This window comes from Impatiens glandulifera, chromosome 9, assembly GCF_907164915.1.
Source record: "Impatiens glandulifera chromosome 9, dImpGla2.1, whole genome shotgun sequence".
Lineage (NCBI taxonomy): Eukaryota > Viridiplantae > Streptophyta > Magnoliopsida > Ericales > Balsaminaceae > Impatiens > Impatiens glandulifera.
In genome coordinates this window covers 24,503,969-24,648,147 of record NC_061870.1, presented here as the reverse complement: position 1 = coordinate 24,648,147, position 144,179 = coordinate 24,503,969, and the positions used below count along the sequence as shown (strand labels likewise).

General features: G+C 32.5%; 11 protein-coding genes across 11 annotated transcripts in view; 4 read left to right on the top strand and 7 right to left on the bottom strand.

Annotated features, from left to right (window-relative positions):
* The first annotated feature begins 580 nt into the window (after positions 1–580).
* On the top strand, positions 581–1,966 carry LOC124914821 (peroxidase 51-like). Its single transcript, XM_047455433.1, has 3 exons — positions 581–1,031; positions 1,107–1,272; positions 1,393–1,966. Exons 1-3 carry the CDS (start codon positions 618–620, stop codon positions 1,806–1,808), a joined length of 996 nt encoding a protein of 331 aa, XP_047311389.1. The 5' UTR covers positions 581–617; the 3' UTR covers positions 1,809–1,966.
* Positions 1,967–31,437: 29,471 nt separating this feature from the next.
* On the bottom strand, positions 31,438–33,262 carry LOC124916538 (scarecrow-like protein 32). The gene has a single exon (XM_047457269.1). The coding sequence runs from the start codon at positions 32,939–32,941 to the stop codon at positions 31,643–31,645; it is 1,299 nt and encodes a 432-aa protein (XP_047313225.1). The 5' UTR covers positions 32,942–33,262; the 3' UTR covers positions 31,438–31,642.
* Positions 33,263–37,402: 4,140 nt separating this feature from the next.
* Positions 37,403–39,868, bottom strand: LOC124914918 (queuosine salvage protein-like). Its single transcript, XM_047455550.1, has 7 exons — positions 39,721–39,868; positions 39,500–39,643; positions 39,242–39,340; positions 39,100–39,176; positions 38,917–39,025; positions 37,775–38,103; positions 37,403–37,688 (listed from the first exon to the last, which is right to left on the bottom strand). The coding sequence occupies exons 1-7, from the start codon at positions 39,788–39,790 to the stop codon at positions 37,596–37,598; spliced, it is 921 nt and encodes a 306-aa protein (XP_047311506.1). The 5' UTR covers positions 39,791–39,868; the 3' UTR covers positions 37,403–37,595.
* A 23,312-nt stretch (positions 39,869–63,180) lies between these two features.
* Positions 63,181–64,641, top strand: LOC124916063 (probable N-acetyltransferase HLS1). The gene is made up of 3 exons (XM_047456800.1): positions 63,181–63,393; positions 63,485–63,654; positions 63,737–64,641. The coding sequence occupies exons 1-3, from the start codon at positions 63,181–63,183 to the stop codon at positions 64,596–64,598; spliced, it is 1,245 nt and encodes a 414-aa protein (XP_047312756.1). The 3' UTR covers positions 64,599–64,641.
* Positions 64,642–68,089: 3,448 nt separating this feature from the next.
* LOC124914847 (peroxidase 51-like) lies at positions 68,090–69,351 on the bottom strand. Its single transcript, XM_047455462.1, has 3 exons — positions 68,929–69,351; positions 68,671–68,836; positions 68,090–68,575 (listed from the first exon to the last, which is right to left on the bottom strand). Exons 1-3 carry the CDS (start codon positions 69,337–69,339, stop codon positions 68,160–68,162), a joined length of 993 nt encoding a protein of 330 aa, XP_047311418.1. The 5' UTR covers positions 69,340–69,351; the 3' UTR covers positions 68,090–68,159.
* A 14,353-nt stretch (positions 69,352–83,704) lies between these two features.
* LOC124914839 (peroxidase 51-like) lies at positions 83,705–84,959 on the top strand. Its single transcript, XM_047455452.1, has 3 exons — positions 83,705–84,115; positions 84,208–84,373; positions 84,469–84,959. Exons 1-3 carry the CDS (start codon positions 83,705–83,707, stop codon positions 84,882–84,884), a joined length of 993 nt encoding a protein of 330 aa, XP_047311408.1. The 3' UTR covers positions 84,885–84,959.
* A 12,101-nt stretch (positions 84,960–97,060) lies between these two features.
* LOC124915069 (peroxidase 51-like) lies at positions 97,061–98,283 on the bottom strand. Its single transcript, XM_047455718.1, has 3 exons — positions 97,851–98,283; positions 97,605–97,770; positions 97,061–97,505 (listed from the first exon to the last, which is right to left on the bottom strand). The coding sequence occupies exons 1-3, from the start codon at positions 98,256–98,258 to the stop codon at positions 97,090–97,092; spliced, it is 990 nt and encodes a 329-aa protein (XP_047311674.1). The 5' UTR covers positions 98,259–98,283; the 3' UTR covers positions 97,061–97,089.
* A 9,750-nt stretch (positions 98,284–108,033) lies between these two features.
* LOC124914734 (peroxidase 51-like) lies at positions 108,034–112,681 on the top strand. Its single transcript, XM_047455335.1, has 4 exons — positions 108,034–108,222; positions 111,676–111,897; positions 111,990–112,155; positions 112,251–112,681. Exons 1-4 carry the CDS (start codon positions 108,034–108,036, stop codon positions 112,664–112,666), a joined length of 993 nt encoding a protein of 330 aa, XP_047311291.1. The 3' UTR covers positions 112,667–112,681.
* A 13,330-nt stretch (positions 112,682–126,011) lies between these two features.
* On the bottom strand, positions 126,012–127,258 carry LOC124914835 (peroxidase 51-like). Its single transcript, XM_047455449.1, has 3 exons — positions 126,848–127,258; positions 126,590–126,755; positions 126,012–126,494 (listed from the first exon to the last, which is right to left on the bottom strand). Exons 1-3 carry the CDS (start codon positions 127,256–127,258, stop codon positions 126,079–126,081), a joined length of 993 nt encoding a protein of 330 aa, XP_047311405.1. The 3' UTR covers positions 126,012–126,078.
* Positions 127,259–140,555: 13,297 nt separating this feature from the next.
* On the bottom strand, positions 140,556–141,718 carry LOC124915542 (peroxidase 51-like). The gene is made up of 3 exons (XM_047456280.1): positions 141,305–141,718; positions 141,070–141,235; positions 140,556–140,974 (listed from the first exon to the last, which is right to left on the bottom strand). Exons 1-3 carry the CDS (start codon positions 141,716–141,718, stop codon positions 140,568–140,570), a joined length of 987 nt encoding a protein of 328 aa, XP_047312236.1. The 3' UTR covers positions 140,556–140,567.
* A 659-nt stretch (positions 141,719–142,377) lies between these two features.
* Positions 142,378–144,179, bottom strand: part of LOC124915541 (BTB/POZ domain-containing protein NPY3-like) — a 2,455-nt gene continuing 653 nt past the window's right edge. Inside the window, exons 3-4 of the mRNA XM_047456279.1 lie at positions 143,110–144,179; positions 142,378–143,035 (exon numbers count right to left, since the gene is read on the bottom strand). The exon at positions 143,110–144,179 is cut by the window's right edge and continues 40 nt beyond it. Coding sequence (XP_047312235.1) covers positions 142,577–143,035; positions 143,110–144,179 — 1,529 coding nt within the window. The 3' untranslated portion in view covers positions 142,378–142,576. The remainder of the gene's footprint in view (positions 143,036–143,109) is intronic.

Sequence of the window (144,179 nt, the reverse complement as noted above, 5' to 3'; positions counted from 1 at the left end):
AAAATATTATTTATTTTAAATTATTATTTTTATTTATCATTATATATTAATACTCTTTAAAATTTTTTATCAAAAAAATTTTTCACTCCCTCAAAATAATTATCAATTATTATATTTTTAAAATAAACAAATTATTTAAATAACCTGGATCCGAACAAACTCATAGTCATGATTTTTCATTTAAGACGTTTTAGGTGAGAATCGAATATAATATCTCTTATAAACCATTTTTATCCTTTGAGTTTGAGTTATCTTAATGGTTAAATTTTTTAAAATAATAATCCAACATGATTGTTAGGTTAATTTATTAATTTAAAAAGCTTGGATTTAAGTGAGAATAATAAAATTAGGGTAGTTAAAAATATACTGATGCAAAATAACATTTATTTTTTTGAAAAATTATGTGTAAAGAAAATATATAAATAAAAGAAAAATAAGAAAAGTGATAATTAGGAGGAGGAATTTTCTGCAAAAACAAGTTGCTTAAAAGAAGAAGAAGTGATCAAATGGAATCACAATGTTGTTATTTCACCTTATAAATACTAGTAATTTCCTTAGCTGTTTCTCAATCAAACCATCATCAACATTAATTTCCTAGTAACTTCTCTCATTCTAGAATGGGTCGATTCTATAATAATATTCCTCTGACATTGCTGTCACTCTCTTGCCTCTGTATTCTGGCTTCGGCCCAATTGAAACAGAACTACTACGCAAGCACATGCCCCAACGTTGAATCCATCGTCCGGAAGGCCGTCCAGCTGAAGTTCCAGCAAACCTTTGTTACAGCTCCGGCCACTCTCAGGCTCTTCTTCCACGACTGCTTTGTTCAGGGCTGCGACGCTTCCGTTATTATTCAATCGACCGGAAGCAACAAGGCGGAGAAGGATAACCCAGATAACATTTCCTTAGCCGGAGATGGGTTCGACACCGTTATCAAGGCCAAGGCCGCAGTTGACGCCGTCTCTGGTTGCCGGAATAAAGTATCCTGCGCCGACATTCTAACCATGGCTACAAGAGATGTCATCGCTTTGGTAATGAATCACTTTTCTGTTCTGCCCTGTTGTTCCTCCTGAATCAATGAATTTTTATTATAAAAATGAATGCAGACCGGAGGGCCATCTTACGCGGTGGAGCTGGGGAGATTGGACGGCCTTAAGTCGACGGCGGCAAGCGTCACCGGAAAACTTCCTCATCCGAACTTCAACCTCAACCAACTCAACTCCCTCTTTGCTGCCAACGGCCTTAATCAAAACGACATGATAGCTCTCTCAGGTAAGTTCAAACTAATTAATTATTAATCTATATTTTCATTATATATAATCTTTTATTTTATTTAATGGATGGATCTTGACTTTAAATTATTATTATTATTATTATTGTATATATATATAGCTGCCCATACAATTGGGTTCTCCCACTGCAGCAAATTCTCAAACCGGATCTACAACTTCACAAAGTCCAACCCGATTGACCCGACCCTTAACAAGCAATACGCATCCCAGTTGATTCAAATGTGCCCGAAGAATGTGGACCCGAGAATAGCAATAAACATGGATCCAGCCACGCCCCGAAAATTCGACAATGCATACTACAAGAATCTTCAGGGAGGAAAGGGATTATTCACATCCGACCAAGTGCTCTTCACCGACTCCAGGTCTAAGTCGGTGGTCAACGCCTGGGCTACCAGCTCCCAGTCATTCAACTCTGCCTTTATAACCGCCATGACCAAACTCGGCCGTGTCGGAGTCAAGACCGGAAAGCCCGGACCCAACGGTAACATCCGTGTCAGATGCGATGCATTCAACTGATCTATTTCATCGCTGTCTTTATTCCAAGCCCAACGAAAGCTAGAGCCATAAACAAGTAAAATAAGAATGAACACAAAAGAGCTGAGATTTTTTATTATAACGAAATTTCTTCAATGTTTAATTGGGTTATTAATGAATGGACAAGTGTTGTGATTGATGATTATATTATATTTGATTTAATTTAATTTTGTTTCTGGTTTTGATCTTTCTTTTTAACACATTTTTTTTTTAATAATAATATAAACAAATATGCAACAAAAGGAAAAGGCCCACATTGTGACTTGTGAGTAACCACCACCTTGCCAAAAGAAAGGAGAAAACATGTTGAGTCTAAAATAAGTTCATCCGGGAAAAGAAACCAATACCCCTTAGCTGTCCTCGATGAAGGTATTAGGATCAAACCTTTATGATTATTATTGGGCATATCTTGTTATTGAAAATATTGTATACATAATACACATGCATATGAATATATGATAATAAGGACGAGAACCCATATCTTATTGTCATCGTTACAAAATAAAAATGAGCAAACAAAGTATGCCATTGTAAGGTGGCATAACGTGATTAGGTAGCATTTGATTCAACAATATTGCCAACCAATGTATATATATAAATGTCCATCTTGCTTTTGCATGTGAATGTGCGTGCATGGGCATGTGCATATGAAAACAAAAACATGTATGATATGTATAATATTATCACGTGGATCCAATAATGTTTCCATATCTCTGCATGTATATGATCCATTGTGATCCGACATTAGACTGTGACTCTGTGTGTCCCATCTCATAAACCTACAATATCCTTCTATCTATACCTATAAAGATGTTATAAAACTCATATAAAATGATTGAAGTTTTAAATTATTTTATTTGTATAAAATATCTTAATGGAACTCATTGTGAAATGCGAAAGAGGCTGAATAATTACTATTAGTTGTTGTCGTTTAGGTTAAAAGGAGGTGAGACGAATTCCTATTTTCTTTTACATTGTCACGTTGCGGCAATATTTGAAAATTTTGGTCAAATTCAACAGGTTATGCCGAAGACTATTAGTGGATATTGGAAATCATTAATCAAGGCGGCTAAAAGGGTAATATTTACAAGATGGATCTCTATCCTTATAATTTTCTAGTGAACTATCTTGTTGAAAAAATTTGAAAACATTTGAAAACATTTAAAAATCAAAGTATGTCTTCAAGAATTATATATTGTAATGATTTTAAGTTTTTAATGGTCATAAGAGTAGTAATTTGTTCTTTTATCACTTTTGATGCACTCCCATAAATAGAGACATTGTAACATAGGGTTATTTGAACAATTATTTTATGGAAATCTATAAAATGGATGACTCTCCGAGGATGTATGTATTGTTGGTCGACCTTGTTATATATTGTGTTCATTATTCTTTACTCATTTATCTATATATCTTTTTTAATTGTGTGTTTAAATTAGATATTTTCTCAACATGTGGTATCAAAACATATTTTGAAAATACTCAACCTACTGTATTTGTGAAGACATGACGGAAACTCTGATCGTCATTGAAGGGATAAATAAAAGACTCGATCAATTCAAGTGGAAAGACATTCGTGATTTTTTTCGAAGAAACTATGAATAATCATTTGAAGCATGATGAAAACAATTGAAGATAGTTAGTAATCTTGAAAGGATATTCTTGAATCGCTAGTTCTTTTGACATTATTAAAGAACTACTAGATTGCAAGTTAATTTGTTCAAGGAGAAATATAATGTTCAAGTTGATTGAGTATGTAAAGTTCAAAACAAGATGGGTGATAAATATTTTTTGCTAGATTTTGAACTTAAGTAAAGAGATGTTAAGAGATACCTAATTATTTGTTATTAATTAGTAGACGATAAAAGTTCATATTGGGTCTTCTCGGCTTTCGATCGATATCTTTTATTGAGTAGTAGACAATGTAAGTTCGTCTTAGGTGTCCCCGGTTTTTAATAGATATCTGATTTTGAAAAATTAGATGATGAAAGTTCGTCTTGGGTCTCATCGGTGTTTTGATTTCAGCCGATTATTAGACATGAAGAATAAGATACTTAGTTTATGACAAACAAATGTAAATATTATTTTGACATAATAAATAATTGTTAATTCTTGTTTTAGCATATGTTAACGCATATGGACAAAGATTGTGAAGAGTATTGAATGTCTCTATTCGCTAATATAGCGTGGTTGCCCAAATTCTCTTAGTGTTATAAACTCTATGATTTTTATCTTCTAAAGGTTTTTTTATAGCAAAAGTGGATGTACAATGATTTATCTCATTAACGACTCGAGAAAATGTGAAGATTGATGTGTGACATAACCTTTTGTTGACGCGATATACGTCTTGATGAAGATTGATATTTTGTAAGGGCTCTTGAATGGAAGTGGAGATATGAAAAATTATCTCATTAATTGTTCGAGCAAATGTGAAGATTGAAGTGATTGACCCACTTATTTCTTGATTGCTTGACTTTTTTGGGGAAAACGGTTAAAATCATTTTATTAAAATCCTAAAAGTGGGAGGGTCAAGAATCAAAGCTAGACAATTTTTAGCTATTATTAAATGATGACAATCAAATGACCCTAAAGAACCTGATTAGTAGAATTCAAACATACAAGAAACAGAGATTACAAACTGTATCAAATCCTAATTATCTCAATTAGAATTTTTATTTACATACCAACCTGATGTTTCAACATATTGTCTTCCTCTTCCCCTTGTCTTTCCTCTTCCCCTTCCTCTTCCTCTTGTAATGAAAGAGGGATGAACTGAAGAGGTTGATGAATACTACATATTCTCATTTTGATTTTTTTCTTTATATAAACTTGTTCTGATTTGAAAAAAATAATTATTATTCAGGATTTTCGGACTTTTCACCTTGTTGTTCTCAACTTAAATTTCGAGATCATTGTCTTTATTTCCTTCAACTTCAGCTTTGGAATCGTCAACAACTTTGGATTCCTCTGTATCAACCTTGGAATTCTCTTCTTCCTTTTGATTAACCCGAGTATCTTTCTCTATATTTTTATCAGCAACCACTTCAACTTGATTTGATTAAGAATCCTCAACTATCTCTTCAACATTATTAGGTTGAGGTTCCACCTCCTTCTTCGTATTGCTTTCTTCTTGTACAAAATTTTCTTTATCTTCTGTTTAATGTTCTTTAACCACATTTTCCTCTTTGAAAATAGGAACCTCTGTTTCATTTTCCCGCATATTTACTTTCTGGCCTTTATGAATTTTCTGATCTTCTTCCTTAACCAAATTATATTTTAGGCTTGCATGTTGAAAGGTATTGCAGAAAGAGCATATGTCTGGCCTCCACTCATAAGTGATTTCCATACTAGTAGGTTTTCCTTTTCTGTCTACTACGGTCATACTTTTCGGCAGTGTGCTTCTAGGATGCACCTTAATGCTAAATTTAGCAAATAATAGGTGCTCTCCTCCTTCAGTAATTGGATCCATGTATAATGGTCTACCCAATAAACCTACAAAATGACTAAGTATTTCAGAATTGTACATATGTACAAGTATATTCGAGAGCTTGAACCATATCTGTGTAGTTTCTTTTGGCTTACTCAATATGTTCAAGTTTTCAGACCATTTTTCCAATTTCATATAGATGGATCCTATATATGTATGCCCATTTTATAGAATTTCCTCTAAATTAGATCATTTCTTTAATTTAAGGAAATATAAATCATGGACATTTGCTGAAATCTTCTCCAGCCCTTTTCCTTCCCATTGCTTTAACAATGCATCTTTAGTAATTGAGAAGGATACTTTGTTTTTCTCTATGTAGTTTCCCACAAGTACATTTTCTCATTCCTTTATACAGTTTTCCTCTACTTCAGTAGGTAATTTAAATTCAAATTGAGAATTCAATACCTCCACTTTTGTATGTGTATTGCCCAAGTAGATTTTCCCTTTATAGACATGATCTTCTGACTTTTTTGCATTGTTGTTCTTCCAAAATTCATTAGTTTTTCATCTCGAGTTGCTCCTAATAGTATATGACTTAGATTTGGGAGCCTTCATCAACTCCTTCATTATAGCAACTGACCATTGCACAATTTCTTCATATTCTTCTTTTTTCAACAGATTCCAGTCTTGAAGATAATAGATGACGAGTTAAATTATAATATGCTGTGCTTTCTCCTTATTGATGATAATTTCTCCCCTTTTGACATGCATAAGGAGCTTTGTAATCTGATTCTTGAGCCCAAACAGATTAACTCTTTCATTATAGCGTATCTTCCAAGCTCCTTCATTATCCCCATATTTTCCTACATCATTTTCAATAGGAATTTTCCTTGTAGCAGTTGGAGCAGATTGCTTACTTGTGTTGGTATCCTACTGTTCTTTGATAAGTTCTTCAGTAATTTTTTCAATTTCTTTGACGACTGCTTCCTTTATTACTTCCAGCAAAAAATCCCTAACTTTTTTAGATTTGTTACTTTTGTTCTTTCCCTTCCCCATGACGACAGAAACAAAGAAAAAGAAAAAGTAATTGCAAAAAACCTAAGAAATGATCATAGATAAACCGCAATCGAGAGCAAATTCCAGCGATGTTTACAAATACACAAGAAACTCTAGACTAAAGAAACTTAATGACTCACTTATGAAGCAAGACAATATTGTGTCGTCCGTGCAGATCGGGTTGTGCCGTCTGTGCCAATCGTGTCGCCCGTGCCGATCGCGCTTCTTTTGATAAATGGTGATTTCGGTGCCGATTTGATGACTTCCGACTCAAGACAATATCGTATCATCATGACGATCGTATCGTATGTATGTGCCTATCGTGCCGTCGTGCCGTGATGTGCCTCCTGTGCCGATCGCGCTTCCTTAAAAATCTCTAGAGTTTTTTTCTCTCTTTCTAGGATTTTCGATAACATTTGTCGAGAAAAACAGTTTTTTAATTTCTTGACTTTTGTCAATGTGAAGATTGATGGGTACAAGTGTACGACTCATGTATTTTAAGGGACATGAAATTCGTCAAGGTGAAGATTGTTGAATTTGTAACTTATTTAACAAATCTCAATAAGCGCGATATTCGTTCAAGGCATAGATTGTTGGATTTTTGGTTAATATTTTATTAGAGTTTATTGTAATGGCTTTAAGATTTTATTGGGTTTAGGATTGGTAGTTTAATCTCTATGATTTTTGATGTACTTTTATAAATAAAGACATTTTAACTATGGTTATTTGAACCATTATTCCATAGAAATCTATAGAATGAACAACTCCCCGAGAATGTAGGCATTTGTTAGTCGAATCTCGTTATAATTTGTGTTCATTATTATTTACCCATTTATCTCAATATCTACTTTTATCGCGTGTTAGATTAGATATTTTCTCAACAATTAGGTGGTGGATACGAATTCCTATTTTCTTTTACATTATCATATTATGACAATATTTGGAGTCTTTTGTGAAATTTGATAGGAACTCAATGGATTATGTTAGTGATTATTAGTGGCTATTGGAAAACATTCATTGAGAAGACTAAAATAGCATATTACAATATGATTTTTTTTGGGTTAGAATTATCCTAATTAGTTCCTAATTTAAATTATGAGAAATTAAATATGAATGCGGCAGAAGCGTACCTTAATTCATCTTGTGAATCTTTTCTTTCCTTAGAATGAAAATAGTCTTTAATCTCCTTTTTCTTTATACTTTTTTTAGATAAAATGATTATTCCAATTTGATGAGTACGTCAATAGTTTCTCTCTCACAAAGAAGAATTGTCCGTATCTCAAATGTGGACCATTACCGTTATAAAATAACCAACATTAAATTAATTATTGTAGTTTAATCATTTTTAATATAGCCCCTTCATAAAATTAGAAATGTCACTTAGGTATCATTACATTATATTAATGACAAATACACCCATGAGCCATAAACTTAATTTCATATTAGATCACATTATATTGACTTATATTAAATATGACATTTGCACAATTATTTATTATACTAGTGACATTATAAATTCTAACAATCTCTCACTAGGTCACGTATGTACAAAAATAAATGTATCAACAATAATGCACTTAAAGTTATATGTTATCTAAATCATATGTTGTATAACAATTTTATCAATTAATTATATCAATATAGAACTAAAGAGTGCGTTGTTGTATTTAAGCACAATTAGACTCAACAATGACCACATAAATCAATACAATTAATTGTCAAATCATATCATGAATATGAGGAATGAAAATTTAATGTAAGGTGATCTTTTTATGTCAATTTTCAACTGGTCCTACTTAATATTAATGAGATCATATTTTAATCATAATTATATAAAGTGTTAGGATCTAGGTCGCCGCTGGTGGACCGGGGGTTGGACCGGTTAGCGGTTCTGACTCGTAGGGTGGTGATTAATCCTGTTAGAGATTAACACCGGGGTTTCAATACTACACAACCTGTCACAAACCCTTGAACTAGGTTCAAGCGCGGAAGAGGTTTGCTTTCAAGTTGAAGCGGTACACGTGTATGATAGGCGGAGTCGGTTTCGGATGATGATGATTTGAAGGATGGTGGGTCGGTTTCGGTAATCTGGATGCTTGATGTGGTTAATGTAGATTCGGTTCTGAGCGGTATTGTTAGATTAGTCAGTTATGTAAGGAAGCCAACAGAAAGTAAATAACACAACAAAGTTTTATGGATGTTCGGAGATAAAAACTCCTACGTCACCCCTTCCTCTCGAAACCGCGAGAAGGATATTCACTAAGGAATACAAATACAATCCGATCGAGACTTATTTCCTGCTCGATAACACTCTTACAATTTACACCGAAATTGTAACACACACTTAGAATTTAGCACTTAGACTTTCTTAGAATACCACACTGTTATCACTTGTAGTAAATGCACTTAATGTTTGTCTCACTTAGTAACTGCTCAATATCTGTTTTTTTTTTTGTCCCGCATTTACTCTTCTGCAACTGCCTCCTTTTATAGGTGAAATATGCCAACGGTCATATTTCGAAGCCTTGAATCTGATTGGCTGGTCAGCGGTGCAGTGATTCAGTGTCTCAGACCTGCGGTCTTCTCCTCAGACCTGACGGTCAATCTCAGACCTGGCATCCTGTTTCAGACCTGCCGGTCTGTAAAGCAAACCTGCCGGGTTTGTCTTTTACTCAATGTAGGCACTGTCTGCTTGGACAGTTGTCTGTACTTTGAAGATTTCCTTTCTGGCTTATCCCGAAGTGGAAAGATCCGGTAGTACTGTTTTCTGCAGCCTACAGTCTTTCCTCAGACTTGCATGGATATGGAAGTATTCAGTCTGTTCCTTTGGTATCATTCTCAACAGATACCCAAAGTGTCTTCTTGTGCAGGTCGGCCTCTTGACTTGGCCTAGGTTGGCCGCTTGACTTGGCCAAATATCTTTTGATAGTGAAGTGACCGGGCTTATTCCGGTTATGTTTGTCTTGAGGGTTGATCGGCTATTTGATGGATCTGGCTTTTAGGCTTTGGCCGATCCTTCCTCTGTGCGGTCACGTACCGAATACTCTTGATCGGTTTGGTAGCTTGACCGGTTCGGTTTCTTCAGTTGGTTTTCTTTTGTTCATCCGGTCCGGTTCCTTGTTCCTGCGTAGGAAGTTTGTTTAAGTTAGGTTTATTTGAGCCGGTATGAATTTATCTAACAATTTCTCCCTTTTTGATTATTTTATTTAAAATTATCAAAATTATGTAAGTTTGCGACCGTAGGCCGGTTGTTTTGTTTGGCCGATTTTGAAAAAGAGTTAGAGAGTTTTTCGAAAAATTTTGGGGGAGGGGTTTTGGATGAATCTCTATCTTTTATCTAACAATTTCTCCCTTTTTGATTATTTTATTTAAAATTATCAAAACCAAGTAGAAATGCAAAATAAGGCCGGTATTCAAAAATAACTTTATATATTCATAGATAACCGGAAAGTGCTAAGCAAAAATACTAAGGTAAGTAAGAAAAAGAAGGATAGTCCCTATTCTGAGTCTGTGAATTCGTAGGCACTCTTCTTTCTCTTCGGTGGTGGTGGCGGTTGCGGCTGGGAAGATCGTGGCCTTTTTGATCGGGACCGCAACTGTTCTACGACTTCCTCCTCGATTAGGTCGGCTTGCTGCGAGGGGCCCGTTTCTGCCGGTTCAGAGATCGTGTTGAGCGTCTCGAGAATTCGAACTTTCTTACTAGCCGGCCTCTTTCTTTTCTTTGATGCCGAAGCTGAGGCTGCCGGTGCTGAAACGGAAGTTGCTGGTGCTGAAACGGAAGTGGCTGCCTTCTTCTTTTTCTCATTTTCCTTTGCAAAGCCGGCCAGCCTTCGTGCTTCCCGTTCCAGTCGTGCGGCATCGTCCGCAGCCAGTCTGGCCGCTTTCTCAGCATATCCTGGGAATAAGGCCTCGCCCCTTCTTACTCTTTCGGCCTCTATTTCTTCGTCGGTCATCTGAGATACTCGCTGCGGCTCTTTGTCCTTGCTGGCTTCGGCGTCCAGCCTTTCTTGGACCCTCTTTGCAACTAGAGCATCGGCCTCTATGGCCGCGGCATCTGCGTTTTCCTTGGCCTTCAGAATTTCGGCCATCTGCTCAGTTAGTGCCTTTACTTCGGCCACGAGATCATCGTTTTTCTTTTCCAGTACCGAGACTCGTTCAATTGTCGGATCAACCCGTTCGAAATCCTTCTGTAATTTCGAAGTGAGACTCTCCAGAGCTAAAATATGATGAGCACAATTTTCTCGCTCACCGGCCTCTTCCCATAGTCCGGTGCTAAGTTGCTCCAGGCGCGTTTGATGGTAATCCACAACGTTCTTTGTCACATCGGCGAACTGCATGGCCGAATCGAAAACGGTCTCGCATCTATCCTTGAGCGGTTGAAGCTTGGAGACGTTGTGGTCAAGTATGCGGTCATCAATCTTCTCTGATATTGAAGTGTCAAACTGCCGGAGTCGGTCCTCAATCCGCTTCGAAACAACTACTTCAAATTTTTGAAATAGGTCATCAATCCATTCCTTAGAGGGAACTGAGACGGTGGCTGCCGGTGGAGGAGTGGGAGCGGACTGCTCGGTCTGATTAGGGTCGGCTCTCTCAACATCGGAGTCTAGTATTTCAACAACCTCAGTAGGTGTTTCTAATGTGACCGCATCCACCAAGTTTAGTGCCGCATTTTCCAGGATCGGTACCTCGACATCCTCTAAAGTTTGTACCTCAACAGTTCCTGGAGTCGGTACCTCGACTGTTCTTGGAGTCGATATCTCAACAGTTCTTGGAGTCGATACCTCATCATCTTCTGGCATCGGAGTCTCGATGTCCCTCGGTGTCGCGGTGTTTTCTCTCGAAGTTGATGCCCAGTCCATTTGAAAGTCTTCGATGACCGGAGCGGTATACACCGGAACTTGTTTCTGAACGCAAATTGCTTCTAACCGCGCTATCTCTTGGCGTACTTCCCATTTGCCTTTTTGAAGTTTTTCTATTACTCGCGGTGCTACGGTAGACACCGATCCTCCTTCGGCATATTCTTCCTTAATCTTTCTGATACGCCTTCTTATCTGTCGAAGATGACTTCTCGGTATCAGTAGGCAAGTTCGGCACTGTACCTCATGAATGGTACCGGATTTTGTGAGGCTTAAGATATTGTCCTCTACGTCCTCCAACCTGGCGAAGCAATCCTCTTGGTTCAAGTCCGTCATCATGTTATTATAGTTCGTGTTGAAGCGGTGCTCATGCCACTCCAAGTATAAGTTTATAACGTCCTCATTCCGCCTGATGATGCCCTGAAAGATATTCTGGGCTAATCTTTCGGCCTCGGCATCATCGGCTTCTTCCCTGCTGAGGCCTTCATTATCGGCTCCCTCATGATTCCCTTCCCCACCCTCGGTGGTCTCAGGATTGAAGCTTTGTTCGGCATCGGTCGGACTCCGAGCCGAGAGATCGTCCTCATGGACCGTTTCATTTTCGGTTCCCTCTGTTTCGGCTTCCTCATCAGCCCACTCCTCATCCTCTGTTTGTTGAGGTAGGTCTTCGAAAACTACCTTTTCTTTTCTCTTCCCTCCGGTGTTTTCTTTCGCCGGGGTCTTTTTCTTTGCGGCTTTCTTCTTTCGGCCACCTGTGGAGCTGGAAGCCGACGGCTTTCGTGGAAGAAATTGCTTTGATCGGATGATGCTACGTTTTAGTATCCCAACACCGGGACCGACTTTGATCTTCAGATGTAAGAATATCTTGCCGAGTTGTACGGCGTATCCCCAAGACCTGTCCGAGGCCGGTCTCACCATTTCCATAAGGTTGCTGAACACCGCCCTTGCCCAGTTAATCTCTGTTCCATCCATCAGACGAAAAATCATTTTGATCTTGTCTTTGGTCAGATTACTGAAGTTTCCTCCCCTTGCCAGGATCGCCCTGGCAAAGACGTCACATGCCGGAATGAGCTCCGGTCTCAGCGTCTGTTTCTTTCCGGATGTGGTAAGCGGTTCGTTGGTTGCCGATAGAAGTTGGCAGGCTGTTCTATATGTATCCTCGTCCATCTCTTCCATAGCATCCATGCCGGTAGTTGGGAGACGCAAACTCTCGGCCACTACTGCTTCGGTAATCTCTACTTGAGAACCGCACACCGTTGCGAGGATCCTGTCGTAGGAGATGGTTGCGGTTTTGAAGAACTCTTCTACCGCTTCCTTGTATATTATGTGAGGACCGTCAAGTAGATGTTCCAAACCGGTGTCAATCAGCCGGTTAATTACTTCTTTTGCCTCGGCTGTTCCATGTTGCCGAATCTCCTCAAAGTCCACTTGAGAGTATAATTTGAACAATGCCGCATCACGACCCATGTTTTGAGGAGTTTGAAAATGAAAGAGATCGGCTTCAAAGAGTTTAGAAATTTAGAGAGATAAAGTGAGTTTATGTAAGAATGAAAAATATGACGAAGGCCCCCTTTTTATAGGCACGGTTTGGAAGCCAAACCGTCCCATCAAGAATGGGCGGGAAATTTCCCTCCAAAACGAAAGGACGTGGTTTCGTGCGAAACGGTGTGCGGTGTCTTTGGGCGGGAGATTTTCCCTCCAAAGTTCTTTGCCTATGTCATCGGTCACGCAATCATTTCTTTGAGACCGAATGGCAGATCGGTTTCTAATAGTGTTTCAGATTTTTGATTGATCGGTGTTTAACAGTTTTAAGCATATTTTATGAAACCGGATACGAATGATGTGAAGCCGGTTATGTTAGATAGATGCAAAGAGTAAAGAGAAGCGATCAAAACTGAAACAGTATTTTATTAGAATGGAAACCGATAGGATCAAAAGGAAGACATTTAAATAAAGATGTTTAATCAGTAAACACCATTTTGGAGTACTTTTCCACCACGGCATCTCTATCGAGAATATTTGAGGGGGATGCCGGTGTGCCCGGTCCAAAATCTGGCCGGTACTTGAGAATCAGCCTACTGATGTGGGGTGCAAAGTCGAGACCCTTCTTGGTCCGCACCATTTTCCTCAAAGTTTGAAAGAGGACCGCTGCCCAATTGATGGGCGTGTGGTTGTAGATGTGGGTCATCATATTATAGGTATTCTTTGAAAACCGCTGATTTACAGATTGGCACAGAATGGACCGAGTGACAATCTCAAGAAGTAGCTGAGTGCTTCGACCGAGGCGGGTTTTTAACCCATAGGTTTCCACCGTCTCGAAGGTTCCTAAGCAGCGGTACACATAGTAGTATTCATCAGTGCCCTCCAATGCCGGAAAGTCAGAGAACCCTTCTTTGGGCAGATTGAAGAGGGTGGCAAATTCGGCTTCATCAAGCCGGAAGGTATGATTCCTTACAGTGGTTACAATGCGGTCTCCCCAGTTGACAGCATTTCTGAAAAATTCCTTGACATCCTCAGTCAGTATGGGACCGGATTCGTCAAGGAAGGCTTGAAGACCGGTAACAATGAGGCTTTCAAACATGTGTTTCTTTGGATGGTCATAATCCCATTCGGCCAAGCATGAGCCGAAGTCAACACTTAGAAAATTACCCAGAGTTCGGCTTGGCATGATTATGATGTAGAGAGAGAGAGAAATTCAAGAGAAGTGCAAGTGATTGTGGATGTGAGAAAGTGAAGGGAGGATGGCTCCTTATATAGAATCGTTTTTGGAGGGAAAATCAGAGCATTGATGGTTGGTTTTGTCTTATTAAGGGAAAGAATCTTTTCCTTTCCAAAGTGCATTGGGAAGTGGCGGTTTGCAGATCTCGAGGTAAATGTTTGTTGGAAAGTAACCAGATTAGTTGGGAATTAAATGTGCAGGTGGTTGGGAGTTATCTCATTAAATTGGATTATCTCATTAAATGCATTTAACACATAATGATATATATTAGATGGAGACCGAAGACGGTAGAGACAACACCGAAAATGACATACATAAATGATGAAGTTAAGGAAAGCACAAATAAAACCGAAGTGGACATGGATGAGGCCGATATGGTTAATGATGCATCCGGTACATGCAGCAAAACGACCGGATGCCAGATGAAGTGACTTAACGAGGAGGGTTGAAGTTTCTCCTCCTCCATTCTCTTTCAAACCGACTGTAGAAAGAGTCGGTCATTTCCCTAGTTAGCACCTGAGCCTGGTTCAGGCTTTCGCCAGGGCAAGTTGGAACACCGAGTTCCACCAGGAGGGTGCTCATTTGGGGAATGAGACCGACTGACTGGACGTTAATCATCCAAACTAAGGTGTCGAACAGCACCCGGGACCAGTTTACCGGTGTGCCAGTAATGATGGCGGCCATCATATTGAAACTCGCCACGCAGTAGGTGTTAGTGACATCTCTTCCAAAGATGCCCCTTCCTAACACATCATTGAGGAGCTGGTACTCAGCCCTCAGGAGAGATTTAGAACCGTGGTCATTGACAGGTTCATCCGACCGGGCAAAGGCTAGGGATACCTCAGCCTTAATGTCCGCAGGAGGATTGAGATCTGTGATCCCTTGCTTGGGCAGACTGAAACACCGACCAAAGTCCTGCTCGGTGAAGTCGAAAATTACCCCCCCAACTTTGGATTGGATGTGGGTCTCGAAATGGGGTGTTCCCCGGAATACTCTGGCATTGTAGTAGAATTCCATAACGGATGCAGGATAGATGATTTGCTTATCATCCAGAAAATACTGGAGACCAGTATCTTCTAACTTCTTAATCATCCGATACACTTCATAGTGTTCGGTACCGGTACAGGATTCAAAGTCTACTTGGAGAATGTTTGAGAATTGAGACATGGTTAGTTTGCCTTAGTGAGAGAGTATTCTTGTGACTTGTGAGTTTTTGTGGTGAGTGTTGCCCTCTCTTAAATACTAGTTTAGGGGCTATCCTATTGTCCAGACATTAAATGTAATGACATGTATTAACTGCAGGATAAAAGGTTTTTCACCAAAATGGGTATATTTGCAGTCTAGGTGTCGGTCATAGGCCTGAACCGTGAAAGATATCAAAAGATCTTCACGTCTTTTTAGGCGCGACCAGTTTTCTTTGAAAAGGCAACATTTCAGAACAGATATCTATAAACATTGGTAGTTGTTCCATATCTGTGAAATTCAAATAATCTGGGATGACCTGCTTCCGAACCGGTCAGTCATCAGTTGTTCATCCAGATGCGGTTAGTTGGTGTTTCCACCAAGTAGCCGGTCGGTTTACTCTGTCTGATGAGCTGGGCGGTTCTTCCATAGGCATCTTGAGAATTCAAAAGTCAGCAGCTTAAGAAGAACTACCTGTTTTATCTGTCGAAGCCGGTTTTCCTTTTAAGTGTCCTTAGGAAGGATCTGATTGATGTCGGTTAAACCGAGAGTAAGTCTAAATTGAGAGAACTTAGCTTCCTGTAGAGGCTTTGTGAAGATATCGGCTACTTGTTGATCGGTGGGTACGTATTCCAGCCGGATATGCTTCAGCGTGACATGCTCTCGAATGAAATGATGCCTTATGTCGATGTGCTTGGTTCTGGAATGGAGAACCGGGTTGTATGTAATCGCAATGGCACTTGTGTTGTCACAGAAAATTGGGGATTCTTCGGCTGTGATGCCGAAATCCTTCAGTTGCTGTTGGATCCAGAGAAGTTGAGAACAGCAACTTCCGGCCGCCAAGTATTCAGCTTCTGCGGTTGATGTAGCCACGGATGTCTGCTTCTTGCTATGCCATGATACCAGTCGGTCACCGAGGAACTGACATGTTCCGCTGGTGCTCTTTCTGTCAATTTTGCAGCCTGCATAGTCTGCGTCTGAGTAGCTCGTTAGATTGAATGATGAGTCCTTTGGGTACCACAGACCGACATCAGGTGTGCCCTTTAGATACTTCAGTATCCTCTTTGCGGCTGTGTAATGAGACTGCTTTGGATTTGCTTGAAATCTCCCACACACACCAACTGCAAACAGGATGTCCGGTCTACTTGCTGTTAGATATAGCAGGGAACCGATCATGCCCCGGTATGCAATCTGATCTACCGATTGCCCTTCATCATCTCTGTCCAATTTAATGGATGAACTCATTGGAGTGGCCGCCGAGGAGCAGGTGTCCATACCGAATTTCTTTAGAAGCTCCTTGGTATATTTCGGTTGACTGATGAATGTTCCTTCCTTGAGTTGCTTAACCTGAAGACCTAGGAAGAAACTTAATTCTCCCATCATACTCATTTCAAATTTGTCAGTCATCATTTTTGAAAATTTGTCACAAAGCTTTGGATCGGTGGAACCAAAGATAATATCATCTACATAGATTTGAACAAGTAGGATATGTTCCTTCTTTTCAAATTTGAACAAGGTCTTATCCACTGAACCGATGGTGAAATCATGCTCTACTAGGAATGCGGTCAGTGTATCATACCAGGCTCTTGGTGCTTGCTTTAGACCGTATAAAGCTTTGTTTAGCCGGTATACATGGTTTGGAAGTGCAGCATTTTTGAAGCCGGGTGGCTGTTCAACGTACACTTCCTCACGTATATCACCGTTCAAAAATGCACTTTTAACATCCATTTGAAAAACTTTGAAATTTTTGAAAGCAGCAAATGCAAGAAAAATCCTAATGGCTTCAATCCTGGCTACAGGAGCAAATGACTCTTCAAAGTCAATGCCTTCTTCCTGTTTGTAGCCTTGAGCCACTAATCTGGCTTTGTTCCTCGTGACCAGACCGTCCTCATTGAGTTTGTTTCTGAATACCCATCTTGTTCCTATGACCGATTTATCTTTCGGTCTGGGAACTAAGTACCAGACTTTACTACTCTCGAACTGGTTTAGTTCTTCTTGCATTCCCAAGATCCAGTCCGGATCTGACAATGCTTCATCTATTCTTTTCGGTTCAATCTGGGATATAAAAGCAGAGTTAAAATATCCTTCCAGAAGTTGACTCCTAGTTCGAACAGGTTCTGAAGGGTCACCTATAATTTGCTCAGGAGGATGTTTACTGTTTCTTCTGAGATTCAGTTCAAGGGTGTCTACCGAGTTACCGTTTAATTGATCAAGGCTAGACATGTCGGTAGGCTGACCAAGATTGTCAGACTGACCGGCTTCCTCGGGTTGGACCGAAGTGTCAGCTTCCTGCTGTGAAACAGCTTGATCCGGCTGGGTATCAATATTACCCATTAGGTCATGGACAAATCCCCTGAAGACCGGGGTCTCATCTTCGCTATCAGAATGAATATCGTTATTTTCCAGTCTGTTATGTAGATCAAAGCATGAAGCAGTGTTGCTTTCAACCGATTCATCGAAAACAACGTGAATTGTTTCCTCCATGGTTGCAGTTCTGTTGTTATATACTCTATATGCTTTACTTACCGACGAGTATCCTAGCATAATGCCGGTGTCGGTCTTTGCATCAAAAGCAGTGAGTTGGGTTTTACCATTATTATGAATATAACATTTACAGCCGAAAATCCTGAGGTATTTAAGTTTAGGAACTCTATTAAAATAAACCTCATATGGTGTTTTGTTGTGAAATCTGTTAATAAGAGACCGATTTTGTGTATGGCATGCAGTGTTGATAGCTTCAGCCCAATATTTCTGAGCAATGCCGGAGTCGGCTATCATGGACCGTGCGGCTTCCTTGAGAGTCCGGTTTCTTCTCTCGGCCAGGCCATTTTGTTGAGGAGTCCTAGCACTAGACAACTCGTGTCTAATGCCGGATTCATCAAGATATGCAGTTAACGTGCTATTAGTAAATTCGGTACCTCTATCGCTTCGAATGCAATTTATACGAGTTGACTTTTCATTTTGCAAACGCTTAAGGAGGTTGATTAGGTTTGATACCGTTTCACGTTTAGATGGTAAAAATATTACCCATGTATATCTAGAATAATCATCAATAACTACCATGGTGTAGAGCATACCGCCTAGACTAATGACCTGAATTGGTCCAAATAAATCCATGTGAAGAAGATCTAGGCATCGGCTAGATTGGAGATTTCCTTTGCTCTTAAACGATGACCTAGTTTGTTTACCCATCTGGCATGCTGAACAAACCTTATCCTGGTTAAATACTATATCCGGGATGCCTTCAACTAGTTTCTTACCACGAATGTAGTTTAAGGTTTTCATGTTTAGATGGTTTAATCTTTTGTGCCATAGCCAGGTTTGATCAGTTTTAGCTATCATGCATATAGGGTGTTCTATTCTAGTTTTCCAGTCTACCTTGTAGATGTTACCTATCCTATTTCCGGTTAGTAGTACTATTCCTTGAGAGTTCTTAACTAAGCATGCATGTTTAAGGAATTCTACTGTGTATCCGGCATCACACATCTGACTAATGCTAAGTAGATTAAAACGTAGGTTTTCAACTAGAAGTACGTTGTCAATAGTTAGGTTACCATGAACAATCTTACCCTTGCCCACGGTTTTACCTTTAGAGTTGTCACCGAAAGTGATTGGAGCACCGGTTACTGATCTGATGTCGATTATCAAATTGCTATTTCCGGTCATGTGTCTGGAGCAACCGCTGTCCAAGAACCATTCGGAGTTTCCTAGCCGTTTCTTTGGATCCTGCAAAAATTACATATTTACAACTATTTGGTACCCACATTTACTTGGGTCCACATGCGATTAGTCCCTTAGGTACCCAAACCTTGATAAATCGAACGGTCTTCTTGGCTAAGGTTTCAACTGTTCTCCTCACACTTGGTCTGATGTAATTCGGTTTCCCTACAGATGACCTAAATGATGATGGTCTTTGGTTTGATGATCTATAGTTTGATCTACGTGGTTCAGGGAAGTCTTTCTTATAGTTGAGGATTTCTGCTTTCCTTTTCTCAAGGTCAAGCCATGAATCGGTTGGGCCAACATAGTCATACTTTGTCTTTTCTTCCCTATAATACGCGGTCTCCTCTTCTTCAGCTGTACAGATGCTCTTAAGGAATTTTATAAAGGGAAGGTTTCCTTTTGTAAGCTTTGCTTTCCATATGGATTTTCGGTTTTTAGATCTGTTCTCTGTGTATCCTAGGCCATTCTTACAACGTGGATGCCTGTATTCTTTATTCAGGTTCTTTACTATATCGCTAGATCTCCTATAGGCGGCCATCGTATACTGAAATCTGGCATTCTCTTTCTCGGTTAGGTCTCTAGTCGGCTCACTAGGTTGTTCGATCTTAAGGTCTAATTCGGTTTCTAGGGTATGAGTATCATCAGGTTGTATGGCTTCCGGTTCGGTTGTGATGGGTACCTCTGGTTCTACTGGGATAGGTACTATGGGATCGGTTTTGATGTTGAGGTGCTTAGGTAACATGGTCAATAGGTTCTTATATTCTTCTACCATGTCATTCAATGCTTCATATAACTCATCTTTAGTAAATTCATCACAAGGAGAGTCAAATACCTGTTCCTCATTTGCCATGAGACATGTGAGGTCATCGTCACTGTCACTGTGAGCCCATAGGCTTCCTCCATCATCGGCTATCAGTGCTTTCGGTACTTCACTTCCTTCACCGGTTTGTTGATAGTTGTTCCGATTATTTTGGTAGTCTGGTTTCTGTGTATCTCTCCTTGGTTTCCTGCATTCCCACTTAAAATGTCCCATACAGTTACAGTTATAGCATCTTACATTGGATTTGTCACCATAGTAGTTGTTTGTCGGTTGGCTCCTTTTCATGAACCTCCCAAACTTCTGTGCAAGCATTGCCATGGCGTCCTCAGTAAACTGTTCGGCGGTTCTGATCGGTGCAGGTGCAGGAATCGGTACCGGTGCAGATGTAGATATAGGAGCAGGAACAGGTGCGGCCGGTTCCGTAGATGTGAACAGTGCTCTGGTTGACGTTGAGGCCGAGACTTCCTCTTCAGTTCTGGAATTCATCTCGAACTCATATGCCTTAAGATCTTCGAATACATCGTATAATTTCATCTTGCGTAGGCTCTTTGATTCTCTCATGACCATCGTCTTTATATCCCAGGCACTTGGAAGAGACCTCAAAACCTTCATGATGACCTCTTTGTTGTCGTACTTCTTGCCCAGATTTGCCAACTCATCTAATACACCAGTGAACCGGTCACTGTATTCCTTCATAGTTTCCCCTGGTTTCATTTTGATGCTTTCAAACCTCTGTGTGGCCACCATTATTTTGTTCTCCTTTGTCCTTTCATTTCCCTCAAAGATCTGGATGACCGTGTTCCAAGTCTCCTTCGCGGTTTTGCAGTCTCTGATCTTGCAGTATGTATTTCTGTCCACGCTGTTGGAGATCCGGTTTCTTGCATGGTTGTCCAGATTGTTCCTTCTCCTATCATCAGCTGTCCATTCTTTTCTGTCTTTATCAATGACTATCGGTCCTTCGGTTAGAACGAATTCCATTTCATCATCCAAGGTGACTAGATGTAGGTGCATGCGTGCCTTCCAGTTGGCAAAGTCATCACCTTCTAGCATTGGAGGCCTATCTTGATACATGTTTGCTTGAATATTGAAACTAACTGCTCTGATACCAATTGTTAGGATCTAGGTCGCCGCTGGTGGACCGGGGGTTGGACCGGTTAGCGGTTCTGACTCGTAGGGTGGTGATTAATCCTGTTAGAGATTAACACCGGGGTTTCAATACTACACAACCTGTCACAAACCCTTGAACTAGGTTCAAGCGCGGAAGAGGTTTGCTTTCAAGTTGAAGCGGTACACGTGTATGATAGGCGGAGTCGGTTTCGGATGATGATGATTTGAAGGATGGTGGGTCGGTTTCGGTAATCTGGATGCTTGATGTGGTTAATGTAGATTCGGTTCTGAGCGGTATTGTTAGATTAGTCGGTTATGTAAGGAAGCCAACAGAAAGTAAATAACACAACAAAGTTTTATGGATGTTCGGAGATAAAAACTCCTACGTCACCCCTTCCTCTCGAAACCGCGAGAAGGATATTCACTAAGGAATACAAATACAATCCGATCGAGACTTATTTCCTGCTCGATAACACTCTTACAATTTACACCGAAATTGTAACACACACTTAGAATTTAGCACTTAGGCTTTCTTAGAATACCACACTGTTATCACTTGTAGTAAATGCACTTAATGTTTGTCTCACTTAGTAACTGCTCAATATCTGCTTTTTTTTTTGTCCCGCATTTACTCTTCTGCAACTGCCTCCTTTTATAGGTGAAATATGCCAACGGTCATATTTCGAAGCCTTGAATCTGATTGGCTGGTCAGCGGTGCAGTGATTCAGTGTCTCAGACCTGCGGTCTTCTCCTCAGACCTGACGGTCAATCTCAGACCTGGCATCCTGTTTCAGACCTGCCGGTCTGTAAAGCAAACCTGCCGGGTTTGTCTTTTACTCAATGTAGGCACTGTCTGTTTGGACAGTTGTCTGTACTTTGAAGATTTCCTTTCTGGCTTATCCCGAAGTGGAAAGATCCGGTAGTACTGTTTTCTGCAGCCTACAGTCTTTCCTCAGACTTGCATGGATATGGAAGTATTCAGTCTGTTCCTTTGGTATCATTCTCAACAGATACCCAAAGTGTCTTCTTGTGCAGGTCGGCCTCTTGACTTGGCCTAGGTTGGCCGCTTGACTTGGCCAAATATCTTTTGATAGTGAAGTGACCGGGCTTATTCCGGTTATGTTTGTCTTGAGGGTTGATCGGCTATTTGATGGATCTGGCTTTTAGGCTTTGGCCGATCCTTCCTCTGTGCGGTCACGTACCGAATACTCTTGATCGGTTTGGTAGCTTGACCGGTTCGGTTTCTTCAGTTGGTTTTCTTTTGTTCATCCGGTCCGGTTCCTTGTTCCTGCGTAGGAAGTTTGTTTAAGTTAGGTTTATTTGAGCCGGTATGAATTTATCTAACATAAAGTGTAATGAACTGACTAATACTTAATTTCTGATCAGAATAAAACCTCATAAATTTCTATAAAATAACTAAACTGAAAGACAATCAAATTACAAACTTTCACTGAAGTTAAAGACCATTAATCTTTATTACACTCATACGAGCAATATTCTCATGAAAGACATTAGGCGATAAATCCATTGTTAAGGGGTTCATAACCATAGAGTTTGTACATAATTATTTTATAGAAAGCTATCCACTTTGTATCATTTCTTTCACAACAAGAAACTTGATGTCAATATTACCTAAATTGATGTATAGTAACATGTCACAAATTTCGATGCAATAGTGGATGACGTCGTAAGTTTTTTTGTTTGATATTTCTTCAAAAAAACGACAAAGCCAACTAACAAAAACGATAATCCGAAGTGAATTTCATACTATTTTGGTATCCCGTAAGATCAGAGTTAGAATACCCAATGATCTCAAGACTATTCAACATCTTATATGTGAACATTTAATTCATAGTTCTTTTCAAATATCTCATAAGTATTGGACTACTTAATATCAAACAAAATTTGTGACAAATAAAATGTCACCTATATATAAAACCATAAATAGACGTTTACTCCCACTGAACTTATGATATACAAATAATCAATTAAATTCGCTTCAAAACCAAAAGAGAGAATTGTTATTTTGTGAAATTTATGGTACCACTAATAAGACACTTCTTTAAGTCCATAGATAAATTTCTTTAATTTGCAAACCATATTAATTTGGTCTCTCGACACAAAGTTTTCTTATTGCACCAAATTATTTTTCAATGTCTCTATTGAAAAACCCTTTAACATCTATTTTGGTGAAGCTCCATATTAAATATGCCACGAGTATCACAAAGACACTTGATTTTGGGGTTGTTGGGTTTGTACTTAATTAATTTGATCAATAATGTTTTGTTACTCTTGATTTTTGTAACATTATCATTAATATGAATAAAATCCTTATCAATTTAAAAAATATTTAAAATACAAATCAAATATTCCTCAATAGGAATTATTGATCTAAATCATTTTTAAAAACAAAATCATTTCTCCCCTCAAACTCAATATCCTAAAAAAAACAATATTGTAGTCTCTTCTAAAAAAAACTATATTTAACTTGATATAATAAAATTATAACTCTTAATCACTTAGAATATTCAATAAAGTAATTGTTCACATGTATAAACTTAAGTAACAACTAAATTCAAATAATGATTTATCTTATCTCAAATTATTTAATACAATATATTAATACCAAGTTTTTGAACAATAATATTAATTGGTAATAATATTTTGGTGTAATGATCAAACATTAATGATAAGATACGTCAATAATCAATTTATCTTTAGATAGATTTATTATTCACATAAATAAGATATGTTTACCATCACAAGTATTTATGTAATTCTGTAAGGCTAAATAAGCTAAATAATATAATCAAATGAATTACATAATACTACTATTCAAAATTTTCTTAAATTAATTTCAACAAACATTGTCACTTTAATGATTATTTGTATAATTAATAAAATTCAAATGAATAATTGTATATTAGTTTAGATTTAAATGTCATATTATATAACCCAAATCAATAGTATATAATTTATCAAAAAAACATGTAATTTATTTTATTATAAAAAATAAAATTATACCATATACCAAATCTTAATTCTTAAATTTGGATTTTGTATATAATTTTTCAAACAAACATGTAATTTATTTTATTATAAAAAGTAAAATTATATCTGGACCAAATCTTACTTGAATTTAAAATTTGTAATGTCTAATACTAATTAAATAATAAATCTTCAAGATTTATTTGACCATATTTCAAATATTTTTAAGTTTTCATTTTATATCCACTTTAATCTTCAAATAAAAAATATAATATAATTTAATTATTTATTAATTTATTGATAATCATTAATCTCCATCTTTTAATCCTAATTATATATTGATTTATATATATATATATATATATATATATATATTTATATATATATATATATTTATATATATATATATCAAATAATTAGTATGGAATATAAAATTTGTTATATTTATGAATACTTAGAATGTCTAGTTAAGTTTTTAAATTTATGGATATTTAAAAGAAACCGTTAAACAAATCTTTTATATATATATATATATAATCCTTATATTCTCGTACTCAATTCTTTTGAAATTATCAAAAAACAATTAATATAATCCAAAAACATGCTTTGAAATTATTTATAAATTCATACATATCATCCCTTTCGAATCTAAATATCCCTAAATATAAATATATGAATTTTAATAAAATTTATATATATTATATATACATTATATTTTTCCCATTAAAATTTTCAAATTTAAAACATAGATTATTCATCTATATATATTCAAAATTAATATATTCCTAATTTTATGGTTTGAAATTATTAAAACCAATATATATATTCCTAATAATATTGATAAGATTTAAAATTATCATAAACTCATACCACTGTTATAGTTATATATATATAATTATAGTTATATATATATATATATATAAATATATATATATATATATAAATTAGAAAGGTTAGGTATCCTCATTATAAATATACCCGTCATAAACTTAGTTTCATATTAAATCACAATATTTTGACTCATATTAAATATGACATTTCCATAATTATTTATTATATTAATAATTCTATAAATACCAAAAATTTTATCCCTATAAATTTCTATAGAACTATTGCTCGAGCAAATAAAAAACTCTAATTCGCGATTCTTGATAAAAGTCGGAAAACATTTAATAATCAAAGTAGGCTTTTAAGAATTCACAATTTCATGAAAATGTCGGAAACGAGATTCGAAAAACTTGTTGATTCGTTTTGGACCAGATCGCTCCTCTCGAGAATTTTCGAGCCAATTAATTGTAGGTTTGTCTTTTAATTTATAAATTTTGTTTTGAACTCTTTTTTATGTTACGTTTTGTTTTTATCAAACAATTTTTTTTATTTGTATTGATATAAAAAAAATCCTAACATGGTTGTAAAAAATACAAAATTTGTTGCTGTTTTTAATCTTTCTTTCGTTTTTAGTTAGATAAACGTACTGATGTACAACTTGATTTTGTTGTTAATTTTTTTCAATTTATTACATGTTGAAGAAAAACTTTGAATTTCACTTTTTATTTGTTATTCTTTAAAAGTAAATTTCCAATGTACAGATAAAAAGAATCAGATAAGACCAGGCCTATCAATATCCCGCAACCTCTTCTTCTGTTCAAAATAAATTGCAAAGGCCTCAACGCCATTATCTGAAAATGGGCTATTGGATCTGGGCTGCTTGACTTTAAGTTTAAGAAAGAAATAAGATTATTTGAAAATCATAATTTTTTTTTATAAAAAAGATGTTATAAAATGTAATATTTTTTTTTATGATTTTAAATAATTAATTCGATATTCATTTAATTTACACGATGAATTTACATCGTATTAAACCACATATAACTTTTTTTTCTGTTTTCTTAATTTTTATTTTAATGTCACATTATTTCGTTTGCTTAAATGATTTCGTTTTTCATTTTTAATATATGTACCCGTTTGAAAAAAAAAACATATAAATTTAATTTTACTAACTCATTATATAATAAGAGAGAACTTTTATGTGCCATATACTACCGAGCAAATTTCATGATCAAAATTTTAAATATTAAAATTTCAAATTTTAAACCCAGACTAAACCAGTGTCAGTTAAACTTGTATGTATTTAAATTTATAGTAAAGTTTTATGATTTTATGAATTTATAAATAATGTGATTTTAAGATTTAATAAGACGTAAAAATAAATGTGAATATATACTTATAAATCAAAAAAAAATATTTATTCAAATAAATAAATTTATGTAATTAATTTTATAAATATTACTCCTTCTTTATTCTTATTTGTTTATTAGTATTATTTAATTATATATATAAATAATAATAATAGTAATAATATATAACTAATGTTATTTTAAGTAAATTTTAAATTTTACAAATTTAATCACGGGTACAATTCTCACTGAAAACAAAGATCATGATTGTGGGGTGTCGTGTAATTCTCCTTATTTAAAAAAAACACTCTAATTCAAATATACTCAATAAAGAGCTTGATTGATATATAGACTGTTCAATTTAGTATCAGGAGTTTTCATTACTTAAAGAGAATATTTTGATTTAAGGAAATGTTTTAATTCTTGTTTTGAATTTATCAAAGTGATTTTTATTAAAGCAATTTTGGTGCAAATCAACATTTAATTAGGTGATGTTAATTCTCTTTATTTTCAAACAAAAAAAACTCTCTAATTTAAATACACTCCATAAAAATTAGAGCTGGCTTGATATATAGATTATTATCAAGAGTTTTCATTACTTAAACATAATGTTTTAATTTAAAACAATATTTTAAGTCTTGTTTTGAATTTATCAAGTGATTTTCATTTAAGCAATTTATGGTGCAAATCAACATTTAATTAGGTGATGCTAGTTCTTCTTATTTAAAAAAAAATCTTTCTATTTCAAATATACTCAATAAAATTAAAAGTCTGATTGATATGTAGATTATTCGATTTAGTATAATGAGTTTTCATTACTTATGAAAGTATTTTGAATTATAGAAATGATTTAAGTCTTGTTTTGAATTTATCAAGTGAAGCAATTTAGGGACGTGCAAATCAACATCTAATTAGGTGATGTTTAAAATATCTCTTAATAATTTAGGATTCAATTTCACATTTTACCCACATTTGAAAAAAAAGTAAATATTTAATTTTGAAAGATGCAAATGAAATCAACAAGCTGTGAAAAGAGAGGTGGGGCTTCTGATGGGATTTTTGGTGGCATGTGAGGTGGTGGCCGGCCAAGGATTTGTCTCTATGTTGATTGTTGAGGATGTGAATTTGTCACTTACTCTTTGTTTCTTTTAGGATTAAACTAATTATTTTCAAATAATATTATATATTTGATGCATATGCTTGTATTGAAAATCAGTTTATTTGAAAAAAATTCTTAGAAAATCTGTTTGTTTGTTTTTTTAAAATGATTTGTATATTGAAAAAATATTACTAATTAAGTACAAAACTAAGCATGAGATAAATTTGAAGTATTTACATTTAAAATATTATATTACTGTCGCATTTATTTTAAAAATGGTTAAAGTAAAATATAAAATTTGTTTGTATTTGGCCATTGATAAAAAGAAAAACTACCAATTTTAATAGGTAAATAGCTGTAAATTTTTTTAAAAAATTATAGATAATGTTATATTTTTTTTAAAAGAAAAATATTAATTTTTATAATATATTGATAAAATATATACTAAATAGACTTATAAATATAAAATTCATACTGCCAGTTAATGCTAGTTTGTTATTTTTTTTTATAAAAAGCCTAAATGAAGTAAAAGAATAAGAGACAAATATGAGGAAAAAATTATCTAAGTGTGAAATTTCTTAAAGATTTACCCACAAGAACAGACAATGTCCTAAGAGAGCACCACAACCATGTTGTAAGAATAAACATTGTAAGGGAAATATATAAAACATTTGAAGTTGATAAATGTTTTAGGAATGTGTTGTAGTCAGAATCTACAATAATTTTTTTCTTTTTAAATGTATCCCTCTTATTATTAGTTCCACTTATATTTTGATATATGAACATTTAAAATAATGATTGTAGTTTGTTTGCATAAAGATTGTTTTAGTATTTTTTTTCCTAGAGAAATATAACTACTAATGTCTTACTTGTAATATGTTTTTATATTCATCAAATTTTGTAAATTTTTATTTGACTCATAATTTATCTATATATATCTATAATGATACTTAATTTTTAAAGTGTCCGGATTGGCGGGTCGAGAGCTGTGATTAATTTAAATATATATGTGAGAGTAAATGGATACTTGGGTCGGATTGTGGGTTGACCCGCCCATAAACTTAAAATGGTTAAAAATAAAATTAAAAAAAGTTATAAGTATGGTTCAAACTTGCAACATAACAAAAACAAGTACAACCCTTTAACCAACTAGACTAATAACACTTTATATTTTAAATTCAACACCAAATCTGATTACGCGGGACATTTTAACAATATAAGTTAAACTTTTTAACTAACTAATCTATATAAATATAATTATGCTTAATTATGTCCGGATTGTCAGGTCGAGAGTTGTGGTTAATTTGAATATATATATATGTGAGAGTAAATGAATACTTGAGTCAGATTGTGGGTTGATCCGCCTATAAATTTAAAACGGTTAAAAATAAAATTAAAAATGCTATCACATTTTTATCGTAATATTTTTTTCACAATTTTTTATATTATTACTCGTGCAAATACATAGAATACATACTAGTTCGTATTAATTTACTTTCGTCTAAATCAATATTTTAACTTTCTAACAAACTCAAACTTAACTAATTAATGCTCATATTAATTTCTCTTTAAATCCAATAACTCATTTTAAAAAGCTTCAAAATTCCATAAAAACAAATTTTTTTAAAACTTGTCATCTAGAGACCACTCTTTTTCCCATGAGTCTCGCCCACACACTGAAAACCAAACATGTATATACAAACATGATGGGCATTAGTTTGGATATATAGGTCAGAAATGTGAGATAAAAAAACAAAAAAATAAAATTAAAACATAAGTGTGGGGTTGGTAATTAGTTACAAATGCTCAAAATTTTATTTGAAACCACAGTCTATCTACCTTTTGGAGACAAAGGACCCCATTCTTTTTTTTATATATGTATGCATGTATATATATCTTTTTTTATATTTTTAATTACACCAAAAAAAAAAAAATGAAAAGAAAAATGGTACGATTTTCATGTTTAGTCTTCTTCACACGTGATACTCCTTATTTTGCTGATGGTCCACTTTTTATTTTAACTTACATTTGAATTTTAAATTTTGTATTTTTTGTTTCTAGCTAATTAGATGTTGTAAAGATATATAACCCAACCATTATAAGAAAAGATATTGGTCTTTTAACTAATTGAATGCAGTGTTTAATATGCAATGGAATGAGAGTATTTTTTTGAAGAAACAAATTTAGGGCGGATATGACTTGCAATAGTAATGATTTGTTGTTTTTTTCTCCGAAAACTGACAAAAATAGCATTTCAATTATTTTAATTTTCTAATGGCACCAAAATGATAAAGTCAATTAAGTCGTTTTCAAAATAATTTGTGTTGAGAAAGACAAATCATAAGAAACCAAAATAAAAAAATAAAATTTGAAAGTGTGTTCGCATGCACTAACCGGATTAAGCAGTTAGTTTAAACCCTCGAGTTATGATTAAAAAACACTTTTTAATCAAAGACCTACCCTATATTGGCAAACCTTCAAAATTATTTGTTGCTCATTTTAGAATATTTTGAGGATTAAATACTTGAAAGACTTATTATGACTTAATTTGTCTTTTTTTCAGAAGAATTAGTATTAACCTAAATTTCTTATTTTGGTGGATAACAATTGAAGTCTATATAATTAATGAACACTCAACTCAATAATTGAGAAAGTCTTAGATGATACAAATTAACAAAAGAATTGATTAATAGAAAACCCATATGGTATGATTAACCCTAATAAACAATTTTATAATCTAAACTTTATTCTAATTGAATTAATTATTTACTAAAATCCAAATCCTGAAATTCTTCCTATTGCTGAAATCCAAAAAGTCCAGCAAGGAAAGCTGATGCACTTCGATCTCTATCTCTTATTAATTATATATATATAACAAAGACAATTGATTATCTTAATCTTAATTAATTAAACATTGCTTATAGGGAATTATTGGGAACAACAAGAAACCAAAGAAAAGTGCACAAAGGGAGAATCAAGTAAGTTCAAATTGGGGGAAGTCTTTGATAAAAAAAAAAAAACAGTTTTCTTGAGATTTTTTAAAGAGGATTCCCAATGTTTGAGGAAACAAAGGCTAGAAGACATTAGAATGTGAAAAAAACTGGTGGAGAATTTCTCAAAAGGGAATTCTCTCTTACCAATGATGTCCTTAGATTAGATTAGCATCTTTCTTATTTTTTTCAATTTGTTTTCTTCATAATCAATTTAAGGACACTATGTAAAACAGTTTGCTTGTCTGGCCATCAAAAGTATTGATTTATTGTTTTTAATCATGTGACTAAGAACCTTGATAATTAATGAAAAGGATTTTGTTTGTTAGTTATTAATTTGTTTGATTCATGTTTAACGGGTTATTAATATAATCTGCAGATAATTTTACAACATGATATATGGATTTGTCCATATTAATGACATCATCAAGTACTTGAGTTTGTTTCAAATTGGTTAATTGTTTTGAAGTTAGATTATAATAATATCTAGTAATATAATAAGTATATGACATAAAACATGGTGAAAAACAACTCTACAAAACAAACAAATGACCAAAAGTTTTGACATGCTTTATTATAAGTCACGATAAAATTAACTTAGCAAAATTATACCATCATTACCTTTATTTCAATATAAGATTTATGTGACATTTTAAGTGAGAATCTAACTCGTAAACTTTCGTAAAAAGAAAATTAATAAATTAAATATAACATCAATACAAAAGAAGACATCTAAACTTAAGGTACTTAACAAAGATTGCTACGCTCAAAAGACTACAAGTTTAGTGCCGACCAATGTCATCACGTGTCAAGAGGTGTAGTCTGGTACTGCGGAAACAACACCTCAAGCATCAAAACGATAACCAACAATAGTGGGCATTCACTTCAATGCAACTCCACCAACCAAATTAGATACGAAGATAATACCAGCACAATGTGGCTTCTAATCTCAAAAACAGTTTCCAAGATAAAAAAGAGTCTTTTAAATTACAATAAAAATCTCAAAAAATAAGTAAAATAGAAGTTAAAATATCGACGAGTTGCCTCCGTTGACCAACAACTCATCTTTCAAGACATATACAACCGAATACTAGATCTAGAGCAATACCATACCTACAAGACGACAACTATATCTAGAGCAATATCAATCAGATCTTAAATATATACAATATTAAAGGAATTACATGATCTTAAATACAAAGAGAGTCTTCACTATATAATTATTATGATTTTATGAATGCTAATATGATTGACAAATATATGAAGTTGCATGTATTATTTTTGGAACCTCATAATATCTAGTGTTTCTTATTCTCTCTATGTGTGATCTATAAACCAAAAAACCTTGAAACCTTCTACGATTAAAGATCTTAAATAGGTTTCTTCGTGCAAAGATAATACAAGTTAATCCTAACAAACATGGACTAAACACACACACATATCATGATCGCAGCTATATATAATTTGACCTAATGCTTGCAGAAACACATAATCAAACCTAATTATGACAAATTCTAAAGTATGTCAAATCTCCTTTGATCAGAAATCACCTATCCCAATCTATTACAAAGAAAGACATCATTCTGTTCTTTCCTTTCACTTCCAAATTAAGGTGTATTATCAAGAACTAGCTAATAAACAGTATCATCAAAATCAAATCATGAATCAAAAGTTACATTGCAGGTTTCCAAGCAGTTGCAAAAACAACATCATGACCTTTCCAAGTGAGCACAAGATCATCCTCTTCTCTCTTCATCCCCCATCCAGCCGCATGTTCTTCCAACATCCCCTTCACCTCCTTAACCGCCTCCTCCCCAAACCCTACCCCATGAAAATTCGCAGCCATCATCCTCTGTCCCCACGTTCCTTTCGTCTCTTGTCTCTCCACCCTCCGATTCCCCTCTCTCGCGATCACGTTCTCGATCTTCCAACATATCTCAGCCTCGTACCATTGTCTCTTCTTGCTCCCCTTGGGCAAAAAAGTGTCTATGGTATCAAACGGAATCCATAGATAGTTAAACGCCGATCTTAACCTAGTCACGAGATTATTCGATGTGAAGTCCGCGTCCTCGTCCACCAAGATAACGATGGTCGGTTCCAAACCTCGTAGAGAATTCAAGAACATCGTACGGTGACAAAATGAAACAGTTTCTTCCGGTATCCGATGCAACATCATCTGACAGTTCACCACCAAAGCTTCGTTTTGATTTCGTTGGGTTGTTCGGAGGTGATCGATTAACGATGAGAACCCGTCGGATGGGTCCGATTTAACCACGGTGAATTCCAAAGTGATATTCCTACTCATAGCGAAATTCGACAATTTCAACCCTAACTCCTCGTAAGAGAGGTCGAGCAACGGCGGTGTTCCCTGGCCAGAACCCACCACCGTCGTTAGTTTCACCAGAGCCAGCCCCTCCGGACGCCGGGCGGCTATGGAGTCGATTAACGTAGGGATTTGCATGCAGTGGGTCAAACTTAGGTCAACCACGTGGATAACTCGAAACCCTAGAACAGCATCCAATAAGGCTGCGTTTGCAGCTGTAAAACCGAACCGGTGCCAGGGAGTGAGGTCTACAAAGGCAGCCAGGTCTATGACGGAGAACCTATGTGTCTCGATAGTTTCCGCGGCTGAAGAAGCTGCCGCAACCGCAGACAGGAGTTTACTGGAACCGCAGGTGGCGGCTCGTGTAATTAGGGCACGGAGGAAGGCGGATGCGAGTCGTTGGTTGGAGTCTCCGTCTGGAGGAGCGATATTGTTTAAAACCCAAAGAATTTGCTGAGAAAGTGTAGCATCGTTACTCTCGATTGCGTTCGCACAATGAACTAAAAGCTGCTCCATGCAATTTTCAAGAGGTTTGGGTTGCGGCAGCGGCGGTGGGGGAGTGACGGCGGTGGGGAAAGCCGGAAAACCGGTATTGAGAAATTGGTTGTTTTGGGTGGAGAGAAAGGTTGTCTCCGTAAATTGCATCATTTGAGAAGATGTTAATGAATCGATGGATCGATCTATCTAGAAATTATTGGGAAGCGATCCGGAAGCGGTTGGGTTCTTTTTGTTTCTGCAAATGAATCTATAGAGAAATAGACTTATCATGGAGCCTGGTAGTTGAATTGAAGTGGAAAGAGATGTTCATCAGATATGAGAGGTGCGAAAAAAAAGTCAATTTGGAAGAGGAATAGGGACAGTTCATAGTAAAGATTTTAGCTTTTTTCTGCTATCACTAATATTATCATTTGAGGAAGCAACGAGGCCGCTTGAAAGCTGCTCATCATCACCATCAAAAGCCCTTTTTGCAGTTTTCTTGCATACCTAGAGAGAGAGACAAAGACATAATATATAATTTTATTTTATGAATTCATTTCAGATCAATTCATATCCGTCTAATCTCTTTCACTTTTATTATTAACTTATTCAATAATTTTCTTCGACCTTGTTTGATTTATTTATTTTTTTTTTTTTTTGGTTTTTTTGGGGTTTTTGTAAAATTAAAAAGTAAAATATTTGAGTTTTAAGTGATTTAGTTACTAAAATATTCTTTTTATTTAAAATCCAAATTTAATAAAAGAGAAAGTAAAGTTATTTTAATATTTTAGTTGTTGAAATGAGAATTTATAATAAAATACCAAAATAATCCATATCAAACCAGCCTTTAGGGAGGAGTATCTAATAGTAGTAACGGTAAGTGTTTGGTTGTTCTTATATAGTAAGGATTGAAGAGAACTTATTATATTTAAATTATATTGAAGAGTTTAATCATTTTTTTTTGTCATTAGTAAAATGTTATTGCTAAAATTTATTATAATGTTGAGTCATTTTTATTACAACATAATGAAGTTAAGAAATGACAGATGGCCAAATTTTAAGGGTGAATTTGAATAAAAAAAATGTTAAAGAGCCTGATTTTGTCAAATAATTTAGAAACTTGATCAATTTGACTTTTTGTCAAATAATTTAGAAACTTGATCAATTTGACTTAGTAATGAGTTTAGGAGTCAAAATAGATGAAAGGGAAAAGGCGGAGGGCCGATTAATGAAGAAAAAGTCATTTGGGTCAATTTGACTCTTGACTAGAGTTGGAGGTAGATTCGACTGAAAGTAAAAGATCAAGGATCTAAATAAATATATAAAACTATGATTTGGGGTGAAATTTAACCTATAACTATTCCACGGTACTAATTTACAACTAGTGGAATAGTTTGGGGAAAACGAAATGCAAAAAGAGAAACAAAAATTAGTAAAGAAGAAGAATACTTACAGCTTCTTCTTCTTCGTGGAGCTCTGATGTGAAATTATCTTCTAGACCATTTTTGCCGTCGAAGAATAACCGGAAGGGGCTAAAAAAAGAGATCTTGGAGTTCAATTTTAGAGGCTCAAATTTGGACACAAGATCATGTGGATCAAAACCCTAAATTTGGATTCCCAGATTAGGTTGTGAATAGAAGGATTGAGAAATGAGTGGTTAAAGAGAAGGGAAAGCTTGAGAAAATCAATGGTGGCTCTTGTGTGTCCTTGACAGAGGCAGTGGAAGCTAGTGTTTATAGGAAGATGGAAGAAGTAGGGAGCTGAGACAGAGAATAAAAAACTTTGAGTTGAGTTAGTCTCGAAAAAAATTAAGATGGTTTAAAAAAATAACGAGAAAATTATGAATAAAACGAGAAAATAGATAAATGTAATTTTTTTTTAAAAAAATAGATTCAAAAAATAATGTATTAAATTAAAAAAAAGGTTAATAAATAATGGGGTAGATTTCAGTAAGGATGACAATTTGAAGCCGCATCGCGAAAACCGAATTGAATTCCCTGTTTCGGACTGTTTTTCCCCGAAACTGAACAGGAATGGGGCGAGAATAGTATTTGTGTCCCTTGTCCCGTCCCGATTTTACCCCGATTTTTTCCCGAACAATATAAACATAATTTATTAAATCATTAATATATTATTTTTTACTGTATTTTATAAGAGTAATAATGTTAAATTTTTATAATAATATAAAATTTTAATATATTATCATATATATATTATATTAAAAATTTTGTTTATATAATTTTATTTATTTAAATTTTTTTTTATTAACGATGTCCCGCGGGATTTCCCGAAACCGAAAAAAACCAAACGGGACGGGGATGGTATTAAAAAAATCCCCGAAATTAAAACGGGATGAGATGGTAAATGATTTTACTCGCCCCCGAACCGCTCCATTGTCATCCCTAGATTTCAGCCAACCCGAACCCTTTTATATATATATATATATATATATATATATATATATATATATATATATATGATAATATATTCGTCCATGTAGGGAGTTCATCTACTAACAAAAAAATAGAAAAAAAAATGAAGTAATTTTATTATATATTTAAAAAAAGAAAAGAAAAATATGCATGCATGTTATTTAATTTATATTTGTATAAAAATGGTACAATGTTCATATCATAGTCTTCTCGATACACGTGATACTCCTTTATTTAGCTGATGGACCACGCACTTTTTGTTTTACCTTATATATGATTCATTGATTTTTACAGATGTATTTGTTTATAGCTAGCTAGCTATGTAGATGTTCTATTATATTACCCATGTTATTAATTCTTCAACATGAAATGAAATGTAGATCGAAGAAATTAATTTAGGGGAATGACTCGCGGCATCAACAATTTGTTGTTTTGTCTTTCAAGCATTTTGTTCACACCCAACAAGTAAATGACATTTCAATAATCCAATTTTTCTATAGTCGATAAAAGGATAAGGTTAAGAGGTCGTTTTTAAATAATTGTTCATCCTATCTTAAAAGTACTCATATCATGTCAATTGAAAAATGGCTAAAAAATATTTTTCAATTTTTAACATTTTATATGTATATATATATATATATAAGATTTGTATAGTGATTAATTCAGTCAATTTTTTTAAAATAATAATAATAATGTATATAGTGAGAAGTGTAATCCAAGTTGTGGATGAACCACCATCTTCTAATCTAGAGGCAAAAGATGTGGACATCTCAAGATTCGCTAAATTTTTGGGTTCTAGCACGTTGAGTTTGTTTACAAGTTATGTATTTAACACGTGGAGATTAATCGCCCTACGAAAGGAGTTGCTGAACTAAAAAACAAGATAACTTTGTTAATGTTTTTTTTGTACCGTGAAATGATAAAATAGACCAAGCTTCCAAGCTTGAAATATTATTTCTTGCAAATGATAATCAGATTACATAAACAAACTTTTGTATATAATGTCATTCTTTGATGGTAAGAATAAAATGAAATCATTGTTTGTTAAGGAAATGATCTAAGGGATGTGACTACAATTTCTAACAAATTGTAATTATGTTTATGCCATATTTGATTTTCAGAGTTGCTAGAAACAAACATAATAGTGGTACATGTTGATTTGTGTTCCTACCAAAAACTTAGACCTTGGAAATTAAGATTCTGAATTTCTTTAAATTGTATTTGGTTGATTTATTAGCTCATGAGTTACCATGTTATGACATTGATCTTGTGCTTGGACTATAAAACAATAAAAAATGTTTTATCCTTCCAAAATAACATATATATTTCTCATAGGATAACATATGAAGTCCATTATTTTTTGAAAATAATGCAGACATTAATTCATGATCTTGTGATTATAAGCCATACACACATGCTTAAAAGTGAATCCATATCATATGATTTACCCCCAATAAATAATCTGCTAATCAATACCTGATTGTAAATTAAATATTTAGTAAAATCCAAACCATGACATTCTTCTATTGCTGAAAGCCAAAAGTCCAGCAAGGAAAGCTGATGCACTTCTCTCTTTATCTCTTATAATTAATTACACATATATAATACAGACAATTAATTATCTTAATCTTAATTTAACATGGCTAGGGAATTATTGGGAACAACAAGAAACCAAAGAAAGGATAAGAAGAATCCAAATGAAACAGAAAGGGAGAATCAAGTAAATTCAAAGATGGGGAAGTCTTTGATAAAAAATTAAAGCAGTTTTATTGAGAATTTTTATTCTGGATTCCCAATGTTTGAGGAAACAAGGGCTAGAAGACATTAGAGTCAGATCAGACTTCAGTGTGGATTGTGAAGAAAAATGCTGGAGAATTTCTTGGAATTTTTCAAAAGGGAATTCTCTCTTACCAATGATGTCCTAAGATTAGCATCTTTCTTAATCTTTTCAATTTTTTTCCCATCAAAAGTATGGATTTATTGTTTTTAATCATGTGACTAAGAACCTTGCTAATGAAGTACCTGTCTATTAGTTTAGTTAATAATCATGTGACTCACAATGGCTGATCATACAAATAGGACAATTTTGTTTGTATCAAGCTGCAAACATTCCATTTCCCTCATTATTAGTGGGTTTTTGAATCAAACTTTTTTCCTTCAGAATTCAGATATGTTCCTGGGCATGTGATGATTGAAATCAAAATCAATATGGAGTGACTTGATGATTAATTCAAATATCAAATCCAAAAGGCTAAATTAAGTACCAACAATTTATCCACTTCCAAATGTTGTAAGGAAAAAACTTGGAGAAAAAAAAAACAGTGTTAAAAGTCTAATCCCCTTCCTTTTTAAGTATTTCTGTTGTCCCCAATTGGATCAAAATAACTAACTACTTAATAAAATATGGAGAGTGTCCTATGATGTTGCAGAGATGGAGATTGAACTCCAACAGACCACAACCAGAGATCCAAGTCCACGCTTAAAACCTGACCCCATACAGAAACACACAAGTATAAGCAATTAAGGTAATAAACTACTACATATTATTGTTAATCGAGTAATAGAAATGTACCTTTTTACCAGTTTCTTTCAAAATGGACTCCCTGATTTTCTCGACAGCATAAACAGAACAAGCTCGCAGTTCAATTTCCTCCTCACTGCCGGAAACAATTTCCTTACTTGACTGAATAATGCTGGAAAGGCCTGGACTATATTTGAGTACTCCAAGCTGTTGAAGCACAGCTGGAACAATATAGTCTGCAAACATGGTGACTTTAGTTATGTCATGAAATTCACCATACCCTTTTCCTTTGAATGCACCCCATAAATCTGCTGCAAATATCTGAGCCCTTTTGTATAAGAATACTTGGTGACCTTTGTACAGCGAGTGGTCACGGAACCCTGCATGCATCAATCACCATTTGCCCAATTATAAGAAATATGAAAAAAAAAAGTTTAATACTACTCTTTCTTTCCATGACCAGCAATCAGAAGAGGTCTGACGACACAAGATAAACTGTTCATCATGACTAGTAGATGTTGTATTCTAAAGAATCTATCCATCATATGTTTATCTTTTGTCCCTTCGATAGTTCACTGTAGAGATGATTTCTCTAATTCTCAAGATTAACTAGGTCATGCAGTTTGGAAACAAAATGTGTTATAACTTGTGTTTACAAAAGTTTATGTAAGGACACTAGGGAGATTTTAATAAAATGATTCGCCGATTTCCCAAAAACAAAAATTTGTTGGGTGAAAACAACCAAACTTAAAAGAGGCTGGAGTATGATTTTTATCCCCTTTTGGTGGAATATGGGGAGAAAGGAATGGGAGAACATTTGAAGGAAAGACTCTCAGCCAAGATAAACTGAAGGATTAATTTTCAATTCATTATCGTGGTGTGGTTTTTAGAGGGTGAGAACACCTTTGGTTGAAGGTGTTAACATCCTCAATGAAATGGTCAATAAATGCCTAGTTTTCTATTTATGTTTCAACTCATGGTGGTTTGTGTTTTGTGTTATTACAGAAACATTTTGATGTATTTTAATTGTTTTTTTTGCATGAGAGCAGCCTATTTGTTGCTGTCTTTTGAGACATAAGGTAGCCTCTTTGTGCTCTCATTATTTTGTAAGTAAATCATAAATTACCTTTTATTTCCAAAAAAAAAACTAATATAAGATATAACAAGATAACTAAGAATACTCAAACAAGTACCTGGAAAATGGCGTGTGATGAGTGCAACAAGCTTTTCAGCTGATTTACCACATGATTCCACAAGATTTGATGCTTTCCCCTCAAAGTTCCTTTCTAGTTCACATCCAACCTAACCCACAAAATATTCCAGCATTCACAGATCAGATTTCTGTGGAAGGAAACATTTGATGTTTTGAAGCTAACCTCATGCAAAAGCCGAACTCGTTCATTCTCCAAAGGAAGTGGTCTTGGCCAGTTCAATAACTTGCGCAATTCAGGTCCTGCATAAACACATTAATGTCAGACTGACATGTAAATAGTGTACAATGTAGTAGGGAAATGGTACCAGTGTATTTCTTAAGACGGTCAGCATCAAAAGCAGATTTATCAGCAATAAGAGCAGCTTTCAATCCAGAAGCTAAATGGTCATAATCCAATTCCTTATCTACAAAGAAATAACAAATTGTTAGACAATTTCCCAACTCGAATTTAAAACTACAGATGACAGTATAAGGTTTCGATTTGTCATAAACAGAACAAAAGACAACATGCAAAGCTACAGAAACAAAAGTTGTAAGATTTAGTAATTTGAAACATTACTTACCAGGCCAAAAGCAGAAATTCAAGGCATCCAATACGAACAAATATTGAACAGTGAGAGGACCATCATCGAAGTAATGAATCCCTTCGTAATTCCATTCGACCTTTGGGATTGAATCTTTAATGTTCCTTACAACCTCATCGATTCCTGCCCGACATTATCTTTAATCGTTCAAAAGAGAATCTAGAAAACTGACATGCAATCGATAAGGAAGAGAGACGAACCAGAGGAATCAACAGTGACGTGAGAAGAGTGACTCGCAACCCAAGCAGCGGTTTCCCTGACTTCTTCCATGACCGGCGGCGCCGCAAATGGGTTTTTTCTCTTACAAATGGGGGACCGAAAAATCCTAAAACCCTAATGAGAAAAGATAGATGGCAATGAAATGAATGGTTATGGGATTGCGGGGTTTACCATATAAAGTCCATATTTCCAAGTTTCCCGCGATTCTTGTTGGGTTGTTGCTGGTCCTTTGACCATTCATATTCTTACGTTGACTGGATAAAACCTTTTTTTTTTTTAACCAATCACAATTTTCACGTGACGCAGTAAATCGTGAACTTTCTGGATTTTATTTTAATATAGAATAACATAAAATTACATGTATTTTTATTCATCTATATACTGTATATATTATATAATTTTCTTTTTTTTTTGTTTGAATATTACTTTATTTTTATTTTTTTATACCTATTTAATATTGTACAATTTTAAAATTCACTTATTAAATTAATAATCCACACTTTTGACCTCGGAAAATCAGTTTCTAAGTGGTCAAAGCAATGTCTATGTCGAGAATAAATCCTTTAAGCATGGACAGAATATATATAGATAGATCACAAGAGTCTAGACTACTCTATAATACAATTTAAATGAGTCTCAAGCCTATGACAATAATTTGGTGTCCCACAATAAAAGCTACCCGACTAAAAAAATCGCTGCCGAAAAAAATAAAATATCAGCACGGTAAAATAATGTCGTTTCTGATAATTATTATCAGCGATGGTTTTCGTTATACACGTCGTCCTAAAAAAAAGATTTTAGTTTTCTTGTAATAATATCAGCAATGGAGATAATATAATACCGTCGCAGATAAACTATAATATCAGCGACACTATTGTCGGTTGCCGTCGCTGATATACATGTTTTCCCGCCACATTTTTGAACGATTGTCAGCGTCGATAATGACGGATCTATGAATTAGAATCGGAGTGGGCTTAAATATTATATAAAAAGTTATATATATATATTTATAAAATATAAAATGTTTTATTATAATATTTAAATAAGTTAAGATTTACGAGATTTAAAGAATAAAAATAATGTATTAATAAAATATATTTCTTTATCCTTAGCAAAATGTCGAGTGTCAAATATTAAGTAAGAAAATCATCGTTACTGTATTGCGAAGTTCTATCTTCATTGTTGAATAGTAGTGGTAGAGACAAAATTTTAAAGCAAAATAAATCAATATAGTCAACCTAACATAAATTTTTGATCGTTCACTCTTCATCGGTTATTTATACAACTCAACAAAGGTAAAACCTTCAAATTCTTCTCTCATCTCAAGTTTATAATTTACCAATTCTTATTTCAACTCAATGATATGTATTCATTTGTAAAATTTTCATGATAAACTTTATTGCAAGTTTTCAAATATCATTATTGTCTAAAAATGTATGAAGTATTGATAAAATATACATTATTATGGTTATACATTAAATCAAACATAAATAATAATAATAATAAACATTATATATAATTAAATTAATAATTATTTAAATTATAAAGATGAAAATTATATAAGAAAATTAGAAAATTAGAAAAATATTAAGGAGGATGAGATAATATTTATTTGAGAATTAGAAAAATAAATATCTGAAATTTAAACAAGCTCAACTAGATATATGTATTCTACAAGCTCTGATAGAAATATGAATAAAAATTTATATAAACGTATATATTATTAAAAATTAGTTCATCTAGCCTCTATTAATAACTATGATTAAGTTTTTTTAAATTTAATATTCATTTTTTATTATTATTAATTAATTAATCACTTTATCTCCTTTTACTATTTTTTCTTTTGTTTATTCTTTTTTATTAATTAATTAATTAATTTATCTTCTTTTACTATTTTTTATTTTAATTTTATTATTTTATTATTTTATTTTTATTTTATTTTTTCTATTATTTTATTTCTTAATATATCAACATAGATTATTTTAAAATTATTTGATCTCACTAATACTTGAATATTATAATGTATAAAGTAGTTCAATATTTATTATAATATTTAATTAGCTAGTTTATAGAACAATATATTCATTTGTCTTCCCCTTTATTTGCATAATCCGTGTTCAACTTTATATAAGTAATTATTTAATATAGAATACTTGAACAAAATATGAAAATATTAGAGTATCAAAAAACATTCCATTACTTTATATATTACATATTCAGTATTAGTCCTTAATAGAAACCAACTAATTTTAAAATAATTGATATAAAAAAAATCAAATCAAATAACAAAAGAAGAAAGAGTAAAAAAAAAAAAAAAATTAATTAATTAATAAAAATTAGACAAAAGAAAATAAGAATTAATAAAAATTAATTAATTAATTAATAAAAAAAGAAAGAGAAATAATAAATGAATATTTAATTAATAAATTTTATAAAAAATAATTAATCGTGGTTACTAACCGAGATTAATGGGCTAATTTTTAATGGGAAAAATACCAATTTTACACACCAAGTTGTAAGAAGGTGTCAAATTTACTCATTAAGTATCAAAATTTTATTTTTATATATTAACTTGTCAAAAAGTGTCAAATTTATTTAAAATAACGGAAAAGTTAAACGGAGTTAAAAATTTTACAACATGTAATATCCACTTATTTTTTATTTATTTTTAATTTATATTACTTTAATTCTTTTTTCATTCAAACAAAACATCTAAATTTTTCTTTATCTATTTTTTCTCCTTCTTTACTCTCAACTCTTTATTTTCTTCCAATTTTCATCTCTTCATATTTAATATGAGTAATTATTATGAAATAAAATGCTAAAATTCAAAGCGGTCGGATCTCATTAATGCCATGGAAGAATTTTAACCCACCATTAATCATATCTGATGAAGAACCGCCGGAATCTTTGGAATCAACTCCGTTTGAAAGCATAGATCAAGATTTCATTTTCCTATTTTTCCGACAGTCGCCGCCGATCGATACACTACGAAGGGGCCCACCTTTTGTCCAGTACCTTCTACAAGTCTTGCAGAAATGCCTCAGCTGCGCGAGCTGTAGTTGTTGTAGTAACAAAATTTCGTGTTTGAAGAATCGCATCTCGAACACTTCTTCGGCTGTTCCGCCACCTTCATCGTCGTCACAGTTTTTCAGTCACCTGGTAATTCTTCCGTCACAATATTATTATCTGACGTCGACATAAATGGTTCTTTAATTTTTTGGAAAAAGTTGAGAAAGAAAAGATCTTTATAGATGATTAGTTCATTATTTCATAAATTAATCTTCATTGTAGTAACCCATACTCTATCAAATTAATTTTAATTCCATTTACAACTTAAACAAAAATAGACAATGAAGAATAAACAAGATGAAGAAGAACATCGAGAAGAAAATGAAGAATTGAGAGTAAAGAAAGAGAAAAAATGGATAAAAAAAAATTTAGATGTTTTATTTGAATGGAAAAAGAATTAAAATAATATAAATTAAAAACAAATAAAAAATAGGTGAATATTACATGTGCCAAAGTTTTTAACTCCGTTTAATTTTTCCGTTATTTTAAATAAATTTGACATTTTTTGACAAGTTAGTATATATATAGAATTTTGATACTTAATGAGTAAATTTGACACCTTCTTATAGCTTGGTGAGTAAAATTAGCATTTCCCCCAATTTTTAATAGTACATTTAAATTAACTTTTATTAGTTTATACATCTAATTTAGTTGTAATTCTCTTTCTCCAAAGTCCCCTTTCGTATTCCTCGTACAATCCCACTATGAAGTTATGCGCATTCTCCGCCTTAGCTAACCCTTTGAGGGACCTCATTTGAAGGAATCCTTGTAATCCCACCAAGGGCACGACAAACAAAACAATGAAGGCCAAAATCCAGTTAGCTGTAAATGCTATGATAATACCACTCAGCTCCAATTGTGGATATACTTTGCACAAGTAGGGCCAAAGTATCGCCCACAAGACTCTGCACGTTCTCAGAATCTGTCGAGACCCTTGCCCCCACTGCACCACTACATGCAATAACGATTCATGTTAGGAATTATGTATATAAAAAACTAATTAAAGAATTGATGGGTTATACTTATGAACAACAACTGATCACCTTGAATTTGCAGATCATCAATCCAGCTAATTATTTCTTGGTGGACAACTTTCTGAAATGTCAAGGAACGTATCCGTTGTATCAACTTGCCTCCAGCCATTCAAAATAAGTAATTTTGCACTGGTATGTATGGCTATGAAAGCTATAACTCCCATTAGCAGATACAATATAGCCCAAAATTTTGAATCTTTTCCTAGCTGTTCTTTAAGTTCACAGAACATTTTGATTGATGAAGAAATGAGAAGGCCTAATGTGGGGTAAACTGTGCCTTGGATTATTGCAGCAATTGTTCCAACCAATAAAATTGGCAGTTCAGGGTTGTTCAGGTAAGCCAACCGTCTAATAGAAACATTAGGTTGCTTCTTATCATCATGTTCTTCTTCAACAACAACCTCTGGTTGGATATCAGTCGGAGATGAAACTGGGCAGGGAATTATAAAAGAATGTCGTTTTCTGCTTGATGAACCTCTGCTCATAGTTCCGTTCATATGTCTAGATCCCCATTCACATCATTAGTCTTGTCTAGATCTTCTTTAATGCCTTTTTACAATTGAACAAGATGTGAGTAAGCCCCAGTTGAGTCGAATTGATTTTTATTTACGAATGATCTTTTTGTTAATTGTAGTTAAACAAGATATTAAACAGGTTGTTTTCGGTCAAAAATAGGCAAAAAATGTGTCAAAACCCGAAAGCAATAATTAACAGCGACGAAACTCTTCGTCGCTAAAAGTCATTGCCTTTCAGAGATGACATTTTTAGCGACGAATGACGACGATTTTGTTCGTTGTCGCTGATATTTATTAGCGACGTCGATAAGGCTTTTAACGACAGTTTTTGTCGTCGCTAATGATGCAATTTTCACTAGTGTGATGTCGAGAACTTTAAAGGTGATTTCCACGGTAAACGATTATATATATATGATAAAGAAAAAGAATGTTTTCTTTATTTACAATTTTTAATTTTTAATTATTACACCCGTATAATTAATTAGGTGACTCGATAATTGCTTATCCTACACAAAAACAAAAAGGTTATGTATAACTGGAACTTTTTTAGAGCAGCTAATTTTTGCGGAGTCATATAATTTAGACTTCTTCATGATATTCCATTATTATGATGGTCTTATTGAATGTTCAACCTTTCATTTTCAATAGTTAAGGGCGTAGTATGTATTACTAGATTCATTTAACTATTTCTGAAACAATTGTGTTGAAGACAGTAAACTGAACAAAATAAAATTTGGTAATTTGATTACGATCGATTAAAATATGTCAGATGGATAAGCAACGAGGAGCCCAACTGGTCGAGCCAAATGACTTTAACCATAAAGTCGGCTTAGTAGACGACTGAAACATCGAATCAGGAGTGTTGAAGTTCTTCATGTCCATTTGAGAATTTCCAAGTAAATTTGTAGTATTATTTTGAATATTTTTTTGTATGAACGAATAAAATTGATTGAACCGATAAATAAATCAAAAGTGATAAAATAATATTTTTGGATATATATTTTAATGTATAAAGATATCCAATGAAACAACTTATAATATTTTCATTACAATTTGCTTTGTTTGAATTTAGAAATTCAAAACAACCCATTTAATTTAAAACGTTTTTAATGTTAATTTGTATGGCTAATTTTGTACTAATCCACACATGAGGAGAGATTACAACATACCATGAGAAGACCAATTTTTTGTTAATATTATGGTCATTTCATTTCATGATAAAAAGTTTTTCTAAGAAAGTTATGTTATAAAACTCTTGACTTACATTTCTCTCGAATCTCGTAAAAATAGATAGAAAGACTATCCATGTAGGATGTTCTTCTATTTTAGAGATGATGAATTAAAGTGGAGTTCTATAACATAGATTTTTTGGTTGGCCGTACATGTTTTAGATTAGTAGGTGTAGAAACGTAGTAATCTAATTGTCTTTAAGAGTCGCCACTTTAATTTATTTCACGAAAAAATAAAAAAAGAAAAAAGAAAAAAGAAAATCAGAGTATTAACGGATTAAGGGTCCGGTGTTTGGTTATGTATTAAGAAAGGGTCATAGCGCTATATCCTATGCGCCTGTACAAATGACAGTCTCTACTCAAATGTAGTTGACCATTGTATTTTGTGAAGGTTTGTTACACATGCCTCCTGAGTTCTTAATTCTTTTACTTGTGGATATCCTAACCTTGTGTCTTAAACTAAGAGATTGACACTATTCCTTACTCAAAGATGACTCTAAGCTTTGATTAGATTTAGATAAAAGTTGATATTATTCCATTACAATTCTCTTGATTTTCATTATCATGTCTTAAGCCTATTTAGAAGAATAATCTTATTCTTAGTTTAGAGATGACTTTAAATTCTCGTTTAAAGAAAGACATTATATTGGGCTAAAAAAAGATAACAAAAAGAAACATGCTGGAGAATGTGTAATGTGAACTCATGTCTGCGTAATTAATGAAATGGGTGCAGGTCGCTCAGGGATTCCCATATTGGGGGATCCATGAAAGGCAGGTCATTTGGTAATCCCATGTTGGCATGTTGAAAATCCATATTGGGATGCTGAAATCCCATGTTTACGTGTTGGAAATCCATATCCATAACCGGTAAAACTCTTCAAAATCCTCCACATTCAGTCTTAACATTGCTGTTCGTGGATTTATCAAGGTTTGATACATGATATCGTCATTTCATTATGATGGTTCTCTTTGTGTAGTCTTCTCGACCTCTCTTCCACCTTTTCGAACCTCTGCCTTGTAAAGGTCTCTTGGTTGATCTTTCGTTTTCCTCGATCAGCCTTTGGAAAAGTCTTGTACTTAACGATAGATCTCCGTACTTCCTTTATAGATGGCCGAACTAAAGATTGTGAATTAAATTCACTATAGATTACAGTACATCTATCAATGCCACAAAGAGTCGTCAGTTCATTTAGTTTCGTTACAATACATACTTTTCTCTTTTTAAACTTGGTTCTTCTCCGAGCGTGATTGAGAATGTAAGAAAGCTTCACTTTCTTTCTAGTCATGATATTTTATAAAGAAAAATTGTATATTCTTTTCAATGCTAAAACTCTCTTTATATAAATTTTTTAGAGAAAAAAAATTGATAAAATTTTATTTAAAATACTCTCACTTTTTATACAACGTGTTAATCAAATCTTTAAAATTTAATTTTAGATTTTGTAACTAATTGTGTAATATTTACTACCAAAAAAACTCATTTTCTATACTATATAATATAGATCAGATTGAATAAATAATTCTGTTACAAAATCATTTTTTTTTTAAATAAAATATTTGGTCTTTTGGTTATAATGGTAATATCCCTAAAACAATATTTTTTTCCTTTAAAATAGATATTATAGCCTATCAATACAATAAAGTTTTACCATCCTCTCAACATAAACATTATTATAGGAGAAAAATGTTTTTAATGTCATTTAGTATTTAAAATAAAATCTTTATTTTATATTTGCTTTTAATTAATAATATATGCATTACAAATCTAAACCACTGTACTTTGAATGGAAATACTGTCAAAATGAAAATTTTAATTCAAAATATTTTATAAGATGAAGAATTATAGCAGGACTCTATTAATTAACTAAAACTAATAAAATTAATTAATTGAAAATAATATTTATAAAATTTCATTAATCTTGGAAAAGATTTACTACCATAAAAATTATATTCCTTTTGTGATTATTATTTTAATTAAAATAAATGAGTTCTCTGTAGATAAAGATATAACAATCTTTTATATATGTTTCCATATTTGGTTAGAAATTTACAGATAAAAGTCCTTTATAGATAATTAATCAAAATATTCATATATTCTAATATTTCTATAGAAAATTAACAAAGAAAAATTATGTTAATAAACATAACACTGTTAATCGGCTAAATTTAATAAATATGATTTTTATAAATTAATATTTATATTTCAAATAATTCTTTTACGATTTAAAATCGTGACTCAAACACAACTTTATTATTTTGATAATAAAAATATTTACTTCAAAATGAACAAAAACAAATAGAAAATATTTCAAAGATTAACCACTTCAAAGCCCCATAATCATGAAGGTGGTAGATCTTAACCACCTTTTGTAGCCAGGGAGGACCTTAGGGTTGGTAGTAATGGAATAATTTCACTAATTTATAGTTAGGGTGAGTTAAAAAAAAATTAAGGTAAACTTAAAAAAAAAAATTGATAAAATGAGTAGATAAAAGTAAGTTTGATCATTTTTAATAATTAGATAAATAAAAAGTGAATTATATTGAATAAATATTTAAAAAATTAGGGGTGATGTCGCATTTTTACCGTAATTTTTTTCTGGGTGAGGTTCGTCCCTGTTTGTAGCTAAATAACCTATCTAATAAAAAATCCATTATAGCTAATTTATTTTGATCATTTGTAACTATATGTTTTTTTCATCTCTTCCCTCTCATTAAAAAAAAATTCTCTCTCTTATATCATTTTAAGGGCGCGAGAATAAGGGATATGTTCATATGGGTTCATGTTTCTTATCCATTCGAATGCCGTGTCTTTATAGGTGAGCGATCCGAAGTTGGTTGGTTTCATGCATTATCTATCCATTTGAGTGCTCAACTCACGGTGGACGTAACGAAGGATTTGAATGATAGACGCAACATGTGCACTTATTTTTAGAAAAAGTTTTTTTTAAAGAAGTTATGTTATAGAACTCTTGGCTTACATTTTTTTCAAATCTCGCAAAAATAAATATGAAGACTATCTATGTAGGATGTTCTCCTATTTTAGATATGAGGAATCAAAGTGGAGTTCTATAATATAGTTTTTTTAGTTGGCCGTACATATTTTAGATTAGTATGTGTAGAAACGTAGTAATCTAATTGTCTTTAAAAGTCGTCATTTTAATTTATTTCACAAAGAAACTTAAAAAATAAAATCAGAGTATTCACGAATTAAAGGTCCGGTACTTATGCATTAAGAAAGGGCCGTAGCGCTATGTCCTATGCGCCTGTACAAATGACAGTCTCTACTCGAATGTAGAGACCATTGTATTTTGTGAAGGTTTGTTACATATGCCTTCTGAGTTCTTAATTCTTTTACTTGTGAAGATCCTAACCTTGTCTTAAACTAAGGGTTTGACATTATTCCTTATTCAAATATGACTCTAAGCTTTGATTAGATTTAGATAAAAGTTGATATTATTTCATTAAAATTCTCTTGATTGTCATTATCCTGTCTTAAGTCTATTTAGAAAAATAATCTTATTCTTAGTTTAGAGATGACTTTAAACTCTCGTTTAAAAGAAAGACATTACATTGGGGCTAAAAAGATAACAAAAAGAAATATGCATATTGGAGAATGGGTAATGTGAACTCATGTCTGCGTAATTAATGAAACGGGTGCAGGTCGCTCAGGGATTCCCATATTGGGGGATCCATGAAAGGCAGGTCATTTGGTAATCCCATGTTGGCATGTTGAAAATCCATATTGGGAAGCTGAAATCCCATGTTTACCTGTTGGAAATCCATATCCATAGAGGGTAAAGCTAATCAAAATCCTCCACATTCAGCCTTAACATTGCTGTTAGTGGATTTATCATGGTTTGATACATGATGTCGTCATTTAATTATGATGGTTCTCTTTGTGTAGTCTTCTCGACCTCTCTTCCACCTTTTCGAGCTTCTGCCTTGTAAAGGTCTCTTGGTTGATCTTTCGTTTTCCTCTATTAGCCTTTAGAAATTCTTGTACTTAACGATAGATCTCAGTACTTCCTTTATAGATGGCCGGACTAAAGATTGTGAATTAAACTCACTATAGATGACAGTACATCTATCAATGCCACAAAGAGTCGTCAGTTCATTTAGTTTCGTTACAATACATACTTTTATCTTTCTTCTCTAAGTGTGATTGAGAAGGTAAGAAAGCTTCACTTTCTTTCCATGATATTTTATAAAGAATTGAATAAAGAAAAATCGTATATTATTCTCAATGCTAAAACTCTCTTTATATAGATTTTTTAGAGAAAAAAATGATAGGATTTTATTTAAAATACTCTCACTTTCTATACAACGTGTTATCAAATCTTTAAAATTTAATTTTAGATTTTGTAACTAATTGTGTAATATTTACTATCATAAAAACTCATTTTCTATATTATGGTAGATTAGATTGAATAAATAATTATGTTACAAAATCAGTTTTTTTTTAAAATAAAATATTTGGTCTTTTGGTTATAATGATAATATCCCTAAAACAATATTTTTTTTCCTTTAAAATAGATATTATAGCCTATCAATACAATAAAGTTTTACCATCCCCTCAACATAAACATTATTACAGGAGAAAAATGTTTTTAATGTCATTTAGTATTTAAAATAAAATCTTTATTTTATATTTGCTTTTAATTAATAATATATGCATTACAAATCTAAATCACTGTACTTTGAATGGAAATACTGTCAAAGTGAAAATTTTAATTCAAAATATTTTATAAGATGAAGAATTATAGCATGACTCTATTAATTAACTAAAACTAATAAGATTAATTAATTCAAAATAATATTTATAAAATTTCATTAAAAGATTTACTACCATAAAAATTATATTCCTTTTGTGATCATTATTTTAATTAAAATAAATGAGTTCTATGTAGATAAAGATATAACAATCTTTTATATATGTTTCCATATTTTGTTAGAAATTTATAGATAAAAGTCCTTTATAGATAATTAATCAAAATATTCATATATTCTAATATTTCTATAGAAAATTAACAAAGAAAAATTATGTTAATAAACATAACACTATTAATCGGCTAAATTTAATAAATATGATTTTTATAAATTAATATTTATATTTCAAATAATTCTTTTACGATTTAAAATCGTGACTCAAACATAACTTTATTATTTTGATAATAAAAATATTTACTTCAAAATGAACAAAAACAAATAGAAAATATTTCAAAGATTAACCACTTCAACGCCTAGGCGTTCCTTCCGCGTTCTGTCGCATATGGGCGTTCCGTCAACGTTCGGGCTAACGACGTTGAAGCGCGCATTAGTTGATTCACTATTTCGCGAACGCGAGCCTCTTTCATTACAGCGGGCGACGTGACTCGCTTTTAAGCGTTGGTTGAGGTATGGACGCTCATCTAACGGTTGTGCGGTCTATTGCACTAAATTCTTCTAATTTCGGAGGTAGAAGATCACAATCCTTTTCAGTCTTGGGGATTGTTTGAAATTGATTTTTTTTTCTCTTTAACTTTGTTTTCAATCTTCAAAATATTTTAAATAGACATAATATTTATTTTGTCTATTTATTTTATTTTATTTTTATATTTTTTGGGCTTTATAAATAATTAATTTTGGGATAAAATAGATTTAGCATTTATCATAAATTATTTATTTTATTTTTTTTACCCTTTAAAATTAATTTTAGGTAAAATAAATATAACATTTATCTTATATTATTTTATTTACTTTTTTTTTTTTTGCCTTTTTTCAAATTAATTGTGATTTAATTACTATAATAATTATTTCAATATTGATTATTTAATTATGGCCTTAATTTTTGTTATCTTGAATTTATTTATTCAAAATAATTATTTTAAAATTTATAAATTAGTTAGGTAAAATTTTAGTGATTATAATAATTATACTGAAAATTAATAATATTTTGTTAATTGATATTTTAGTCATTTAAAATTAATTAATTCAAATTAATTAATTTAAACTATACATTTGATCAAATTTCACCATTGAGGTTTGAATTTTATGTCATTTGATTTTATTATCTACGTGTTGGGTGGAGATTTGTGATTTAACTTGGAACTTAGCTTTCTTCAACCTCTTTTCTAGCTTCTTTCTAATTCAGGCCAGCTATTTAAATAAATCATAATTAACATCTAATTTAACCTATAACCAACTCTAATGTTGATTCCTCAATTTAATCTTTAGAAGTTGGAGTAGTTAATTTGCGATTTGGGTAGCCAGACGTTGTGTTCTTGGGAGGATGCCTGAAGAAGATGAAGGTTCAACTTCTTAAAGCCACTAACAAATCAATTTTAAGAAAATAAAAATTTGTTTTTCTGATAAGGTTCTTTTGGTCACATTTTTACATTTAATTATTTTACTTTTGTTTTAAGATTCTAAAAATCATAAAATTAATCCTATTTATAATAGATTAATGTTTTTAATCTATGCCCTATAAAACTCTAAACAATGTTTATATGTTTATATGAACTCAACTTTGTTTAGGTTTAGTATGTTCCATACGAATTGATTTATGATTATTATGTTTAGCACAATTACGAACCTAGAAATTCGTATTAGGATTTGTTAAATTTTGTATAATAAATTATATCAAAAAAAGTCGTTATATTATAATATTTAAATAAGTTTAAAATATAAACTTTATTTATAATATATATATATATATATATATAATATAATATAAACCGTCAAAGAGCCTCCTATAATTTATTACAAAGTTTCGTTTTTACATTTTTATTACTCTTTTTTGTATCAGTAAAAATTATAATGTTAAAGCTAATTAAATATTTTATTAAAAAGTTATACTGAAATTATAAAAAAAATTAATTGATTTTAACATTATAAATTCTTAATATAAATTCTTAAGGTATAAATAAAGTAATAAGATGTATATTATAGAAGAGAATTAAAGAATAAATTTTTTTTTTATCTCTTTTGAGAATTAAAAAAATAAATATAAAATTTTAAATAAAAATAATTAAATAATATCAAATTAGTAGAATATTAAATTAGTGAAACAAAATTTAAAAAATATATATATTTCTTTTATTTTTTTTATTTTAAAGAGCATGACACCCATAATCATGACACTCGCTTTCATTTAAAGCGTTTTTAGATAAATCTATTCTTTTCACTTTTATATATATATAGAAATTGATCACAAGTGTCACGTATGAAAATAATTTTAAATAAACGGTCCACCATTTGAATTCATTATTAGTTTTATGATGAGTACGATGCGACAAAATCAATAAAAAGTTTTAAAAAGTAAAATATAAAATCGTTTTAAAAATTACCAAAATTAACTGGTAGAGACCGTCTAAATAGACGAGACGGGCATGTGTGACATAGCGTGAATATGACTTTTTCCACACCGAATGAGTGAATCTCTAAATAGTGTTCTCACAATATATTTTTTTTTTCTAGTTTTGCGAGAAAACTATATGGCGACTTTATAGTCGGAAAAAATATTTTTAATCGACAAATCTAAAAAAAACTTAAATTAAATATACCATTATATACTCAATTTCGGTTGGGATTCGACGAGAATGTTAGTTATAAGATTTCAATTTATCAAAATAAATAAATAAAATTGCGACGCGGTTTCAAAGAGCATGTAGCGCAAATTTTGTGTTAAAAAAATCCTCCTTAATCTTTAACTTTTTTAAATTGAAAAATATATATAATATATATTATAAAATAAAATAAAAAATATAACATTTCCAAGAATATTAACAATATGTACCTTAATCTTTTCTTATATCCTAAATCTTTCTAATTTATCATTTTTATTCTACTAAATTCTCTATTCTTTAATTATTTTATCAAAGTTCTCATATTTATTTTTCTAATTTCAGAATATGTAAAATATATTTCTCTTTAATTGTATTATTTTAATTCTTTTCATAATTTTTATGTTCTTAATTGATATAATCGTTAATTTAATTATATATATTATATTTATAACTGATTTTATGTATGATTGATAATATGGAATTTTGAAATATATCATGTTAGAATTACTTAAATTTTTTTCTACTTTTTTTTAATATTTTTTCAACCTTATATTCAATTCTTCGATAAAATACTGAATCTTGAAAATTATGTATATAAAAAAAATAGAACATCAATATACTCTAAAAAAAAATATTGATATCTTCATTCTTTAAGAAGATAGATTTTCAAACTAGTAAAGACTCTCCACATACACCTACAGTCTCTACAATCCAAAATTCATCTCTTAGTAAATCTTTAAACCAAAAAAATCATCGACTCATTTAATAGTGATGATATTTACAAATTTGCAACAAATTTTATAACACATTATTAACTTTGAAATATGAATTGGTACATTAATATAAACTTGATGAGACTAATTTGATGGTTTTTACATTTGTTGAGTTGTGTCAACAATTGACCGAGAGTGTGTGATCAAAAATTTATATTATGTTAACTAAATTGATTCATCTTGTTTTAATAAATATTGCCTGTTTTTATCACTACTACTGAGCAAACATTTTTAACAATGTAGGAGAAGATGAAGGCGGAACATCGCAATCGCAATAAAATAGATAATGATTTTCTTACTAAACTTATTTAAATATTATAATATTTTTAATATATATATAATTTATTACATTAAATTTTAGTTTACCCTAACTTTAATTTCTAATAGTCTTGGATTAATTAACTACAGGGTTGTTAATTAGCTTAATTCTAATGTCATGTTATTGATTCTAATTCTTTCTCACTGTCTTAATTATTCTTGATCCTGAAGTTAGTTACAATAATTATGATAATATTTTTAATAGATTGAAATTATAAAATAAAATGACTATATATGATAAAGAAAAGTATAAACAAGAATAAAGATAAGAAAAATTCAACATCTTGGCTAATTATCAGCATTGAATTACCAATTTACCACACCCCAAACATAATCCAACGTATCAAAATAATTAATACATGGATTAAAGTATTGTCAATAGTAAATATTATTCTATTCCAAATCTAGAGGCCAAGGTTTAACAAATAAATATGTGATAATATGGTCTTCCTCTATCCTTATGCTTTGATTGGACCTTAATTTAAAGTTGTCTAAAAAGGGAAGAATATTATATTAGAGGATAAATAAGAACCTTATACTTCTTACTTAATGAATCATTTATACCTATCAATCTTTTTAAGAAAATTCTCACTTTATATAGGTTTTATATGATAGATTCTTACCCACTATCTCAAATTGTGTAACACCATGAATTTAACCTTAAAATGGAGTGAAAATAGTAAATATTTGTTACTTTAGGTTTTAGAGATAAAACACATTGACAACTTAAAAACTATAAGTTGTGTATATACTTTTAATTCAATCTATCCAAAATTTGGAGATTTCTTTGAGTTAGTTTAAATATTAAATTTGTTAAGCCCATTTTAGTTAAGACTTTTGGGAAGCTTAACTTAGTAACGGGATGGTGTTACAAAATTAATATCGGGATTCTCGGTCTCGGAAATATATAATTTATTGTAAATCTATTTTAGTATATCTTAAAGCTCGCACTACTTCAACTTTTGTGTACAATAGATTCTTGTTTTGACTTTATTAATTTACTTTTATTGAATTTTTTTTTCTGCGTTCGTGATCATTGTTAAATAAAATTATCTTTGTTAAAATAAATTATATCTCTTAATTTTCTTTTAAATGATAATGAAATTTGGAATGTCAATCCTTAAATAACTATAAGCTTTGTGTCCTATATCACTCAAGTCTCAACTAAAAACTAAATGAGACTTAAAATATATATCTTTGAATTTATTCTTAAATAATCATATCACTTTCAACCTAATAAGTGATTAAGACGTGCAATTTGATAAAAATAAAGGTTTTGATTGATCATGATCAATACGCGCTAAATTTAGATAAATTGTTTTAGACCAAATTAATGAACTAACATGAATATAAAATCAAACCTTTTTGGCAAAAGAACAAGAGTGCGTTGTTCTAGATTTTATTTATTTTAAGTAATGTTTATCTTTTCTAATTTGGAAACTACAAAAACTTTTAATACTATAAAAAAAACTTTTTTTAAATATCAGCCACAATTGCAATAGTGGTCATTTATATATATGTGTTATAATCCATGCTATAAGATCTTAATTTATTTTCTGAATAATCTTTTTTTAATAAAATATAAATTTCTTGAATAGCATATTAAGATAACTCAAGTGATAATTGCGATTTTTAAGAGAAAAAAGTTCCAAAATCGATTCATTTAAAACACATTAAGTTGAAGTAATCTAAGAGCTCGTGATATTAGTTATTTGTGGATAAAACATGTTTTTGTTTTATAAAAGAGTGAAAAAAATTAGTTTTTGAAAGAGTTATTTACTTAATTGTTCATAAATAATAGTATAATAAAATTATAAAATTTTTAAATGATGGGGTATTTTGATATTTTGTATATATAAAAGAACGATTTCATTAAAGAAAAGATGTTCCAATAGATTTTAATTTTTTTTGGTAAAATCAAAAAAAAAAACATTATGAAACAAGCTCTAATTAGTGAGACAAAAGAACTAACCAGACCTAATAAAGAAGTTTAACTACAAAATATCAATAATTTATTTTGAATATTTTTTCTATGAACAAATAAAATGATTGAACCGAAAAATAAATCAAAATTGATAATTTAAAATTTAAGAAATAATATTTTTGGATATACATTTTAATGTGTAAAGATTTCCAATGAAGCAACTTATAATTTTTTCTTTCCTGTCTGTTTTGTATGAATTTAGAAAAATAATCAAACTTAAGACATTTGTTTATATTCTTTTCCCTTGAGCTTGAATTACTTAATGATCTATTTCCATTGATTTTTATGCCTAATTTTGTACTAATCCACTCCTTAAATATGCTGACGCATGAGGTGAGATTACAACAAACCATGAGAAGACCAATTTGTTAATATATATATTTATGGTCATTTCATCATAAAAACAAAATTCCAATGGGAAGAATGAACCTTTATGATATGTTTTCGGTCCCATCTCTATATATGGTACGTTTTGTTTTCCACTAACCTAATTATATGCTCCATAAGAGAGTGAGTGAGAGCTTAAAATAACATTAATTAATAATAATTATATAAAGATGGAGAAATTAGTAGGCCCAATATGTCATTATGTCAAGATAAGACAAATTAGTGCATGCATATAAAACAGATGTATATTTCAATCCCAATCATAACTTTGCACTTAAAACCACTTAGTAATAGTATATCACTCATAATTCTAATATGATTCAATTAATTATTAGATTTAACCCATCCGAATCTTAATAAATTTAGTTGGGTCATGTAGAGTAAATATTTTTTTTTTTTAACTAAATGCATCTTTTGAAAAGATTTATTGTCATTACCTCCAATATTTTTTTCCCCATTGTGGAAAGAGAGAGATTATCACTTAACCCTTATTTATTTTACTTTCTAGTTGTGTCATTTGGGCCCCAAAATGTTCCACCTTTAGGTTTACAACAATTCCTTTCAAAAGTTGGCTTTCACTACTTGCTTACCTATATTAATTTAATTCAACAAATTAAATTAAAGTAATTATCCATGCATATTATTATTGAACTTGAGTCACATCTTGATATTAAATTAAGATGGAGACAAAAAAGTAGTTTGACGAACAAAAATCTATATGTTTTGGATCCCAAATTTAATTTGTGGCTACTAGAACGAATAACATTATAGATAACTTTGTGTTAAGCTAACCATTCGAGACTTGTATTCAAATAATGATTTCATGCGTGATTAAAAAAACGGGAACACTCAACCCGAATTATTTAATTTAGATTAAATTTATTTAATTCATTACCAAACTAATTATATTCATTAATTAGTATGAATTGGGTACACAAATTAATTTTGTTTATATAGATTTTTTATTTAATTATCCTTTAATATGTTAATCATCCTCCGCTCATCATGACTTCTATTATTCTATGGCCCAAATTTCTAATTTTTTTTTAATAAATATATATTATAAATTAATTAATATATTTTCTCTCACATATATTAATATTTTTATATATATATATTATAAAAAAAAATTATAATTGTGATCGTTTAAAAAAAATAAAAAAAATAAGAGTTTTGAAAAATCTGGAACACTTTTAAAAAATATTATTTTAAAAATATGAGGGGAATTAATTTTAAGATTAGAAAATTTTAAATTTATAAAACAAGCTTGGTAAACAATCCTTAGCTTATCATCCATTCGAATTTGGAAGAGATTGTGAGTTTTTTTTAATGAAAAGTATGTCATAGGCATACTTTAACTTTTTCAATATTAATTAACCTCACGACTAAAGAGTCGTAACCTAATTTTAAAAATTAGGAAATTAAGAGAGTAAGTTCGGCGTTTGGTTACGTGTGGGAAAGGGGATTTTTAGATCACGCTATGTCTCACAACGCCCATAAGGTTTCTACTAATTAATGTTAGTCGTTCTTTAAATTCCTTACGCTTTACAATATATAATTTTACATTTAACATTTAAAGAGTTTGCAGTAGGTAAAAGACAAGAAAAGAATAGACAAAAACAAAACTTAAAAGAAAAACCTGAACAAATAATTCACACATAAAATCATCCTAAAGAATCAAAACTAAACAAATTATTAATCAAAATTTAATTGGCTTAAGTCTAGATTAATTTTTTTTTTTAACTTTATTGAAGTAAATTATATAGAGGCTCTAAATTTTTTATTATTATTTTTTTAAAATGATTTCGAGTTCAAGAGAAAAAGTCCTAAATATAAGAAAAATCTTAAGTCTAAGTTAGGACTAGGTTCAATTTTAGTTAAGAATTCTATTTTTAAAAAATTTCTAACATAGGATCAAGCAAGACACAAACTTATCTAAAAGAATACAAAAAGTGTCCACAAAACAAAAATTAAAAATAAAAATAAAAAACAAAAAATAAAATAAAAAATGGGTCGCAGCTAAGCCTCTACGGTCTAAGATAGCCCTCGGTCGAAAATCAGACCCAGCTCGGTCGGATGCTGGTGCAAGTCCCTCTGTCGGTCCTGAAATGTGTCCTTGGTCGAACAGTACGCAGAAACAATCTTCAGTCAGCAACAACAAACAACAACAGTCCTTAGTCGTCCTTAGTCGCTAGGTACAACAAACGTCGGTCTTTGGTCAGCAATAACAATCCTCGGTCATTAGGTGCAGCAAACGCCGGTCTTCGGTCAATAGCAACAAGCATGCAACAGTCCTCGATCGCTAGGTGCAGCAAACGCTAGTCTTTGGTCAGCAGCAACAAGCAGCATTTCTCGGTCTCCATGTGCAACAAACGTCAGTTTTCGGTCAACAGCAACAAGCAACAATAGTCCTCAGTCGCCAGGTACAACAAACGTTGATCTTTGGTCAGCAGCAACAATCATTGGTCGCCAAGTGCAGCAAACGTTGGTCTTTAGACAATAGCAGCAAGCACCATCAATCTTCAGTCTTCAGGTGCAACAAACATCGGTCTTCGGTCAGAAGCAACAAGTAGTAGTCCTCGATCGTCAAATGCAGCTAGCGTTGGTCTTCGGTCAGCAGCAGGTGCAAGTGCAAAAACGTGGTCGTTACAACTGCAAGGTCCGCTACTCCAAATTTTCCGACCTAGACCCTAACTAACTACAATTTTAATGATCCAAATGGATCCCAAACTAAATGAAAGTTTTTAGTATTAACACATTTATAAACAAGTATATAAAGTAAAATCATAGATCTAACATCATATAATATATAAAAAAAAATATATACAAATCAAAGCAGATTGTTTTTCTTTTTAGCTTTTAAGTTGTTTTTTTTAAAGGGCCGATTTTGTTTTTCTTTTATATCCTAAGTTATAATACTTTAATTTTATATTTTATTTATGTTTTCTTTGTGTTTTACTCAAAATAAAATTAATATTACATTATGTACAAATGAAAGTGTAAAAATTAAAACAAAACAGAAGACAATTATAAAATCATGCAAACACTAATTCCATTTTATAGACAAATTAAAATTAAAATAAAAAACAAACCAAAATGATCAAGGGAGTTTACAAAGGGGTTGCTCTTTAGATCTTACAAGAGGACCGAAAACTCTAAGCAAGAGACTTAAGACATAACCACACTAGTTGGTGCTCTTGCTTAGATTTGACAGTTTTATGGAGAAATGGAAAGGGAAGCGTAGGGGCACTTTAAAATGAAAAAGTGCCCAAAGGCCCATTTAACACCCTACACGGTTTGGCCAAAAATATATTTTTTTAAAATTAATTAAAATGACCTAGTCTTAAGGGGGCTGAATTTTTTAATTAACAAAAACTAATTCAATTCTCCCTTCTTTGTGCACTCACAAGGTTGGGAGAGATTCAACAGTCAACATCATGAAGATGAACGTTGAGTTCACCCTTTTTTTTCTTTAGCATTTATCAGATCTTGGGCATGTGTCGGGTTCATAGGTCGAGTCACCAGTCGGATCCGTCAATTGAATAATTTTCTTAGTTTGATTTTGGGTTGACTTGCCTTTGATTTGAATTATTTCGGCCCCATTCAAAAAATCTGATCCGGATCTTGCATATGGATCTTGGATTGATTCTTGAAGAGTCACACGTCTCCCTTTATCCTATAAAAAGAATTAATAAATAGAAAACAATTTTATTTTTAATTATTCATATTTTAAAGAAACAATTATAATTATAATAAAACAGTAACTAAGTCAAATTCAAAATTAAATTGAATATTGAAAGCATATACCGCCTTAGACAAATTACTATCTTAACTTACTAAAAATTCAAAATTAATTATTTCCAAAATAACTCAATTATTCTAAAAATAATTGTTTTTAAAATAAATCGTGTAATAAGTCTGTGAATGTCTCGTGTAATTATTTCCAAAATAACTCAATTATTCTAAAAATAATTGTTTTTAAAATAAATCGTGTAATAAGTCTGTGAATGTCTCGTGTAATAAGTCTATGAATGAATTTGAAAAATTTATATAGATTCAGATTTATTAAAAGTATAAAGTATAAAATTGAGAGTGGAAAATTAGTGTCTACAATAATAAATATTATAGTTAGTATCATTTCTTTAAACTAAAGCGTTGTTTTTTTTTTTTTTTTTCTTTTGGCTTTGAGTTGCCAGGGAGAATTATTAAAAGACTTGTCAACTTGCATAATTTGATTATTTTAGAAACTAATTAATCTCCCTTTTATTTAATTTTGTAATGATAGGTGGAGTCGTCATTACCAAATTAAACAAAGTTAAAGAAAGCTCCATTCCTAATTTCATTTATTAGTATTTGCTAACGTAACCGGCCGACTTCCAACTTCATATTTCTGTCATTTTCCTGGCCGACTATGACACCCACCATTCCCATGTATTTTATTAGTTAGTGCCCTATTTAACTATATAAATCATTTTTGTTACCAATATAAGAAATGACTATATATAACTTTCTTTAATTGATTAAAATATTGAAGGAAGTTAATAATCATTTTTGATAAAAGGCAATAATCAATCTAGAAGAGGTAGAGAAATAAAAAAGCATTAACATATTTTTTTATTCAAAGTTCCATTGAGAGTATTGCATTTCAAAACAGTCCAAATATGAAAGCTATGACAGTAGAATACACATTGAATTCTATATCTACAGATGGACAACTTGATTGATGCTCATTTAGGTAAAATCCAACAATTTTGCGAAATAATGACCTACAAAATAAAAATAAACTGTATTTGTTTAATTTAATCTCTTAATAACAATGCATGACATAAAATTTAAAATTAAACTTTGTTTGAGATGAAAATGGTGGCACTTACATAAGGCTGAAATTATCAAGTTTGCCTTGTATTTAAATGCAATTTTCTTTATCATATTTTGCACAAATATTCATGATTTATTTTTCACTAAAAAAATGATTTATTTGAAAAGAATCATATATAGATGGGGAAAAGTACCATCTGTATTGGAAAAATAAACCACGGTAAACAAAATAATTTGGATTCATTTGAAAGTTTATAGCTAAAGGATCCAAAGTCTAGTGTTGCAGAGCTTGGTCAAAGTAGGCATTAGAGATTGCATGCATTTGAACATTTGTCATATTTCGAATTTTAAGGACCACATCTGCTATAATTACAAATGCATGTAAACAGTATTACACTTGTCAAAACAACTATCATTTTCACAATTTTTGATACAAAATGCATGTAAATAGTATTACACTTGTCAAAACAACTATGATTTTCTCAATTTAATTTGATTTTCATTTTGTAAATCAATTAATGTCTTAATCCTAATAATCTTGATTTTCTCAATTTTGATTTTCAATATGTTCTTCATCTTTTCAATAAAATTTTCAAATAACTTAACATCAAACAAAAAAATAAACTTCAATTAAATTATTAAACTATCTTACAATTGTTATTCTTATATGACTATATTATTGTATTTTAAAATTTCTTATAAAAAAAAACAAGTGTCCACAATTTTGGACCCGACAAGAAAATACAATCCGAATCGAACACGAAAAAATCAGGATAAAGTTATTTATTTTTTTGTTCGTGTCAAAATCAGCTTAACCTGTTTAACTGAATTAATAAACATGTCAAAATCGGGTCGACCTGAAATGACCCGATATCCCGTTTACAAGTTTTTTTTGTTAAGTTTTGTTTTTTTTCTATTCACTCATTCATTTTCTTTTGTAGAATTTTTTTTATAAATAGATTTGTGATTTGGCTTCATTTTTTTATGTTATTTTAATTTAAAACAAAGATATAAATTAATTATATCGAGTTGAGTTCGAGTTGGTTAAGTAAATTGGATAAATTGGATCGTGTTCGAGTCAATCATAAATAAACATGTCATTTTCATGTTAAAAATTTTGACATAAATTATTAATCGGGTCAAGTTCAAGTCCTCGAACAATTAACTTGTAAACTTGAATCCGCCGACTTGAAATTGGCTTTATAAAAAAATAAAAATAAATATAGAGGGATGCTAATTAAAATTGTCATTTATTTTAAATAGTGGAGTTGATTATAAAAAGAAAATGAATTAATTATGGAAAAGGATAGATAATAACAATAATTAAGTGGTAATGATTACTAATGGGGTCATCATTAATTCGAAGAAATAGATAAACTGCGCCGCCATTGCACCTTTCCACTTCTCTTTTTGTGATTATTTCTTAATTAATTAATCTTAAAGAGAGATAAAATTAATCTTAAAGAGAGATAAAACACATTAACGGGGTAATTAAATACCCAAATATCATCATCATCAGGTATTTAAAGCAAAGCAAACGATTTCAATTTTTTTAAGAAAATTAAATTAAATAAATGAAAGTTTAACGGGCAAGTCTCTTGAATTCTCACCCGTTTCTGCTTGGTTTACACGTAGTATACCCTCTCTGTTATCGCCGCCTTGATAAAAGCTGCCACACTGTTCTATCAAATCAGTCTCCCTCACCCTCTCCAATATAAAGCAATTCCCCATCCCCAAACCCTAGAGAATCAAAGAGAGAGATTAAAAATGGTGATGGTGGCGGAGGGAGAAGCAGCGGCGGAGAGTAATGTTATATTGGTGGTTGTGATCAGAGAGTATGATCCAAAGAAGGATATCAATGGAGTTGAAGAGCTGGAAAAGAAGTGTGATGTAGGACCTAGTGACAAACTCTCCCTCTTTACTGACCATATGGGAGATCCTATTTGCAGGGTCCGCCATTCCCCTGTTTTTTCCATGCTGGTACTTCTCTTTCTTTTATTCAAATATATACAAATATATGGTCTTAGTTTATCATCATCATTTTAATCTTATTCTCATCTTATTCTCTTAGGTAGCAGAAATGATTTCGAGTAAAATACAAGGAGAAGAAGAAGAAGGATCGGGTAAAGAAATAGTGGGGACTATAAGGGGAAGTGTTAAGACAGTTGCATGTGGAAAAGACGGTCAGGATCATGCCAAGCTCGCTTATGTTTCGGGTCTTCGCGTTTCTCCTTCTCACCGGTACTATGAATCATCTATTAATCATCGCCATCGCCTCCATATTGATCTGTTTATTTATTATTCAATGTTTCTAAATTCTCAGGCGATTTGGGATAGGATTGAAGCTTGTGCAGAAGATTGAAGAATGGTTTACACAAAATGGAGCTGATTACTCTTACATGGCAACCGAAAAGGATAACTTTCCTTCTGTCAAACTCTTCACCGGTAAATGTGGCTACTCTAAGTTCCGTACGCCGGCGATTCTAATCCAACCCGTTTTCGCCCACCAGGCTCCGATAAGTAACCGGGTTAACATCATCAAACTCGAACCATCCGACGCGGAAACCCTCTACCGTCGCCGTTTCTCCACAACGGAGTTCTTCCCTCAAGATATAGACGCGGTGTTAAACAACAAATTGAGTTTGGGAACCTTCCTCGCCGTTCCACGTGGAAGTGGGTCTTGGGTCGGGTCGGATAAGTTTTTGGATGATCCACCGGAATCATGGGCAGTGTTGAGTGTTTGGAACTGTCAGTTTCAGCTTGAAGTGAAAGGTAATGGTTCTCGGGTTAAGAAGTGGTTAGCCCGGAAGAGTAGGAGTTTGGACCGGGCTTTTCCTTGGCTGAGAGTTCCGTCGGTGCCGGAGTTTTTCCGGCCGTTTGGGATCCATTTTCTTTATGGGTTGGGTGGAGAAGGGGTTATGGCGGCGAGATTAATGAAGGCACTTTGTGGGATGGCGCATAATTTGGCGATGGAAAGGGGTGGTGGAGTGGTGGCGGCGGAGGTGGCTGCCGGAGAGAAGTTTAAGGAAGGGATACCGCACTGGAAGAGGCTATCGTGCGCTGAGGATTTATGGTGTATAAAGAGATTGGGCGGAGGAGAAAAGAGGAGTGAAGGGGATGATGTCGGTGACTGGACAAGATCAACACCTGGTCTGTCCTTATTTGTTGATCCAAGAGAGATTTAGAAATGGACATGTATCATTATCGTTGTATAACATGGTCCCATTCCTTTCTTGTTTGTTTTTTTTAAGTGCTGAAAGATAATGGTTAAGGACGTTTTTAGAAACAAAAGTAATGGTTCCATGGGCATTACTTTTAGGGTTGTTTGAAATATTTATTTTCTGGAATTTTAACTACCACATGTTATTTGGATTTAGTACCAGGTATCTTAGGTTATCCAAAATAATCTACATTAGTTTGTTCGGTGTGTGTGGGATGAAACAAATACTTTTCAATATATCATGATAAAAAATATATTTTTTTAAAAGAAATAAAAGATAATTTATTTAATGAATAGAGGGATATGATATATATTAGTAAGTTAATGACATTATAGTTAACCGCATAATGACTATAGGTTCGTTGTAAATTAGTTGAGTGGTAACTCAAAATTTAAATGGTACCTAAGAGCTTGTTTGAGGAAGTGCTTTTTTGGGTTTTAGAAAGAAAAAAATTTGTTTGATTAAAAATAGGAAAATTTTGGTTTTTATTTATTTTTGACCAAATTATTTTTTATCTCTTTAAATTTTTATTTAATAACTAAATTATATTAAAAAAAAGTAAGGATTAATTTTGGTATTTTAAGAAATAAATGGATTCATTATATTAATGATGTGATGACTGAGTTTTGGGGATAACTAATTCATTCAACAACAAGCCTTTAGTAATAAAAAGCCTTTAGTATATATTAAAATGGTATATATATTCTATTAACTGGGTTTTGGTATTTAGTTAAGTGCCTGCATATATATATATTCTATTAAACGGTAATTATACTTTTTATTATATATATATATATTAAACATATTAACAAAATATTATAAATATATATATATATTTATATATAATGGTACTCAATCACTTATCGAGCTCGTAAATTCTCGAGAATAATTAATAATTTCCGGCGAATTCTATTGTCGTTCTAGAACAAATCTCATAAAACGTCTTAATAATAACAATATGAATGATACGCATCGGAAGACTACAATTATTGAATTTTAACGAATTTTTTCCAACCAGGTAGTGAACTAAAAAATAATTAAGATAATAACTCAAATATGTAGGCTTGTCATATCAGTCGTATCGATCTAAACTTCCCAACAACTACCCTAAAACTCAGGCATCACCCAATGAATCATAGTAATACTCCACAAAAAGCTTCAGATAGTCACTTTAGGGACGAATTCAGGATTCAGAGTTGGTTGGCTTGAAAAAATTTGAGGTGGACTTAAAAAATAACGAGAAAATTTTAGATAAAATAAGTTTACAATTTTTTTTAATAATTAGATTAACAAACAATGAATTATATTGATTTTTTTATAAAGAAATTAGGGATAATATCACATTTTTACAGTAAATAAAAATAAAAAATAAATTTGTTTCTTATTATTTTTGGTGGGCTACATAGAGCCGCCCCGATAATGCAAAAGTAAGTGAGCTGTCGATTCAACATTCTCGTTACACATACAACTAACATAATACAACGTTTTTTATGCAAATATTATCCGTAAAAATTCCACTATGAATAACGTTTTATCCAAAGAATAAGATATCAAAATTTGTCTCAATAAAAATTATATAAAATCATCTTCACGAATAACTTGTAGCAATGCTCACATAGAAACTATCAATGTCTTTACAACGCATAATATTTTGATGAATCAAAAATGATAATAACTTCAGTAAAACTATATAACATTTATTGATAAATAAAAAAATATTAAGAATCATTATACATAATATGTCAACTCATTTGAAAAGGACTAAATCAATAAATATAAAACATGTATATGATAAGTTTTTCTAACAATAAAATTTGCTACTTTATTCTTTTTTTTCTTAGTACACAAGTAAGATGAAAAGTCGATTTTAGAATAAGTTGCGTATAGTCTTACATAATTAATGAATATTCAAGTATTTGTTTATCCCTTGAAATATATATATATATATATTTCAAGGGATAAACAAATACTTGAATATTCATTAAACACTCAACTTTTTTTTATGGGAAGTATGTCAAATTTACACATTAATTGTAAGAATTAAGTTGCAAGAAGGTGTCAAAATTTTATTTATATATATTAACTTATCAAAAATTGTCAAATATGTTTAAAATAACAAATATGTTAAACGGCTTCAAAAGTTTTGCCAAATGTAATATCCACCTATTTTATTTTTTAAATTTACATTACTTTTAATTATTTTTCCATTTAAAAAAAACTTATTTTTTTTTACCTATTTTTTCTCTCCACAACTCTCCATTTTTTACTAACTTTTCTCTCTCTTTCAATTAATCTCAAGTTTTTTCAGATTTTTACCTTCTTCCGATTAACCCCCAAGTGGTCCCTATGAACTTTAAACAATCATCCTCATTTTTTGAAGTTTTTGTTGGCCGATTCCTAAATTATAGACGTTGTGGCCAAAATCTCCATTAGTCGAACCCTAAATCATTGTCGCCATTAGCGGACAATGCCGAATCAAAGTAAAATCTCCCTTAACTGACTTGTTTCCCTTAACTGACTTGTTTTAATTTTAGTTTTCATAATACTCATACTGTTAAACTTTATCAGCTCCTAAACGTAACCCCCAAATCCAAGTCATTCTCAATTAAACCTTAAACTATCATCGTCATTGGTTGAAACATTCTTTGGTCGAATCCTAAATCCTATTATAAAATTACTCATATTATAGATGGAGAGATGAAAGATAAATATTTAAAGAATAATGGTAAGTTGTGAGGGTAAAGAGAGAGAAAAAATAAATAAGAAAATATTTTGATGTTTTGTTTGAATGAAAAAATAATTAAAGTAATGTCAATTTAAAAAAAAATAAAAGATAGGTGGATATTACATGTGACAAAAATTTTAACACCGTTTAATAATTCTGTTATTTTAAATATATTTGACACTTTTTGACAAATTAGTATATATAAATAAAATATTGATACTTAATAAGTAAATTTGACACTTTCTTACAAGGTGTGTAAAATTGATATTCTTTCCCTTTTTATATATATAAAATAAAACATTTTTGAATTCAAGACAGATACATAAGATCAAAGAAAACCCATACTAACAATTGTTGAAATTAAAGATTGCTTCATTTAATAAGTATAAAAAGAAGACCAATTCATGAACAAAAATGTGTTCATTTACTTTATATCTCTTTTTTTATTTATATTCTTAACGGAGTTTTCAAGACTCTAAGCAAAAAAAAAAAAAAAAAAAAAAAACCGCAAGTCGTTGCAAAATAGTAAAATAATAATAATAAATTAACAAAAGAGGTAAAATGATCCATTAACAAAATAAATTAAATATAACCGTTTATGGTAAAAAAGAAAATAAATATATAATAATCACAACACTGATACATTCGTTGATGACACGATTAAACAATCAATAAATTCTTACAGGAAATAAAAAATAAAAAATCTCAACTCTCTTCTCTTGTGTTCATACAGATACTTATTTTACTTGTTTATGGCTCTGCTTTCGTTGAGCTTGGAATAAAGACAGCGATGAAATAGATCAGTTGAATGCGTCGCATCTGACACGGATGTTACCGTTGGGTCCGGGCTTTCCGGTCTTGACTCCGACGCGGCCGAGTTTGGTCATGGCGGTTATGAAGGCAGAGTTGAATGACTGGGAGCTGGTAGCCCAGGCGTTGACCACCGACTTAGACCTGGAGTCGGTGAAGAGCACTTGGTCGGAAGTGAATAATCCCTTTCCTCCCTGAAGATTCTTGAAGTATGCATTGTCGAATTTTCGGGGCGTGATTGGATCCATGTTTATTGCTATTCTCGGGTCCACATTCTTCGGGCACATTTGAATCAACTGGGATGCGTATTGCTTGTTCAGGGTCGGGTCAATCGGGTTGGACTTTGTGAAGTTGTAGATCCTGTTTGAGAATTTGCTGCAGTGGGAGAACCCAATTGTGTGGGCAGCTATATATATACAATAATAATTTATAATCAAATGAAATAAAATAAAATAAAAGATTATATATAATGAATATATAGATTAGTTTGAACTTAATTACCTGAGAGAGCTATCATGTCGTTTTGATTAAGGCCGTTGGCAGCAAAGAGGGAGTTGAGTTGGTTGAGGTTGAAGTTCGGATGAGGAAGTTTTCCGGTGACGCTTGCCGCCGTCGACTTCAGGCCGTCCAATCTCCCCAGCTCCACCGCGTACGATGGTCCTCCGGTCTGCATTCATTCATTCATTCATTTTTATAATAAAAATTCATTGATTCAGGAGGAACAACAGGGAAGAACAGAGATAAGTGATTAATAATTACCAAAGCGATGACATCCCTGGTAGCCATGGTTAGAATGTCGGCGCAGGATACTTTATTCCGGCAACCGGAGACGGCGTCAACTGCAGCCTTGGCCTTGACAACGGTGTCGAACCCATCTCCGGCTAAAGAAATGTTATCCGGGTTATCCTTCTCCGCCTTGTTGCCTCCGGTCGATTGAATCATAACGGAAGCATCGCAGCCCTGAACAAAACAGTCGTGGAAGAACAGCCTGAGAGTGGCCGGAGCGGTAACAAAAGTTTGCTGAAACTTCAGCTGGACGGCCTTCCTGACGATGGATTCGACGTTGGGGCACGTGCCGGCGTAGTAGTTCTGTTTCAGTTGGGCCGAAGCCAAAAGACAGAGGCAAGACAGTGACAACAATGTCAGAGGAATGTTGAATCGAGTACCCATTCTAGACAGAACTCAGATATTAATATGTTGATGATGGTTTGATTGTTGTGAAGTAGATAAGGATATTACTTGGTATTTATAATGGAAAACAACAATATTATTGTAACATTCCAATTGATCAATTCTTTTTAATTTCCTGCCTAAGCAACTTGTTGTATTGAAAATTACTCCAAATTTATTAATTATTAGTTTACTCACTCATATATCTATATATGTCTCGTCAAACTTAAAACTTGGTCCAAAATGATAGATTAAATATGGATTGCATGCACGTTTAGGGCTTATGATCAAGAATATACTTTCTTTAATTTGGTATTCAAAATAATAAACTTTGGGAAGAATGTCAATTTTATTTACAAAGTTGGACCGAGGTGTCAATTTTGTTTATGAATTTGCAAAATTCTATTTTTGTATATAAAGTTGTCAAAATGTTTTAAAAATAAATAAAATAACGGCAACCATTTAACAGAGTTAATTTGTATCCATGTGACATACACGTGGCATCCACGTATTTATTTTATATATTTATTTATTTATATTTTTTAAAACCAACCTCAATAAATAAATCAATAAAATTATCCTTTTTTTTTACCAGCCTCCATCGTCAATATCTTCATCAGCCCCCATCGCCGCCCTCTTCACAGCTTTAAACACTAACCCTACTCAAGTTCATCAATTGACATTGAATCACTTATGTTAGAAGAAAGAACAATAACCATCTAGTTGAAATCATTGCAATTCTCTCAATAGTTCTTCAAAAGATCCTTCAAATAGAGTTTGAAAATCAGAAACTTTTCATTTTACGCTTTAGACACTAACCCAATTCAAGTTCAACAACTGGCATTGAATCACTTATGTTAGAATTAGGAACACTCACGAAGGATCAATAACCATACAGTTGAAATCATTGTAATTTTCTCAATAATTCTTCAAAAGACCCTTAAAATAAAGTTTGAAGAATCACTTTAGTCACTAACCCTATTCAAGTTCATCAACTGAATTTGAATCATTTATGTTAGAAAAAGGAACCCTAATGAAGATAAAAACGAAGAGAGAGTACAAGAAATAAGAAACCCTAAAAACCCAAAATAAAACATAAGAGACAGGAGAGAAAGGAAGTTACTTGTGAGCTCGAGCTTCGACGCCGGAGTTCTTTTGAGAGAGAGGATCGCGAGGGCCGATTATCTTCTTGGCAATTGGCGACGACCACTGCTGGTGAAGAGGGCGGCGACGACCACTAGGGGTGAAGAGGGCGGCGACGGCGGGCTGATGAAGAGATTGATGATGGCGGCTGCTGGTGAAATGATGGAGGTAATTAGGTTTGTAAAAAAAAATAATAATAATTTTATTGATTTATTTACTGGGTTTATTTTAAAAAAATAAAAATAAACAAATATGTGGATGCACTTGTATGCCACATTGATACAAATTAACCCCGTTAAATGTTTGCTGTTATTTTATTTATTTTTGAAACATTTTGACAACTTTATATATAAAAATAGAATTTTGCGACTTCATAAATAAAATTGACACCTCGATCCAACTTTGTAAACAAAATTGACATTCTTCCCAATAAACTTTATAACTACACATTATGCCCGTCAACTTTCATTTTATTTTTTGAATGAAAAAACATATATTAAATAAACACTTGTTATAACATCTAAAGAATCATATAATCATATAGGATTTTGTACAACTTCTTGGGTTAAAAGAATCATAAATAATTGTAAAAATTATATTCATCTTAAATTGGTTTAGCATATATTATATATATTTTTTTTTATTTTGAAAAATGTCAACTTTTATCCAAAAACCATGTATATCACAATTAACATTGATGTGAGAATTTTGTACAAGAGTTAAAAAATCATAACTTATTGTCAGGGCAGGCCTAATTAGGTAAGCCTTCGAGTTATTACCATCAATTTGTTAAAAATAGTAAGCTATTTAGTTAAATTTATTATAATTTTAAATATAAAACATTGTGGTGTAATGGTTCAAGATAAAAATTTAGAATTTTTATTTGTTTACGGATTCAAATCTCACCAAAAACTATTTTTTGACAACAAAAATATATCCTACAATTATTATAATAGGTTTGCATAATATTGTTGTTCACAAGTCCCTCTAATGCATATTGATGGAAATGATGAATTAGAACAAATGAGTTGTAGATGACTAATAAATAGGAGTAGAGCTCTAATGCATATGGATGAGAAGTGATGAAAGTTGAGTATTAAAATGTGAGTAGTGGCTAACTTTCACTTTTGTGTATTGATAGAAACTATTGAGTCACACATTTTGTTTCTAAGTGAATGTATCTTTTGTTAGTAAATTTGTACTTACTACTTTTAAAATATAGTTAGTTATTTTTTTTTTAATTTTTAGTATTAAATATAGTTGATAATTAAGAAAAATATGTAATGTAATATGATAAATAATTAGGAAAATAAATTTTTAAAGAAATATATTACTTTATGACGGATATTTTTATGGAATTATCACAAATGTTTTGACGGATATTCATACGGAATTAGCACGAATTTTCCGACGGATATTCCTACGAAATTAACTCGAACTTTCCGACGGATATTCCTACAAAATTATCACGGTGTTTCTGACCGATATTCCTACGGAAAAAGTCCAATGAAATAAAAATCGTCACAAAATTTTTTGACAAATTATGTATTTTTCGAATGATTTACTGAGAGATATACTGACGTTTATTATAAAAATAGAAAATATGTTATTAATTATAAATTCGTCAGAAATTATGTAGGAAATATATGTCACAGATGACTCATTCTCTTGTAGTGGTCTTAAATAATTATATCCATACACTCTTAATTAATTATATACATTTCAAATAATACGGTTGAGTTATGGAGCCTACTAGGGGTGTTCATCGGTTCGATTTTCGGGTTATTCGAGTTCCACGGTTCGGTTTATTCGAATTTTTATTTTTTTTAGTCAATTCGAAAACCGAACTAAATTCGAATTACACGTTTAGGGCTTATGGTGCATATACTTTTTTTAATTAATTATTTAATAATAATTAATAAACTTTATAACTACAATTATCCCGTCAACTTTCATTTTCCTTTTTAATTATATATATATATATATATATATATTTTTTTTTAAAATGTCAACTTTTATAAAAAAAAAATAATGTATATCGCAATTAACATTGATGTTAGAATTTTGTACAACTTGTCAGCTATAAGAGTTAAAAGAATCATAACTAATTGTTAGATAAGCCTTCGAATTAGGACAGTCAATTTATTAAAAATAGTAAGTTATTTAGTTAAATTTATTATAATATTAAATATAAAATATTGTGGTGTAATGATTCAAGATAAAAATTTACAATTTTTATTTGTTCACGGATTCAAATCTCACCAAAAACTATTTTTTGACAACAAAAATATATATATAATAAATGAAATATTCAAAGCCGGTCTGTTGTTGGGTTATTTTGGTTTTTAAATATTGAATTATTATAATTATTTTATTTAAATTAAAAAAAATAAAAAAAATAATAAATATTTTGATTAATTAGTGAAATGTTAAGATAATAATAAAAAAAAAAAAAAAAGAAAAGAAAAGTAAGACGTGATATATGTGCTTCTGGTTATATAAATAAAAACTCCTCAGATCAATAAATTAAGAAAAACAAGTTTTGTTGACTATGAATATTTTATTATAGCATTACTTTGACATAATAGTTGAGAGTAATTTTAATAATGAGACATTTGAGAGAATATTTGTTGTTCGATTGTGTTAAAGAAAGAAGAAAAAAAAATCATTTGATTAAGATTGAAAATGAAAATTTTAATTAAGTTGAAATATGAAAAACATTAATGATAATTGAAATCAATACAATATAATTTTAATGATACGAAGAAAAAATTAAATTTTACAAAAAAAATTAAGTTTTACAAATGTTTAATGCGCAAGTAAAGCTGTAAATGCGCTGACAACAGAGATGACGTCAGTAATGCTAAAGAGGCGTTAGTAGCAGGGTTGCTAATTGTTGTTTTTGACACAATTAGAATTCCACATCGGAAGATGATAGGAGTTTGGGAAGTTTCTTAGTGTATAAAAGAATCTCTCCCCTTTTTGGTTTATTGCACATAATATTTGTATCTCTTCTTCTTATTAATTGATAGCCTTAGTGCTCGGAGACGTAGAAAACATTTTGACCGAACTCCGTTATCAAATTCTGTTAGTGTGTTCTTTTAGTTGTTTTCTTCTTTTGTGTTTCTGTTAGGGTTTTTCTCAACAAGTGGTATCAGAGCCGAAGGTTCGTCCTTGGCATGATGGAGTCTTCAAAATGGGCGTCAACTCCTTCCTCATCCTAGACGAGGACACCAGTGTCGAATTTGAAGTTTGCAGTGGAAATCTTTGATAGAACTGAGCATTTTGGCATGTGGCAATGTGAGGTTCTAGATTGTCTTTTTCAGTAGGGTCTAGATGTTTTTATCGAGGTCGAAAAGCCAGATGGTATAAAAGAAAAAGAATGGAGTATCATGAATCGGTTGGCGTGCGGAACAATTCGATCGTGCATGTCTAGAGAGTAGAAGTATGTTGTGAAGAATGAAACTTCTGCACATAAACTATGACAAGCATTGAAGGACAAATTTCTGAAGAAGAGTGGTCAGAATAAGTTCCTTATGAAGAAGCGGTTGTTCCGGTTTGATTACCAATCAGGTACTACTATGAATGAACATATTACTAAGTTTAATGAATTAGTAGCAGATCTGATAAACCTTGATGTTAAGTTTGAGGTTGAAGATCTTGCTTTGATGTTGCTATCGTCACTTCCTGATGAATTTGAACACTTAGAAACAACATTACTTCATGGGAAGAGAAATATTTCTCGTGATACTGTAAGTTAATGGAATTGGAAAATGGAATTCTTAAGGTAATCTCTGGAGCACTAGTGATATTGAAAGCTACAAGGAAAAATAATAATTTGTATTACTATCAAGGTAGTGCAGTTAATGGGATATCATATGCATCAACTTTCGGGAGCAGTAAGAAGTTAGGGACAACAAAGCTATGACATATGCGATTGAGGCATGCTGGTGAGAAATCTATGCAAACTCTTGTCAAACAAGGATTGTTGAAAGGTACAAAAGTTTGTAAATTAGATTTTTGTGAATATTGTATTCTAGGAAAACAAAAGCAGGTAAAATTTGGCACTACTATCCATAACACCAAGGATATTTTGGATTATGTGCACTTAGATGTCTAGGGACTTGCCAAGACTCATTCTCTTGGAGGTAGACATTATTTTGTTACTTTTATTGATGATTTTTCCAGAAAAGTATGGATGTTTACTATGAAGAACAAAGATGAAATGTTTGAGACTTTTCTTAAATGGAAAACTCAAGTTGAAGACCAGACATGAAGAAAGATCAAAATTCTTCGGACTGATAACGGTGGAGAATACAAGAATAATCCATTCCAGAAGTTATGTCAAGAGTGTGGCATAGTTCGAAACTTCATAGTCAGAAAAACACCACAGTAGAATAGAGTATCAGAACGTATGAACAGGACATTGGTAGAGAAAGTTCGATGTATGTTGTCTAATGCTGGGTTAGACAATAAATTTTGGGCAGAAGTTGTGTCATACGCTCAATATTTGGTAAATCGCCTATAATCATCTGCACTTAGTGGTAAGACTCCATTAGAGATATGGTCTAGAAAACCTACAACTGATTATGATTTTTTGCATATTTTTGGTTCTACTCTATATTATCATTTAGTTGAATTAAAGTTGGATCCACGAGGAAAGAAGACTCTTTTTATGGGATTTACTATGGGAGTTAAAAGAATATCTCCTCTGGTGTTTGGATGCAAAGAAAACCATTATCAATCGAGATGTTACTTTTAATGATTATTCAATATTGAATAAGGTAACACTAGACAAGATTGATTGTACTCCGCAATAGGTGGAGTTTGAGTAGATAAAGATAAGCCCAACTATAAGTGACTCTCCGACGACAGACGAAGAGTTAAATGAGGAAGAGGTTCCGACCCAAGAACCTTCATAACAATGTGAATCAATTGCTGTGAATATGCCAAAACGAGTTATTCAAAAACCAGGTCGGTTTGTTGACATGACCGCCTATGCACTTCTAGTCGTAGATGATGTTCCATCCACTTTTTCAGATGTCAATCGAAGTACTGAAAATGGAAAAATGAGAGGTGTTATGGAAGATGAGATGCAATCTATTCAAAAGATTGAGACATGCAAGTTGACGCATCTTTGAAAAAGGAAGAATACTATTATACTAAGAAAGAATGATTTCCCGAAAAATTTGATGTTCGCTACAAGGCAAAATTGGTAGCTAAAGACTACGCTCGAAAGGAAGGAGTTGATTATAATGAGGTACTTTCTCCTGTTGTTAAACACTCTTCCATTAGAACTTTGTTTGTCTTGGTAGTGCAGATTAATTTGGAGCTAGCTTAACCAGATGTGAAGACCGCAGACATACACGGTCATTTGAACGAGGAAATCTACATTTATCAACCAGATGGATTCAAAGTTGCTGATAAAGAAAATTGGGTTTGCAAGTTGAACAAATCAATTTACAGGTTGAAGCAATCGTCGAGACAATGATACAAGCGACTTGACAAGTTTATGATGGAGCACAAGTACACAAGAAGCATATTTAGTTCATGTGTATATTTGCGCAAACTGTAAGATTAGTCTTATATCTATCTATTCTTGTACGTTGATGATATGTTGATAGCATCAAATAGCCAATATGAAATTGAAAAATTGAAGGTTCAATTGGGTAAAGAGTTCGAGATGAAAGACATGGGAAAATCCAAATCTAAACATTGTTTAGATTTGGTAAACACTTTCCAGATTAGTATTTGGATATTGTGCCAATGTGGAGATTTGTTGTTTTTGGCACAATTAGAATCCCACATCGGAAGATAATGAGAGTGAAAGAAGTTTCTTAGTATATAAAAGAAACTATTTTCACAGTTAGAATAAATCCCTCATCGGAAGATGATGGGAGTTAGGGAAGTTTCTTAGTGTATAAAAGAAACTCTCCCCTCTTTTATTTATTGCACCCAATATTTGTATCTTTTTTTCTTATTAATTGATAGTCTTAGTGCTCAGAGACGTAGGCAACATTTTGGTCAAACTCCGTTATCAAATTCTGTTAGTGTGTTCTTTCGGTTGTTTTCTTCTTTTGTGTTTCTGTTAGGGTTTTCTCAACACCAACATCAGAGTTGTCTTCAGCATAGAGGTGTAAATGAGCTGAGTCGCTCGTGAGCTGCTCATGAGTGGCTCGGTCAAAGTTCGATTCGAGTTCGGTCAAAATCAAATTCGAGTCGAGCTCGAGCCAACTCGTTTAAGATTCGAGCCGAACTCGAGCTTAGGTAAGACTCGCTTGATGGCTCGTCGAGCTATTTTAGCCTAATCATATACAAATTTTTTTATTATATTTTATTTTTTAATCAAAGTTTGAAACATATTCATAAGATTAACTATAAACTTATTGTTTACGGGCCTCCCGAAAATATAATTATAAATTAAAAAATATATGTTATATAATACTTATAAGAAAATAAATATATTTATTAATTTAATTATAGAAACATAATTTTTTTAAAATTAAATCAAAATATAATTATACTGTAATATTATTTAATATATGCCATCTAAATGTATTATATTTTATAAGATATAAGACTATTTTTATTTGACTATAAAGTATTTATCAAGATATACCAAAATGATATATATAAACTAATAAATATATATATTATATAATACTTATAAGTTATAAAGAAATAAATAAATTTGATAATAATTTAATTACATAAACATAATTTTTGAAAATTAAATCAAAATATAATTATACTATAATATTATTTATATATGCAATCTCAATGTATTATATTTTATAAGATATAAAATCATTTTTATTTCACTAAAAAGTGTTTTATTTTCAAAATAAACAAAATATAGTTTAATATATTTTCAAGTTCATCTCAAATATAATACACGACTTTAATGTATTCTTTTCAAACTTGCTTAACATGAATAACTCCCTTAAATATCCTACGTGTATTCTTACGTGAACTAATACTTTCATTCTTACGTGAACCAATATGTACATTCTTACGTGAACCAAGTTCTAGTTGATGAAGAGTTACGAAGCGTAAAACAAAAAAAAATACGCTGAGGGTTGTACGGTCCAATGAATGGACTCTAGACTTCCATTATGTTTTTTTAATATATGAAATTAATATATAAATATATTTAAATTCGATCCTTTCGAGCCGAACTCGAGCCTATGATTATATGATTGAGCCGAGTTCGAGCTTAATATTGAAAGCTCGATCGAGCTCGAGCTCGAGCCGAGCCAATAAAAAACGAGTTGAGCCGAACTCGAGCCAGAGCTAGTTCGAGCTCGGCTCGGCTCGTTTACACCCTTGCAGTTCAGCACGCTGACAGTAGTCTTGCTTCAATAGTAGTCTGAAGAAGCGCTAACAGCAGCCTTGCTTCAGCAACAGTCTTAAGAAACGTTGATAGCAGTTGCTTCAGTAGGAGTCTGAAGAAGCATTGACAGCAGCCTTGCTTCAGCAGTAGTCTGAAGAAGCGCTAACAGCAACATTGCTTCAATAGTAGTCTGAAAAAGTGTTAGCAACAACCTTATTTCAGCAGCAGTCTGAAAAAAAATGCTAACAACAACCTTTCTTTAGTAGTAGCCCGAAGAAGCGCTAGCAACAACCTTGCGTCAACATCAGTATGAAGAAACGCTTACAACAACCTTGCATCAACAATAGTCTGAAGAAGCGTTAACAACAGTTTTGCTTCAATAGCAGTATGAAGAAGCACTGACAGTAGCCTTGCTCCTTCAACAACAGTGTTGCATCAATAGGAGTGTTGTGTCAACAGCTGTGTTCGATATTAGCAGTCTGCCACATCAAATTAATACGTCAAAATGTACAACTGCCACATACACAATTATTATACTAGCCACGTAGTACTATCCAGTACACCACATTCCACCAAATATATATTTCGCGCACTACCATCCCGTACTCCATGTTCTAACGAATATTATTCTTGCGTAATATCCCATACACCTGGCGTACAACGAACGAAAAGCTGACACGTATCTACGAATTAGATTCGATCGTTTCTACACTTCAAATATAAAAAGGCATCAGAGTACAACGGTGAATCCTCTAGCTTGATCTTGAATTCTGGATTCTTAATCTCTCTCTAATTGATTTTGAAAATCACTATGTTAAGATGAGCGATAAGTTACCGTACTATCTGATAGTATTTTTAGTGTTGTAAGTTGAACAGAACGTTGTCTGTTTAATAGAGTGTGATATCTAGGAGTTCCGAACATGTAGATGTTAAGACTTGTGTTATGAGTGGGTTTGTGTAGAGGCTATACAAATCAAAGTCTTCTAGTGGAATCCTTCTAGAAACAGAAGAATGGGTGACATAGTAATTTTATCTATAAACATCCATAAAATTTGTGTTATTTCCTTATTTCTTCTTACAGTCTTATATTTGTCGCCTCAAATCCCGTAAGCATTTTCCACACTTGATATCGTTCAAGAGCTTGCTACGATTTGTTGAAGAATAGAAATATATTTTAAGTCTTTAACATGATTAAAATCGTATTAAAAGTCAAAATTAGCACAACACTATTCAACCCCCTTTAAATTGTTGTCACCAATCCTAACATTTGTGTATAAAATACAAGTTATATATATATATATATTAAATCTTGAAAATTTGATGTAGGGGCAATATTTATAATAATATAAATTCAACTGTCTAATTAACTAATATATATATATATATAATAATGCTTAACTTAAATTTGTTTGGTTTGTCGGGTCGAAAGTTGTGGTTAATTTAAATATATATGTAATATTAAATATATACTTGGGTCAGATTGTGGGATGATCCGTCCATAAACTTGAAACGGTTAAAAATAAATTAAAAATGTTATATGTATGTTTTGAACTTCAACCGAACAATACAAGTATAACTCTTTAACAAAGTGTGATTGGAGTGTGATTTTCCAAAAGATACTATGTCGGTAACAAATGAGAGTGGTTAAAAAATATAAACCAAACATTTATTGACCAAAATGTGAGGTCACGAGGTTAAATGTCGATTGAGATTGGTGGATTATTTTTTTAGGGGTAAAAGACGTGTGAAAGTGTGATTGAGATGTGGTTTGTCAAAAGATAAGAGGTGGGTAACAAAAGATTGTGCAACATTCAACACTAAATTTGATAAAACGTGCAACATTCCTAATAATATAAGTTTAACTTTTTAACTAATATATATATATATATTTATAATATGCTTAGTATTTATTTGATTTTCCGAGTTGGGAGTTGTGGTTAATCTGGATATATATGTGAGAGTAAATGAATTATTGGGTCGGATTATGGGATGACTCGCTCATAAACTTGATACAGTTAAAAATTAAAATGTTATATGTATGCTTCGAATTTCTAAACTAACAATACAAGTACAACCCTTTAACTAAGTGTGATTGGAAGGATAATAAATCGGTAACAAATGAGAGTGGTTAAAAATATGAATCAAATATTTGATTAACCAAAGTGTGAGGTCACGAGGTTAAATGTAGATTGAGATTGGTGGTTTATTTTCCTATGAGTAAAAGACGTGTGAAAGTATGATTGAGATCTGGTTTGTCAAAGGATAAGAGGTGAGTAACAAAAGATCATGAGGTCACAAGATTAGAGGTCGATTGAGATTGATAGTTGGTTTGTTGAAGGATATGATGCGTGAAACTGTGATTGAGATTAGGGGTTGATTTATGAGGAATAACATGCGTTTGAAAATATGATTGACATTGGTGATTAGTTTATCAAGGGATTAGAAGTGTGGAAATATGATAAAGAGGCATATAAAAAAGTGTGAGTCATAAGATGTTGACTAATTAGTAATAATTATAAAATACAAAATATATATACATTTGCTCATGTTTTCAACATTCATAACATAAGTTTTGAACGTTTCACCAGAATCAATTTTATGAATCTTTTCAGCAAGAATTTGATCTCTAACTTCAATAAATTTTAATTTATAATTTTCAACAGTGTTATTAATTACTGCCCTCATAGGTTCCTAACTATTTGGCAGAGATGCTAACAAAATTAGGGAACTAATTTCGTCTCTAAAATCAATCTCAACAGATAACAGTTGATTCACAATTGTATTAAATTCGTTCAAATGAGTAGTGATAGAAGTATCATCAACCATTCTTAAATTGAAGAGTCTTTTAATTAAATGTACTTTATTATTAGCAAATGATTTTTCATACATATTAGAGAGAGTTTTCATCAGATCCATGGTGGTCTTCTCCTTTGTTATGTGATGAGCAATAGTTTTGAGTAACGTCAATTGGACAACTCTCAAAACTTGTCTATCAAAGAGTTTCCATTCAGCTTCATCCATTTTCTCTAGTTTCTCACTCAAGGCACATTAAGCTTCTTTCCATAAATATAATCCTCAATATGCATCCTCTAGAATGCATAACGTATTCCATCAAATCTTCCAATCCCGTGTCTTATATTGTTCTCACTTGCCATTGTTTTCAATGTTGCGATCTAGCCTAGCAGCTCTGATACTAGTTGTTAGGATTTGAATCCTCATAATCTGATCTGTTTGAAACGATCTGTAAAAATGCAAGAAAAGAAAAACACGAAAAGACACAGATTTATAATAGTTCACTCAAATGAGTTACGTCCATTTTAGCCGCCACTAGTTTTCACTATGAAAAAGAAAAAATACAAAGTTTTTACCTCATACTTTATCTCTCTAGAATATTGTCTTCTCAATGTAAACTCTTAAAAATAACATATTCACATGGTAAACATTCATGTAATAAAACCTAAATAACTTTTGGTTTGGCTCAAACCCAAACCCAAATATAAACCCAATAAACTCTAATTAATCATTGTAGAGTTTATTATAAGTGTAGGCTCTAGGGGTGTTCAATATTTGGTCTGAATTGAATATCCGACCGAATTCGAATAAACCGAATTCGAATTCTATTTTCGGTTTTCGAATCGAATTTCAAACCAATTTGAATTCAAATACGGTTTTTGAATTGGTTTTCGAGTTTGGGTTTCAACTCGAAAACCAAACCGAAAACCGAATTCAATTTTTTATTATTTATTTTTCCAAACTTAGCTTAAAAAAGTTCAAAATAATCAAATTAAAATATTTTGAACTAAAGATTTAATAATAAAAAAGAATGTAACAAAAACACTAGTGGTCTAGTGGTAGAATAGTAATTCGAATTTAGTTCGGTTTTCGAATTGACTAAAAAAAATAAAAATTCGAATAAACCGAACCGTGGAACTCGAATAACCCGAAAATCGAACCGATGAACACCCCTAGTAGGCTCCATAACTCAACCGTATTATTTGAAATGTATATAATTAATTAAGAGTGTATGGATATAATTATTTAAGAACACTACAAGAGAATGAGTCATCTGTGACATATATTTCCTACATAATTTCTGACGAATTTATAATTAATAACATATTTTCTATTTTTATAATAAACGTCAGTATATCTCTCAGTAAATCATTCGAAAAATACATAATTTGTCAGAAATTTTTGTGACGATTTTTATTTCATTGGACTTTTTCCGTAGGAATATCGGTCAGAAACACCGTGATAATTTGATAACGGAGACATTTTGAAGACTCCACCATGCCAAGGACGAACTTCGGCTCTGATACCACTTGTTGGGAAAACCCTGTCAGAAAGACAAAAGAAGAAAACAAATGAAAGAACACACTAACAGAATTTGATAACGGAGTTTGGCCTAAGTGTTGTCTACGTCTCCGAGCATTAAGACTATCAATTAATAAGAAAAAGAGATACAAATATTGGGTGCAATAAACCAAAGAGGGGAGAGTTTCTTTTATACACTAAGAAACTTCTCAAATTCCCATTATCTTCCGATGTGGGATTTATTCTAATAATGAATATAGTTTCTTTTATATACTAAGAAACTTTTTTCACTCTAATCATCTTCCGATGTGAGATTCTAATTGTGCCAAAAAACCCTACTACTAACGCCTCTTTAGTTTTACTGACGTCATCTTTGTTGTCAGCGCCTCTACAGCTTTACTTGCGCATTAAACATTTACAGAACTTAATTTTTTCATCACATCATTAAAACTATATCATAAACTATCATAAATTCATTTTAATTAATTAAAACGTTTTTCATACTTCAACTTAATTAAAGATTTCTTTTTTAATCTTAATCAAATAATTTTTCCTTTCTTTTTTTTCTTTCTTTAACTTAATCTAACAACCAATATTCTCTAAAAATGTCTCATTATTAAAATTTCTCTCAACTATTATGTCAAAGTAATGCTATAATAAAATATTCATAGTCAACAAAACTTGTTTTTCTTAATTTATTGATCCGAGGAGTTTTTATTTATATAACCAGAAGCTCATATATCACGTCTTACTTTTTTTTTTTTTTTATTATCCGAACATTTCACTAATTAATCAAAATATTTATTATTTTTATTTTATTTTTTAAAATTTTAAATAAAATAATTATAATTATTCAATATTTAAAAACCAAAATAACTTACTGTTTTTTTTTATCAAACAAAAAATATATATATATTAAACCAAGTAAAAATCCTAAATAACCCAACAACAAACAAGCTTTAAATGGTGACATAGAATGCATAGCAATTCACTCCTTTCAAGAAGGTAATAATAAGAATATTTATATATATAATATATGCTAAACCAATTTAAGATGAATATGATTTTCACAATTATTTATGATTCTTTTAACCCAACAATTCGTACAAAATCTTTACATCAATGTTAATCATGTCAGGTGACATATAAGGTTCTTAGATAATGTTATAACAAGTGTTTATTTAATATATGTTTTTTCATTCAAAAAATAAAATGAAAGTTGACGGGCACATTATAATGTGTAGTTAAAAAGTTTATTATTTTGAATACCAAATTAAAGAAAGTATATTCTTGATCATAAGCCCTAAACGTGCATGCAATCCGTATTTAATCTATCCTTTTGGACCAGGTTTTAAGTTTGACGAGACATATGAGTGAGTAAACTAATTAATAATTAATAAATTTGGAGTAATTTTCAATACAGCAAGTTGCTTAGGCAGGAAATTAAAAAGAATTGATCAAATGGAATGTTACAATAATATTGTTGTTTTCCATTATAAATACCAAGTAATATCCTTATCTACTTCACAACAATCAAACCATCATCAACATATTAATATCTGAGTTCTGTCTAGAATGGGTACTCGATTCAACATTCCTCTGACATTGTTGTCACTGTCTTGCCTCTGTCTTTTGGCTTCGGCCCAACTGAAACAGAACTACTACGCCGGCACGTGCCCCAACGTCGAATCCATCGTCAGGAAGGCCGTCCAGCTGAAGTTTCAGCAAACTTTTGTTACCGCTCCGGCCACTCTCAGGCTGTTCTTCCACGACTGTTTTGTTCAGGGCTGCGATGCTTCCGTTATGATTCAATCGACCGGAGGCAACAAGGCGGAGAAGGATAACCCGGATAACATTTCTTTAGCCGGAGATGGGTTCGACACCGTTGTCAAGGCCAAGGCTGCAGTTGACGCCGTCTCCGGTTGCCGGAATAAAGTATCCTGCGCCGACATTCTAACCATGGCTACCAGGGATGTCATCGCTTTGGTAATTATTAATCACTTATCTCTGTTCTTCCCTGTTGTTCCTCCTGAATCAATGAATTTTTATTATAAAAATGAATGAATGAATGAATGCAGACCGGAGGACCATCGTACGCGGTGGAGCTGGGGAGATTGGACGGCCTGAAGTCGACGGCGGCAAGCGTCACCGGAAAACTTCCTCATCCGAACTTCAACCTCAACCAACTCAACTCCCTCTTTGCTGCCAACGGCCTTAATCAAAACGACATGATAGCTCTCTCAGGTAATTAAGTTCAAACTAATCTATATATTCATTATATATAATCTTTTATTTTATTTTATTTCATTTGATTATAAATTATTATTGTATATATATAGCTGCCCACACAATTGGGTTCTCCCACTGCAGCAAATTCTCAAACAGGATCTACAACTTCACAAAGTCCAACCCGATTGACCCGACCCTGAACAAGCAATACGCATCCCAGTTGATTCAAATGTGCCCGAAGAATGTGGACCCGAGAATAGCAATAAACATGGATCCAATCACGCCCCGAAAATTCGACAATGCATACTTCAAGAATCTTCAGGGAGGAAAGGGATTATTCACTTCCGACCAAGTGCTCTTCACCGACTCCAGGTCTAAGTCGGTGGTCAACGCCTGGGCTACCAGCTCCCAGTCATTCAACTCTGCCTTCATAACCGCCATGACCAAACTCGGCCGCGTCGGAGTCAAGACCGGAAAGCCCGGACCCAACGGTAACATCCGTGTCAGATGCGACGCATTCAACTGATCTATTTCATCGCTGTCTTTATTCCAAGCTCAACGAAAGCAGAGCCATAAACAAGTAAAATAAGTATCTGTATGAACACAAGAGAAGAGAGTTGAGATTTTTTATTTTTTAATTTCCTGTTAAGAATTTATTGATTGTTTAATCGTGTCATCAACCAATGTATGAGTGTTATTATTACTATTCACTTTGGATGTTATGTATGGTCATATATTGATGTTGATGGATAATCCTTAGTCTTTAGGGTATTTGTAGATTTTAGGATTTAGGGTTTGGTTTTATGTGTAATGTTCTTATTTAATTAGTCGGTTTCCCATTTAGTTGGTTTTCTGAAATTTGATCAAATGTGTCTCATAATAGGTCAAATTCGAAAAAAGTCCCATGTTCTCTACAACTCATTTGCTCCAACTCATCACTTCCATCAATATGCATTAGAGGGACTTGTGAACAACAATATTATGCAAACCTATTATATCACCCTTCAAAAAACAATTAATGTTTTATATTCTAACTAAGTAGAGAACTCATAAATAACACTTCTCATCACTTTGTTTTTTGCAATTTATGATATTGAAATTTATGTTAGTCAATCCTAATTGTGACTAAATGAGACGAGGTTTTACCCAAATCCACTCCTTTTGGAGAGTAGCTCATCGACTTCTTTTGCTTGCTTGTACGCCAATTCTTCTGTAAAAGTCACCAAAACTTCAAGAACTGGATTGTACCTATAAATATTTTACGATCATCTTTAGCATAGACACACAAACGTACTAAAAGACTACATAAATATGTTCAATGTGTACCACTTTAATCTCCTCAAGAAAATTTATGTCAGCTCTTTGGAAGTAATTTTTTTCATCCTAATAAGTTGCCAAAGTTCAAGAATCTAATGAAGGTACAATTTTTATTCCTTGATCAATAAATGAAAAATAATTAAGACTCATGGAAATGATAAGCATTCAATTCACACTCATGTCTTCTTCACTATTTGGCCTTTAGACACCATGAACAAGAGGATAAGTGAACCTGACAGCAATATATTTCGATTTATTACTGCTCCAATGAGCGTTAAAAACTAGAGGAGAAGAATTATACAACCCACCGTTCTTAGAAGCAACTAACTTCCTACTAGTTTTGATAATCGATTTGTTGAGTTCTTTCGCATCTTTCTCAATCTCCAGAATCTAAAGAAATTAAACTATCACAAATTTACTAATGAAAACTATCTCAAGTCAAAATAAGATCAAACCATAACTTCTCTTATACCTTTAAGTCATTGAAGAATCTAACATTAAGTAAATTGAATGCACATTTACAAATTCGTGTTTTTCATGGGAAAAAGTTCTATTTTGGAGATCCAACTTCCCATTGTACTGATCATTTTACCCAAGAAGATTGTCAATGCTTAAACAGTAGCAAACCCACATATGAGTTAACTCTACACTGCATCGAAGTTTCTCACACGCAATTACTTGTGGCATCATTTGCAACATTTTTCTTATGTACTCATCTGAGTTGCAATTATGTTAGGGCAATAATAGTCGTATATTAATAGAAGTCTCCCACTTAGAAAAAAACAATATCTAAATAGTAAGGGACTAAGGGTACCCAATTCAGGAATATGAAACATGGACACAAAAATGAGAATGGAATGGAATGGAAGGAAAGTAGAACAGTAGAAGTTTGACTTCAACAACTTTTGCTTATTGACTATGATGCCATATTTTGCAAAATTCAAATTCAATAATTATATCATTCATTTCCTATTCTTCCTATTCTTTTGAATTTGTAGAATTTGAACATTGAACAAAGAACGATAGAGTGACTCACAGTCTCAGAAACACTCATTTTGTACCACCATTTGTTTCATTCTTCCCCCATGTAATATCTTCCAGAAGATAAGCTAAAGATTATGCTCTTTATTGCCACACCAGCCACTCATTAACTTGATTTTATTAATTATATTGTACTGGATAACATCTAGACAGACTTCATTAAGTATTTTCGATAAACATGTGTTGGTGTTTGGCTCTAGTACTACTAAACAAGCCAAAGCTCAACACTAGAATACTCTTTTCAAGCTGATTATATAGGCTATGGAAGGTCTTTCATTAAAACCTAATAGTACTCTCAACTTTTCTAAGTCTATACATGTAACACAACTGATTTCCAAATTTAGGTTAAACCATTCATCGTGAACATTGATTTTCAGCTAGATTATGCATTAATAGTATATAAATGCGCAGAGGAAGGGAGAAAGTATCATATTTCCACTTCAGAGAGAATACGGTGAGAGGAGACGCCAATTTCGCATGCAAAAGAAGTAAGAGCATAAAAATGACGATAATCGTTACAGAGAATGATAATAATAGAGAGTTAAATAATACAAAAGATTATCATAAATATAAATAGTGTTTGCGATGAAACTTTCGACGGAAACTAACGTCGCCAATTTCGTAGATATATTTGTCAGAAATTTTGATACCAATCAAGAATTCTAACGGAATCAAAATCTGTCGGAAAGTACATAAAAAACTTCCTTAACTTTTTCTAGTTTTATTTTCTTTATTTTATTAATTTTTTCTGATGTTTTTTAATTTCGTCTCAAATTCTATGGGTAAAAATTGTCGGAAAATTCTGACATCATCAAGTAAGCGTCGGTAAGGTTTCGTTAGGAACAATTTTTTTGTGGATACACTCAACTATTTTATAAATGAAAATATCCTCCATATATAGTAGAATAGATAATTTTTTAATTCATGACTTGGACATGAGATCAAAAAAAAGCCATACTAAAAAAACAATTGTTGAAATTAAAGACCGCTTCATTCAATAAATACAAAAAGAAGCTCAATAGACCAATTCATGAACAAAAATGTGTTCATTTACTTTATATCTTGTTTTTTTCATATATTCTTGATGGAGTTTTCAAGACTCTAAGAAAAAAATGCAAGGTCGTTGCAAATAAGGACGATTAGATTTGCTCAATATAAAACAGTTAAGTAGTAAAATAATAATAATAAATTAACAAAAGTGTTGAAATTAATATTTTTTAATTAAAATTAATGTTTGTAATTAATTATGGTATTAATTATGATAATATAGAAAGTTATAAGTTACGTTACTTAAGTCTAAAATAGGGAAAATATTTTTATTTTGATTATATATTTACATAGTAACGTAATGGTATGATTGAATAACGAGAAAATAATAATATTTCTTTTTTTTTGTAACTTTTCTTCCTTATTTTTCTCTTTAACCCAACATAGTGATATCAGAGCTTCAAGATCGATTCATGGCAATGCTAGGAGATTCTTGGCCGATATGAGGAGCTCAACTCGTTTTCGATGGAGAAGATTATGATTATTGGAGTGTTATGATGAAGACACTCCTAGTCTCACAAGATTTGTGGGATTTGGTGGAGAACGAACACATTGAAGATTAGGATGCCATATGATCATTAGATCGTTCATCTGATAAAAAGTTAAAGGAGAACAAAAAGAAAGATACGAAGGCCTTGTTTATTATTCAACAAAGTATCTCTCGTAAGTTTTTTCCAAGAATAATATGGGTTAATACATCGAAGGAAGCGTGGAATATATTGGAAAAGGAATTTGAAGGGAGGGATAAAATGAAGACATTAAAGCTCTTGAATCTTAAACGAGAGTTTCAAATTTTGAGGATGAAGAAGAAAGAAACTCTACAAGAGTACTTCTCAAGGGTGATCGAAGTTGTAACCAAATCAAGTGTCTTGGCGAAGACTTGACCGACAAAATGGTTTGTAACAAGATTTTGATAAGTCTTTCTCCGAAGTATGACAATATGGTTGCCATTATTGAAGAAATGAAACACCTCTCGTCACTTAGTATTCACGATTTGATGGGTTGCATGCACAACAGATGAAGCGACATTGGAAGCTTCCCTCGAAAGTGCCTTTTAATTGAGAGGGAGTGTTGAAGAAGACTCTACGCAAAGCTCGAGTAAACGTCAATATTCTCGCGGCGGTGGAAGTTATGAAAGAGGTCGAGGGCGTGGCCGAAGGGAGGTAGAAACTTCAATGATAACAAATTTTTCCATCATTGTAAAAGATCGAGTCACGTTGAAGAAAATTATTATCGCAAAGGTCCTCAATCTTTTAATTGCAAGAGGTTTGATCATATGCAAAAAGATTGTCGAGATCAAAGTAGAGAGCATGCCAATTATACCGAGGAGAAAAGGAATTGTGAAAGTGATGGAAGAACACTTTTTTTGCATGTCAAGCGGCTATCGGAAAAAATGATAACGAGTGGTATGTTGATAGTGGGTGCAACAATCACTAGGGGTGTCAAAAATGAACTCGACCCGCCAACTCGATACGAGTCGACCCGAAGAATATTGGGTTAGGGTTGGGGTTTTGGGGTTTGAATCATTTCGGGTCAGGCCCAAAATATAACCTGAAAAAGAAAACTGGGTTGGGTTGGGTTCGGGTCAACCCGGGTTGACTTGAATTAAAAAATCAGGTCACTCATCAACCCGAACCCACCCACCCAACCCGACCCACCTAATATATTAATAAAAAAAATAACTTGCCTACCTTACAAAAAAACCCTAACCCTAACGGGTCTAACCCATATCCTTAATTTCTATTACTTTTCTTCCTTTCGTCTTTCTCACTATTCATTTTCTTCCATTTTTCTCACTTCTCTTCAATAAACATCCATTCTCTAATTTTCATCTTTTTTAATCTCTTGAACTCCGTTAGTATCCAGCAATAAAATGAGTTCAAAAATTAATCTTGATCTTGAGGAGGATAGTGTGGAGGGTTCACCTATGGCAAATTTATATGCAAATAAAGAAACGTGCATTGATTCCCAAGATCAAGCCTCCAAAACTGGTATTAGTAAACGAAAGAGACCATTAAAATCAAAGTGGTGGCAGTATTTTGATATACTTCCTAAAATAGAGGGAGAAGATTTGCGATGTAAATGTAAAGCATGTGGAATTACATACAAAGCTGATAGTAGCATGGGAGCAGGTAATCTTCGTCATCATATCCTTAATCAATGTTCTAGAAAGAAAATTCGTGATATTGCTCAAACTTTGTTAGAACAAGGGGATAAAAGTCTTAATATTAGGTCTCAAAAGTTTAGTCAAGAAAGATTTAGAGAGTTGCTAATCTTAGCAATTGTGAGGCGTGATTTACCATTTCAGTTTGTAGAATATGAGGCAGTTAGATCAATATTTACCTATTTGGAACCTCAAGTCAATCATTTCACTAGAAATACTGCAAGGACTGATATTCTCAAGATGCATAAAAATGAATGCAATAGGCTAGCTCAAGAAATGCATTCATGCCCTGGAAAAATTTGTTTCACATCTTATTTGTGGACTTCTATAGCTACTGATGGTTATATATGCTTGACAACACATTTCATTGATTCTAATTGGGTTTTGCAAAAGAGGATTATCAATTTCTTTTACATGCCTCCACCTCATTCTGGTATTGCATTGTGTGATAAAATTAATAGTTTATTCAATGTTTGGGGAGTTAAAAAAAAGTTTTCACAATTACATTAGACAATGTTGCTGCAAATGATGTATTTGTTGGTCTTTTAAGAGAACAACTTGATTTAAATGGTTCATTAGTGAATGGTGGTGAGTTTTTGCATGTTGGTTGTTGTGACCACATTCTCAATTTAATTGTGCAAGAAGGTTTAAAAAAAATTGATAATGGTGTTGATAAGATTCGTGAATGTGTAAAGTATGTAAAAGGCAGCCAAGTGAGAACTGATGATGATATTGCTTCTTTTACTCTAAATTCAAGCGGATGCATGAATATTTTGAAGGTACCGTTGATAATGTTTTTTTCTCACTAGTATTTTTTACTTTTTTTTACTAATATATTTTATTTATGATATAGGAATTTGATACATTTCAAAGTTTGGAATTCAATGGAAAAGCTTAAAAGAGACAATTAGAGCTCTATTTGGAAGAATCGAAAATTGACAGAGATACAAAATTTGATGTCCTCGCATTTTGGAAAGCTACCAATTTAGGTATCCTGAACTTGCAAAAATGGCCAGAGATATCTTGAGTGTTCCAATTTCTACAGTTGCTTAAGAATCGGCTTTTAGCATCGGTGGTAGGATACTTGACCAATATTGTAGTGCAACGAAGCTTGATGTTGTTGAGGCATTAGTTTGTTGTAGAGATTGGTTAGTTGGACAGAATGGTCAGTGGCTCGTCTTTTTATTTTCATATTAAAGTTTTTTGTTCGATTCTTTGACTAATATTTTCTTTTTGTAGAAAATACTGAGGTGGAGTTGGATAATTTGACTGAAAATATTATGAGTTTATTCATAAATGGGGACGATGGCTCAAATACTACTTAAACTATGAGAAGAGATCATTCAGATTTCAGACATTAGTATTGATACTTGATATTAAAAAGTAAGTAAGTTTAAATTAATATATTTTTAGAAGATTTTAGAGTTTAATTTATTTTAATTTCATATCTTATTTCAAGGTTGGACTCATACAAAAAGGTGTACAACGATGAAGAAGTAGAGTTTGAACTTGAAAATACTTTTGTGATGATTGAAGATTTTTTTATAATGATATCATAATTTCGTTGTGTAATATTTATTTTGTGAAAATTTTGAATTTTCTAAACATAATTATTATGTTTATGCCAATTTTATTATTTTGTATTTAAATTAAAGTATTATTATTAAGCAAAAAACTTATTTCGGGTTAGTCGGGTTGGTCGAGTTGTTCTGGGTTCGGGTTTGTTGTTTTCAGGTTGGTTCAGGTTTGGGTTGAAAATTTTGTTATAATGCACCTCATTCAAGCCGACTCGAACCCACCCGACCCACCTGAATTGACACCTCTAACAATCACATGACCGGAGATGAGTTGAGTTTTTCCAAAGTTGACAAGAGCGACACAACTCGGATGACAATGGGTAATGATGCTGTGGTGAAATCAAATGGAAGAGGTACGATTGCTGTAGATTCAAAGAAAGATAAATTGCTTATCCATGATGTGTTGTTTGTTCCGGATTTAGCTCAAAATTTTCTAAGTGTTAGACAACTTATGCAATATAATCATGCATAGTATTTCGATGATGATTATTGTAAAATTTTTGACAAGAAAAATAATAGAAAGTTGATAGCGGTTGTCAAGATGGAGAGGAATTGAAATTTTCCTCTTAATCTTAACCTGCAAGTTGTGCATCGGTTAAGGTCAATGTTGAAGATATGTCATGGTTGTGGCATAAACGGCTTGGGCTTGTGAACTTTGAGAGCTTGAAATTGCTAAGCAGAAAAAATATGGTGTATGGGTTGCCAAATATTGACGAAAATCATGATGTTTGTGAGGCATGTGCTCTTGGTAATATCCATAGAGAGATGTTTCCGAAAGAGAAAGTCTGGAAAGCAAAATCATTGTTGGAGCTCGTTCACACCAATATTTGTGGCCCGATGTCCAAAAACTCTCACGAAGGTAACAAATACTTTATCACTTTTATCGACGATTTTTCAAGAATGTGATGGGTTTATTTTTTTTGAGGTAAAAATTGGAATCACTTTCCATTTTCAAGAAGTTTCAAAGAATGACTGAAAGACAAAGTGGTAAGGTGATAAAAAGTTTAAGAAGTGATAGAGGAGGAGAATACAACTTGAAGGAGTTCGAGAAATATTGTGAAAATATTGGTCTTAAAAAAAATTGAAGACGAGTTATACGCCAGAACAAAATGGCGTTAGAAAGGAAGAATCGAACAATTGTCGAGATGGCGAGAACCATTATGAATGAAAGGGGTTAGAATTGACTTTTGGGGCCGAAGTAACTTATACAACAATTTATTTTTTGAATCGATGTTCAACAAAGGCGGTTAAAAATAAGACACCATTTGAGGCATGGTCCAAGGGTAGAAAGTCGTCGGTCAATCACTTGAAATTTTTTGGATCCATTTTCTATTCTCATGTCCCGAAGAAAAATGAGAAACAAATTTAAAGATAATGGTGAAAAATGTATATTCATTGGCTATAGCACCAAGTCGAAGGGATATCGACTTTTTAGCTTGAAAAAAATAAGGTGATTGAAAGTCGGAATGTGATCTTCAATGAAAAAGAACAATTATATTGTAAAAAGAAAGGTGTTGAGGATGTACAAATGCCGATTTTTTAAGAAGATCAGAGGGAGAAATCTAAACAAGTCAATGAAAGTGGTTATGAAGAAAGTGAGCATTAACAATATCCGACAACACAACCTGGGGCAAGTTCATCCATTCCGATCCTTACTCCCATAAAAATGAGAAATTTAAACGACATATATGCTTCATATAATTTCTGTGTTGTAGAACTCAAAATCTTTGAACAAACTATTAAAAAGGAGGTTTGGGTGAAAGCGATAGAAGAAGAAATCAACATGATCGAAAAAAATGAAACTTGGAAGTTAGAAGAATACATATCGGCAAACGAAACAAGTGGTTTGGTTAATGAAGATTTTAGAAGACATGGGGAGAAATAAGATATGTCTGAGGTTCTCTTTTGCGATAGAAAATCGATAATTGCTATGTCGAAAAATGCGATATTTCATAGTCGAACAAAACACATCAACCTCAAACATCACTACATTCGTGAAGTAGTGGTTGATGAAGAAGTGATAATCAAGAACGTAAAGACCGGAGATCAACTTGTAGATATCTTCACTAAAGTACTTCCTTTTAACAAATTCGTCTACTTACGGGATTTGTTAGCCATGACCAACAAAAAGATTAAGGGTGAGTGTTGAAATTAATGTTTTTAATTAAAATTAATATTTTTAATTTATTATAGTATTTATTAGGATAATATGAAATGTTATAAGTTAGGTTATTTAAGTCTAAGATAGGGAAAAGATTTTTATCTTGATTATATATTTACTTAGTAATATAATAGTATGATTGAATAACGAGAAAATAATAATATTTTATTTCCTTTTATAACTTTCCTTCCTTATTTTTCTCTTCAACCCAACAAAAAGGGGAAATTCGATTAAATGGACCTCATAATAGGCATAATTCTAAAAAGGCCCACGATTAATAAACCCTGCAAAAAGGGTATTTTCGCCCTGTGAAATGACGTCCATGCCCCTGATAACACATTAAACGCTGATGTGCGAGCATTACAGATGCGAGAATCATGTAATGTTCGCACATCATCATGCGAACATTACACGATTCTTGCATCTATAATGCTCGCACATCATAATGCGAGCATTACACGGTTCTTGCACATTGTCTAATGCTCGCACATCAGAGTATAAATTCTAATTCTAATTTTTACCCTCGTTTCAAATTCGATTTCTCCACGACTCCACTCTCCAACGTCTCATTTCAACTCGCACCACTTTAATCGGGAATCGTCCGTCCGTTCTTCCTTCTCGTTTCATCATCGGTCGTTCGTCCGTCCATCCATCCGTGTCATCGTTCCATTACAGGTCAGTTTAGGGTTTGGGTTGTATAATGTTCTTATTGATGGATAACTCCAATGTATGCTTATATATTGATGGATAATTCTTAGTTTTTGGGGTATTTGTAGATTTTAGGGTCTATCTGTTTATATTGATAGTATATGGTATATGTATGCGCATCAGTTCACTCACGAGCATTGTATATTCACGAACATTGTATATTCACGAACAATGTATATTATGATGTTGCTAAGTTTTTCCAATGTTGTATATTCATGAACATTGTATATTCTGATGTTGCTTATTTTTTCCAATGTTGGGTTTATGTGTAATATTCTAGTTATTGCTAACTTATGATTATTGTATATTCTTAGCTCCGTTCGTTCAAGTTCAGCAGTTGAAGACCCACGACTCTTCTTTCTCAAATGGGTACATTTATTTTATGTGAACCAATAACAGAACATTACAATAGGCGTACAATCGTTGAATTGTTTTCAATTGCAGCTCAAGCACTTCTTTACCTTAATGGAGAGTGGAAAATTATGGATTGTAATACTCATTTTGTTCCAAAGTCAACCAAAGGTTTAGGGTTTAGGGTTTAGGGTTTAGGGTTTAGGGTTTAGGGTTTGAATGTTCCCCTAAATTCTATATATGCTGAATTAGTTGATATGATCTACTCTACTACTAATATTGATAAACTTAGATATAATTTATTGCTTCAAACCAAGTATAATACTCCGGGTATGGATGAAAAATTTTCTTATATAACTGATATCAAACAAGATATGGATGTGAAGTTCTTTTTACTTGAAACCTCGATATCACTCCACCATCGCATTGCACTGTGTGTATCTTTAGTAGAGAATTCACTACCTAGAAACCCAACTCAAGAAAGTGTAGTGGTTCTAACAATTGATGATCCTGAAGTATTCCCGAAGTTTCAACAGCAGGAGGTTATCTTTGAAACTCAAAATGACATAGAAGAAGACCCATGTTTGCGTCTGAATGAGGGGGTTGATGATTGGGTTCTTAGTACACAACCAAACAATGATTGGGTTCCTAGTATACAACCAAACAATGATTGTGCTCCTAGTACACAACCAAACAATGATTGGGTTGCTCGTACCAACAAGCCATTCTTGGGTTGCTAGTACCCAACCAAACTGTAGTGATTGGGTTGCTAGTAACATACCAAGTAGTGAAAATCCGTTACCTGACGCATTAATTTGCGAAATCGAATTGAAAGTCAGTATGTTGTTTGAGAGTAAAAAAGAACTTCAACTGAGGTTACATAAATATGCAATGGCTAATCATTTTGAATTCAAAGTTGAGAGGTCAAAAAAAATATTCGGGCGGTTAAATGTTTGGATCAAAATTGCAAGTGGAGATTGCGTGCTGTGAAAGGAAAATCCTCGGAAATGTTTGAGATTCATAAATTTATAAAAGATCATACATGTTCAATTGTGACGAGGCAAGAGAATAAAAGGCAAGCACCATCGTGGATGCCTATGAATTCTGCTCAAGGTAACGATTTGTTGTTGAATCTATCTAACTAACTAACCAATTGCTCATGTTCAATTGTTATCTTTTTCAAGTATTACTCAACTGAATCGTGAATTAGTGCATATGCGAAGACATGTTATCCAGTTTATCATCAAGACTCTTGGGATATTCCAGAAAATATCAAACAACAAGTGTGACTTAAACCGCATGTTAAAGTTAAGAAAGGGCAACCACAAACAAAGCGTAGGTCATCCCAAGGTGAGACTCGTAAGGTACCGAGACGATGTAGCTCATGTGCTAGTCAAGCTCATAACAAGACAACATGTAAATCAGTGATGTCTGCACCATCTACTGCAAGAGCTATAAGACCATCATCTCATCAGCCATTATCTAACCAACCATCAACTCTAGCTTGAACAAATGTTGGTTTTATCTTATGAATATTGTATCAATTACTGTTGGTTTTATCTTATGAATATTGTATCAATTATTATTGGTTTTGTCTTATGAATATTAAATCAATTAATGTTGGTTTTGATTACAGATGTTGATTTTGAATATCTCTAACTTGAACAAATATTGGTTTTGATTACAGATTGTTGGTTTTGATTATAGAACACTTAAGTCATTCCTCAAATCTTAAACATGATTCTAGAGGTCCCCATTCTAGGTCATCCAAGTATATTTATGTCAAGAATAAAACTGAGCTAGGAATTATGGAAAACAAACTTACAGATGTTCACGACAAGCTTCGACTGCTCTGGTTGCTTTAGACGATTACACGAAAGGGAGACAAAACTAGGGAAGATTAAGCGACTTTTAGGTGTAGTAACTTCTAGATTTTCTCGCTTGTGGATAGAAAATCCGGTTCTTCGACAATGGATAGGCCGTTGTTCATCAAACGTGAGACTTTTTTCGAATTTGACCTATTATGAGACCCATTTGATCAAATTTCAGAAAACCAACTAAATGGGAAACCGACTAATTAAATAAGAACATTACACATAAAACCAAACCCTAAATCCTAAAATCTACAAATACCCTAAAGACTAAGGATTATCCATCAACATCAATATATGACCATACATAACATCCAAAGTGAATAGTAATAATAACACTCATACATTGGTTGATGACACGATTAAACAATCAATAAATTCTTAACAGGAAATAAAAAAATAAAAAATCTCAACTCTCTTGTGTTCATACTTATTTTACTTGTTTATGGCTCTAGCTTTCGTTGAGCTTGGAATAAAGACAGCGATGAAATGGATCAGTTGAATGCGTCGCATCTGACACGGATGTTACCGTTGGGTCCGGGCTTTCCGGTCTTGACTCCGACGCGGCCGAGTTTGGTCATGGCGGTTATGAAGGCAGAGTTGAATGACTGGGAGCTGGTAGCCCAGGCGTTGACCACCGACTTAGACCTGGAGTCGGTGAAGAGCACTTGGTCGGAAGTGAATAATCCCTTTCCTCCCTGAAGATTCTTGAAGTATGCATTGTCGAATTTTCGGGGCGTGATTGGATCCATGTTTATTGCTATTCTCGGGTCCACATTCTTCGGGCACATTTGAATCAACTGGGATGCGTATTGCTTGTTCAGGGTCGGGTCAATCGGGTTCGACTTTGTGAAGTTGTAGATCCTGTTTGAGAATTTGCTGCAGTGGGAGAACCCAATTGTGTGGGCAGCTATATATATACAATAATAATTTATAATAATCAAATGAAATGAAATGAAATAAAATAAAAGATTATATATAATGAATAGATTAGTTTGAACTTAATTACCTGAGAGAGCTATCATGTCGTTTTGATTAAGGCCGTTGGCAGCAAAGAGGGAGTTGAGTTGGTTGAGATTGAAGTTCGGATGAGGAAGTTTTCCGGTGACGCTCGCCGCCGTCGACTTCAGGCCGTCCAATCTCCCCAGCTCCACAGCGTAAGATGGCCCTCCGGTCTGCATTCATTTTTATAATAAAAATTCATTGATTCAGGAGGAACAACAGGGCAGAACAGAGAGAAGTGATTAATAATTACCAAAGCGATGACATCCCTGGTAGCCATGGTTAGAATGTCGGCGCAGGATACTTTATTCCGGCAACCGGAGACGGCGTCAACTGCAGCCTTGGCCTTGACAACGGTGTCGAACCCATCTCCGGCTAAGGAAATGTTATCTGGGTTATCCTTCTCCGCCTTGTTGCCTCCGGTCGATTGAATCATAACGGAAGCATCGCAGCCCTGAACAAAGCAGTCGTGGAAGAAGAGCCTGAGAGTGGCCGGGGCTGTAACAAAAGTTTGCTGAAACTTCAGCTGGACGGCCTTCCTGACGATGGATTCGACGTTGGGGCACGTGCCGGCGTAGTAGTTCTGTTTCAGTTGGGCCGAAGCCAAAAGACAGAGACAGGACAGTGACAACAATGTCAGAGGAATGTTGAATCGACCCATTCTAGAGAGAACCAGATATTAATATGTTGATGATGGTTTGATTGCTGTGATGCAGATATGGAAATTACTTGGTATTTATAATGGAAAACAACAATATTATTGTAACATTCCATTTGATCAATTCTTTTTAATTTCCTGCCTAAGCAACTTGTTGTATTGAAAATTACTCCAAATTTATTAATTATTAATTAGTTTACTCACTCATATATCTATATATGTCTCGTCAAACTTAAAACTTGGTCCAAAATGATAGATCAAATATGGATTGCATACACGTTTAGGGCTTATGGTGCATATACTTTTTTTGGTATTTAATAATAATTAATAAACTTTATAACTACAATTATCCCGTCAACTTTTATTTTCCTTATTAATTATATATATATATATATATATATATATATATTTTTTTAAAATGTCAACTTTTATAAAAAAAATAATGTATATCACAATTAACATTGATGTTAGAATTTGTACAACTTGTCAGTTACAAGAGTTAAAAGAATCATAACTAATGGTTAGAGCCGACCTTAGATAAGCCCGATAAGCCTTCGAGTTAGGACAATCAATTTATTAAAAATAGTAAGCTATTTAGTTAAATTTATTATAATATTAAATATAAAACATTGTGGTGTAATGATTGAAATTTTTATTTGTTTACGGATTCAAATCTCACCAAAAACTAATTTTTGACAACAAAAATATATAAATAATAAATGAAATATTCAAAGCTTGTTTGTTGATAGGTTATTTTGGTTTTTAGAAATTCGAAGCATACATATAACAATTTAATTTTTAACTGTATCAAGTTTATGAGCGAGTCATCCCACAATCCGACCCAAGAATTCATTTACTCTCACATATATATCCAAATTAACCACAACTCCCAACTCGGAAAATCAAATAAATACTAAGCATATTATAAATATATATATATATATATTAGTTAAAAAGTTAAACTTATATTATTGGAAATGTTGTACGTTTTATCAAATTTAGTGTTGAATGTTGCACAATCTTTTGTTATCCACCTCTTATCTTTTGACAAACCACATCTCAATCACACTTTCACACGTCTTTTACCCTTAAAAAAATAATCCACCAATCTCAATCGACATTTAACCTCGTGACCTCACATTTTGGTCAATCAAATGTTTGATTTATGTTTTTTAACCACTCTCATTTGTTACCGACCTAGTATCTTTTGGAAAATCACACTCCAATCACACTTTGTTAAAGAGTTATACTTGTATTGTTCGGTTGGAGTTCAAAACATACATATAACATTTTAAATTTATTTTTTAACCGTTTCAAGTTTATGGACGGATCATCCCACAATCTGACCCAAGTATATATTTAATATTACATATATATTTAAATTAACCACAACTCTCGACCCGACAAACCAAACAAATTTAAATTAAGCATTATTATATATATATATATATTAGTTAATTAAAAAGTTGAATTTATATTATTATAAATATTGCCCCTACATCAAATTTTCAGGATTTAATATATATATATATATATAACTTGTATTTTATACACAAATGTTAGGATCGGTGACAACAATTTAAAGGGGGTTGAATAGTGTTGTGCTACTTTTGACTTTAATACGATTTTAATCATGTTAAAGACTTAGAATATATTTCTATTCTTCAACAAATCGTAGCAAGCTCTTGAACGATATCAAGTGTGGAAAATGCTTACGGGATTTGAGGCGACAAATATAAGACTGTAAGAAGTGGTAAGGAAATAACACAAATTTTATGGATGTTTATAGATAAAATTACTACGTCACCCCTTCTTCTGTTTCTAAGGGGATTCAACTAGAAGACTTTGATTTGTATAGCCTCTACACAAACCCACTCATAACACAAGTCTTAACATCTACATGTTCTGAACTCCTAGCTATCACACTCTATTAAACAGACAACATTCTGTTCAACTTACAACACTGAAAATATTATCAGATAGTACGGTAACTTATCGCTCATCTTAACGTAGTGATTTTCAAAATCAATTAGAGAGAGATTAAGAATCCAGAATTCAAGATTAAGCTAGAGGATTCACTGTTGTACTCTGATGCCTTTTTTATATTTGAAGTGTAGAAACGATCGAATCTAATTCGTAGATACGTGTCAGCTTTTCGTTCGTTGTACGCCAGGTGTATGGGATATTACGCAAGAATAATATTCGTTAGAACATGGAGTACGAGATGGTAGTGCGCGGAATATATATTTGGTAGAATGTGGTGTACTGGATAGTACTGCGTGGCTAGTATAATAATTGCGGCTAGTATTATATAATATATATTTATTAGTTTATATATATTATTTTGATATATCTTGATAAATACTTTATAGTCAAATAAAAATAGTCTTATATCTTATAAAATATAATACATTTAGATGGCATATATTAAATAATATTACAGTATAATTATATTTTGATTTAATTTTTAAAAAATTATGTTTCTATAATTAAATTAATAAATATATTAATTTCCTTATAAGTATTATATAACATATATTTTTTAATTTATAATTATATTTTCGGGAGGCCCATAAACAATAAGTTTATAGTTAATCTTATGAATATGTTTCAAACTTTGATTAAAAAATAAAATATAATTAAAAAATGTGTATATGATTAGGCTAAAAAAAGCTCGACGAACCATCAAACGAGTCTTACCTAAGCTCGAATTCGGCTCGAATCTTAAACGAGTTGGCTCGAGCTCGGCTCGAATTTGATTTTGACTGAACTCGAATCGAACTTTGACCGAGCCACTCATGAGTAGCTCACGAGCGGCTCAGCTCATTTACACCTCTATGCTGAAGACAACTCTGATGTTGGTGTTGGGAAAAACTCTAACAGAAACACAAAAGAAGAAAACAATCGAAAGAACACACTAACAGAATTTGATAACAGAGTTTGACCAAAATGTTGCCTACGTCTCTGAGCACTAAGACTATCAATTAATAAGAAAAAAAAGATACAAATATTGGGTGCAATAAACAAAAGAGGGGAGAGTTTCTTTTATACACTAAGAAACTTCCCCAACTCCCATCATCTTCCAATGTGGGATTTATTCTAACTGTGAATATAGTTTCTTTTATATACTACGAAACTTCTTTCACTCTCATTATCTTCCGATGTGAGATTCTAATTGTGCCAAAAACAACAAATCTCCACATTGGCACAATATCCAAATACTAAACTAGAAAGTGTTTACCAAATCTAAACAATGTTTAGATTTGGATTTTCTCATGTCTTTCATCTCGAACTTTTTACCCAATTGAACCTTCAATTTTTCAATTTCATATTGGCTCTTTGATGCTATCAACATATCATCAACGTACAAGAATAGATAGATATAAGACTCATCTTACAGTTTGCGCAAATATACACATGAACTAAATCTGCTTCTTGTGTACTTGTGCTCCATCATAAACTTGTCAAGTCGCTTGTATCATTGTCTCGACAATTGCTTCAACCTGTACAATGATCTGTTCAACTTGCAAACCCAAATTTCTTTATCAGCAACTTTGAATTCATCTGGTTGATAAATGTAGATTTCCTCGTTCAAATGACCGTGTATGTCTGCGGTCTTCACATCTGGTTAAGCTAGCTCCAAATTAATCTGCACTATCAAGGCAAACAAAGTTCTAATAGAAGAGTGTTTAAAAACAGGAGAAAGTACATCATTATAATCAACTCATTCCTTTCGAGCGTAGTCTTTAGCTACCAATTTTGCATTGTAGCGAACATCAAATTTTTTGGGAAATCCTTTTTTCTTAGTAAATATCTATTTATAACCAATAATATCCTTTTTTGGGAAATTCTTTTTCGAAGATGCGTCAACTTGCATGTCTTAACCCGTAGGAGCATTGACGAGTTATGAAAAGATATTGTATCGGATTGCAGCGCCCTCGCGGGAACGTGGTGAAGAATTTCAAGCACGGAGTAGAACTGGAATATCTGCAGGAACTGGAATTTACCGTTTTTTAAACTCACTAGAATTGAAAGCATTGTAAACATATAATTCATTTACGTTTTTAGCTTTTTAGCTTTTATTCAGAATGTTACGACTTCAAAATTATTCTAGGCCTGTCTAGAATGATCTCATAAACTCGTGATTTTTTTCCCGTTTTTGAGAATTTTTAATGAAATGACGCTAAGTCGTTTCCCCCCCCCCCCCCCCAAAAAAAAAAAAACTTGCATGTCTCATTCTTCTGAAGAGATTGCATCTCATCTTCCATAACACTTCTCATTTTTCCATTTTCAGTACTTTGATTGACATCTGAAAAAGTGGATGGAACATCATCTACGACTAGAAATGCATAGGCGGTCATGTCAACAAACCGGCCTGGTTTTTGAATAACTCGTCTTGGCATATTCACAACAATTGATTCACATTGTTTTGAAGGTTCTTGGGTCGGAACCTCTTCCTCATTTAACTCTTCGTCTGTCGTCAGAGAGTCACTTATAGTTGGGCTTATCTTTATCTGCTCAAACTCCACATGTTGCGGAGTACAATCAATTTTGTCTGGTGTTACCTTATTCAATATTGAATAATCATTAAAAGTAACATCTCGATTGATAATGGTTTTCTTTGCATCCAAACACCAGAGACGATATTCTTTTAACTCCCGTAGTAAATCCCATAAAAAGAGCCTTCTTTCCTCGTGGATCCAACTTTGATTCAACTAAATGATAATATACAGTAGAACCAAAAATATACAAAAAAATCATAATCAGTTGCTGGTTTTCTAGACCATACCTCTAATGAAGTCTTACCACCAAGTGCAGATGATTATAGGCTATTTACCAAATATTGAGCGTATAACACAACTTCTGCCCAAAATTTCCTGTCTAACCCAGCATTAGACAACATACATCGAAATTTCTCTACCAATGTCTTGTTCATACATTCTGATACTCTATTCTACTGTGGTGTTTTTATGACTATGAAGTTTCGAACTATGCCACACTCTTGACATAACTTATGGAATGGATTATTCTTGTATTCTCCACCGTTATCAGTCTGAAGAATTTTGATCTTTCTTCATGTCTCGTCTTCAACTTGAGTTTTCCATTTAAGAAAAGTCTCAAACACTTCATCTTTGTTCTTCATAGTAAACATCCATACTCTTCTAGAAAAATCATCAATAAAAGTAACAAAATAATGTCTACCTACAAGAGAATGAGTCTTGGCAAGTCCCTAGACATCTAAGTGCACATAATCCAAAATACCCTTGGTGTTATGGATAGTAGTGCCAAATTTTACTTGCTTTTGTTTTCCCATAATACAATGTTCACAAAAATCTAATTTACAAACTTTTGTACCTTTCAACAATCCTTGTTTGACAAGAGTTTGCATAGATTTCTCACCAGCATGCCTTAATCGCATATGTCATAGCTTTGTTGTCCCTAACTTCTTACTGCTCCCGGAAGTTGATACATATGATGTCCCATTAACTGCACTACCTTGATCGTAATAAAAATTATTAATTTTCCTTATAGCTTTCAATATCACTAGTGCTTCAGAGATTACCTTAAGAATTCCATTTTCCAATTTCACATTTAGGCCTTTTAACTCCAAGGCCCCCAAAGAAATGAGATTCTTTTTCATATTCGGTATGTACCGAACATCTCTGATAATTGTGGTGGATCCGTCATCATTTCTCAGCTTGATTGAACTTATCCCTTTTATTTTACATGTATTAGCATATCCCATGTAAATAACTCCACCATCTAGTTCCTGAAAATCAAAGAACCATTTTTGAATTGGTGTCATATGATAAGTGTCTGGCTGAGTCAAATATCCACACGTCAGGATTAGGGCTGCAAATGAGGCAAGACACTCGTGAGCCTCTCGCAAACTACTCGGTCAAAGCTCAACTTGAGCTTGACTTTGACTGAGTTCGAGTCGAGCTCGAGCCGACTCGTTTATTATTCGAGTCGAACTCGAGCTCATATAAAGATTGTTCGATGGCTTGTCGAGCTTTTTCGAGCCTCATAACATATAAATATTTTTTTATTTATTTAATATTAAAATTTTACACAATATTATTTTTCTTTCCCTCTCTCTTCAAAGCCCAATATGAAGGCCCGTAATCCCTAAAATAAAATCCTAATTTCTAATATATTGTTCATTCATTATATTCTACTGTCACTCTTCATATCTTCTTCATCAATTACTCTTCATCTTTTTCATCAATTACTCTTCTTCTTCATCAGTTATTCTTCATCTTCTTCTTCATTTATTATTCTTCTTCAATAACTTTTATCTCTTATTCTTTAGTTTTCCTTCTTCTTCAATAATTTTTATCTCTTAATATTTAGTTTTTCTTCTTTAGTTATTCTTTTTCTTCTTTTATTCTTCTTCTTCTTCAATCACTCTTATCTCTTCTTCTTCTTCTTTAGTTTTTATATATTTCTTATTCAGTTTTCACAATTTTTTTACTCTTCTTTTTCTTCTTCTTCTTTCTTCAATCTTCACATCTCATTAATTCACAAAATCCTATTGGTAACTAAATTTGTTTTAACTTCTTTTATAGTTATTGTTTTTGCTTTTAAATAATTTTGATTTATTTTTGTTTTAAGTAAATCTAGTTATAAATAAAAGAAGGAAACAACTATTTTATTGGTTAACATCGATAAGTTAGTCTTCTTCATTCTTTTCTTTATGATTTCTTCATGTATTAGAAGAAACATATGTTACTAAATTTCAATTGATTGAGTATAGAAAAAAAGTAAAGACAAACAAGGGATTTATGATAAAAAAAAGGTTAATATTATATATATATATATATAATAAAAGTATATTATAAATAATGAAAGAGATAAATAAAGATTAATATATTATATATAATAAAAAATAAATATTAGGAATATAATAACTAATATGTTATATATAATATTAAAAGGATAAAAAATATTAATATATTATATATAATAAAAGTAAATACTAAAGAGGATGTAATAATGAATATATTGTATATAATATTGAAAGATATAAAAAAACGTTAATATATTATATATAATAAAAGTATATAATATATATAATATTGAAAAATATAAAAAAAAAAATTATTATATATAATTTAATTTTTATTCAAACTTTCGAGTCGAGTCGAGCTTGTAAGTAATATAGTCTATTCGAACTCGAGCTCAAATTTATAAGCTCGTTCGAGCTCGAGTTCGAGTCGAGCTAATAAATACTTAATCGAGTCGAGCTCGAGCTCCAACAAGCTTGAGCTCGACTCGACTCATTTACAGCTCTAGTCAGGATGTGATGTTGTGTGTGACATCGATAAAGAGTATTCTGAATCTGCATCACTTTTATTTTCTGCAACATTTGCATCTTCAGAATATTTATCTTTCTTTTTTAACTTTAGACAGTTAATCTTCTAATGTCCTTTCTCACGACAGAAAGCACATTCATCTTTGGCAACTCTACTTTCAGATCTTCTTCATTTTCCTTTTGATTTGCTTTACTGACGGCACCTGACCATCATTGCTTCATCTTCTATACCTATTTTGTTTTTCCTTTTGTCTTGCTTTCTCAATTCATGACTATATAAAGTAGAACTTACAAAATCAATAGAAATATTTCCCTTCCCATGAAGTAACGTTGTTTCTAAGTGTTCAAATTCATCAGGAAATGACGATAGCAACATCAAAGTAAGATTTTCATCCTCAAAATTAACATCAAGGTTTATCAGATCTGCCACTAATTCATTAAACTTAGTAATATGTTCATTCATAGTAGTATCTGATTGGTAATCAAACCGGAACAACCGCTTCTTCATAAGGAGCTTATCCTGACCACTCTTCTTCATAAATTTGTCCTCCAATGTTTGCCATAATTTCTTTGCAGAAGTTTCATTCTTCACGACATACTTCTACTCTCTAGACATACACGATCGAATTGTTCTGCACGCCAACCGATTCATGATACTCCATTCTTTTTCTTCTATACCATCTGGCTTTTCGACCTCGATAAAAATATCTAGACCCTACTGAAAAAGACAATCTAGAACCTCACATTGCCACATGCCAAAATGCCCAGTTCCATTAAAGATTTCCACCGCAAACTTCAAATTCGACATTGATGTCCTCGTCCAGGATGACGAAGGAGTTGATGCCCATTTTGAAGACTCCACCATGCCAAGGACGAACTTCGGCTCTGATACTACTTGTTGGGAAAACCCTGACAGAAAGACAAAAGAAGAAAACAAATGAAAGAACACACTAACAGAATTTGATAACGGAGTTTGGCCTAAGTGTTGTCTACGTCTCCGAGCATTAAGACTATCAATTAATAAGAAAAAGAGATACAAATATTGGGTGCAATAAACCAAAGAGGGGAGAGTTTCTTTTATACACTAAGAAACTTCTCAAATTCCCATTATCTTCCGATGTGGGATTTATTCTAATAATGAATATAGTTTCTTTTATATACTAAGAAACTTTTTTCACTCTAATCATCTTCCGATGTGAGATTCTAATTGTGCCAAAAAACCCTACTACTAACGCCTCTTTAGTTTTACTGACGTCATCTTTGTTGTCAGCGCCTCTACAGCTTTACTTGCGCATTAAACATTTACATAACTTAATTTTTTCATCACATCATTAAAACTATATCATAAACTATCATAAATTCATTTTAATTAATTAAAACGTTTTTCATACTTCAACTTAATTAAAGATTTCTTTTTTAATCTTAATCAAATAATTTTTTCTTTCTTTTTTTTCTTTCTTTAACTTAATCTAACAACCAATATTCTCTAAAAATGTCTCATTATTAAAATTTCTCTCAACTATTATGTCAAAGTAATGCTATAATAAAATATTCATAGTCAACAAAACTTGTTTTTCTTAATTTATTGATCCGAGGAGTTTTTATTTATATAACCAGAAGCTCATATATCACGTCTTACTTTTTTTTTTTTTTTAATTATCCGAACATTTCACTAATTAATCAAAATATTTATTATTTTTATTTTATTTTTTAAAATTTTAAATAAAATAATTATAATTATTCAATATTTAAAAACCAAAATAACTTACTGTTTTTTTTTATCAAACAAAAAATATATATATATTAAACCAAGTAAAAATCCTAAATAACCCAACAACAAACAAGCTTTAAATGGTGACATAGAATGCATAGCAATTCACTCCTTTCAAGAAGGTAATAATAAGAATATTTATATATATAATATATGCTAAACCAATTTAAGATGAATATGATTTTCACAATTATTTATGATTCTTTTAACCCAACAATTCGTACAAAATCTTTACATCAATGTTAATCATGTCAGGTGACATATAAGGTTCTTAGATAATGTTATAACAAGTGTTTATTTAATATATGTTTTTTCATTCAAAAAATAAAATGAAAGTTGACGGGCACATTATAATGTGTAGTTAAAAAGTTTATTATTTTGAATACCAAATTAAAGAAAGTATATTCTTGATCATAAGCCCTAAACGTGCATGCAATCCGTATTTAATCTATCCTTTTGGACCAGGTTTTAAGTTTGACGAGACATATGAGTGAGTAAACTAATTAATAATTAATAAATTTGGAGTAATTTTCAATACAGCAAGTTGCTTAGGCAGGAAATTAAAAAGAATTGATCAAATGGAATGTTACAATAATATTGTTGTTTTCCATTATAAATACCAAGTAATATCCTTATCTACTTCACAACAATCAAACCATCATCAACATATTAATATCTGAGTTCTGTCTAGAATGGGTACTCGATTCAACATTCCTCTGACATTGTTGTCACTGTCTTGCCTCTGTCTTTTGGCTTCGGCCCAACTGAAACAGAACTACTACGCCGGCACGTGCCCCAACGTCGAATCCATCGTCAGGAAGGCCGTCCAGCTGAAGTTTCAGCAAACTTTTGTTACCGCTCCGGCCACTCTCAGGCTGTTCTTCCATGTTGAGTTTCTTTGCCTAGAATATTCTTTTTGTATGATTGTCCCACATCGGAAGATGATGGGAGTTGGGAAAGTTTCTTACTGTATAAAAGAAACTCTCCCCTCTTTGGTTCACTGCACCCAATATTTGTTAGTTCTCTTTTGAACTATTCTGAGTATCTGTAATCCGTGTTAACGATTATAGTGAAATATTTTTCAGTGGCTCTGCCCGTGGATTAGTCAGCAATTTTGCTGGATACCACGTTAAATCGGGTGTCGTTTTCATTATGTCTTTTACTATTATTATCATTGTTCTTGCACCCGCACAACAATTGGTATCAGAGCAGGGTTGTTCAGATCCGCTCAGGCAAGAACGATGGTTGAATGTAAAAGTTTTGAAAGCAGACAAGTTTACTGGGAGGAATAGTTTCAGTTTATGGCAGATCAAGGTCCGGGCATTGTTGAAACAACACGGCCTATGGGCTCCCTTAATGAAGCCTGCACCTGTCCCGCCACCTGCTGATATGAAGTCTTTGGAAGAAAAGGCACACTCAACATTGGTCTTGGCTTTGGCAGACGATATCATTACTGAGGTGGCTGAGGAGGAAACCGCTGTTGGTTTGTGGTTTAAGCTGGAGACTTTATAGATGAAGAAGAGCTTAACCAACAAGTTGCTTTTGAAGCAACGTCTGTTCAGTCTGCGTATGCAAGAAGGTACACCTCTTAGAGACCATCTAGATCAATTAAATGCAATATTATTAGATATGCGTAATATTGATATTAAGATAGATGATGAGGATGCTGCCTTGATTCTGTTAGTTTGTTTACCAATATCATATGAAAACTATTGGGAGTCTTTCATTAGAGGTAAAGATTCATTGGTTTTAGAAGGATATAGGATCTGGTCCCCTTCTGAAAGGAGGGTTATTCTGAGTAGGAATGTTGTCTTTGATGAAAATTTCATTCTTAACCCAACTGTGAAGTTCACCATTCCGGTAGATTGTGGTGTCGAGAAACAGGTGGAGCAAGAAATGACTGAGGCTAGTTGTGAAGCAGAGGAGAGTTTTTCTCAACCACTTTCAGTGGTAGATTTTCCAGTTGCTCCATCATCATCTGTAGAACATCAAAATCTAGCTCTTAATCGCCCTAGAAGAGCTAATTTTGGTGTACCTCCTTCAATGTATGGCTATGAGGACATGGTTGCCTATGCTTTACAGGTTGTAGAGGAAGTGAATCCTCATGAGCCATCCACCTACAAGGAAGCTGTTATGGGTACTGAGTCTGTCCAATGGCTTGCTGCCATGGGAGATGAGATGGCGTCACTTCAAAAGAATCAGACTTGGGAATTAGCTAGAATACCACCAGGGAGAAAGATTGTCACTTGTAAATGGTTGTTCAAGAAGAAGGAAGGGTTGTCACCAACTGAGGGGGTCAAGTATAAAGTCAGGTTAGTTGCTAGAGGGTTTAGTCAGAAAGAGGGAGTGAACTATAATGAGATATTCTCACCAGTAGTCAGACATACTTCCATTAGGGTGCTACTTGCTATAGTTGCACATCAGGACCTGGACCTCGAACAGCTAGACGTGAAGACAACTTTCTTACATGGAGAGTTGAAAGAAGAGATATACATGATTCAGCCAAATGGTTTTCAGGAACCTGGAAAAGAAGAATATGTTTGCAAGTTGAAGAAGTCTTTATATGGACTGAAACAGTCCCCGAGGCAGTGGTATAAGCGGTTCGATAGCTACATGTTTAAGATTGGCTATTCAAGGAGTCCGTATGACAATTGTGTCTACTACAACAAGCTCAAAGATGGTTCCTTCATCTATTTGGTATTGTATGTAGATGATATATTGTTAGCTGCTGAGAAGAAGTCTGACATTCAAAAGTTGAAGGGACTACTCAGTATAGAATTCGAAATAAAGGATTTAGGTGCTGCTAAGAAAATTCTGGGAATGGAGATCTACAGAGATAGAAGTCATAAGAAGTTATTCTTGTCACAGAAGGGGTATATTCAAAAAGTTCTATCAAGGTTTGGAATGGCTACTGCTAAGCCCATTGATACTCCTAGTGCTTCAAATGCACATTTGTCTGTAGCATTTGCACCTAAATCATCTCAGGAAAAGGAATACATGTCACATGTTCCTTATGCTAGTGCAGTGGGAAGCTTGATGTATGCTATGGTCTGCACTAGACCGGATCTTGCACATGCTGTTAGTGTTGTCAGTAGGTTCATGGGAGACCCTGGTAAGGAACACTGGAAAACAGTGAAGAAGATTTTCCGCTACCTCAGGGGTACATCTGATATTGGTCTCAATTATGGTGGTGATAGTCAGTGTCTAGTATCTGGTTACTCAGATTCTGACTATGCTGGAGATGTAGACAGTAGAAGATCGATGACCGGTTATGTATTCACGCTTGGTGGTTCTGTTGTGAGTTGGAAGGCTACTCTGCAGCCGACAGTAACCTTGTCTACTACAGAGGCAGAATATATGGCCTTGACAGAAGCTGCTAAGGAGGGAATCTGGTTGAAAGGATTGGTTAGTGACTTGGGTCTACACCACGATCAGGCTTCAATGTACTGCGACAGTTTGAGTGCAATATGTTTAACCAAGGATCAAGTTCACCATGAAAGAACAAAACACATTGATGTGAGGTACCATTTTCTGAGAAGTGAGAAGAGGATCAAGGTAAACGAAGTGGGGACTGCAGACAATCTAGCTGATATGTTTACCAAGCCGGTTCCGCAGAGCAAGTTTCAACACTATTTGAACTTGCTCAATGTTAGAAGTTGTTGATTGCCCTTGAAGGGGCAAGGCCTGAGGCAGAGCAGGTCACATCTGGGCATTCAGTGTAATGCATCTGTTTTGTTTATCTGGGCATTCAGTGTAATGCATATGTTTTGTTTATCTGGGCATTCAGTGTAATGCATCTGTTTTGTTTATCTGGGCATTCAGTGTAATGCATCTGGCACATCTGGTATTTAAAATACATCTGGTGCATCTAGCACATCTGGTATTTAAAGTACATCTGGTGCATCTGGCTATCTGGGAAAATATATCTGGGCATTCAGTGTAATGCATCTGGCACATCTGGTATTTAAAGTAAATCTGGTGCATCTGGCTATCTGGGAAAATATTCAAGTCAAGGTGGAGATTTGTTGAGTTTCTTTGCCTAGAATATTCTTTTTGTATGATTGTCCCACATCGGAAGATGATGGGAGTTGGGAAAGTTTCTTACTGTATAAAAGAAACTCTCCCCTCTTTAGTTCACTGCACCCAATATTTGTTAGTTCTCTTTTGAACTATTCTGAGTATCTGTAATCCGTGTTAACGATTATAGTGAAATATTTTTCAGTGGCTCTGCCCGTGGATTAGTCAGCAATTTTGCTGGATACCACGTTAAATCGGGTGTCGTTTTCATTCTGTCTTTTACTATTATTATCATTGTTCTTGCATCCGTTATAACATTCCACGACTGTTTTGTTCAGGGCTGCGATGCTTCCGTTATGATTCAATCGACCGGAGGCAACAAGGCGGAGAAGGATAACCCGGATAACATTTCTTTAGCCGGAGATGGGTTCGACACCGTTGTCAAGGCCAAGGCTGCAGTTGACGCCGTCTCCGGTTGCCGGAATAAAGTATCCTGCGCCGACATTCTAACCATGGCTACCAGGGATGTCATCGCTTTGGTAATTATTAATCACTTATCTCTGTTCTTCCCTGTTGTTCCTCCTGAATCAATGAATTTTTATTATAAAAATGAATGAATGAATGAATGCAGACCGGAGGACCATCGTACGCGGTGGAGCTGGGGAGATTGGACGGCCTGAAGTCGACGGCGGCAAGCGTCACCGGAAAACTTCCTCATCCGAACTTCAACCTCAACCAACTCAACTCCCTCTTTGCTGCCAACGGCCTTAATCAAAACGACATGATAGCTCTCTCAGGTAATTAAGTTCAAACTAATCTATATATTCATTATATATAATCTTTTATTTTATTTTATTTCATTTGATTATAAATTATTATTGTATATATATAGCTGCCCACACAATTGGGTTCTCCCACTGCAGCAAATTCTCAAACAGGATCTACAACTTCACAAAGTCCAACCCGATTGACCCGACCCTGAACAAGCAATACGCATCCCAGTTGATTCAAATGTGCCCGAAGAATGTGGACCCGAGAATAGCAATAAACATGGATCCAATCACGCCCCGAAAATTCGACAATGCATACTTCAAGAATCTTCAGGGAGGAAAGGGATTATTCACTTCCGACCAAGTGCTCTTCACCGACTCCAGGTCTAAGTCGGTGGTCAACGCCTGGGCTACCAGCTCCCAGTCATTCAACTCTGCCTTCATAACCGCCATGACCAAACTCGGCCGCGTCGGAGTCAAGACCGGAAAGCCCGGACCCAACGGTAACATCCGTGTCAGATGCGACGCATTCAACTGATCAATTTCATCGCTGTCTTTATTCCAAGCTCAACGAAAGCTAGAGCCATAAACAAGTAAAATAAGTATGAACACAAGAGAGTTTGAGATTTTTTTTTTTTAATTTCCTGTTAAGAATTTATTGATTGTTTAATCGTGTCATCAACCAATGTATGAGTGTTGTGTTTCTTATTTTTTTTTTATTTTTTTTACTATAAACTGTTATATTTCATTTATTATTGTTTCTAGTTAACTTTACCCTTTTCTTTTTGTTTGTGTGTGTGCGTGCGCGTCGCACAAGAGAAAATTGATTAAATGATCATCATAATAGGCCTAATTCAAAAAAAGCCCCATAGTGTGTGTCTGTTCGTCCGTCTCGTTCCGTCCGTTCGTCTGTCTCGTTCCGTCCGTCTCGTCGTTACATTATTCATGTCAGTTTAGGGTTTGAGTTTGGGTTAGGGTTGTGTAATGTTCTTATTTAGTCGGTTTCCCATTTAGTTGGTTTTCTGAAATTTGATCAAATGGGTCTCATAATAGGTCAAATTCGAATAAAGTCCCATGTTTGATGAACAACGGCCTATCCATTGTCGAAGAACTGGATTTTCTATCCACAAGCGAGAAAATCTAGAAGTTATTGCACCTAAAAGTCGCTTAATCTTCCCTAGTTTAACATATGAGTCATCTATGACATATATTTCCGACATAATTTCTGACGAATTTATAGTTAATAACATATTTTCTATTTTTATAATAAACGTTGGTATATCTCTCAGTAAATCATCCTAAAAATACATAATTTATTAGAAATTTTTGTGACGATTTTTATTTCATTGGAATTTTTCCGTAGGAATATCGGTCAGAAATATCGTGATAATTTCGTAGGAATATCCGTTAGGAAGTTCAAGTTAATTTTGTAGGAATATCCGTCGGAAAATTCGTGCTAATATCGTATGAATATCCGTCAAAACATTTGTAATAATTCCATAAAAATATCCGTCAGAAAGTAATATATTTCTTTAAAAATTTATTTTCCTAATTATTTATCATATTACATTACATATTTTTCTTAATTATCAACTATATTTAATACTAAAAATTAAAAAAAAAATAACTAACTATATTTTAAAAGTAGTAAGTACAAATTTACTAACAGAAAATACATTCACTTAGAAACAAAATGTGTGACTCAATAGTTTCTATCAATACACAAAAGTGAAAGTTAGCCACTACTCACATTTTAATACTCAACTCTCATCACTTCTCATCCATATGCATTAGAGCTCTACTCCTATTTATTAGTCATTTACAACTCATTTGCTCCAACTCATCACTTCCATCAATATGCATTAGAGGGACTTGTGAACAACAATATTATGCAAACCTATTATATCACCTTCAAAAAACAATTAATGTTTTATATTCTAACTAAGTAGAGAACTCATAAATAACACTTCTCATCATTTTGTTTTTTTGCAATTTATGATATTGAAATTTATGTTAGTCAATCCTAATTGTGCCTAAATGAGATGAGGTTTTACCCAAATCCACTCCTTTTGGAGAGTAGCTCATCAACTTCGTTTGCTTGCTTGTACGCCAATTCTTCTATAAAAGTCACCACAACTTTAAGAATTGGATTGTACCTATAAATATTTTACGATCATCTTTAGCATAGGCACACAAACGTACTAAAAGACTACATAAATATGTTCAATGTTTACCACTTTAATCTCCTCAAGAAAATTTATATCAGCTTTTTGGAAGTAATTTTCTTCATCCTAATAATTTGCCAAAGTTCAAGAATATAATGAAGGTACAATTTTTATTTCTTGATCAATAAATGACAAATAATTAAGACTCATGGACATTCAATTCACACTCATGTCTTCTTCACTATTTGGCCTTTAGACACCATGAGCAAGAGGATAAGTGAACCTGACTGCCATATTTTTCGAGTTATTACTGCTCCAATGAGCGTTAAAAACTAGAGGAGAAGAATTATACAACCCTCCGTTCTTAGAAGCAACTAACTTCCTACTAGTTTTGATAATCGATTTGTTGAGTTCTTTCGCATCTTTCTCAATCTCCAGAATCTAAAGAAATTAAATTATCACAAATTTACTAATGAAAACTATCTCAAGTCAAAATAAGATCAAACCATAGCTTTTCTTATACCTTTAAGTCATTGAAGAATCTAACATTAAGTAAATTGAATGCACATTTACAAATTCGTGTTTTTCATGGGAAAAAGTGCTATTTTGGAGATCCAACTTCCCATTGTCCTGATCATTTTACCCAAGAAGATTGTCAATGCTTAAACAGTAGCAAACCCACATATGAGTTAACTCTACACTACATCGAAGTTTCTCACACGCAATTACTTGTGGCATCATTTGCAATATTTTCTACTCATCTGAGTTGCAATTATGTTAGGGCAATAATAGTCGCATATTAATACAAGTCTTCCACTTAGAAAAAACAAAATCTAAATAGTAAGGGACTAAGGGTGCCCAATTCAGGAATATGAAACATGGACACAAAAATGAGAATGGAATGGAAGGAAAGTAGAACAATAGAAGTTTGACTTTAACAACTTTTGCTTATTGACTATGATGTCATATTTTGCAAAATTCAAATTCAGTAATTATATCATTCATTTCCTATTCTTCCTATTCTTTTGAATTTGTAGAATTTGAACATTGAACAAAGAACGATAGAGTGACTCACAGACTCAGAAACACTCATTTTGTACCACCATTTGTTTCATTTCCCCCATGTAATATCTTCGAGAAGATAAGCTAAAGATTATGCTCTTTATTGCCACACCAGCCACTCATTAGCTTGATTTTATTAATTATATTGTACTGGATAACATCTAGACAGACTTCATTAAGTATTTTCGATAAACATTTGTTGGTATTTGGCTCTAGTACTACTAAACAAGCCAAAACTCAACACTAGAATACTCTTTTCAAGCTGATTATATAGGCTATTGAAAGTCTTTCATTAAAACCTAAGAGTACTCTCAACTTTTCTAAGTCTATACATGTAACACAACTGATTTCCAAATTTAGGTTAAAACATTCATCGTGAACATTGATTTTCAGCTGTATTATGCATTAATAGTATATAAATGCGCAGAGGAAGGGAGAAAGTATCATATTTCCACTTCAGAGAGAATACGGTGGGAGGAGACGCCAATTTCGCATGCAAAAGAAGTAAGAGCATAAAAAATTGCCATAATCATTACAGAGAATGAACTGAGGGTTTGGTGATAATAATAGAGAGTTAACTAATACAAAAGATGATCATAAATATAAATAGTGTTTGCGATGGAACTTTCGACGGAAACTAACGTCGCCAATTTCGTAGATATATTTGTCAGAAATTTTGACACCAATCAAGAATTCTGACGGAATCAAAATCTGTCGGAAAGTACATAGAAAACATCCTTAACTTTTTCTAGTTTTATTTTCTTTATTTTATTAAATTTTTCTGAGGTTTTTTAATTTCGTCTCAAAGGGTAAAATTGTCGGAAAATTTTGACATCATCAAGTAAGCGTCGGTAAGTTTTCGTCAGGAACAATTTTTTTGTGGATACACTCAACTATTTTATAAATGAAAATATCCTCCATATATAGTAGAATAGAAAACTTTTTAATTCATGACTTGGACATGAGATCAAAGAAAATCCTTACTAAAAAAACAATTGTTGAAATTAAAGACCGCTTCATTTCAATAAGTACAAAAAGAAGCTCAATAGACCAATTCATGAACAAAAATGTGTTCATTTACTTTATATCTTTTTTTTTATATTCTTGATGGAGTTTTCAAGACTCTAAGCAAAAAAATTGCAAGGTCATTGCAAATAAGGACGATTAGATTTGCTCAATATAAAACAGTTAAATAGTAAAATAATAATAATAAATTAACAAAAGTGTTGAAATTAATATTTTTTAATTAAAATTAATGTTTGTAATTAATTATGGTATTGATTATGATAATATAGAAGGTTATAAGTTACGTTATTTAAGTCTAAAATAGGGAAAACATTTTTATTTTGATTATATATTTACATAGTAATGTAATGTTATGATTGAATAACGAGAAAATAATAATATTTCTTTTTTTGTAACTTTCCTTCCTTATTTTTCTCTTTAATCCAACATAGTGATATCAGAGCTTCGAGATCGATTCATGGCAATGTTAGGAGATTCTTGGCCGATATGAGGAGCTCAACTCGTTTTCGATGGAGAAGATTATGATTATTGGAGTGTTATGATGAAGACACTTCTAGTCTCACAAGATTTGTGGGATTTGGTGGAGAACAGACACATTGAAGATCAAGATGCCGTATGATCATTAGATTGTTCATCTGATAAAAAGTTAAAGGAGAACAAAAAGAAATATACGAAAGCCTTGTTTATTATTCAACAAGGTATCTCTCGTAAGCTTTTTCCAAGAATAATAGGGGTTAATACATCGAAGGAAGCGTGGGATATATTGTAAAAGGAATTTGAAAGGAGAGATAAAATGAAGACATTAAAGCTCTTGAATCTTAAACGAGAGTTTCAAAATTTGAGGATGAAGGAGAAAGAAACTCTACAAGAGTACTTCTCAAGGGTGATCGAAATTGTAACCAAATCAAGTGTCTTGGCGAAGACTTGACCGACAAAACGGTTTGCAATAAGATTTTGATAAGTCTTTCTCCGAAGTATGACAATATGGTGGCCATTATTGAAGAAATGAAAGACCTCTCGTCACTTAGTATTCACGATTTGATGGGTTGCATGCATGCACAACAGATGAAGCGACATACTGAAGCTTCCCTCGAAAGTGCCTTTTAATTGAGAGGGAGTTTTGAAGAAACTCTACGCAAAGCTCGAGTAAACGTCAATATTCTCGCGGCGGTAGAAGTTATGAAGCTGAGGGGAGGTAGAAACTTCAATGATAACAAATTTTGCCATCATTGTAAAAGATCGGGTCACGTTGAAGAAAATTGTTATCGCAAAGGTAAACCTCAATCTTTTAATTGCAAGAGGTTTGATCATATGCAAAAAGATTGTCGAGATCAAAGTAGAGAGCATGCCAATTATACTGAGGAGAAAAGGAATTGTGAAAGTGATGGAAGAACATGTTTTTGCATGTCAAGCGGCTATCGGAAAAAATGATAACGAGTGGTATGTTGATAGTGGGTGCAACAATCACTAGGGTGTCAAAAATGAACTCGACTCGCCAACCCGACACGAGTCGACCCGAAGAATATTGGGTTAACGTTGGGAGTTTTCGGGTTTGAATCATTTCAGGTCAGACCCAAAATATAACCTAAAAAAGAAAATTGGGTTGAGTTGGGTTCGGGTCAACCCGGGTTGACCTGAATTAAAAAATCAGGTCACTCATCAACCCGAACCCACCCACCCAACCCGACCCACCTAATATATTAATAAAAAAAATAACTTGCCTACCTTACAAAAAAAACCCTAACCTTAACGGGCCTAACCCATATCCTTAATTTCTATTCATTTTCTTTCTTCCGTCTTTCTCACTATTCCTTTTCTTCCATTTTTCTCACTTCTCTTCAATATACATTCCTTCTCTAATTTTCATCTTTTTTAATCTCTAATTTTCTTCCGTTAGTATTCAGCAATAAAATGAGTTCACAAATTAATCTTGATCTTGAGGAGGATAGTGTGGAGGGTTCACCTATGGCAAATTTAGATGCAAATAAAGAAACGTGCATTGATTCTTAAGATCAAGCCTCCAAAACTGGTATTGGTAAACGAAAGAGACCATTAAAATCAAAGTGGTGGCAGTATTTTGATATACTTCCTAAAATAGAGGGAGAAGATTTGCGATGTAAATGTAAAGCATGTGGAATTACATACAAAGCTGATAGTAGCATGGGAACAGGTAATCTTCGTCATCATATCCTTAATCAATGTTCTAGAAAGAAAATTCGTGATATTGCTCAAACTTTGTTAGAACAAGGGGATAAAAGTCTTAATATTAGGTCTCAAAAGTTTAGTCAAGAAAGATTTAGAGAGTTGCTAATCTTAGCAATTGTGAGGCGTGATTTACCATTTCAGTTTGTAGAATATGAGGCAGTTAGATCAATATTTACCTATTTGGAACCTCAAGTCAATCATTTCACTAGAAATACTGCAAGGAATGATATTCTCAAGATGCATAAAAATGAATGCAATAGGCTAGCTCAAGAAATGCATTCATGCCCTGGAAAAATTTGTTTCACATCTTATTTGTGGACTTCTATAGCTACTGATGGTTATATATGCTTGACAACACATTTCATTGATTCTAATTGGGTTTTGCAAAAGAGGATTATCAATTTCTTTTACATGCCTCCACCTCATTCTGGTATTGCATTGTGTGATAAAATTAATAGTTTATTCAATGTTTGGGGAGTTAAAAAAAAGTTTTCACAATTACATTAGACAATGTTGCTGCAAATGATGTATTTGTTGGTCTTTTAAGAGAACAACTTGATTTAAATGGTTCATTAGTGAATGGTGGTGAGTTTTTGCATGTTGGTTGTTGTGACCACATTCTCAATTTAATTGTGCAAGAAGGTTTAAAAAGAATTGATAATGGTGTTGATAAGATTCGTGAATGTGTAAAGTATGTAAAAGGCAGCCAAGTGAGAACTGATGATGATATTGCTTCTTTTACTCTAAATTCAAGCGGATGCATGAATATTTTGAAGGTACCGTTGATAATGTTTTTTTCTCACTAGTATTTTTTACTTTTTTTTACTAATATATTTTATTTATGATATAGGAATTTGATACATTTCAAAGTTTGGAATTCAATGGAAAAGCTTAAAAGAGACAATTAGAGCTCTATTTGGAAGAATCGAAAATTGACAGAGATACAAAATTTGATGTCCTCGCATTTTGGAAAGCTACCAATTTAGGTATCCTGAACTTGCAAAAATGGCCAGAGATATCTTGAGTGTTCCAATTTCTACAGTTGCTTAAGAATCGGCTTTTAGCATCGGTGGTAGGATACTTGACCAATATTGTAGTGCAACGAAGCTTGATGTTGTTGAGGCATTAGTTTGTTGTAGAGATTGGTTAGTTGGACAGAATGGTCAGTGGCTCGTCTTTTTATTTTCATATTAAAGTTTTTTGTTCGATTCTTTGACTAATATTTTCTTTTTGTAGAAAATACTGAGGTGGAGTTGGATAATTTGACTAAAAATATTATGAGTTTATTCATAAATGGGGACGATGGCTCAAATACTACTTAAACTATGAGAAGAGATCATTCAGATTTCAGACATTAGTATTGATACTTGATATTAAAAAGTAAGTAAGTTAAATTAATATATTTTTAGAAGATTTTAGAGTTTAACTTCTTTTAATTTCATATCTCATTTCAAGGTTGGGCTCATACAAAAAGGTGTACAACGGTGAAGAAGTGAAGTTTGAACTTGAAAATACTTTTGTAATGATTGAAGACTTTTTTTATAATGATATCATAATTTCGTTGTGTAATATTTATTTTGTGAAAATTTTGAATTTTCTAAACATAATTATTATGTATATGCCAATTTTATTATTTTGTATTTAAATTAAAGTATTATTATTAAGCAAAAAACTTATTTCGGGTTAGTCGGGTTGGTCTGGGTTCGGGTTTGGGTTTGTTGTTTTCAGGTTGGTTTAGGTTCGTGTCGGGTTCGGGTTGAAAATTTTGTTATAATGCACCTCCTTCAACCCGACTCGAACTCACCCGACCCACCTGAATTGACACCTCTAACAATCACATGACCGGAGATGAGTTGATTTTTTTCAAAATTGACAAGAGCGACGCAACTCGGATGACAATGGGTAATGGTGATGTGGTGAAATCAAATGGAAGAGGTACGATTGCTGTAGATTCAAAGAAAGATAAATTGCTTATCCATGATGTGTTGTTTGTTCCGGATTTAGCTCAAAATTTGCTAAGTGTTAGACAACTTATGCAATATAATCATGCATAGTATTTCGATGATGATTATTGTAAAATTTTTGACGAGAAAAATAATAGAAAGTAGATAGAGGTTGTCAAGATGGAGAGGAATTGAAATTTTCCTCTTAATTTTAACCTGCAAGTTGTGCATCGGTTAAGGTCAATGTTGAAGATATGTCATGGTTGTGGCATAAACGGCTTGGGCATGTGAACTTTGAGAGCTTGAAATTGCTAAGCAAAAAAAATATGGTGTATGAGTTGCCAAATATTGACGACAATCATGATGTTTGTGAGGCATGTGCTCTTGGTAATATCCATAGAGAGACGTTTCTGAAAGAGAAAGCCTAGAGAGCGAAATTATTGTTGGAGCTCGTTCACACCAATATTTGTGGCCCGTTGTCCAAAAACTCTCACGGAGGTAACAAATACTTTATCACTTTTATCGCAATTTTTCAAGAATGTGTTGGGTCTATTTTTTGAGGTAAAAATTGGAAGCACTTTCCATTTTCAAGAAGTTTCAAAGAATGACTGAGAGGCAAAGTGGTAAGGTGATTAAAAGTTTAAGAATTGATAGAGGAGGAGAATACAACTTGAAGGATGTCGAGAAATATTGTGAAAATATTGGTCTTAAAAAAAATTGTAGACGAGTTATACGCTAGAACAAAATGGCGTTAGAGAGGAAGAATCGAACAATTGTCGAGATGGCGAGAACCATGATGAATGCAAAGGGGTTAGCATTGACTTTTGGGGCCGAAGTAACTTATACAGCAATTTATTTTTTGAATCGATGTTCAACAAAGGCGGTTAAAAATATGACACCATTTGAGGCATGGTCCAAGGGTAGAAATTCGTCGGTCAATCACTTGAAAGTTTTCGGATCCATTTGTTATTCTCATGTCCCGAAGAAAAATGAGAAACAAACTTAAAGATAATGGTGAAAAATGTATATTCGTTGGCTATAGCACCAAGTCGAAGGGATATCGACTTTTTAGCTTGAAGAAAATAAGGTGATTGAAAGTCAGAATGTGATCTTCAATGAAAAAGAACAATGAGATTGTAAAAAGAAAGGTGTTGAGGATGTACAGATGCCGATTTTTTAAGAAGATCATAGGGAGAAATCTAGACAAGTCAATGAAAGTGGTTATGAAGAAAGTGAGCATCAACAATATCCGACAACACAACCTAGGGCGAGTTCATCCATTCTGATCCTTACTCTGGTAAAAATGAGAAATTTAAACGACATATATGCTTAATGTAATTTCTGTGTTGTAGAACCCGAAATCTTTGAACAAACTATTAAAGAGGAGGTTTGGTGAAAGCGATAGAAGAAGAAATCAACATGATCGAAAAAAATGAAACCTGGGAGTTAGAAGAATACATATCGGAAACGAAACAAGTGGTTTGGTTAAGGAAGATTTTAGAAGACATGGGGAGAAATAAGATATGGCTGAGGTTCTCTTTTGCGATAGAAAATCGATAATTGTTATGTCGAAAAATGCGATATTTCATAGTCGAACAAAACACATCAACCTCAAACATCACTACATTCGTAAAGTAGTGGTTGATGAAGAAGTGATGATCAAGCACGTAAAGACCGGAGATCAACTTGCAGATATCTTCACTAAAGCACTTCCTTTGAACAAATTCGTCTACTTACAAGATTTGTTAGCCATGACACCCAAAAACATTAAGGGGGGTGTTGAAATTAATGTTTTTAATTAAAATTAATATTTTTAATTTATTATAGTATTTATTAGGATAATATGGAATGTTATAAGTTAGGTTATTTAAGTCTAAGATAGGGAAAAGATTTTTATCTTGATTATATATTTACTTAGTAATATAATAGTATGATTGAATAACGAGAAAATAATAATATTTTATTTCCTTTTATAACTTTCCTTCCTTATTTTTCTCTTCAACCCAACAAAAAGGGGAAATTCGATTAAATGGACCTCATAATAGGCATAATTCTAAAAAAGGCCCACGGTTAATAAACCCTGCAAAAAGGGTCTTTTCGCCTTGTGAAATGACGTCCATGCCCCCGATAACACATTTACCACTGATGTGCGAGCATTACAGATGCGAGAATCATGTAATGTTCGCACATCATCATGCGAACATTACACGATTCTTGCATCTATAATGCATGCGAGCATTACACGGTTCTCGCACATTGTCTAATGCTCGCACATCAGAGTATAAATTCTAATTCTAATTTTTACCCTCGTTTCAAATTCGATTTCTCCACTCTCCACGACTCCACTCTCCAACGTCTCATTTCAACCCGCGCCACTTTAATCGGGAATCGTCTGTCCGTTCGTCCTTCTCGTTTCATCATCGGTCGTTCGTCCGTCCATCCGTTCGTGTCATCGTTCCATTACAAGTAAGTTTAGGGTTTGGGTTGTGTAATGTTCTTATTGATGGATAACTCCAATATATGCTTATATATTAATGGATAATTCTTAGTCTTTGGGGGTATTTGTAGCTTTTAGGGTCTATCTGTTTATATTGATAGTATATGGTATATATATTTGCATCAGTTCACTCACGAGCATTGTATATTCACGAGCATTGTATATTCACGAACAATGTATATTATGATGTTACTTAGTTTTTCTAATGTTGTATATTCACGAATATTGTATATTATAATGTTGCTTAGTTTTTCCAATGTTGTATATTCTGATGTTGCTTATTTTTTCCAATGTTGGGTTTATGTGTAATATTCTAGTTATTGCTAACTTACGATTATTGTATATTCTTAGCTCCGTTCGTTCAAGTTCAGCAGTTGAAGACCAACGACTCTTCGTTCTCAAATGGGTACATTTATTTTATGTGAACCAATAACAAAACATTACAATAGGCGTATAATCGTTGAACTGTTTTCAATTGCAGCTCAAGCACTTCTTTACCTTGATGGAGAGTGGAAAATTATGGATTGTAATACTCATTTTGTTCCAAAGTCAACCAGAGGTTTGAATCTTCCCCTAAATTCTACATATGCTGAATTAGTTGATATGATCTACTCTGCTACTAATATTGATAAATCTAGATATAATTTATTGCTTCAAACCAAGTATAATACTCTGGGTATGGATGAAAAATTTTCTTCTATAACTGATATCAAACCAGATATGGATGTGAAGTTCTTTTTACTTGAAACCTCGATATCACTCCACCATCACACTACATTGTGTGTATCTTTAATAGAGAATTCACTACCTAGAAACACAACTCAAGAAAGTGTAGTGGTTCCAACAATTGATGATCCTGATGTATTCCCGAAGTTTCAACAACAGGAGGTTGTCTTTGAAACTCAAAATGACATAGAAGAAGACCCATGTTTGTGTCTGAATGAGGGGGTTGATGATTGGGTTCCTTAGTACACAACCAAACAATGATTGGGTTCCTAGTACACAACCAAACAATGATTGTGTTCCTAGTACACAACCAAACAATGATTGGGTTGCTCGTACCCAACAAGCAATGCTTGGGTTGCTAGTACCCAACCAAACTGTAGTGATTGGGTTGCTAGTAACATACCAAACAGTGAAAATCCGTTACTTGAGGCATTAACTTGCGAAATCGAATTGGAAGTCAGTACGTTGTTTGAGAATAAAAAAGAACTTCAACAGAGGTTACATAAATATGCGATGGCTAATCATTTTGAATTCAAAGTTGAGAGGTCAAAAAAAGATATTTGGGCGGTTAAATGTTTGGATCAGAATTGCAAGTGGAGATTGCGTGCTGTGAAAGGAAAATCCTCGGAAATGTTTGAGATTCATAAATTTATAAAAGATTATACATGTTCAATTGTGACGAGGCGAGAGAATAAAAGGCAAGCACCATCGTGGATGCCTATGAATTCTGCTCAAGGTAACGATTTGTTGTTGAATCTATCTAACTAACTAACCAATTGCTCGTGTTCAATTGTTATCTTTTTCAGGTATTACTCAACTGAATCGTGAATTAGTGCATATGCGAAGACATGCTATCCAGTTTGTCATCAAGACTCTTGGGATATTCCAGAAAATATCAAACAACGAGTGTGACTTAAACCACCTGTTAAGGTTAAGAAAGGGCAGCCACAAACAAAGCGTAGGTCATCCCAAGGTGAGACTCGTAAGGTACCGAGACGATATAGCTCATGTGCTAGTCAAGCTCATAACAAAGAAACATGTAAATCAATGATGCATGCACCATATACTGCAAGAGCTACAAGACCATCATCTTAGCCTCCATCATCTCATCAGCCATCATCTCAACAACCATCAACTTTGGCTTGAACAAATGTTGGTTTTATCTTATGAATATTGTATCATTTATTGTTGGTTTTATCTTATGAATATTGTATCAATTATTGTTGGTTTTGTCTTATAAATATTGTATCAATTATTGTTGGTTTTGATTACAGATGTTGGTTTTTAATATCTCTGGCTTGAACAAATGTTGGTTTTGATTATAGATTGTTGGTTTTGATTACATATTGTTGGTTTGATTACAATTGCTGTTGGTTTTGATTATAGAACACTTAAGTCATTCCTCGAATCTTAAACATGATTCTAGGGGTCTCCATTCTAGGTCATCCAAGTATATTTATGTCAAGAATCAAACTAAGCTAGGAATTATGGAAAACAAACTTACAGATGTTCGCGACAAGCTTCGACTGCTCTAGTTGCTTTAGACGATTACACGATAGGGAGACAAAACTAGGGAAGATTAAGCGACTTTTAGGTGCAATAACTTCTAGATTTTCTCGCTTGTGGATAGAAAATTCGGTTCTTCGACAATGGATAGGCCGTTGTTCATCAAACATGGGACTTTATTCGAATTTGACCTATTATGAGACCCATTTGATCAAATTTCAAAAAACCAACTAAATGGGAAACCGACTAAATAAGAACATTACACATAAAACCAAACCATAAATCCTAAAATTTACGAATACCCTGAAGACTAAGGAGTATCCATCAATATATAAGCATACATAACATCCAAACTGAATAAGAACATTACACAACCCTAACCCAAACTCAAACCCTAAACTGACATGAATAATGTAACGACGAGACGGACGGAACGAGACAGACTAACGGACGGAACGAGACGGACGAACGGACACACACTATGGGGCTTTTTTTGAATTAGGCCTATTATGAGGATCATTTAATCAATTTTCTCTTGTGCGACGCGCACGCACACACAAACAAAAAGAAAAGGGTAAAGTTAACTAGAAACAATAATAAATGAAATATAACAGTTTATGGTAAAAAAAATAAAAAAAAATAAGAAACACAACACTCATACATTGGTTGATGACACGATTAAACAATCAATAAATTCTTAACAGGAAATTAAAAAATAAAAAATCTCAACTCTCTTCTCTTGTGTTCATACAGATACTTATTTTACTTGTTTATGGCTCTGCTTTCGTTGAGCTTGGAATAAAGACAGCGATGAAATAGATCAGTTGAATGCGTCGCATCTGACACGGATGTTACCGTTGGGTCCGGGCTTTCCGGTCTTGACTCCGACGCGGCCGAGTTTGGTCATGGCGGTTATGAAGGCAGAGTTGAATGACTGGGAGCTGGTAGCCCAGGCGTTGACCACCGACTTAGACCTGGAGTCGGTGAAGAGCACTTGGTCGGAAGTGAATAATCCCTTTCCTCCCTGAAGATTCTTGAAGTATGCATTGTCGAATTTTCGGGGCGTGATTGGATCCATGTTTATTGCTATTCTCGGGTCCACATTCTTCGGGCACATTTGAATCAACTGGGATGCGTATTGCTTGTTCAGGGTCGGGTCAATCGGGTTGGACTTTGTGAAGTTGTAGATCCTGTTTGAGAATTTGCTGCAGTGGGAGAACCCAATTGTGTGGGCAGCTATATATATACAATAATAATTTATAATCAAATGAAATAAAATAAAATAAAAGATTATATATAATGAATATATAGATTAGTTTGAACTTAATTACCTGAGAGAGCTATCATGTCGTTTTGATTAAGGCCGTTGGCAGCAAAGAGGGAGTTGAGTTGGTTGAGGTTGAAGTTCGGATGAGGAAGTTTTCCGGTGACGCTTGCCGCCGTCGACTTCAGGCCGTCCAATCTCCCCAGCTCCACCGCGTACGATGGTCCTCCGGTCTGCATTCATTCATTCATTCATTTTTATAATAAAAATTCATTGATTCAGGAGGAACAACAGGGAAGAACAGAGATAAGTGATTAATAATTACCAAAGCGATGACATCCCTGGTAGCCATGGTTAGAATGTCGGCGCAGGATACTTTATTCCGGCAACCGGAGACGGCGTCAACTGCAGCCTTGGCCTTGACAACGGTGTCGAACCCATCTCCGGCTAAAGAAATGTTATCCGGGTTATCCTTCTCCGCCTTGTTGCCTCCGGTCGATTGAATCATAACGGAAGCATCGCAGCCCTGAACAAAACAGTCGTGGAAGAACAGCCTGAGAGTGGCCGGAGCGGTAACAAAAGTTTGCTGAAACTTCAGCTGGACGGCCTTCCTGACGATGGATTCGACGTTGGGGCACGTGCCGGCGTAGTAGTTCTGTTTCAGTTGGGCCGAAGCCAAAAGACAGAGGCAAGACAGTGACAACAATGTCAGAGGAATGTTGAATCGAGTACCCATTCTAGACAGAACTCAGATATTAATATGTTGATGATGGTTTGATTGTTGTGAAGTAGATAAGGATATTACTTGGTATTTATAATGGAAAACAACAATATTATTGTAACATTCCATTTGATCAATTCTTTTTAATTTCCTGCCTAAGCAACTTGCTGTATTGAAAATTACTCCAAATTTATTAATTATTAATTAGTTTACTCACTCATATGTCTCGTCAAACTTAAAACCTGGTCCAAAAGGATAGATTAAATACGGATTGCATGCACGTTTAGGGCTTATGATCAAGAATATACTTTCTTTAATTTGGTATTCAAAATAATAAACTTTTTAACTACACATTATAATGTGCCCGTCAACTTTCATTTTATTTTTTGAATGAAAAAACATATATTAAATAAACACTTGTTATAACATTATCTAAGAACCTTATATGTCACCTGACATGATTAACATTGATGTAAAGATTTTGTACGAATTGTTGGGTTAAAAGAATCATAAATAATTGTGAAAATCATATTCATCTTAAATTGGTTTAGCATATATTATATATATAAATATTCTTATTATTACCTTCTTGAAAGGAGTGAATTGCTATGCATTCTATGTCACCATTTAAAGCTTGTTTGTTGTTGGGTTATTTAGGATTTTTACTTGGTTTAATATATATATATTTTTTGTTTGATAAAAAAAAACAGTAAGTTATTTTGGTTTTTAAATATTGAATAATTATAATTATTTTATTTAAAATTTTAAAAAATAAAATAAAAATAATAAATATTTTGATTAATTAGTGAAATGTTCGGATAATAAAAAAAAAAAAAAAAGTAAGACGTGATATATGAGCTTCTGGTTATATAAATAAAAACTCCTCGGATCAATAAATTAAGAAAAACAAGTTTTGTTGACTATGAATATTTTATTATAGCATTACTTTGACATAATAGTTGAGAGAAATTTTAATAATGAGACATTTTTAGAGAATATTGGTTGTTAGATTAAGTTAAAGAAAGAAAAAAAAGAAAGGAAAAATTATTTGATTAAGATTAAAAAAGAAATCTTTAATTAAGTTGAAGTATGAAAAACGTTTTAATTAATTAAAATGAATTTATGATAGTTTATGATATAGTTTTAATGATGTGATGAAAAAATTAAGTTCTGTAAATGTTTAATGCGCAAGTAAAGCTGTAGAGGCGCTGACAACAAAGATGACGTCAGTAAAACTAAAGAGGCGTTAGTAGTAGGGTTTTTTGGCACAATTAGAATCTCACATCGGAAGATGATTAGAGTGAAAAAAGTTTCTTAGTATATAAAAGAAACTATATTCATTATTAGAATAAATCCCACATCGGAAGATAATGGGAATTTGAGAAGTTTCTTAGTGTATAAAAGAAACTCTCCCCTCTTTGGTTTATTGCACCCAATATTTGTATCTCTTTTTCTTATTAATTGATAGTCTTAATGCTCGGAGACGTAGACAACACTTAGGCCAAACTCCGTTTTAAAATTTGTTAGTGTGTTCTTTCATTTGTTTTCTTCTTTTGTCTTTCTGTCAGGGTTTTCCCAACAAGTGGTATCAGAGCCGAAGTTCGTCATTGGCATGGTGGAGTCATCAAAATGGGCATCAACTCCTTCGTCATCTTGGACGAGGACATCGATGTCGAATTTAAAGCTTGTTTGTTGTTGGGTTATTTAGAATTTTTACAGGGTTTAAAATATATTTTTTTTTTGTTTGATAAAAAAAAACAGTAAGTTATTTTGGTTTTTAAATATTGAATTATTATAATTATTTTATTTAAATTTAAAAAAAAATAAAAATAATAAATATTTTGATTAATTAGTGAAATGTTCGGATAATTTTAAAAAAAAAGTAAGACGTGATATATGAGCTTTTGGTTATAAAAAATAAAAACTGTTCAGATCAATAAATTAAGAAAAAAAAATGTTTTTGTTGACTTTGAATACTTTATTATAACTTTGACATAATAGTTGAGAATAATTTTAATAACGTAAGAGTTAGACATTGAGAATATTTGTGTATAATATACAAGTTATATATTAATAGTAAATACAAGCTGGGTATTAAATAATAAAATACAGGATGATATATTTTTTTCAAAAGGAAACTTATAGAGACGGTAATATAAAACAATAGTTAAAAGACACTTTAGAAACGTCCATAGGAAACTTTTAACAAATGACCATATATTCGTTAAAAGCCATTCAACCAAAGTAAAAAAAACTAATAACAAGGGTAAATATATATGAGGAATAATAGAGAAGGGAATTTGTGAGAGTGAATAGAGAAGAAATGAGATGTCACAACTTTAGTGACTAGAAAAAATAATAAAGGTGAGGATGGAGAATTTGTTATTTTTTCAGAAAATCAGATTAGAAAATCGTAATTCCCTCTTAAATTCTCTTACCCAAAAATCCCTCCACAATTATTTCCTAAATATATATATAAAAGTTAAATCTTTTTTTGTGAAAGCTGTAATAATCCCTAAAGATAGTCGGCTTCACAAAATGACATTGTTAATTGTACTTTTTCTTTTGCTAAAGACTTCACCACGGTTTTATATATTTGCCAAACTGCCAATATAGGCAGCCTTAATGGCGTTAACACCAGACTTTTAACTATAAGAATAAATTAATGATGATATATTTTTTTACAGTTGTTAACAACTTATAAAAATAATGACGGAATAAATAAGGAATTTTTTTCCAGCTTAAAGGTTGCATATTTGACAATTAATTTATCCTTTATGTCCCCAAAGAAAAATAAAAGTAAGGCTCCTTTATTCTTGAATAGAATAATAATTATATGTTATAATAAAAGTTTACTATTTTAGATAGTGCTTCACATTATTTTTAATATTTTAATTAGTCTCTAGAATTGGAAATGTTAAAGTCTCCTAATACACGGTTTATTTTAATTCTTGTAAACATAAATAGAAAATGTTGGAAAACTTACAAAGATACATCTACAAGTTGTGAAGATTGTTAAATCGAGTTAAAAATAGACATACCATCTCGATTGGGAGATTTTAGAATGTTTAATGATTTAAGAAAAATTATATTCTAATAGTGTTAATGATTTTTTCTAATAATATATGTTTGATAATATATTTTAATTTTCTTGAACATTAATTTTCTCCTTCTTATTCCTAAAATTATTTTACACCTGCAGTTTGATCTGATGATATTGAAAATTTTGTTATGGTTTTAAAATCTTGTTTCATGAATATGTATTATTTGAATTAAACTATTATAATATGTATATTATATTTAAATTTTATAAAAAAATAATTTAATATTTTTACTGATTAGATAATGAAATTATTTTAATAGTAAAGAAAATTAATAGTAGGGTTACTATTACTTTTAAATTCCTAAATTAATACAATTTATAATTAATAATTATTCGTCATAAGGAGTTAATGATCTTTTAATTTTCTGTATTTTGTTTAGCCCAAAGCATCCCAACACGAGTGAATCAAGTTGAAGTGAGGAATTAAGCTTTGAACTTGATCGAACAAATCTTTGAGATCAAAGAAGATAGGAGAGAAATGACGGACAAAATAGTTGAAGTTACTATAAGAATCCCTAGCTTTGACGGTCTCCAGTACGATCACCAGAGTGAGTTAATGGAAAACTTATTTCGTTCCAAAGATATGTGGGATTTAATAGAAACATGATTCGAGACACTCGACGATCCGACAACAACTGGAACCAGAACTAAATTTAACGAGATGAAGATGAAAAATTGTAAGATGAAGAACTATTTGTATCAAATGTTGAATCGAGCAACGTTAGAGCAAATATTGGATAGAAGTACATCCAAAATCATATGGAACTCTTCAAAGAGCAAGTTTGGAGGTAATGAGAAGGTAAAAAGATCACTTATGAATACTACGTAGAAAATTCAAAATACTTGAGATGAAAAAAATTCAAAATACTTGAGATGAAAAAGAATGAGACGATAATTAACTATTTTTCTAGAGTTGTAGTAGTAGTCAATAAGATGAGAAGTAATGGTGAAAGGATTGAAGACTCTACTTTAGTAGAAAAGATTTTGAGAACATTAATAAAGAGGTTCATGTATGTTGCGGTGGTTATTGAAGAAGCCAATGACATTTGTCAACTAACAGTTGATGAACTTCAAAGTTCTTTTGTTGTACATGAGCAGAAATTCAAGTGTAGAACCTGCAATAAAGTGTTATGGATGTCACAAGATGGGGCATTATCAAAGAGAATGTCCCAATTAGGAAGATAATGCGCAATGTTGAAGCTGGAGAGGAAGAAGAAATGCTCATATTATCTTCAGTAGAGCCACGTGAAAAAAGGGAGAAGGGTCGTGGTATTTATACCCCGGGTGCTCACATCATATTTGTGCAAACTCATAGTGATTCTCTCAGTTGGATACCGACTTTAGACACTCGGTCAAACTTGGGAACAACACAATATTAGTTGTTACAGGAGAATGTTGTAAAGTTAAAGATATAATGTATAAGATAAACGATTTCAGAAGTCTATTACATTTCAGAGTTAAAGAACAACCTTTTAAGTATGGGTCAATGAGCGCAAATATAATGTTTAAACTGTCAAGTAGTATGTTGGAAAAGGAAGGAAAAAACTAAGAGCTCAATAGTTACTTTAAGACTATTGCAAAAAGTGAGTCATATTTTTTACATTACAGAATGGGTCATCTGAATTATAAGAATTTTGAAAGGTTAAAAAAATTACTACACCCGAGAAGAAGTGCATCCTTGTCTCTCTGGAAAACAACAAAGATCGACTATTTAAAAAAAAAGCAAGTAGAGAGCAACTAGAAAGATGGAACTCATACACTCAGACATATGCGATCTTCCCATAACACCAACTTTGAGGAGTAGAATGAGGTACATTCTCACATTTATAATTAATCTCAGCAGAAAAATATGAGTTTATTTATTAAAAGCAAAAACAGAGGCATTTAATTTGTTTAAGAATTTCAAACTCATAGTGGAGAAAGAGTGTGGACAACCTCTAACATGTTTGAGAATAGACTGAGGGGGAGAATTACTTCCAGTAAATTCAATAACTAATGTGAAGTGAATGGAATAAGAAGATAATTAATTGGACGATATACTCCCTAGTAAAATGGGATAGCTAAAAGAAGGAATAGAACAATCATGAATGTTGTGAGAAATATGTTGTCAAATAAATAATTTCCTAATGATTTTTTTGACTGAAGTTGTGCAATGGTGGGCATAAATTATGAATAGAAGCTTCACTTGTGTCGTCAAAGAAAAAACTTCTTAAAAAGCTTGCAGTGATATAAAATCCTCTATAAGTCATTTAAAAGTATTTTGTTGCATTGCACATGTACCTACACAAAAAGACTGAAATTGGATAGTAAGAGTCTACTTATACTTTAATTGGTATAAGTTGTTAGTAATATTGTCTTTAACATTACAGAAAATATATATAAATGATGTTACAAAGAAATTAAATAAACTATAATATACAAATAAACAAAATTATCAAAATTAAAGGTTGAGTCGAAACATGTGTTTAACATATTTCCCTTAAAACAGGTTCACCGTCTCCTTCTTGTACTGGAGCTTATCAGATGATTGTCTCTCATGGTACAACGAATCTAGTAATGATTCAGCACCAAAATCACTACGTAACGAGCTTGACCAACGTATTTAAATTATCACCGGGATCAAAATAGAATTGTATGAAGCCATAATTAAAATTATCAATGGAACGTTTTTTTCTGAAAAATTAAGTAACTAGCTTCTTATGATATTGAAAGTGAAAAACAATTTTTTTTCATCTAGGATGATTGAATGATTATACCATGTAGTTCTGCAATTTCTATTGTGTTAAACAATTTGTGATAATTTATATCAAAATAAATTAGTGACTAATTTCCTTGACTTGAGAATAAAATCATTTAATGCAATCAATTGCATTTAAAATGTTTCAATGTATGCATTTGATTGAAAATTTTTCATTTTCCTATTGATATTAATACATCATTTAAGTGACTCATTATATTAAAATTTTAATTAAAATATATCAATTTATTTTTATACTATAAAATGCATTTTGCAAATAAGTTAAGCCTGCTTGGATTAATAGAAAAACTAATATAAAATAAAATTGTCTTTTTTATCTTGTATAATAAAATATTTTAAACTTTAAACCTTTAATTTAAGTCATTTAGTTTAAACAACAAGCTCACTAGTAAAAAAAGGGTAAATAGCTAGCAAACATGGCGATTGGGTTTAGAATAATCGTTACTAATGTTCATAATGGCGATTGGAATTAAATCCAATCGCAATTACCCTTATAATGGCGATTGGTCCTTTAACCAATCGCTACTAGTTTGAATGAAAACGATTGGTTATAAAACCAATCGATGCTAGACGTTTTGAAGATTAACCGCGATTGGAAAAGAAACCACTCGCTCGTATTTTATAGAATGGCGATTGGATAAGCAACCAATCGCGGTTTCCTTTTTATATTATATAGAATGACGATTGGATAAGCAACCAATCGCTGCTAGACGTTTTGAAGATTAAGGCTACCACAATATCATATAATATATGATTTATTCATTTATTCATTTATCATAAAAATCTTTTTCCAATATGGACAAACTCAGTAACTCGAATTTATTCTTGGGGCTCACTCATTCAATTTTATTCTTGAATTTTCATTTACATTAATATAATGGAAACAATTTACATAGTCTAAATTCCAACATAAGTAAAAAATCTAAAGCTTATAGACTTTATGATCTTATTCTGAAAAAGACTATTAGTGAGTAGGGATGTTGCTTTCAAGGAAGATGTGTGTTGAGATTGACAGAACAACTCTAGTTCAAAAGGACTAGAATTGGAAGAAATTATGTGTGAAATTATGTGAAGATGATAAAAGTTTACAACCAATAACTAAAATAGTAAAGAAAGATCTTCACTCACCAATAATCTCTAAAATAGAAGGCCTAAAACTATGTACTTCACCATCAACTTTGTCATGAAGAACAAAGAAAGTTATTTATTGGCAAGTAGACTACATTGTCGATGACACTTAATCTCAGGAAGAGAATAGTAACCTAGTCATCCATGTATCATTCAATCCAACTTTTATTTTTGAAGATGTTGGTAGTATCCACTAGAAAAAGGTAATTTAGACAATTGAGAGCACTGTAATTTTGTTGAATGTTCTAGAGAACAAAAAAAAAGATTGATGTCAAGTGGATTTATAAGACCAAGTTATATAAAATGGTGAAGTGTGCAAACATAAAACCAGATTAGATATAAATAGTTATGTCCAAAATTATGGAATTTCTTACAAGAAGATCTTCACAACAATAGCTAGGTGGGACACAATTCAAATGTTGGTTGCAAAATTTGTTACCTAAAATGTTTGTTTTTCAGTTTAAGAGAATGATTGTTTGATTTAATAATAAACTGAGTTAATATTATATTAATTATTGAGTTACGATTTATTTTTAAATTATTAACCTATATTTTTATTTTACAAATAAGAGAATTAATTTTCCTTAATTTCTTTTATTTATGCATAAAGCATTTTGTTAGTAATAAAATTGGTTGATTTTGCATTCTTATGTTATAAACCTAGTCTGTTGAATGTTCTTTTATAAACAATCTATTAAATGTGTTAAGTAAAGGCACTTGCGGTTTCTTTCCTTGGCTACCAAATTACGGGAACAAGTAACACGGTGGATCCAAACCTTGAAATAATGGAATCCTAAATATTTGTTACAATTTGCAATTCAATGCATTTTGGGAAGGGGTGACATATCAAAATTTAGATATATAAAGGAAAAGAAATCACAATAAATTTTGTTTTATGTTACTTTTTAGAAGAATTAATTTCTTTTTATTTGATGCACCGTAAATATTAAACTTTCTTTAAAAATGATCATTTAATTAAAATATAAGATAAAAAAAAGTTCAAAATAAAAATAAAAAATTAAAAGACAAAAATATAATTAATTGACTCGAAGATTCTTAATAAGAACATTTTAGATCATATAGGCACTCAATTTTAACACTACACTCAATTTTAAAACTACCTATTTATGAAAATTTTAAATAAATTTCAAGTCTTTAAAATAATTTTTAAATTATAAACAAATTAAGTGATAAAATTAAGTAATTATTTTGAATAATGTTATCCAATAAATCCAAGATAGTTAAAACTTAAATGAATAATCATTATGAGATAATATTGTATACAATAAATCTAAGATAATTAAAACTTAAATAAATAATTATTATCCCAAAGTTGTATTCATTAATCCTAAAATAATTAAAATGTATGACAAAAATAAATAATTATTTTGGATATATTGTGTTTATATTTATACAAAATAATTAAAATTAAGACTAAAAATAAATAATTATTTTAGAAAATTATTATATACATTTATTCCAATATAATTAAAATTAAGGCTACAAATAAAACAAATAATTATTTTGGAAAAACATTATATTCATTTATACTAAAATAATTAAAATTGTGACAAAAAAATAAAACAAATAATTATTTTAAAAAAATGTTGTATCCATCTATTTCAAAATAGTTAAAATTAATGTCAAAAATAAAATAAATATTTTTTTAAAATATTGTATCCATTAAATTTGAAATAATTAAAATTTGAATGGTTTTTAACTCAAATATATAAAAAATAATAAATTATATATGCTAAAATAAGTTTAAATATTTTAATTAATTTTTGTGTGATTTGCATGTTAAAAAAACAATAGGGGCGAAAGCTATTTGGCCCAAATCAAACAAAGTCTTGGCCACACAGATACCGGCGCACATGGCGTAAATGGAAGCCCAACAAAGAGCAGCAGAAATAAGGCACGGCAATGTTGCCCCGTCGGGTCGAGTACTCGAAGAAATCGAACCATTCGATTTGGGTAATTAATTTGATTTTCGATTCCGGATAATTTCGGGTCGGATTTCGGGTACCGAACAAATCCAGTAATTAAAAATAACAAACATTATCTGCGTGTGCGTTCGGTTATTGACAAAGAAGGAATAGGAGAGAGAATTAGGATCGAAACTTGGGTTCCAATTTTTTAATATATATATATTTACATATTATCTATTTATATATTATATAATATAGGATTGTTTGTTTTGTTTTATTTTATTTTATATAATATTTTATAATTTTTTTATTAAGTAATTTTTCAAAGCTTGATACATATAATTTTTTTTATCATTTAATAATATAAAATATTTTAAAATATTAAAATTTTGTTCAATAATCCAAATTAAGTTTAAAACATAGATAAAAATTAAAAATACATTAAATTAAAATGAGTTAAATAACTAAAAAAAATTAAAATTGGGTCTGGTTCGGGTCCGGGTCGGTTCTGAACCGATATTTCAAGTAATTTAAGAACCCGTTTTATCGGGGGCAACTTTGGGTCCGGTTCGGGTCCCCCAAAACCCAGAAATTTTCCATGCCTAAGCAGAAAGGGTATGGGACGCCAAGGAATGCGGACGAAACACCAAGGAGAGTCCATGCCAGATCCATCGCGATGGGTTGGGGTTGCCTTTGTCTTCTTTCTCACGACAAACGAATGATCAATAAAAAAACATTGAAGAAATGATAAAACTCAAACTTCATCATTTCTCAACTAAAATGGAAAACTCGAGAAAATGAATAATCATAATAGTTGTGTGATTATTTCCCATACAAGTTGGGTCATTTTACTATCTATGTAGATAAAATTTGGTTTGAGCAAGTGAAGGTCAATAATGACTTTGTCCTAACTTAGACTGATCTAGTCACTTTCTTAGCTTAGACGTAGAGCCAGGCAACGTGAATTTTGACAGCTAAAAAAAATATAAAAAAAAGACTAAATCATTTTATGATTATAAAATATTAAAAATCTCTTCTTTATTTTATTTAATGGGCTGCTTTGGGGAATGGGTTGCCTTAGCTCGGGGGCTTGCCGGGCTTATCCCAGAGTCGGCCCTGCTTAGGGGAGCTATGAATAGGACCCGATGAAAACGAATATAACAAACTCAACCTCAAGTCTTTTCCTACAAAAATACAATTAAAATTTTCTTAGAACTTTTCGGTGTTTAAGAAAATTTTGTAAGGAGCTTCTAAGCTCAATTCTGGGTGAGCCAAAAGTTTTAATAAGTGATTATGAGTGATTTTTAATTCAATGGAAGCTACCATTCATTTTATAATTCATGTTATTAACAAAATTTTGAATTTTACACATTAAAGTTAATGTGTTCTATTTCTTGATTTGAATTTGATACTAAGATTGTTTGTAAACTTTCTATCAAAATTAATTTGAATCAATTAACTTAAATCTTAAATCGAAAATACCTAAAGTCATTTGTAAAATGATTTGTAAAATGATGTTGAGAGTATTTTAAACTAATCACGAGTGATCAGTTAATTTTAATGGGTTGGGTTCGATTCTATTAAGTCCAAGCAAACTTTCTATAGGTTTGGAATTTGAATTAGGAAAAAAGCTCACTTAGACGTATGTACTCGTACAACTAACTCACTTAAACGTATGTACTAATAAAAGATCATTTAAACGTACATACTATCAAAAATTGGCTCATTTAGCCTCTTTTAATAACCATGGTTAATTTTTATTTTTAAATTTAGATATTTATTAATTAAATATTAATATATTTTCTCTCTCTCTCCTTTTCATTTATTATTTCATTTATTATTAATAAATGAATCCTCTATTTTTATCTTTTTTATAATTTTTTATTATTTCTATATGAATATTTATGATTGATTATTTTAATTAAATTTTATATATATGAGCATTCATCATTAATTATTTTAACTCTATAATTCTTTTTTTTTATATTCACATTAATTATTAATTATTTTAAAATTGTATGATCCCAATAATTGAATATAACAATGAAAATTCTTTCAACAATAAAAATCCTCCAACACAAAAATAAATAAATTAATAATTAAAAATTGGATAATAATAAAAACCCATTCATCAAACACCAAAAGAGTAATAATCAAATATTAGACAAAACAATTCATTTACTACTAATATATGTCGTGAATAAAAATTAAATAAAAAATTATTAATTTCATTTTTATTTATATTAAACTAAATAAGAAAAAACTCTTTTTCATTTTTATTATATTAAATTAAATAAAAAAAAACCTTCAAAAAAATATTACAATAAAACATAAAATTTATAAATAAATTGTTAATTTTTTTAAAAAAATTGAGAATTTAAGAAATATGAAAAATAAAAACTAATAAAAAAAAGAAGATGAAATATAAAAGAAAAATTAATATTAAAATAATAAAAAATTTAAGAATAAAATAATTTACCTAGTTTAATTAATGAAAAAGAAGGAGAGAGAAAATATATTAATATTTAATTAATAAATATATAAATTTAAAAATAAAAGTTAACCATGGTTATTAAAAGAGGCTAAATGAGCCAATTTTTGATAGTCCATATGTTTAAACAACATTTTATTAGTACATACGTCTAAGTGAGCTAGTTGTACAAGTACATACGTCTAAGTGAGCTTTTTTCCTTTGAATTAAAACTCTTAAACGAAAAATTAAATTTTCCGTGCAAGTTGAATGATGGCCTTGGATTATTGTAAACATATTATGTACGAAAAAACGAGGCTTCCCAAACCTCCATTATCTTCGGCAATTAAGGACGAGATTATCATCGAATCGGTTTGTGATTAGTTTCAGGATTAGAAGCATCAAACAAAAAATCAAAAAACAATATGCAAGTCTGAAGGCCGAAGACAAAAGAGATCTCGGCCAAAACTCTGCCTCGCGCCCGAGTGTAGCATGTGCCACGCCTGGTCTCCTCGCTCCGGGTTGACCTTGGCCCAGACCACATTGACCCGGGTCCAAACCACGCTTTAAAACTGACAGTTCACCCGTGTCCGGTCCAAATGACCCCTAGAGCTTGTTTGCTGTAACATTTTATTATTTTCATGTTTTTAATATTTCAAAGTATTCAAACTATTTTTTAAAAATCCCAAAAAAATATAAAAATGATTTTAAAATATTTTTAGAACAAAATTTTTTTAAAAAGACTCGTTTTGATTTATTTTTAAATTTATTTTTTTAAGTAGTATTTTTCAAGTACACTTTCTTACCATTCTCGACATGAATTGCATGTATTGACAATATCGCAATATTTTGTCAAACTTAAATAAATGTTTAGAATTTAAAAAAAAATAATTGAATTCAGTTTTTAAATAAGTAAAAATTTTGTAAAGTTAAAGACCCATATTTGAGCACATCTCAACTTAGTGCGAAATTTTTTTTTCTCAAGTTTCATAAAACAACGAACTAAAAAAAATCTAGATATACATTTATACACAAAAAAAACCGTGATTCTTTTATTAAAATTCAAGTGTCGCACAACTCAAAAAAATCAAAAAATCGACCATTTTAAAACCAAATAATTTTAAATTAAATCGTTGCAATTTATCTCTCTTTTATTATATTCTAAATAAGAGCATACTATTGAAATACATCTTAAAACTTTTAAATATATAAAAAAAAAATATTTAGAATGTCAAGATCACTCTACTCCAGCATCAAACTTGTATGTATTTTTTTTAACCATTTTCTTAAAAGCGGTTGGGTAGTTCGTAGGATGGTCCATGGAAGTACGCCTAATTCGCCTAACCCTAGGGGCCGGTTCTGCGTAATAACAACATAGTACTCCATTAGAATTGGTCCACACACGTGACCTTGTTAACTTTTTCTTGTTCTGTGGATGTTGAGTTGTTGCATGTATGGTTTCCCCTCATTAGACCGGGTTCGTTTGGATTATATTTATGTCCTTTCTTGCTCTTCCTTTAAAGGATGAACTTTGGTTGGTAATTCATTAACTAACAAAAATTACCGCAAACAAAATGTGAAATTAACCCATAATTAACTACAATAAGAATATGCGATTCACTCAAAAGATCTCAATTGTCAAAACAACAAAAATCGATAAATAAAAAATATAATAGTGTTATTGGTTACAAATAATATCAGAAGAAAAAAAAACATGTGATAATCACATCTCATCCATATCCATTCATTGGACTTTGGAGATACATGAATTAAAGTTTAAATAAATTCGTTAAAAAGAAATTTAAAGGAAAAGAATTCTCAAATCTCCTGTCATGATTTTGTCATGATTTTACTTGTTTTTTTCCCTCATGGCTCGATCGATCTTTTTTTTTTTTGTCGATAGAGGTAAGAGTAATAAGACCAATATTAAATTTGGATCAGTTGAATGCGTCGCATAGCTTACGAATATTACCGTTTACTCCAGTCTTGACTCCGACGCGACCGAGTTTGGTCATAGCGGTTATAAAAGCAGAGTTGAATGACTGGGAGTTGGTTGCCCAATCGTTGACCACCGACTTAGACCTGGAGTCGGTGAATAGCACTTGGTCGGATGTGAATAATCCCTTTCCTCCCTGAAGGTTCTTGTAGTATGCATTGTCGAATTTTCGGGGCGAGGTTGGATCCATGTTTATTGCTACTGTTGGGTCCACTTTCTTCGGACACATTTGAATCAACTGGGATGCGTATTGCTTGTTCAGGGTCGGGTCAATCGGGTTCGACTTTGTGAAGTTGTAGATCCTGTTTGAGAATTTGCTGCAGTGGGAGAACCCAATTGTGTGGGCAGCTATATATATACAATAATAATTTATAATAATCAAATGAAATGAAATGAAATGAAATAAAAGATTATATATAATGAATAGATTAGTTTAAACTTACCTGAGAGAGCTATCATGTCGTTTTGATTAAGGCCGTTGGCAGCGAAAAGGGAGTTGAGTTGGTTGAGGTTGAAGTCCGGATGAGGAAGTTTTCCGGTGACGCTTGCCGCCGTCGATTTCAGGCCGTCCAATCTCCCCAGCTCCACCTTGTACGATGGCCCTCCTGTCTGCATTCATTCATTCATTAATTCATTAGGAGGAACAGGCAAGAACAAAGAGAAGTGATTAATAATTACCAAAGCGATGACATCCCTGGTAGCCATGGTTAGAATGTCGGCGCAGGATACTTTATTCCGGCAACCGGAGACGGCGTCAACTGCAGCCTTGGCCTTGACAACGGTGTCGAACCCATCTCCGGCTAAAGAAATGTTATCTGGGTTATCCTTCTCCGCCTTGTTGCCTGCGGTCGATTGAATCATAACGGAAGCATCGCAGCCCTGAACAAAACAGTCGTGGAAGAACAGCCTGAGAGTGGCCGGAGCTGTAACAAAGGTTTGCTGAAACTTCAGCTGGACGGCCTTCCTGACGATGGATTCGACGTTAGGGCACGTGCCGGCGTAGTAGTTCTGTTTCAGTTGGGCCGAAGCCAAAAGACAGAGACAAGACAGTGACAACAATGTCAAAGGAATATTATTATAGAATCGACCCATTCTATTCTAGAATGAGAGAAAACAGATATTAATGTTGATGATGGTTTGATGTTGTGAAGCTGATGGAGAGAATTTATATAGGAAGGATTGGTAGGTGGGAGAAGAGATCTCCGGGAGGCAAGTAAGCAACAGTTGTGCAATGTGATTTCAATATTTGATCATTTCTTCTTCTTTATAATTTTTTTAATAAATTATTTTTAAATTAAAGAAGAGTACAATTTTTTATTAATTAATTGTTTAAACCCTAGTAAAAAATTTAAAACATTCAATTCAAATAATATTATAATATAAGTAATGCTTGGATGTTGCCAATTTGCCATTATCTAAGCAGCAGGAGAGGCGTCTTCACATTGAATATTAAGTTATATCAAAATCAAAAAATTAGATTGGATTAAAAAATTAAATGGATTAGAATAAAATATCATAAATCAAAATTTTATAATGACAAAATGTCCTAGATAGAGAATAATTGTGGATTGCATGCACGATGAGCATTAATAGTTAGCCATACTTCTTTGGGGTTTAATATTTATTATTAATTTTCTTTTCTTTCAGTTTAGCATTGGGTTTGATTGTTTGGGATAGAGATTATATCTGTTTTTTTTTTGTTTTTTTTTTTATTTTATAAGTACTTAGGTTTAGATGTTTGACCATGTGAGGGAAGATAAAAGGAAAGTTAGTAAAAATATTTCTACCCAAACATCAGTGGAAAGATACTAGACCACTTATTAATACAAAAGGGGGAATAGAATAAAACAAAGCAAAGATGTTAAAACAATAAACCAAAAACACATGATTTCCCAATCTTCTTCTACAAATCCCAAATTGGAAAAAAACCAACAAGATCCCTCATTACAGTCATCTTGTCGTGGACTTTGTCTCCTCCGCTTCGGTGTTGCTAGAACACGGGCTCTCTGATGTCTCCGAGCTGCTATTCTCACTGTCTCTATCTTTTCCAGACCAAAACTTAGATAAAATCTTCTTAGACATTTTGTTTGCTGTCATTTTAGCTGTCTCATTTCGCTCAACCTTCAAAGCCTCTGCATTGTGGATAGCATCCCAGTCCTCGTCAGTGTTAGTCGTTGCAGATCTCGAGCTACCATAGGACTTGGATGGTAAATCAGGTGTGATACAACCGCCAGATAATGATGAAGATGATGTCGATTTGATCTGTTCAAAAAACAGAACTTGAACCACCACCCTCATTGGTAGACGTTCGTTTTGCACTGCATGAACACATGCCTCTGCAGAGAGCTTCTTGCAATCCATCACCCGACAAATTCGCCTTCTATCACTCTTGTTGATTGTTGGATGTTCCTGCACTCGGGTTTAAATCATTCAAGTAAAAAATGGGAGTTATTAAATTAAAATTACTAGGTAGTTAAATTTACCTTAAGAAACATGTCGATGGCACGATACAACGCATCGTGAGATTCTCTTGGAAACCCGGAAACCAATTGTGCAATGTCCATAAATCTATCGAGAGTTAGATTTGTATCCCGACTGATTTCAGCAAGATAACCGTCAATAACCTTAGCCACTTTCGATTTGGAAGATTCCGAAACAGAGTAATCGAGTTCATCGCTGTTATCTTTCTTAACAAACTCTTCAAGAAGGCTCTGCACTACACCAACATGGTGAATCGTTACCTCGCCAGCCGGCGCAGGGATTAACAATTCAGAAACCGTCGCCTCCTCTAGCTGTCGACTAATTCTCCCCGTCAGCTCCTTTATCACATTCTCTCCGCATTCTAAAGGAATCGCCGATTGCAATAATCTAAGTAGAAAACCGCAAGGAACGCTACCATTTTCATTAGGCAATAACGAAACCAGCGTTTCAACAACGTACTTATTCTTTCCCACGTCTCCTTTACCAAAACTTGGTACCCTTCTCACCGCAAACGCAACCAGAGCCTCTCCGATAACGTCTGAAGACAACTTCCCCTTCGCTCTAACTGAAGTTATGACTCTTTTAAACAAATCGACAGGAAGCTCGCAAAGATCCTCCACCCACCAATCTTTAGGAACAATTGGATTCTTCCTAACACCGTTCCAATTTTCAGACGTAAGTTTTTTTCGGTTATACGTATACGACCACTCGACTTTCAAACAATCGATTGTGGCTTTCGAAGCGATTGATTCTACGCAGTGAGTGACAAGTTTCAGCTCTTCAGACCATGGAAGGAGAGACTTTGTCGTTTGAAGAACAATGATTGAGTCCTTCCAACTCTTGAAGACACTCGTGGTGAGGAAAACATCGATTTTGTAAACGAGGTTTCCTTTGTCGATGGTTTCGTACATCTCGAGATACTCGGAGGCGCAACGGGCTGCGATCACGTTGTACGCGTTTAGTGTTACGGTCATACCGTAACAGAACTTAGCGCAAATCTCGAAAGCTGTTGGTCCTCCGGGAATATCGTGAATGGAGATTTCATTATGGTTATCGTCGGTCGTTTTCGATA

Coding starts and splice junctions, on each gene's coding strand:
- LOC124914821 (XM_047455433.1), top strand. CDS start 618: ATGGGTCGATTCTATAATAATATTCCTCTGACATTGCTGTCACTCTCT. Junction 1,032..1,106: donor CAAGAGATGTCATCGCTTTG/GTAATGAATCAC, acceptor AAATGAATGCAG/ACCGGAGGGCCATCTTACGC. Junction 1,273..1,392: donor CGACATGATAGCTCTCTCAG/GTAAGTTCAAAC, acceptor ATATATATATAG/CTGCCCATACAATTGGGTTC.
- LOC124916538 (XM_047457269.1), bottom strand. CDS start 32,941: ATGATGCAATTTACGGAGACAACCTTTCTCTCCACCCAAAACAACCAA.
- LOC124914918 (XM_047455550.1), bottom strand. CDS start 39,790: ATGGAAGAAGTCAGGGAAACCGCTGCTTGGGTTGCGAGTCACTCTTCT. Junction 38,104..38,916: donor CATCACACGCCATTTTCCAG/GTACTTGTTTGA, acceptor TGATGCATGCAG/GGTTCCGTGACCACTCGCTG. Junction 37,689..37,774: donor TGAAAGAAACTGGTAAAAAG/GTACATTTCTAT, acceptor GTATGGGGTCAG/GTTTTAAGCGTGGACTTGGA.
- LOC124916063 (XM_047456800.1), top strand. CDS start 63,181: ATGGTGATGGTGGCGGAGGGAGAAGCAGCGGCGGAGAGTAATGTTATA. Junction 63,394..63,484: donor CCCCTGTTTTTTCCATGCTG/GTACTTCTCTTT, acceptor TTATTCTCTTAG/GTAGCAGAAATGATTTCGAG. Junction 63,655..63,736: donor CGCGTTTCTCCTTCTCACCG/GTACTATGAATC, acceptor CTAAATTCTCAG/GCGATTTGGGATAGGATTGA.
- LOC124914847 (XM_047455462.1), bottom strand. CDS start 69,339: ATGGGTACTCGATTCAACATTCCTCTGACATTGTTGTCACTGTCTTGC. Junction 68,837..68,928: donor CCAGGGATGTCATCGCTTTG/GTAATTATTAAT, acceptor GAATGAATGCAG/ACCGGAGGACCATCGTACGC. Junction 68,576..68,670: donor CGACATGATAGCTCTCTCAG/GTAATTAAGTTC, acceptor GTATATATATAG/CTGCCCACACAATTGGGTTC.
- LOC124914839 (XM_047455452.1), top strand. CDS start 83,705: ATGGGTACTCGATTCAACATTCCTCTGACATTGTTGTCACTGTCTTGC. Junction 84,116..84,207: donor CCAGGGATGTCATCGCTTTG/GTAATTATTAAT, acceptor GAATGAATGCAG/ACCGGAGGACCATCGTACGC. Junction 84,374..84,468: donor CGACATGATAGCTCTCTCAG/GTAATTAAGTTC, acceptor GTATATATATAG/CTGCCCACACAATTGGGTTC.
- LOC124915069 (XM_047455718.1), bottom strand. CDS start 98,258: ATGGGTCGATTCAACATTCCTCTGACATTGTTGTCACTGTCCTGTCTC. Junction 97,771..97,850: donor CCAGGGATGTCATCGCTTTG/GTAATTATTAAT, acceptor AAATGAATGCAG/ACCGGAGGGCCATCTTACGC. Junction 97,506..97,604: donor CGACATGATAGCTCTCTCAG/GTAATTAAGTTC, acceptor GTATATATATAG/CTGCCCACACAATTGGGTTC.
- LOC124914734 (XM_047455335.1), top strand. CDS start 108,034: ATGGGTACTCGATTCAACATTCCTCTGACATTGTTGTCACTGTCTTGC. Junction 108,223..111,675: donor CGGCCACTCTCAGGCTGTTC/TTCCATGTTGAG, acceptor TCCGTTATAACA/TTCCACGACTGTTTTGTTCA. Junction 112,156..112,250: donor CGACATGATAGCTCTCTCAG/GTAATTAAGTTC, acceptor GTATATATATAG/CTGCCCACACAATTGGGTTC.
- LOC124914835 (XM_047455449.1), bottom strand. CDS start 127,258: ATGGGTACTCGATTCAACATTCCTCTGACATTGTTGTCACTGTCTTGC. Junction 126,756..126,847: donor CCAGGGATGTCATCGCTTTG/GTAATTATTAAT, acceptor GAATGAATGCAG/ACCGGAGGACCATCGTACGC. Junction 126,495..126,589: donor CGACATGATAGCTCTCTCAG/GTAATTAAGTTC, acceptor GTATATATATAG/CTGCCCACACAATTGGGTTC.
- LOC124915542 (XM_047456280.1), bottom strand. CDS start 141,718: ATGGGTCGATTCTATAATAATATTCCTTTGACATTGTTGTCACTGTCT. Junction 141,236..141,304: donor CCAGGGATGTCATCGCTTTG/GTAATTATTAAT, acceptor GAATGAATGCAG/ACAGGAGGGCCATCGTACAA. Junction 140,975..141,069: donor CGACATGATAGCTCTCTCAG/GTAAGTTTAAAC, acceptor GTATATATATAG/CTGCCCACACAATTGGGTTC.